Source organism: Pteropus medius, unplaced genomic scaffold (assembly GCF_902729225.1).
Source record: "Pteropus medius unplaced genomic scaffold, Ma_sr-lr_union100, whole genome shotgun sequence".
Classification (NCBI taxonomy): domain Eukaryota; kingdom Metazoa; phylum Chordata; class Mammalia; order Chiroptera; family Pteropodidae; genus Pteropus; species Pteropus medius.
Window position 1 is genome coordinate 10,510,935 of NW_024347790.1, and position 137,093 is coordinate 10,648,027.

The 137,093-nt window shown below is 35.1% G+C and overlaps 4 protein-coding genes, 1 non-coding gene and 5 pseudogenes across 9 annotated transcripts in view; 6 read left to right on the forward strand and 4 right to left on the reverse strand.

Annotated features, from left to right (window-relative positions):
- The window catches only part of ACBD5 (acyl-CoA binding domain containing 5), a 33,964-nt gene extending 8,572 nt beyond the window's left edge, over nt 1–25,392 (forward strand). For all 4 annotated transcript variants that reach the window (XM_039877616.1, XM_039877618.1, XM_039877615.1 and 1 more), the window contains exons 5-13: nt 3,288–3,402; nt 7,367–7,501; nt 8,391–8,588; nt 9,363–9,469; nt 11,190–11,457; nt 14,438–14,637; nt 19,210–19,254; nt 19,576–19,685; nt 23,709–25,392. In XM_039877616.1, coding sequence (XP_039733550.1) covers nt 3,288–3,402; nt 7,367–7,501; nt 8,391–8,588; nt 9,363–9,469; nt 11,190–11,457; nt 14,438–14,637; nt 19,210–19,254; nt 19,576–19,685; nt 23,709–23,721 — 1,191 coding nt within the window. In that variant the 3' untranslated portion in view covers nt 23,722–25,392. The remainder of the gene's footprint in view (nt 1–3,287; nt 3,403–7,366; nt 7,502–8,390; nt 8,589–9,362; nt 9,470–11,189; nt 11,458–14,437; nt 14,638–19,209; nt 19,255–19,575; nt 19,686–23,708) is intronic.
- LOC120614746 (5S ribosomal RNA) lies at nt 1,864–1,982 on the reverse strand. The gene has a single exon (XR_005656062.1). It is a non-coding gene; the product is annotated as a 5S ribosomal RNA (ribosomal RNA).
- An 8,979-nt stretch (nt 25,393–34,371) lies between the features above and the next one.
- MASTL (microtubule associated serine/threonine kinase like) lies at nt 34,372–64,016 on the reverse strand. Of its 2 annotated transcripts, none has more exons than XM_039877622.1 (12): nt 63,737–64,016; nt 61,042–61,179; nt 54,123–54,262; nt 53,363–53,451; nt 52,062–52,168; nt 51,683–51,830; nt 49,042–49,214; nt 45,772–46,908; nt 44,637–44,775; nt 38,613–38,726; nt 38,424–38,525; nt 34,372–35,770 (listed from the first exon to the last, which is right to left on the reverse strand). In XM_039877622.1, the coding sequence occupies exons 1-12, from the start codon at nt 63,920–63,922 to the stop codon at nt 35,613–35,615; spliced, it is 2,631 nt and encodes an 876-aa protein (XP_039733556.1). In that variant the 5' UTR covers nt 63,923–64,016; the 3' UTR covers nt 34,372–35,612. The 2 variants fall into 2 exon arrangements, with proteins under 2 accessions (XP_039733556.1, XP_039733553.1); XM_039877619.1 differs by having other exon boundaries at nt 44,637–44,778; nt 63,737–63,938.
- LOC120614762 (uncharacterized) lies at nt 47,129–47,247 on the reverse strand (annotated as a pseudogene).
- An 838-nt stretch (nt 64,017–64,854) lies between the features above and the next one.
- YME1L1 (YME1 like 1 ATPase) lies at nt 64,855–108,660 on the forward strand. Its single transcript, XM_039877623.1, has 19 exons — nt 64,855–65,117; nt 69,543–69,674; nt 75,095–75,257; nt 77,260–77,358; nt 80,219–80,328; nt 81,676–81,826; nt 82,199–82,282; nt 84,361–84,443; nt 89,499–89,589; nt 94,145–94,297; nt 94,870–95,002; nt 95,794–95,856; nt 96,658–96,770; nt 97,831–97,986; nt 98,572–98,723; nt 99,347–99,473; nt 99,567–99,640; nt 100,288–100,374; nt 107,917–108,660. The coding sequence occupies exons 1-19, from the start codon at nt 65,085–65,087 to the stop codon at nt 108,058–108,060; spliced, it is 2,148 nt and encodes a 715-aa protein (XP_039733557.1). The 5' UTR covers nt 64,855–65,084; the 3' UTR covers nt 108,061–108,660.
- Nucleotides 88,223–88,341, forward strand: LOC120614715 (uncharacterized; annotated as a pseudogene).
- LOC120614741 (uncharacterized) lies at nt 103,270–103,388 on the reverse strand (annotated as a pseudogene).
- Nucleotides 103,280–106,928, forward strand: LOC120614699 (centromere protein K-like; annotated as a pseudogene).
- LOC120614698 (14-3-3 protein beta/alpha-like) lies at nt 104,605–106,959 on the forward strand (annotated as a pseudogene).
- An 18,285-nt stretch (nt 108,661–126,945) lies between the features above and the next one.
- Nucleotides 126,946–134,162, forward strand: LOC120614700 (putative ankyrin repeat domain-containing protein 19). Its single transcript, XM_039877624.1, has 5 exons — nt 126,946–127,245; nt 130,273–130,387; nt 130,547–130,720; nt 132,255–132,361; nt 133,613–134,162. Exons 1-5 carry the CDS (start codon nt 126,995–126,997, stop codon nt 133,752–133,754), a joined length of 789 nt encoding a protein of 262 aa, XP_039733558.1. The 5' UTR covers nt 126,946–126,994; the 3' UTR covers nt 133,755–134,162.
- Nucleotides 134,163–137,093: the final 2,931 nt, after the last annotated feature.

A 137,093-nucleotide genomic window follows, 5' to 3' on the forward strand; every position in this document is an offset into this window, starting at 1 on the left:
ATGCAGTTTGGGGGAAATAAGCCTTGTTTCTTTAAATAAAGTTTATTTCGATTCATAATCAGAAGGAAATATAAAATTCTATTTTCTGCATAATTTTACAGGCTGTCTTATGGGGATTTCCAGAAAATTCAGCCAGTACTTTACTAATGTGCATTATGTCTGTTGAATTTGAAGAGAGATTAGTATACAGTAGTCCCCCATTGTCCACGGGGGATACGTTCCAAGACCCCAGTCGCTGCCTGAAACCACAGATAGTACTGAACGCTATTTATACTATTTTTTTTTTCTATACATACAACCTTTTTGCTTAAAGGAAGCACTTTACAGTTTCTTTTAGGCATATAGAATTGCCATTTTCACTATTGCTCTTTGGGGCCATTATTAAATAAAATAGGGGTTACTTGAACACAAGCACTGTGATACCATGATAGTCGATCTAATAATCGAGACGGATACTAAGTGACTAAGGCCCAGAGAGTATAAACATCGTAGAGACTCTGGACAAAGAAATGATTCGTGTCAGGAATGAGATTTCATCATGCTACTCAGAACAATGTGCCGTTTATTTCTGGAATTTTTCATTTAATATTTTTGGATCGTGTTGGACCACGGGTAACTAAAACCCTGGAAAGTGAAACCACAGATAAAGGGACTACTGTACTTAATTTTTAAGAACAGTAGAATCACTAAGGAATCTTGTTAAAAGAAATACAGATGCTCCAGCATAACTGTATTTCTAATTGTTTCAGGATTTCCAAGAGGGTAGGGTAATCACTGTAATAGAGGAAGGACTAGAATAGGCTCTCAGGATGGGGAGGTTTTTTCCTAGAGTCCGTGCAGCTTACCAAATATTTCTTTTAAACATTCTTCATCTGGGTAAGTTACAATTCAATTGAATTAATTAAATTACACTTTAAAAAACCCTCTTTTCCAATGATAACTAGTAGTTACCTAGACTGAGATTTGCCTCTGTCTGCTTGTCTGTGTGTGTGTGTCTCTCTCTCTCTGTCTCTATCTCGTGTGTGTGTGTGTGTAAGATAGAGACAGACAGACCAACAGACAGACAGAGACAGGACTGTGTGACTACGCATTTGTGACATTTCTTTTATTTCAGCATTGGAGTGAGGGGGAGTATTTCATAAATGGCTAAGATTATTCTTGGTTTTGTATTTTTAAAGTCTCTCTTAAATTCTGGGTGTATCTCGCTATGACCACCTGTGTACTGACTATATTAACCACTGAAATTCTAGGTTCTTGAAAGAAAAATTACTGTGCTTATATTTGCTTAGCACCAGCATATACTTCATTTAGTTTCAAGTCCATAATTAACTCCTTTACTTTGCGGAGTATGAGAAACCCAAACACTGAATCGAATAGGCCTGTTTAAGAACAAATTTGAGAAAGAGATGTAAAAAATGATCTTTAATTGAAAGATAAGTAAAAGGAATCTGGTTTGGAAGATCAAAGGAGGTGCTGAGTGGGGTCCAACATGAGGTATGTGGTTGGCTTTCTAGATTCTGCTCCACTGAAGAATAGGGTAAAGGGCACTGACGTGTGTTTGAATCATATATCTGCCATTTATTAGCTGTGTCTTTAGTCATATCACAGAAATACTACCTTACGATTTCAGTTTCTGGTTTGAATCTAATTCTCAGAATTATTATAATTCAAATATATTACAAGTCATGTATCCATAATAAGCTATAAAAATGCTCTCCTTAAGGGCCCCAGCCTTACAATAAGTATTTCCTTTAGCAAAAAGACATTTTATGATTAAAGCATTCTTTTCAGTACTATCCATTGATAGGAGCAGCAGTTAAATCATCATCACTAAAACCAGCTTTTTTTTTTTTTTTTTTTAAATGCCTACAGCACCTGGTCTTCCTAGGCGGTCTTCCATCCAAGTACTAGCCAGGCCCGACCCTGCTTAGCTTTTGAGATCAGATGAGATCAGACACGTTCAGGGTGGCATGGCCATAGACCAGCTATTGTTAACATAGTTCACCTTGTATAGTCTCTCTTAAAAAACTCCCCTTCTTCCCCTCCCCTCCCCCCACCCACACACAGAGTAATGTTGGTGATGGGTATATCTCAGCTTAGAATCAGACTTGCTGATTACCATAGAATACTGATGGTCTTTCCTGTATCTAGTTTAGAAATAAAAGCATGTTAGAAAAACAATTTTAGAGTTGTAAACTACATTTTATTAAATACTTTCTATGTGCTGGACACTGGAAGTACAGGAGTGATCAAAAACATATGAAGGCCCTTTTCCACAGTTTACATTCTATTGCAAAAGGCATTGAACAAGCAATAAAGCAGGAAGAATGACTAATGAGTCTGAGGTTGTTGTATAAGGATCTACTTTAAAAGTGCATATGAGCTGAGGAAATATGCAAGAATAATATAGGGTTTTGGTTGTTTAAAATAATACATTTGTTCATTTTAATAATAAAAGTAAGATAAGTAAATGAAAAAGCCCAAACATTGAAAGAAGTGTAAAATGAAAAATGAGTTCCTCATTCCCTCTATTTTAAACTTTTTAGTGGTAATTATTTTTAGTTCTATTTTGTAGATTAAGTCAGAGAGATACATATCTTATTAAAAAAAGAGAAAACCAATAATTGTATCATATTAAACATACTGTATAGCAACTAGCTTTTTACCTTTAAAATAAAGTTCATGGATATTTTTCTAATCAGCACACACAAAGCTAACCTTAGTCTTTTTAATATCTGCAAAATATTCCATATATGGAAATACTTTACTTTCTTTTATCGGTCACCCATTGATGGTTATTTATTTGAATGTGTGTTCAGTTAATATGCCTTGCTTTTTAAATTTGATGATTCTAAATTGCCCCATAGTTATAAAGATGTCTGACAGTAATTATTTCCTATTTTACTTTTGTGCCCCTTTAGAAACAATGCCACAGTGTTAAAAAACAGGTGTAATAATTTTACACTAACTTCACAATTTTTTGTTTTATTTAACCTCAATGCCCTTAGTTTTTAATACACAATTTATAGATTATTATGTCAAATTTTACATGACGCTTATATGAAATAACCTTCAAAATGAAAACATTTTTAAATCTTTAATTTGCTTGAAACTTTTCTAGGAGAATATGTACGTTAAATATGTAATTCTCATAGACATTTTGGGAATCTATAAATGAATATCACATCTTGAAATTACCAATACATGAATTGTAAATGTTATTTTATACCAGTGTAGATAAGATTAATAGTTTGTGATTTCACAAGATTTGTTTCCTTTGATTACAGATTCTTGAAACTATGCCAATGACTGAGACAGTTGAAGAATTGCTACAGGTCATAGGTCCGTTTTATGAAATTGTAGAGGACAAAAAGAGTGGCAGAAGTTCTGATTTAACTTCAGGTGGGACTATTTTACCTCATTTTTGACTTAACAACTGATACATTGTGCATGCATTAATAATTACATGTCTCTAATTTTTTTTAATTTCACATGCTAGTCCGACTGGAGAAAATCTCTAAATACTTAGAAGGTAGGAATAATAAAATCCACGTAAAAATTTTGTTTAAAATTTACATGCCAAAGAATTCTGCACAAATTATCTAACTTATAAGCTTGCCACTCAAAAGAGTTTTCAATCCAAACAAACACATTGCATAAAGTTCCAATATGTTATAAATAAGTTATTGCAACATGAAAGATGGTTCACTTAGTATATACAAAATTATAACAATTCATAGTGTTATTTTGATGGATCATATTTTTTATTTTGTTTTTCAATTATATTAGCAATACCATGGCTGAAATGGTTTCTAGCTAATTTTAAAGTGATATGTTTGCAGTATAGTTTAACTGTAGCTTAGCAAGCCGAAACAGTGCATCAGTGAATTCACTTAGCATGGTTTTTCTTTTTAGCATTCTGTTTTCATGTTCTCAATAAAGAACTGAGAACTAGCAGAAGTGGAATAATGTACACATTTGCTGTTATTAACTGTAAACCTTTGCCCTTTAAGTTTTTTTAGAAAGTAGAGTGAAGTGAGCCCTAAGAGTCATTTTAAATGAAAATTATATGTATTTTCCCCCCAGCTTTGTTGAAATGTAATAGATAATTAGATGCTTGTATTTACATTCAGGGATCTAAAGAACAAAATAACAACAACAAAAACAGATAAACTCATACAGAAAAAAATATATGTTTAATATATATGGTATCCTCCCTTTTGGTTTCTGTCATCCCTACTTACAAGGCATCTTCTACTAATTGATAGAAATTACAGTGTTTTGACATAATAATCCTGTCCTCTCAGAAGGCCTGCACTTTGTGTCTGCCACAGAGACCGATAGTGACTGCTTATTGGACATTACTCTGTACCACACCCACTGTATCTGATATGCCTAGAGGAGTCAAATATTATCAAATTATCTTCCCTATTCAGGCTTATTCAATTCAGAATAGATATTGTTTTCTCTGTGTAAACCATGTTTTTAAGATGAAATGAGGAATAAATCTGGACCTGCCAGAGGCAAATGTTTAAACAACTAAGTATAAAATCAAGGAAGAATGAAGAATAATAATAATAAAGGTTCAGGTCCACACACCCTTAGCTCTAATTTAAGAATTCGAAAAGCTTGATAACCAAAAAGATTCTTTTGTATCATTTGGCAGCAGAATTTGTTCTGACATGAAATAATTAAAGACCAAACCCTGACCTAAAAAGACATGAAGCTATTTTAAGTCTTTACTTATCCTGCCTAGTGTGACTGTTCATGTTTTGCTGCAGAAATCTTATTTTTTTTTTTTAGTGAGAGCTTCCTAGACTCTGTTGAAGGTGTTACATAATATACAGTATATATAGTGTATGACCTTTGCAAAATTAGAAAACTCTGGATTTCAAATCATAATCTGGATCAAAAGTGGTAAGGGACGTGTACCTATAACATAATTTATATAACTTGTTCCATCCTGATGTACATTTAGATTGTTTCCTCTTCTGATCTTCAAAAAATGCTGCTGAAATTAACCATATACAAATGTCATTTTACATATGTGGGAGGATATCTATAAGAAAAAATATTAAAAATGTAATTGCTGGGTCAGAAGATATGGGGGTTTGATAGGTGTTTGCAGTTTTGTAAGATATTGCCACATTGCAAGACAGTTTGCACTCAACTTTTTTTTTAAACGAAGCGTTTTTTTCAAAATCACCATTTAGGCCTAGTAGAACAGAAGTATCTGTGTCACATGGGTTTTTTCAGAATATACATATATAGTAAGTTTTGAAATCAGGAAGTATGAGCTGTCCCACTTTGTTCTTTTTCAAGACAGTTTTGACTATTCTGGATCCCTTGCATTTCGATAGGAATTTTAGAAACAGCTTGTCAATTTTTGTAAAAAAGGCTAGCTAGGATTTTGATAGGGATTGCAATGAATTACAGGTCATCTCAACAGTATTGCCTTCCAATTAATTTACTTAGATCTTTAATTTTTTCCACAACGTTTTCTCATTTGCACTGTATAATTCTTATACCTTTTCTTGTCAAATGTATTCATAAGTATTCTTTTGGGGGCTTTCGTAATGCATTGTTTTCTAATTTTATTTTTGGATTTTTTTTATTGTTAGCTTATAGAAATACAGTCGATTTTTGTATGCTGACCTTCTATCCTGCAACATTGCCAAACTATTTATTAGTTCTAATAGTGTTTTCGTAGATTTCTTAGGATGTTCTATATAAAAGAGTGTGTCATCTGCAAATAGAGGTTATTTTACCTCTTTCTTTCCAATCTGGATTTTTAAAAATCTTTTTCTTTCTTGCTTAATTTTCCTAGCTGGAACTTCTAGTACAGTATTAAAAGAAATGGCAAAAGCATACATTTTGTCTTCCTTATTTTGGGAACACAAAATTCAAGTCTTTTTATGTTAAGTATGGATGCTAGCTATGAGTTTTCATAGATGCCCTTTATCAGCTTGAGAAAATTCTTTTGTATTCTTAATTTCTTCAGCATTATTATCATGAAGAGTGTTGGATTTTGTAGAATGTTTTTTCTGCATCTGTTGTCATAAACATGTTGCTTTTGTCCTTTAGTCTGTTAATATGGTATATTACATTTATTGATTTTTGGATGTGAAGTAGGGCTCATTAGTAATTGTCTGTGCTTTCTACAACTCTCATCAAAGAACTGTTGTGATCCTGTTTTTGCTCCTGTCAAGTCCTTTTTGACAGCCGTCATTTGTTGGGAGTTTGGGGGGTTTCCTGTTAGTTTTGTTAAAGATGTCTGTGGGTGGCGGGTGTTTTTGTTTTTTGTTAATTGTTGTTATTCTTTTCTTTCTTTTTTTTTTTTTCCTGGTTATAAGAGGGAGAGAAAGGGAGATTCAAAAACTATCATGATTCTCTAAGAGAGACTAGAACACAATGCGTTAGATAGAACTGAATTTTTAGTCTTCTGTTTTGTAGCTTTCTGTTTAAGTAGACTTACATAAGAATATAGACCTGACTATTTAAGATGTATGGAGATTTTGAAATTTAATATGTTATTTGGGATGCAGGAAAGCATCCCAAATGCATTTGTATAAGTGAAAATAAAGCCCAAAAGCTTATGGAGGAAGACCACTATTTTGGGCCAGTAGCCATTTAGGAGGCCTCTAATATCTTAAAGCGTTGATGAGAATATAATTCCCTGAATCTCAAAATGTGGTCCAGTAACCAACAGCATTGGCATCACATGGGAGCTTTATGGAAAGACAGAATCTTAGACCACCCCAGACTTACTAATTCAGGATCCACATTTTAACTAGATCTCAGGTGATTCCTGTGCATATTAATGTTTGAGAAGCTCTGATGTGTTTACTCTTAAGGTATGACTTCGGGCAATAGGACAGTTTTCCTTTTTACGTGACTGATAGCATTAACTTACATTTTTATGAAAAGCTTAACTATAAAGACATAATAATAAATTGTGTACCTGAAGCCTTAAAGGTTATAAAAAGATTTTAAAAATGTTTAAATGTAGTCCAACTAATGATGATTGTTGTTAGGGTCAAATATATTTATGTTTCCAGTATGCTAGCATATAGCAATTCTTTATTTATCATGTATAAAGATTATTCATCTCTAACTTTATTAATTTGATTGACATTAAAAATAATTTATCTTTTGCCTTGTTCAGAATGGTTTTATCAATTTCTTGTAAACTAATTGAAGGAATTTATGTAATGTATGTAATATTTATAGACGAAGAATAGAATACCATTAAGTATATATTGGAATCTAACTTTTTACTTAAAAATTATTTTATTAGTTATTTGTAAATTACAGTGTTATTTGTATGTTACAGCATTAGAGATTAAATGGTCATTTCATATTTTAGATCTTGGTAATGTTCTAACTTCTACTCCAAATGCCAAAACTGTTAATGGTAAAGCTGAAAGCAGTGATAGTGGAGCTGAGTCTGAGGAAGAAGAGGCCCAAGAAGAAGTGAAAGGAGCAGAACAAAGTGATAATGGTAACCTTTGATGATGGGCTAATAATTTTACATTAACTAAGACAAAGGGTATGGAGAGGTTTGGGCTGATTTGACATTGTGTGCGTGTAGTGGGATGTGGGCTGTTGACCCTATAGCCAGGTTTGCTGTGGACAAAAGGCTCTTCTATAGAGTATAAGGACAGCCGGCCTTATGCATAGTTGGAATGGATGCCAGTTGAAGGCTAACAAGTATAGGCCTTTCCTCCAAATGTAATGCGTGAAATGCTGCATCAGAAATATATTCATTTAAGGTATTGTTTCCAGTATGAAAATGCATATGTTACTAAGGAGAGGAGACAAATTAAACTCTGAATATCTCATCAAGAATAGACTGGAATCCTGAGACTAGGATACGGGCAGAAGTTTTAATGAAGAGGGAACATTGGAATCATGGGGCACTGCATTAAGGGGTTTTATTAGTAAGAGTACTAGTGATTCTTGGGAAGACTGTTCAGGAAGGAGAGGCAGAAAGACACCAAAACAAACTGCACAACTTAGTTTTCTCTTTGTGTTTCATTAAGGTATGACAAATGATTCCTTCTTTGAAGGATCTTTTTATTGACCACTTTTGTACTGCTGGGTCTTATAGAACAATTTTCCTATGCTGAGAGAATGTAAAGACCTTGAGAGATTGTTTCTTAAAAGGTCTAAAAAATTCACAGGGAACTGAAGCAGTTGTAAAACCAACTCAGTTTGGTTGAGCTCTCAGTATATGAAAAACTCCTTTTTGAGAAGCACCCCATCTCTCTGATCCAAGTAGGAAACCCTTCAAAGGGATTATGGTAGGGGGAAATGACTTGATAGTAGAACATAGATTACGGAAGTTGACCTAATGTAAACTTTTATGACTCTCCATTTTCACATAAAAGATAAAACGAAGAAATCCACAGACCATAAGAATTTGGAAATTGTTGTCACTAATGGCTATGATAAAGACAGCTTTGTTCAGGACGTACAGTTTGACATTCATGCCAATTCTTCCCTGAATGGCAGAAGTGCTGAAGAAATAAAACCTGTAGATCAAAATTTGGAGCAAACTGGAAAAACTATTGTCTGCATTCACCAAGGTATTCTCCCATAATAATTATTTGTCCAGCCTCTTCTCTATAAATCAAATATTCTTTTAATAATTTCAGGATATTTAGGAGTAATTTAGAGTTTAAAAACCTTAATGCTAAGATATTTAGTAACATTTTAGGATTTACTAATATTATAAAGGTTTATTTTTTTGAAAGACAGTAAATTAGAGCCAGGGCTTTTATATTTTTATTGAGATTATTAAATTGTTTTTGTATGGCATTTTAAACTAAAATTTTGCACTTTTTACTTTTATTCCTATGTTTCTTTTAATTTAAACCTCTTAATGTGATACCTTTTTTCTCCAATCAGAAAGATAAGTTATACTTTTTTCATATCTTAGAGCTCTAGTTGTGAGCCTGTAATTTGTATACAGTGAATTATTAACATTGTTTCAATTTAGCCAAGACACCAAGAATTATAATTTCTTAATGTAACAACCAAACTTGCATAGTTGCATTCAGTCTTAGGCCTTCTTACTAGTTATTACTGTTCTCTTACAAGGTTATTAAATTTTGCAAGGTTTGATTTGGACAATGTCTTTGTATAATTCTATGATATAATACTTCGTTATCTTTCCAAATAAAAATTACCAACTAAGTTTAAAGTTTTGGTAAGTTAAAAGAAAAGAAGTGTGGTTTGGTAAATCAAATTTGTCTCCCAGTGTGAAATAACATAGAGCTAATAAGTTTTGAAAATGGAATATATGCCTTTTTCTTCAATTAGAGAATAATTATTCGACCTGGACATTTATTCATATTTAGATATAAATGATGATCATGTTGAAGATGTTTCAGGAATTCAGCATTTGACAAGTGATTCAGACAGTGAAGTTTACTGTGATTCCATGGAGCAATTTGGACAAGAAGAGGTAAAAATGACATTTTTTAATGATAAGTTTTCAAAGTGGTATATTAGAATTCATGCATAACTTCTGTTAATAGCAGATGTACATGCTGTTCATCACTTTGAAAACATACCTCTAAAATGTTTAAATATTTATATTTTAAATTGTGTATTTAAAAGTTTCTGAATATTCAAAAAATAACATCTGAATGTTATAATTTAAAACATATTCATATTTATGAATATTCTGAGAGAGGTGAGTTGGAGAAGTAGAGAGTACACTCCTTATGCTAAGCCCTAAGTTTGAAACATTGATAAATATTCAAAAATTAAATAATTTTCCAAGAAATAAATCTGTTCTTCACATTGACTTTAATATGTTGAGCTGAATTTTTAGTGGACATACTTTTCAGATTTCAGTTAATTAAGATTGAGTTTTGGAAGCTAACATTTGAAAAAATTTATTAAAAGCACTTGAATTGTTTTTTCTCTTTGACAGCTTTTTCTGATAATGACGAGGGTGGTTTTGACAGCTAGCTGTATTTATGTTTGGTAGTTGTGTATCCTTCCCCCACTAGTTCCCCACCTCTGTTCTAACACAATTCAAGTGTGTCTTACAGAAAATCATTTATTTTTGCCTCCCTAAAGTAATGATTTTAACTTTATCTCTTTGTGTTTTCTTTTTTAAAAATTCCATAATGCAATTGAATTTACCTCTTAGCTTTCTCAAATTTTAAAAACCAGTGAACAAAAAGTACTTTTTAACTAAGGTCAAACACAGATGAGTAGTGTAGATGGGAAGAATAGTGGTAAGGAGACTAAACTGAGAAAGAGCTGCAATTAGTGACAAATGAAAAGTGATAAAAATACAGATTTCCTTTTATTTTTTCTTTTTAAAAGATTTGTTTGGGGAAAGTTGGTGAAAAAGGACTGCATGGGAATTAATCTCAGTAAAATCCTAGATACTAAATTGCTCCTATTTTCTCTGTAAATCAGTCGATAGACCAAAATCTTTCATGGGGCTCTGCCTGATCTGGCTCCTGCTTACCTTTTTGGCCTCTCTGTTCACACCACTGTCTCCTGTTTGGGCTTTGCTCATACCACCCTCTAAGTCCCTTCCCCTTCTCTCTTCCAGAACCAGCATCCATGCATTCATTTCGCTGGAATGTAACTCACATTTACCTCCCCTGTCACCGAGTTAACTCCTGCACATCCTTTGAACCCTGATGCAGATGTCCCTTCCTGAAGGAAACCATTAGATAAAATACAGCCCCGCCACATCACTGTCCTCACCAAGTCTTTAAAAAATATGTCTAATGTCTCTGATCAGTTTTGGAGTCCTCGAGAATCAAGGCGTTTTCAAGTTCTTTTGGTGATTAACTAATACCATATTTATTGTTTCCTTATTATGATTCGAACATTTTCCTTTTCTCATTGATTTCCCCATTTTAAAATTTCTCATTAATTTAAACATTCATTTAAATACTTATTGGACGAATGACTGACTCACAAGAATAATTCATTGCCATAACTTCTCAATTCTTCCCTTATAAATGAATCATTTCTCTCCCATTTCTTCCCTACATATAGGAGGCAGAATATGAAGAAGTTTTTTTAGAAAAATAATGTTTTCTGTAATAACATGAAAAAAACATTTCATAAAAACAGTAATTCTTCTATTATCATGAAAACTTTGTGGTGTATAATTTTGCCTATACCTTTTAACTCAGTATTTTAATTTATAGTCTTTAGACAGCTTTACATCAAACAATGGACCATTTCGATATTACTTGGGTAGTGATCTCAATCAGCCCTTGGAAAATTCTGGTTTTCCTGAAGATGTTCAAGTATATCCTGAGAATGGCAACGTTGGGGACATGCAGGTGGTAGCGGTGGAAGGAAAAGGTGAAGTAAAGCATGGAGGAGAAGATGGCAGAAGTAACAGTGGAGCACCACACCGTGAGAAACGAGGCGGAGAAAATGAGGAATTCTCCAGTGTCAGGCGAGGGAGAGGTGTGTATTCATTTATGTTCTCACTGACTATCTTTACAAACTAATTAGTGAAACAGGGAGGGTCTCGATAGGAGTATTGGAACTATCATTCTGCAAAGGGAATGTTAAAATTTATCCATATATAACATCCGACCATTTTTCTTTGTGTCTGGTTCTCCCATTTGATTCCACAAGGCACAGTACTATGTCCTCTGAAGGCATGGGGGAAAACGTTTATATTTTTACATCTTTTATGCATTTTTTGAGGTAGAGATAAAAGAACATTTAACACAAAGGTCAACGTTACGAATAGTAATACGATCAGATAATAGACTAGAGAGTTGAATGGGGAAGAAAAGTAAATAATTTTTAATTATTTATAGTAAAGAATGAATAGGTATTATCAAAAAAGAGAATTAATGGAAAGATGAGTATCATATAATCTCACTTTCATAGAATCTTACAGAGAAGAGATTAATGGTTCCCAGAGGTGGGAAGGGGTTTGGGGGCTGGAGGATGAGGGAAATGGGTGACAGGAGTCAAAAGGTGTAGTACAGACTTCTAGTTATAAAATAAGTCATGGGATATATTGTGCGCCATAGTAACTACAGTTAATACTATATGATAATTTGAAAGTTACCAAAAGTAGATCTTTTTAAAAAGTTTTCAATTACAGTTGACATTCAATATATTAGTTTCAGGTGTACCGCATAGTGGTTACATATTTATAGAATTTACAAAGCGATCCCCCTGATAAGTCTACCACCCGCCTGGCACCATACATGGCTATTACAATATTATTGACTGTGTTTTCTAAGAGAGTAGATCTTAAAAGTTCTCATCACGAGAAAAAAAATCTTAACTGTGTATGGTAATGAATGTTATCTGGATTTGCTGTGGTGAATATTTCACAATATATACAAATATCGAATCATTATGTTGTACACTTGAAAAAAAGGAAAATCCCTGTTTAATTTCATGAGGTCATAAAAAATTAAAGGATTATTAGTGTATCTGGTTGAAAAAACCTACAAAAGTAAAGCAAATTAAGACAGCAGAAAAAGGAATTAATGATATTAAGAAAATTATAGTTTAAAAAATAGCCCTTTGAACACATACAGAATTGTGAATATTTAGTTAAGAAAAGGAAGATCACAGCATATTACTGGAGTCTTGAATTCAGGCCTCTTTCTTTGGGCAATTTATCACATAAACATATGAAAGGCTTCCTATTTGCAACCTGACTTCACCCCACCTGCAACACACTGCAACTTCCAGCAATCACAGGGTCATGTACAAGTGGCACACCCTGAAAGTTAAGCTTGGCAAGCTTTATAGTAAATCTGCCTCAGCACTAAACAAATATTGAGCACCTGCTCTTTGTCAGACTGTGTTCTGGGTCCTGGGGATGCTATAAAGAAGAAATGTCCCTCCACTTCAGGGTACATTCTTGTGTAGGGGAGCTGACGGTGAATAATCAAACAATTCAGATATATTGCAAATGGTGGTAAGTGCTCTGAAGCAAAAAAAATAGGGTATTTGGATGGAGTGACTGGAGGTGGGGATTAACATAACATGGGAATGGTCTGAGTAATCTTGGCTTTGTGAAGTCTGCTTTGAAAGCTGAATATTACAAGATACACTAAAGTGAGCAGAGGCAGGAATACTTTTCTGCCATCATCAGTACCCAATGACAGGCCTTCACAGAATATCTCAAGTTCTTAAGGATACAGGAAAAACTAAGCCGCAAAGTGGACTTTCCACATTTTTTTCCTATGTAAATTCCATACCAATAGCTAAAGTGGTCTGAAAGGACCACTTGAGAATTTACTTCATTTTGATGTAAGAGTAGAAATCTTCTTGAAAATGGCATCAAGCACTTCAGTGTACTTTTTGGGGTTTAACTTGGCAAACAGCTCCAATTATGTTTCTCTGACAACCCAAACACTGCTTGTAGTTCAGCTTAGGGAATGTTGCTGCTGTAGAGTTCCAGGATGTCAGATGGCAATCAGGTAGATCATTTCTTGTTTATTATTTAAAACAAAACAAGCAAAACTTATATTTGCAAATGTAAAATCTTGTACTATTCCATTTCTGCAAGGGTAGGGTAACATGGTAGTACCTTTTATATGCTGCAGTAGAAAACTGTTTCAGCTTTTCTGAAAAATAACTTAACAGCACTCATTAAGAAACTTGATAAAGTGGTTACCTTTGGCCCAGTATTTCTATGAGTCTATCTGTCTTAAAGAAATCAGTAGAAATTTGGATAAAACTTTATATACAAAGACATTCATTGCAATGGTATTTGTAATTGCAAAAATTTGGAATCATTCTAACTATGGAAAAGTGGCAAATGATCAAATAAATTGCTTCATGTCTTACTAGGGAGTTTATGTGGCCATTTCAGTGTTTTTGGAATAAAATTTAATGATGCAGATAAATGTTTATAGTATTTTTTAAGGTAGGATACAAAATCATGTATAAGGGGTAATGCCAATTCTGTAAACATAAGCGTAGAAAAAGAATGGATAGATATATAATAAAATTGTAAAAGTAATGAAATTTCAATATCTTTATAAATATAATGGAAATTATAAAAATAAAAACATTTTAAAACCTTTTGGGAGGTTTACAGTGACCAAAAAGAAAAATATAGCTACTTAGTGTAGCTTTTAATACTCAACAGTCTTCAAATTTTTTCAATCTTGTTACCTTATTAGTAAAAGATTTTTGAGAATATATATATGTATTATTTGTGAATTATATGCATTTAGTCATGTAGTAGTATATTAAATATATTATAAAGCTTTAGAAAAAGCCTAAGAATATATCAATATAAATAGAAGTTTACATATTTACTCTTTGATTCCAGTGGTTTACTTTGTGTGCTTCCTGATGGTTTCCATTCCACTCTGGAGATTTAAATCTCAAAGAAATAACAGAGGAAAATGAATAAAACACTCCCTATTTACAACTAACCTATTTTGCTCTCTTAAAATAGGGCATAGGATGCAACATTTGAGTGAAGGAACCAAGAGTCAGCAAGTGGGAAGTGGAGGTGATGGGGAACGCTGGGGTTCAGACAGAGGGATCAGAGGCAGCCTCAATGAGCAGATTGCTCTCATGCTCATGCGACTGCAGGAAGACATGCAGAATGTCCTTCAGAGACTTCACAAACTGGAAACAGCAATGGCCTCACAGGTAAGCTTCCAAATTCATCTTCTACTTGTTGATCGTGTACAACAGTGTGTAATCGATATTGTTCAGATTTACCCAAATCTATATATTTTAATGGTTAAAAAAAAATAAAACCCACTTTTGAAAATATTACTTAAGAAAAGACTGACCCAAAAGCACAACGCCAGTTACAAAATAGAAAATTTTCAGTGTGTAAAATTCGCAGTACCATTTTGGGGGAAGGAGTAAGTTGCTTGGTATTAGAAGAATAAGAGCTGTTAAATAGTTCAATATGAGAAACTAATATAGACAATAATTAACACCCTGGAGTTCATTAAAGAGTCATTTTTTTGTAGGAAGCATTGTCCTCTATCTTGACTTCTTCTTAAAATGCTGTAGAGATAATATATTGTTACTAACCCTTTAGTGTAATTAGGTTTAGGGTCAAAACTTTAAAGCCAGAGAAGTAGTGTGGAGTTGTAGTTTGACCTCCACTGTTATTTGGCCCTGGAAGATCAAAGGTATTCAACCTTTGAAAAGGTAGCACAGTTCATCAGTTGCAGACATCCAGGCGGAACCCAGATATCCTATCTCTGAGGGCATCGCTCTTTCTGCTGTGGCAGATCGCTATCCTATACTGAATAACAGGCGAATATGGAGGAGTACTGAAAAAAGGGAAAAGCGTTCATAGGAAGGGACAATTAAACTTGAACCACAGTTTTGACTGGGCTGTGATAATCCCTGGACTCAGCTACAGAGCTTTCAAATGGCTGCTGGTGATCTGTGCCACGTGTCCCTAACTTGTTCTTCCTTTAGTCATGTTGGTCAGAGAAGAGAATGAGGAGCTAGCCTCGTGGTCCGATCTTGCTTACAACATTGAAGCATTGTGCTATAACAAATTACAGGATCATCCTGTCATCCATTACAGGATGACACACATATAGATATATATAAAGAAATTAACACTGTAGGCTTTCTAAACAACCATTCTGAACGTCTTACCTTTTACTTATATTACTTCAAGGTTTCATAATTATATCTATCTCAGTGATTTTCAGTTACATTTTATTATCATTTAGATTAGGAATCTGTAGACCTTTGGGAGTCTATGAACACCCTAAAACAATATGGCAATTTCTATTTAATTTTGCATTTTTGAAGAGAGAGGGTTTGTTGTCTTCAACAGGGTTTATAATGAAAAAGAGGTTAAGAATAGTGCCTTAAATAAATGACATTATCTTATTTGTCCAAGTAAGTATAGGTTGTTGATGTTAAACTATTTTATTTGTATCTTTCATTAATAAGAAAATTCTACATTAGCTTGAGTAATTTAGGCCCACGATCCCCTCAGACTATCCCTAGATTAATATAGAACTATCTTAAAGGAAGCAAAAAAAAAAAAAAAGAGTTAACCCATGCCAGAAACCTCATTTGTTAATTTAGTATTATTATTGAACATATCGTTCTGGTAGTCTGTCTTTTCTTGTTCTGTGATTTTTTTTAAAAAGAATATTTTATGCATATTTAATGTCTTTAATGGTATTTAAATTTTGCTAGAAATCCTTTTGATTTTTTAAAAGACGTTTTCTTTTTCACACTTGTCTTACATAGAACAAACTACAAAGATTCTGACATTTTAAGGGACTTTTCCCCTTAAAATGTGCATAATTCATGTGTTTGAATAAAAATTTGCATAGTGACTTTGCATAAATAAAATAATAAATTGATGGTAGGATAGCAATTGATGGTAGAACTGAAGGAAACTTAGTTCAGCACCCTTAGTTCAGCAGATGGAGAAGCTGGCATAACGGGAGGACACACATGCATTAGGGGCAGAGCCAGGTCTGTAACTCAAGTCCTGGTTTCTCGTGCAGTGTACTTTCCACATAGTAAGTTGCCTCAGATATATTATTTTTTTGTAAAATAGTTCCTTAGATTCATTCACTCAGTAAATACTTGTTGAAGGGCCACATACCAGATACTTTTCCAGGCAACGGAAACAAAAATGAAAGTGGGGAGAGCACCGAGTAGCAGACCTTCAAACAAACTACCTGGGTTCAAACCCTACCTCTGCCACTTACTGTGTAGTCTTGGGCCAGGTCACTTAACTTCTCTGTGCCTCACTTTTCTTAGCTATAAAAAGTAAATATTAATGCCTCCCTCATAAGCTTGTTCAGAGGATAAAATAGAATGCTTATTAGCACGGTGCCCGGAACATATTAAGCGCTTAAGTACTGTCACATGAGATGAAGATGACAGCAGCAATGATGGTGAAACAGCTTGGTTTCTTCCCTTAGGACGTTCACAGCCTTACAGAGAACCTAATTTAAACACTTCATTGTTTCATATTTTCTTTGCAGTGGTTATTATTATGTAAGATTTTTCCCTTCAGAGTGATTTTCCAAAAATTCGGTAATCCTTATTTTAATATAGCAATAGAATGACAATAGAATTTCTAAATATGTAAAAGCTACACAAAAGCCACTTGATGTTGACAAAGATTCATCGCTTGATCAGACTTTAGTCAGGCTCCTGAACCTTCTCTTAGGCCATCTGTTCATGTCTTCCTTATAAAATCCAGTTTTAGCAAGCGCCCTGCTAAGTTGGTTTAACCAGAACCTCCCACCCTCAATATCTGATCGGACTTCCGCCATCCTTCACAGTCTCTAGGTGATCTCATCACCTTGGCCTGTCTTCAGCAAGAATCCTGTTAGGTAGGTTTAGCCAGAATCTCCCTTACCTCTGATGTTTCCTCTTAGTGGTTTTCCTTCCACTGATCCCCACCCTACTCCTTGACGTGAATTCCCACCTGCCTCTGCTATTTTGGGAATTGAGTCCAGTTACTCCCCCTCATCCCCTGCACCGCTGCAGTGGTCCCTACTATACCTATGGCCCCTGCTCCCTTGAATAAAGCTTCCTTACCATGCTTTAACAAGTATTATTTAATTTTTTTCTTTCATAATATGTATAGATAAATAGTAAAGCAAAAAATCATAGTGCTAATTACATGGGTAGTGCTGGTTACTACTTAGGTGTAAACAAGGGTCTGTGGAGATCTTCATTTGCCTTTCCAGACCATTTATTACTTAGGAAAAAAATTCACTAATTCCATTTATTCTGATTCTGTCTTAGTATTTGTTAGTAATTGCTGCTTTAGTGAAGAGTAATTGTATCATCACACTGGGATTTAGTCACCTCAAATTCCATTCTAAATCACATAGAGTAATGTGACCTTGGATAAGTCATCAGATACCTGGGAGCCCAATTTTGTAAATCTACCCATATTCCATTATGTCTGGAGAAGTGCCATTAAGGTAAATCTCTTACAGTCATACTGAGCTACGCACGCACTTGCCAGCAGGCCCCCTCCCACTCTGGGTCTTTGCACTTGCCGTTCCCTTTGTACAGAAGGCTGTTCTTCGAGTTAGTCACATAGTTTATAGTTTTTCTTTCTTTGAGCCTTGCTCAAATGCCAGCAATGCCTTCCCTGTCCACTCTTGCTTCCTAGCCTCCCCTCTGACATTTCCCATTCTCCCTTCCCTGTTTTATTTTTCTTTATGGCATTTGTTAATACCTGATATACTGTATATTATACTGATTTATTTTTTATTATCTGTATCCTTCCTTTAGATTATAAGCTACATTAGGACAGTGATTTTCGTCATTTTGCTCCCTGTTATATCTCTAATGCCCAGAATAGTGGCTGGTATATAATAGACGCAAGGTAAATATTTACTGAATGAATGATCTCATTAATCTTCATACCGTTTCTCTAAAGTTATAATAAATGGAGAAACTGGAGTAATAAGTTTTTAACACCCAGCCTAAAGAAACTTGCATTTGGGATGAACCAAATTGGAATCTGTGTTTCTTAGTTTGAAAATTTTCTGCTTAGTTTATATTTCTCATTAAAAAACCTACAATGCTCACCCCTCGGCGCCGCCCCCCCCGCCAAAAAAGGTAACTATGTGAGGTGAGGGATGTGCTAATTAATATGATTATGGTAATCACAATGTGTGTGTTTGTGTGTGTATATAGACATACATATATCAAATCAAGTTGTATATTTTGAATATACAGATTTTGTCAATTATACCTAAATAAAGCTGGAAAAAATTTTTAAAAGCCTACAGCATTAACAGTTCATGTGTCATACCTCTTCTGCTATAACGTACCATGAATTTCCAAAACAGATCTCTGGATATCATTCACATAAACTTTACAATTTTAATTAATAATAAAGACTGCGGTTCTCAAATGTGTTTGTAAATTGGTATTTGTATGGAAATTAATGAGTGAGAAATTGATTAAGTAATTTAATAAGAATATAAAAGAAATAATGGTTAAGTTAATTTGGAGTTTTATTTTGATAATTTTCTAAAATTCGAACTATAAAATATGTCAGGGGCATTTATTTGTCTAGTAACTTTTGGGACTTTGTCATTTGGTCAATATGGGTTTCAGGATAATCAAAGCATAATTAGCAGAAAAAGAAAATAAACTAATATTTCAGTTTTTTAAGATAGGAAATCGAAAAATTACTGTTTTTTATTTTTTCATTTGTCAAAGTTAAATCACTTTCATTTCTATTTATAGGCAAAGTCATCAACATTACAGACTAGTAATCAGTCTCCTTCACAGGTAAGAAATTCTTTTCTTAAATCTAAGTGCCATGGTTTCAAGTACATTACTGTCTATTTATATTATGTGAGGTCCTTAAAGCATTCCAAATGAACTGATTGTCCCTGTAAGACTTTGAAGTTAAAAATAGATTTCTTTTTTGTTTACATCTGAAGTACTTCTGAAAGTCTACATACTAAATTATGCTCTGAAATACAGAATATCTCCCTATCTTTAGCAGATTTATTATTATATATTTTCAAAATTATGAAGTAAGTGTGTTGTTAAGTTTACACATGCAATATGTAATAGATTGGTGACCATCTTATTTTATTTTCTCAGAGACCATCATGGTGGCCCTTCGAGATATCTCCTGGTGCATTAACTTTTGCTATTATCTGGCCTTTTATTGCCCAGTGGTTGGTGCATTTATATTATCAAAGAAGGAGAAGGTAATACTATAGTTTTATAATTCAAAGTGGTGTGTCAGCTCTTAGAGAAGACAGAACTTTTAGCAGTGGCCAAAGGGATAGGTCCAATTTTATAGATATATTGTCATATTAAACATTCTATACTGATCCTGAGACTGAAACCACCTTGGAAATGATATCTGGTGGATTTCTAGGTACTTGTTAGACTTAAAATTTTTTCACTTGAGAGCATCTGATGGAGTTGTACACCTTTGATTTGAGCAACAACAAGAAAACCATTATAGGTTTCAGTTTTATGGCTTATGAGGAAACAGCGTCTTAAAGTCATGTTTATTTTGGGCCCTTTGCTAATTTGAAAGACATTGCATGCTTGCATGCTCCGTATACCTTGAAAGTGCTCTGAGATTGTCTAAATTAGGAATAACCTGAGCCCACAATTCTTGGGTTCAAGAAAATCCTTAAAGTATTTTTTTTTGGACACTATGTAAACAATTTGAATTACTTTCCATGGATGGACAGACAGCTGTTTACCTCAGTGATGGCCTCACTGATTATGTTTTTGGTGTTTTGTCACCATTTTCCATTAAGCAGCACAGATGGGGAAAAGAAATAGGGTATTAGCTAATAAAATTTTTAAGTGCTTTCTTAAATATGTGAGTAGAAACACATTTTTAAAAATCTGCATGTTTAAATAATTATGGATATGTTGTTCCTCTACTATAGAACCCAAGTTTCTAATTATTACATTTGATAACAAAAGCAAAAAACAAACATTTACCCTTCTCAAATGTAGAAGGGATTATCAGCACATTAGTGTAAGTGCTCCAATTATAATATTTTATAGTAGAAAATGAAATGCACATGACATTGGGTGAATTGTTTCAGTCTTCCTTGTTCTTTGCTTATGTTAAGACAGCTTGATTTATGTTCATAAATGAATTAAGTAAGTTTTCTGGTACATTAATGTTCTTGGAATATACCTGCCCACGTGGAAAAAACTTTAATAGGATTTCAGAAGCCTAAGTTGCTTTCTCAGTATTATTTACCCCCTTTCTAATCCACTGGTATATGTGCCATTTCAGCTGAGATGTAGACCTCAGTTTAAATTCTTTTCTTCTTTCACACATTTTACATTGCTCCTTTGATGGTTGAGTTTAGTGCTGTACAGTGTTTTAAATTCTGATTTCCCTGATGATTGGAAGAAAAAAGAATCAAACCTTTTTTTCAACATGTAGTAATACTAGTAATACTAGATTTAAGCTGCAGGGAACAGTGGCAGTAAAGGCAGATGTTTGCGTATTTTGCCATGCATTTCAAAGTTCCCTTTCATGTTTCCTATGTAGAAAGTGGGGAATCAGAGGGTACAGAAATTTGACATAGGACAAAAAATACCTAAAGTTTATTTTGGTTAACAGTTTATTTTATGCTCAAAGTTGATGCAGCTTATCACTTTATAAAAGACTGAAAAAACAAAACTGTCATTTGCTTTAGCAGTCAACAAAAATTGCAGCTTTTCTAAAAATTACTTTTTTAAATGTACCTTACTATTTTAAACTTTCTGCTTTATTACTGAATCTTTATCAAGTTTTCCACTGTATGTTAGGAACATCTAACATGGCTGCAGTCCTTCCAAATTGCAAATTACTTAGCACCGTGTAACGGCATTCTCATGAGAGTGTTTTTATGTGTTTCTTGCTTATATGTATGTATGTATGTATGTATGTGTGTGTATATATATACATATATACGTGTGTGTGTGTGTGTGTGTGTGTATAAATATATTTGTATATAACATTAACTGTTTTTGGAGATAGAGCCATATTTGATTTGGAAATAAATTATAGCCTTTAGGGGATTTTGGCATTTTCTAATGCGGCAGGGTTTAGTTTTACTCTGACAGGTAATAGGAATGAAGATTAAAGAGTGATATGTATGGTTTGGAGGAGACAGGTCTGTGTTAGAGATGAAGAAAAGATCTAGAAATCCTGTTAGAATGGAAAAGTGTGGGCAGAAGGGGGTTTGCCTTATTATAAAAGGGACCATCCTGTCCCTCATTCCCTAGTACAACGTAGGCTTTCAGTAAACATGTGCTGAACACATGGCTGAATGACCATTCTTGGTAGGGTGGCAAAGCGAAGTACCATATGACATGGAAAAGCTTTCCTTTTATTTAATAAATGCGATCTGGACACAGACAATGAGATAGTCCTATACATATGTAAAATAAGTGGCTATTGTGGTAAACTTAAAAAAAATTATTTTTCACATTAAAGGTAATACAGCCCACTGCTTAATTTTTTTCCAGTATATAAAAGAGATTTCTTCACATCACTCTGCAGGAGATTAGAAAAACATTCTTTCTAAATGCAATACAAAAAGCAACACCTGCAGACCTGTTCAAAAATAGTCCCTGAACAGCCTCCTGTGGTGTCATCTCTTCCCCAGTTACCTAACCTGATAATTCTATTAAAATTATCAATGAGTTAAATACTAGTTAAAAGTAGACATGTTAAGTCCAGAAGACTACTTTTAATCTGTTACTTTTCCTAACCAGTTTTCTTCATCAGTCTGTCTGTATCCATAAATTGCTGAGATTCAATAGAGTTTCTTTGAAAATACTGAGCTTTCAGTAAAGGGGTAATCAGTAAAAACTGGATAGGAGTGGGGAGGATCTCAGGGATAAACATTTATCAAATGCAGCCTGGGGAAGATGGGACTGGCCCAAAAAGGCAGGTCCAAACTTCTGAGGAGGGGAAAGAATCTTAGTACAGCCACGAGGGCAAAGGCAGATTTTTATTCCTATTCCCTGATCTGCTCTTTGCTGTACTCTTCCTACACACCATACCTCACATTTTGCAAGTTAATTTTTTAAAAAAGGAGAGAAAAATCTCATTAAGAGCCTGAAAAACATTCTGAAGTTTCAAAGATAATGATTTCTGTTTATTCTATTTCCCTGTTGTACTAGAATAATGTAGATTAGGGTTCATAGACCCAAGTTGTGTGCTTTTTTGGTAAATCTGTAAAGAACCTTGTGTTGTAATTGCATCATGTGTGTTCTTGATAAAAGTTGCTAACTCTTCAGGCACTTCCAGCTAACATTTCTGTTAAAATCTCCCTTGGGTATTAGTTTTTAATACTACCCATGATTCTGTCGCTTCCGGGCCTTTTTATTTCATGCCATGAGCGGTCTTCTGTTATATAAAAATTGATCTATTTCTTTAAAATGTCACTCCTACCAAGGAGGTGTACATAAGAAGATTGTGACAGAGGATAAAGAATGATCCAATTATTCAAAATATCACTCCTGCCAAGGGGTTGGCTAGGAGCATTGCTACAGAGGAAGAGGAATGAATCTGTGATGAGACAGTTTCAGGCATTTTGGGATCTTGAGTGCTGGGAGGGTATAGAGATTTTTCCGCTGTGGGACTTTTCCCAGGACTCAGGTGTTATGTGATTGCTGTGTCTTGTGCTAACAAGCCCACCGTTCTCTGACAGCTCGTTGACTTTGCTGTCATTAAAACCGTCACAGTATACATACCTGAGTTGTTGGTTTATATGTTCCCCTGCCTCCCTCAGCTAAACTAGAGCTCTTCAGCGGGCTGAGAGCCTGCCTCATTTATGTTTAACTCCCCAGTACTTGGCACAGTGCCTGGAAAGTAGCATCTATCAACATTCTGCAGTTTTATTAAGCTTTTTTTGTTTCACAGCTTTTCCACTGATAAAATTATGAAATAATTTGCAAAAATCCAAATTGTGTACCAGCCAGCTAGAAAGGATGAGAATTGAGAACTACGAGCAGAGGAATTTACACTTCAATTATTTATTAAAAACTAATAATGTCAGCACTTGCAATTGGATCTTTCCTGTTGAGCTGTGTGTCAGTCGCATGAAGTAATTTCATAAGGATCATTTGTAATTTTATGTGTTTTGAATTTGAATATTATGATTCTGTTAGCATTCAGAGCATTCTTTGGTATGGGATGTGTTTCATGTTCAAGTTGCATTTCTATTCATTGGAAATTGGTTTTTATTTTCTTTTTAAAGAAAACTGAACTGAAGAAAATGGTATTTTACTCAAGAAGACTACTGGGCCTGGATGACCTCGGAATGAAAAGGATTGTGGCACTCACAAGAAAATCTTAGTTTGTGATTACATTTCTTTTTGTTGTTCAGTAGTTTGGTTTGTGTACATATATACACATATATATATTTTGCACTACACAAATGATAACATTTTAAGGACTAATATTGCTGATACTTGAATAATCAGTCTCAACTAGGTTATAAGTAGCATCCATAGATATACCCTACCCTTGAACTTGAAGGACATTAAATGATTAAATTATTAATTATTGTTTGGTAACATGTTTACCTGATTATCTCCCGTAGAGAAATATAAGCTCCTTAGGTACAGGTGTGATGATGAGATCAGATTTATAAGTAGATATTTTTAATTTTCTAAATTAAATATGAGAAAGACTACAAACCAGGAGTGAATTTCAAGTGAGATTCAATTGACTGTCTTGGTCACTGCTTTGCCATGCCAAGGAGTAGAACACTGCTGGAAGAGTCTTCTCCACATCCACTTGGTGGGCTGCCCTTTGTTGGTCATTCACAGCTCTGACTTTAATGTTCAAACACCATTATTATAAAGTAGAGCCCCATATACAAGGCTTAGTTTTTACAAATGAGTCACAGAATAGACATAACCTGCTGATGGAAGTAATGAAGAATAAGGTTAAAGTAGGTTTAAAAGTTTATTCTGAGCCTGCAGATCATTAATAAGATTTTTACTCAATCCTGTACATTTATCCCTTTATAATCATTTGTCTTTAACTGAGAATAACTCGTTTCTGCTTCATAGGGTGCTTTGAAATATGAAACGAAAAAACTTATTTATACTGTTTTTACAAAGGTCAAAAAGGAAACACATAAAAACCACTTTTCTGCAACTGGTAAACTATACAGACTGGACTCTTAACCTCTTAGTGCCTCAGTTTTCCCTTCGGGGTATGGTATTTGAGAAATACCTATTTCGCAGAGGTAGTAAAAGGATTTGCAAGCTAGCAGCCATATGCTTCCATATGAATAAAGCATACCCAACTAATGTAAATTTAAATGTCTTTCCCCCACCTCCCACATTTAAACTAAAAAGAAGGTTATAACTTAGATCCTTAAAGGCTTTGTTTGGAATTATTCTTCCTGTATAACTTCTAAAACTCCTTGTTCATTTAGATGTACCTGTGTACTTTAAAGATTTCTCTAATTTGCAGTCTTAGTAACAAATAATTTTAAGCATTATTGGTGTGTATGGTGTCAGATTAAGCATCATGTGTTCGGAGTGTTTTCAGTAAGAGAAAGTAATCCATCCCTACCATAGAGGGTGGGTCTTTGTTTGCCTGAGGAAAAAAAAATGTAAGAATTCAGTTTACTTTTCCCAAGACTCTTTTTTTCCTTATTCTTTTCCTTTCCTGTAACTTGTTTTTTATTTTTTTAATCTCATCTTAATTAAAATGCCTGTCTAAAGGGATCTACTAATATTTGCTTTTTAAAAACTGTCCTCTATTTATTTAGGGAAAAGAATGAAGCAAGTAACTGAATTATATGTAAAAATAAAGTTTAGTCCTGTGGATCAGGAATTATTTTCAAACATTGGATATCCATCTGGTATCAGAAAATAGTGGCTTTTCTTTTAGTATATAAAGAAATAAAATGCAAATTAAGAATGCAAGCGAATTTGATTCATTACAAGCATTTGGGGGTAACTAACTCTTAGGGATAACCATTTGTATCCTATTCCAAAGTCTTATTTTATAGGTTGAAAAGCACTTTGCACACAGTTCTTATATATACAAGTAAAGATGTAAGTATAGGATATAGTGCTTTGTTTAACAAAAACCTCACTTAAAATTTTAAATTGACAGCTATGGTATTTTTTTAATCTACTTTTCTGTTCCTTTGTTGTAAAATTAAGTTAAAAATAAAATGATAATGAGAAATGATGTTTTTTATTACTTATTACTGATAGAAATGCATTGATTTGAATAATTACACACACACACACACACACACACACACACACACACACAAAGGATTGAGAATAGTAGGAATTCCTAGAAAGGACTCATGCCTCTTTCAAAATAAAGCCATACTAATACATATGTTTTATAAATATTAGAAGCTGGGATGAAGTTTAACTCATGTAGTCATTTAGTCAAAAATCTCAGTTTCAATTCGTAGACCAAATAGGCAACTGCTCAGTGGATCCTTAATCAAATGTCTTAAATTCATAAAGTTGGTCCTAGGTGGAAAATGGTGAGAGAGATCTGTGTTTTTAATACAAATATAAAACTTGTAACTTCTACAGATAGTGATAAAAGCGATGTTAGTTATTTACCATTTAAGATATCAGTGTTCTACTGCATGTAGTAGAAACCTAACTGCAGTAGCTTGACCAAGTAAGTTTTGGATTTTTTTCTCACATAGGAAGTCTAGGGCTGATAAGGGGCTTCCCCAGTGCCACTGGGACACAGGTTCCTTCCATCTTTCTGTCCTACTGTTGTGGCCTGTATAGAATAGACCAAACCAAGTATGCTCTCAAAGGCTGTTTATTAGCCGGCGGCTGTCCTGTACAAAGGAGCAGCCCTGAAATGCCAAGATACAAGGTTTTTAAGCCCTAAATCCCATTCTTCATTCTATCTTAAACACAAAGGTCTATTTCTCTCCTATTCACTACCTGTCGACCCACTGGTCAGGTGTACAAGCGGGGAGTACAGAAGCAGAAAGCTTGTTGTTAGAATGTTATGTTCCTATGGGTCATTGCCTATATTCCCATGGGCAATAGCCAGTGTTCTCATGGGCGATGGCCAAACAGTAATTTTCAGCTTATGTACAATTGATTATTTTTCATGCCATGCAAGCAAGCAGGGTTACACAGGCTAAAATTGGCAGTTAGCATATGAGCTCATTGTTACAAGTTTCATGATTAACAGAATGCAGTTAGGGGTTCCAGAAACTAGGCCTAAGGTTTAGACTTCCTTTGTCCAGTTTCAGGTTTTAATTATCCTTTAACCCTTTCACATTTCAGCAGGCTGTCACACTACCATCTTTAGTGGGTGGCTTTTGCCTTCGTGCTTGCCAGATGGCTGCTGTACGTCTAGGTCTAAGGTCTATGTTACAGGCAGGCAAAGACCCTCATCTGATCAGGAAACGAACTTTCCTGTAAGTCTCACACAGAACACTCCTTCCCATGTCATTGGCTAGAACTAGGTCTCATGGTTATGTTTTTCTATAAAAATATTATTTAAAGAAGAAAATTATTCCAGTTTATATAGATATAACCTAATAATTTAATTATGCCCATACCTGGTAGGAAAGGCCATGTCTGTTTTTTTAATGCCCCCTTAAGTTCCCTTCTTTCTGTTTTTCTTTTCTGCTTCTCAGCCCTTGTTTTCCCACTGACTAGTCATCTTTCCCAATTGTACCACATTTTATAAGCTGGAAAATGATAAATGTCCTTTTCCTTTTTAAGATAAATAAAAGAACTTTTAAATACATAATACATAAATAAAAGAACTTTTAAATACATAATGCAGCCATTTTTTTGTGTTTTCGTTTTATCTGCATAGCATTCTTCTTCTGATAAGAGAACCACTCCGCTCTCTGCCTCCCCCGCTTTGGAGAGCTCTTCCTCTCCCACCCTACTTGGGATTCTGGTGAGGCTGCTAACTACACCTAGCTATTCCCCAACCATAGTGATGGGCATGTGACACAAAACTGGCCAGTGCGTATCCCATCCTCCTGACCACAGGGACAGTGCCGGGGATGAGCATGTGACCATTGGTGAGGCAATCAGTTATTCTCTTGGTTCATTTCATGAAGCTAGAGAGAGCATTGTGCCTTTGCCAGCATGTTATATAATTGGAATCATATAGTATGTAGCCTTTTCAGATTGGCTTCTTTCACTTAGCAATGTGCATTTAAGCTTTCTCCATGTAATTTCATGGCTTCATAGCGCATTTGTTTATATATTTTTTATGTCTGTGTCTCAGCAAAACATTTATTAAACAAGCAGGGAGCCAGATTTGGCCTATGGGCTATAGTTTGTTGACTTCTGATTTAGCTATAGCTCATTTCTTTTAGCACTGAATAGTGTTTTGTTGTTTGGATGCACCAGTTTATTCACCTATCGAAGGTCATCTTGGTTGCTTCCAGATTTTAGCAATTATGAATAAATATAATTATATGCTGTAAACATCTGTGTGCAGGTTTCTGTGTGGTCATAAGTTTTCGGCTCATTTGGGTAACTAGCAAAGGGTGTGATTGTTGGCTCTTATGGTAAAGTTATATTTAGTTTTATCAGGAACTGCCAAACTGCCTTCCCAAGTGGCTGGATACTGTTTCGCATTCCCACCAGCAGTGAATGAGAGCTCCTGTTCCACATCTTTGCCAGCATTTAGTGTTGTCAATGTTTTGATCAGAATTTAGCTATTTTGATAGGTGTATAGTGGTATCTCGTCGTTTCATTCACGCTCTTTTTGAATTATAGCCTATTAGGTTATTATTAGGCCCTATATCCTGCCACTTGGAGGAGCCTTAGGTAATAAGGCCGACATCTAGACCTAGGAACTTAGACAAGAGTCAGAAACAGTGAGTTCAAGTACTTTAATCCAGTTTTCTCTGAAAACACTACTACTCTCTTTATACAATTTGTTTACTTGGGTTAAGACATTTCCCTTCTTAACACTTGCAACCAGAGCCCTACCTAGTATAAGTAGCTGTTGATTCTCAGGATGGTGCAGGTTCTGGAACCAGACTTCCTAGGTTCAAATTCTGTACAATCAAAGGAGTCTGTTAACTTGTGTCTCAATTTCCTCATCTATAAAATCTGGATAATAGTATCTCATGGGGTCAACATGTAAAATACATAGAACAGTGAGTCCTTTGTAACCGATAACAATTTTGACAGTAATAATTTTGGTTATTTTACTATCAGTAGTTCTACAGAAGCAGGGCAAAAAGACAAATCTCTTTTGCAGAAACACTAGAAACCGTGGTGCAACGGTATAGATTATTATTATTTTAAACAAGAGCCAATGTTTTCCGCTTAATGTGTGGATACTATCCCTTTCCTCAAGGACTTTGCCACATTTTTCTTCACCAGAGGCAACTATTTTCATCACTTTTGGCTGAGTGTTTTGATACCTCCAGGATTCTAGGTTTGAACTGCTACTTTTTGATATTTCTGTTTTATCTATTTACTTCCCTCTACTGAAATTGAAGATGTCTTTCTTTTTCCTTCCTTTGCAGTCACTGTTCATGTTATACTTTTCATTTCCTTACCTTTGAAAGACAGTTCGTCAAAAATTGTGTGAAGGGTCTAAGATTTTATGCCACAATGAAGCTAACAAGTTTGCCTGCCATGGTTTTATGGATGCCAGTAGAACAAAGGATGAGTTTAATACACATAGCAGTATCAGTAGCTAGAGTATCAGCATTTTGTACTAGTATCCCATGCCCTAGTTCCCACAGGGTGATGCCAAGAGGCCAGATGACACTTGGACATGCAGTGAGGTATATTAAAGGACTTTAGGAACCTGAATCTTTTATAATGGGTAGTAAGCAGGACTGAGTTTTACTCCAGAAAGAGACTTTATCTGTATTATCTTAGTAAGTATACTGTCATTTATGCAAAAGGAGATACCATCTCTTCTCTTCCAAGGCTGTTTATATACAAACCGTCCTTGAAAAGATGGTGCAGAATGAAGGGCAGTCAGCGCCTCGCTCACAGGACGCCTTGTAGAAATGCAAGAGGGCCTTGTACAATTGTCTCCTAACACATTTGTATTATAATTATGGTCAGATCAGTACTCAGGGTTCACATTATTAGGACCATGCAAACACTGTTGACAGCTGTGCAATTTATTAACCTATGATCATTTTCCCTTTCCTGCATAGCTTTTTTATTGTTGCTGGAGTTATTTTTTTTTCATTTGCTTAGTTTTCTACTTATCGATAATTCAATCCATAATTATTTCCCAGTTGTCTAAATAACCTATCAAGACATTCAGACACACCAGATACTCTATCAATTTCATTGATATTCTTTCAGTTTCATATATCTGACAAAGTCTTCTGGAGATTTTTGACCTGCTCTGATCTTGGTGCCCTTTCTGCCTGGCACTCAGCTCTTATTTGACCATCATCCTTGGGGGTTCTTTTTACATCCCTCTTCCAGTAGAGATTGCTTCCCTTAGTCCACAGATTCTTCTTTTGGTTTACTCCCTTACTTCGATGGAGCATGATTTCCAGTGTCTTGCTGTATAAGGGTGCCCAGGAGGGAAATATTATGGGGACTTTGCACATGTGAAAATGTCTTTATTCTTTTAGAAGTTTGCAAATGTTGCTCCGTTGCCTTTTTGTTTGCAGTTGTAACTGTTAAGTTTGCAGACATGTCAGATGCTTTTTTTAAAAAAAAAAACAGTTGTGTAGAAAAACCTGTCTTCCTCTGTGTTTTTCCTTTATTCTCACACCATTCACACATTTCAGATACCTGATGTGTGAGGGTTTTTCTCATACCAAGTGATTCTGCAATACCAGCTGTGTGTCCTAGAATTTAACTCGATTCTGACACTATCTACCTGGAGATAGCATCGGGTTCCCCAGGTGAAGGGCTCAGTCCCACAAGACTGCTCCCACCCGACTTCCGATGCCAATCGCAAGTCCAGATTGTCACCTATGCTTTTGACCAGTCAGCTATAAATTGGAGGGTCTCACGACTCCCTCCTTGGGTTGGATTAATTTGCTAGGGCGGCTTGAAGAACTCAGGAAAAGTTTACTTACTATTTGCTAGTTTTATCCTAAAAGGATATGGTAAAGGATACAGACGAACACCCAGGAGGAAGAGATATGTAGTGCCAAGTATGTTGGAAGGAGCACGGAGCTTCCTTGCCCTCTCTCTCTGAGTGTGCCACTGTCCCAGCACCCCCACGTGTTCACCAGCCCGGAAGCTCCCTGAACCCTATTGGAATTTTCATCATGGAGGCTTTATCACGTAGGCATGATAGATCACTAACTCCATATCCAGCCCTTCTCCTCTTTCTGGGGAACGTGGGGTGGAGCTGGAAGTTCCAAGCTAATCACGGCTGGGTCTTTCTGGTGACCAGCCCCCATCCAGGAAGGAGTCCACCCAGAGCTACCTCGTTAGAAGAAAAGATGTTCCAATCTCCCCAAAATTCCACGGACTCTAGGAGCTCTTTGTCATGAACCGGGGTCAAAGACCAAATATTAGAACAAAAGATGCCCCAAGTGTTCTTATCATTTAGGAAATTACAAGAGTTTTATGAGCTCTGTAGGTAGGAACTAGAGGTAGAGACCAATATATATATTTTTTCCATTATCTCACACCAGTCTTTTTTCTTTCTTTGTGGATGTTTGTAGGATCTTCTTGCCCCAATGTCTGAAATTTCACTGTTATAACTGAGTAACTATAGGAAAGATATTTCCTGCAATGATGCTATGTAAGAAACGACCTCAAAACTCAGTGGTTTACAAGCATTTTCTCCTTGCTCATGGGTCTCTGGGTAGGCTGGGCTCAGCCAGGTTTGGCAAAGACGGGTTGTGGTTTAAATTCGGTTCTGCTCCATGTGTCTCCTCTTCCTACTTAGATCAGCATGCATAATGTCTACTAACCTTCCACTGACCACAGCAAGTCATATAAGTAAGTTCAAGATCAATGGACTGCCAAAATGTGTAACAACTACTCTAGTGGGAACACTGTACTGTTCCATGACAAAGGGTGTGGAGTGGATTAGGGCAATCATCCCATCTACCCCAGTGTGGATTCTCTTTGCATGCTGAGCACTTGGCTCTTTCAGTCTGCAAATTATGTCCTTCAGTGCTGAAAATGTTCTTGATTGTTTATTAATAATTTATTTTCCATTTCTCTGTTCTGTCTGAAGCTCCTTTTATTGGGTATTGAACCTGAACATGCCTTTGAATTTCATCTTTTCTCCTGTTTTCCATCTTTGTCCTTTTATTCTATTATGTGGGAGATTTCTTCAACTTTAAATCTTTTTAGTTTTCATTACTATCATATTTTAAAGAATTCTTTAAAATGTTTGAGTATTCTTCACTATGTTATATTATGCTATACTGTATATGCAATATATTTTAAATCTCTGGGAATGTTAATACTTTTGAAGTTTTTTTCTGTGCATAGACTCTGTTTCCCTCAATTTGCCTTTTCCCCCCTCTAAATTGTTTTGGTCTATATATTTCAAGACACTTTCCTCAGGTATCCAGTAATCCTTGGTTATTGGCTTGTATTTACAAGTGAGGGACAAAAAAGCTGACGGGAGGCTCTGACTGGGGCTTAGTAATAAGTGTCCGTGAAGAACTTTCTGGATAAGCCATTATTGTCACATATTTGGATATTTTTAAAGATCTCTTGGGGTGGTTAATTTCCTCAGAGAACACTCTACCAGTCACTTGCCTGGAGAATTAAATCCTTGCTATCAGCATTCTAGGAGCTGACTGAAAGGTTGGCGTTCTGGTGTACACTCATTCACTTAAGGCCCATTTTAGTGCTATTATATCAGAGACCCAGAAGAAATGGCAAATTCATCTGGATATGTTGAAGAGGGTGTATTGAAAAGCCTATTTGTGAAGGAATGAACAAAGGTGTAAGGAAACTACCAGGTTTAGTACTGTATTAGGTTGCTAGGGCTGCCATGACGAAATACCATAGCCTGGGCAGCTTAAACAACAGAGATTTTTCTCACAGTTCTGGAGTCTCAAAGTCCAAAACATTTTCCACACAGTTAAAAGAATTATACATCATGGCTGGCTTAGTATTGGTGGAAACAGTAAATGTTTGCATAATCTTTTGGACTCTGAGTATGTTTGTAATTGGCTAAAATTAAGAACCGATCGGCTAAAGTTGCTTCTTTCTGCAAAGTGATTATACTTTAATGTCCTTCCAGATGATTTGGAGAATAGCAAGGTTTTATATAGTGACTATTTCCCAAACCCAAATTAAAACAAATATTCTAAGAAGTAGCAGGGTACTTAGGGTTCAAATAAGGATCATTTATTAAACATCTTTTATATTTGCTATGCACTTCATCTTATTTCTGACAGAAGTACACCAAGGTAAATACACACCTCTTCAAACATTTTCTGTATTTGTTTAACACTTAGTGGAAGTGGGGAGAAAATTATTTTCTATTAATAAAAATTGAATATAGCCAAAGAAAATCAAAACAATAATTCATAAAGATCTGCGCATTGCTATGTTCATGGCAGCACTATTCACAATAGCCAAGATGGAAGCAACCTAAATGCCCATCAACAGATGACTGCATAAAAAAGTTATGGTTCATATATCCAATGGAAAATTGTTCAGCCATAAAAAAAAAAATGAAATCTTACCATTTGCAATGACATGGATGGACCTAGAGGGTATTATGCTGAGCAAAATAAGTCAGAGAACGATAAATACCTTATGATTTCACTTATATGCGGAATCTAAGGAACAAAAGGAAGAAACTAATTGAAAACAAACTCATTAATATAGAGGACAATCTGGTGATGGCCAGAGGGGAGGGCGGTTGGAGGGCTGGGAGAATGGGGTGAAGGGTTAAGGAAGTACCATTAGTAGCTGATAGATGGTCATGGGGATGGGGAGCACAGCAGAGCGAATGAAGTCAGCAGTAAGGTTATGGCTATGTGTAGAGCCAGAGGGGTGATAGAATAATTGGGGATCGTTTCATAAACCATATGAATGTCTAACAAATGTAGTGTATACTTGAAACTAACAATAAAATAAAATGCTAAAAAAAAGGTAAACAGTTAAAAAATCAACATTTATTGGATGAGAAAACTGTAATATCATTTGAGAAATTTATAACATTTTATCTGGCAGTTCTCATTTCTTCTCCATATTAATACATTTTCTAATAAATTCAAAAAAATTGTATATAGCAGCAGATACACAGATTTCTACTGGCAGAAGCAGTCAGTGTTCTTTAAGGACATGTATGCTCATACACAATAATACACACACACAATACACACACACACACACACACACACACACACACTATCAAAACCATGCCCATTTGTTCTGTCTCAGGTTTTTTCTTAATGAATGTCTGAACACATAACATCTTGACAGGCGTATTAAAGAGTTTAGGTTTAGATAATAAATCACTTATTCCCAGTAAACACCATTACAGCATGTGGAATTCCAGGTGACTATAGCTGCCCATGCTAGGTCTATAACAGCAAACCTTTTAACTTTAATACTTAAGGGCACTGTCTCTTACATTGGGAATAGGTTTACTATACATTTCCCCCAATTATTCAGTAATGTTTGAGTCTCTGATAAGACTGGTGTCTGGGCAGTTCCATTAAGGAACTGGCATTTGTCTGTCTGTCTGTCTGTCTTTCTGTCTATCTATTTATGCATGCTTGTTCCTTATTATTAATCCACACTATACAGGTGAACAATCAGCAGCTCAGAGTTTTACCTACTCAAGGTCTCTTAAAGTGGCAGAGCAATGGTTTCGACCATTTGTGCTTGATCCCAAGGCCATTGTTCTTTCTCTCTACTACTTGAGAATATCATAAAAGGATAATAAATAATCCTATGCTTTTATCTAATTAAGAGAAAGATGTAATTTATATTAAACAAAGTTTTAACAACTTATTTTGAATATTTTATTAGAAGAGGTGACTAATAGGAGCATTAAGTCTAAGCAGTTATTACGAAAGCTCAGTAAAACTATTAAACCATGGATTCAATTATACAGCACTGATTATAACGGTGTATCTTTCACTCTAACAGTTTTACACTTGTATTATCTTTCTCAACTACATCAGCAGGGCTCTTATTGGGATAATAATGGAAAGTAAAAACACTAAAACCAATGTGCAAAAGGAACAACAGTATATAATAGACTAGCAGAAAAGTTACATACCGTACATTTAAATTTGAACTTTGCTTTTTAGGGGGTAATTATGTTGAAAGTCTCAATGAACTTAAGATATGACCTGTGAAGCTGAACCTCAGTGTATATGTGTGTATTTAAAAGAATGATGTTGGCAGATAACATATTTGAAGTATGTTGCAATTATATCTATTAAACAAAAGTAAAACATTTTAAAGGATCAGGCTGTCTCTGGTAATGCTGCATATATTTTAAAACAAATTATTTTAAGATGTAAACCATCACGTTTTTTGTTAAAACTGAAGAAGCAGTTAAAATTGCTACAGTATATCACACCTAAGCTTTCCAGTACTATTTTAAACAAACATGTATTGTAGAGAAAGTATCAGAAGCAGTCAAGGCAGCAAAACTGTTTTCATAGGAAAGTAAGCTAAAACTTTAGGGCTTTTGTTTATTCCTCATTCCCCGAAGGAGTTACATTATTGAGTGAAGGAATTTTCCAGCTGCATTTTGAAGTAACAAATGCAGCCTTAAATGACTGCCCTTGAGACTAAAGCTTTTGCAGGCAATAATATACAAAGAAAAGTTACATTAAAATAAAATTGTATAATTGCGTTATTTTAACACCAAACTGAATGGTGGACCAAAGTAAACAGATGAGAAAGAAATCAGGCTCAAGGCTTCGTCTTTCTCTAAAGTGGTAGTGCCATTCTAGTTTTATTGATACATTTATTTTCATAAAGTGCAGTAACAAAATAAATAAGATGAAAAAATCTTTGAAGATTTATATACAATTCTGAGATTAAGGTAAGTTACCAACTATATTCTTAATAGCCTTTTACCTCTGTAGAAGCTGTAACATACATTAAAAGCTCATAGATTCAAGTAAAATAATGATTTTTTCCCCCCACCCTGAGATCGATCTAGTATTAAGGAGTATATAACTATGCTAGCTCATTTTACAAGACAAGATTAGATTAAAGGGAAATTTTATGTGCTATAGACTAAATCCAGATACGGTCAGGTGCTGAGCATTATTCCTAGCTTCAAAATAGGACGTATCTGTTTCACCCTCTGGCTGCGGTATGAAAGGCATAGTCTGATGCTGCTGATTGTCCCAGTCCACATCACTGAAGAGAGGATGACGCTTCAGCTCTTTGGAAAAATATAAAACAGAAAAATATAATGACACTATTAGCTAAGCAAGTATTGTTCTATAGGAGTGAAGAAAACGTCTCACATATATCTTGCCCTACTTTATTATGCCACTTTCATAGACATTTGTTTAATGTCTGTTTCTCTGTTCAACCACATAACTTCACAACGGCACACACTGTGTCATTTTGTATATCACTTGGCATATGACTGGCGCCTGGTCTGTATTTGTCAAATGAGTGAGTGAATGATCTGCCTTAACAGAAGCCTATCTTTTTCACTGCCTGTTTATCTTCTCAGATAATCCCTCACTTGATGAGAGGAGAGAGCTTGGACTACTTCCTACTCTCCCATGCAGCTTACATACCACTCATCTTCTGTGATTAATGCCCCATTTCTCATTCTAAGTCCTTGCCACCTGTTTATATCTCTGCAGTCCTTAGCACCATCTATTGATAGCACCATCTATCTATTACTAGATAACTCCAGTAAGAAGCTCATCCTCCTCTTTCTTGCTGTCTTCCCTATGCTCCATCCTTATCCTTCACTGTGACTTCAACATATCCAATGATGACACTTCTGACACATTCTCTTCATGGTTCTTTGACTACCTTGATTTCACTGACTTGCATTTTCACAACACACAAACTATCTAGCAATATGGTCATATCCGCAATCTTTATTGCTTCCATTTACAAAATCTCATCTTTCCTATTTCCCTCTACCTACTAAAATGGAAATTTGCTTTTTTGATCATACTTTGATGATTCAGTTGCTAGACATAACCTCCCCTCTCCTCAACCCTTGATTTTGTAAGGCAACAATAAAGATGTTAACAAAAAAAAAATGAAGTGACAATTAAGGCAGTAAACAGTTTTTTTTAAAAGCAGTAATCAAATTTAAGGAAAATACTGGGAGAACACTACACAGACGGGAAAGAATTGTGTCTGTATTGGGGGAGGGTGGTTGGGAAGTCCATAGATCTATACACTGCCTTTTTTCCTAAACTGTAAGACTGTTAGAAAGAGGCATAAACTAGCAAAAACAATTTTCATTTAGAGAATTTATTTGTCTTTTAATTGTTCAAAATAAATATCTGAGCATGGGTTACTTTTGAGTTACTTGTCATAGTAACTCTTAAATTGTGGTATCTGGATGCGATGGGGTGCTTCATGACCCTCTCATCATAGCTATTTATTTAAACTGATTTCACAAAGGAATCCTAATCTAAGTGAAGAGTAACTAAACAACAGTTGTTGAAACAACTGTTTTTGAACTGCGAAATACACCTTCTGTTTGCTTCACTATGTAGACTGTTCATTAAACAAAAATCTGAGGTCACTGGTAGCTTTTCTTCGGTCTCCACTTATTCCGAGCAAAACACAGTACATTCTAGCCATTTTCTAAACAGTGGTCTCTCAGCTTCAGCACAACTGATGTTTGGGACCAGATAATTCTTTGTTGTGGGGACAGTCCTAGGTACTGTAGGATATTGAACAGATTCCGTGGCCTCTTCCTACAGAAGTTCCAAACAGTTGTGACAACCAAAAATGTCTTCAGACTATACTAAATGTCCTTTGGAGAGCAAAATCACCCCAACCGAGAAAACTTGCTCTAAAGTAATTTTTAGAGCTGAGTTGTCAAATGTCTGCATCCTCAATTTACATAGGTCTTGCTCAAATTCTACTCTTCACATAAGTCTTCCTGACCACTCCATCTGAAAAAAAATCTGCCATCATTTTTATCCTCTCATAATCTTTCTCTGTATCATTATCTCTGTATCCTGGCATTATCTCTCTTCATAGTATTTACAACTAGATGGCATTATGTTATGGTTTTATTTGTTTACTGTCTTACCACTAGAATGTAAATCTACTAGTATTGGAGTATTATTAGTCTGGTTCATCTGTAGGGTACCTCCAGTGACCATAACAATACTGCCTGGCACCTAGAAGTCACTCTATAGATTTGTTAAATAAATAAACTATTGATCTTGTTAGAGGAAGCATCTAGAAGCTGATGTAAATGATAGATTACTAAAGCTCATTTTTGTAAATGTACCCTTCTTCACATGGAAATACATTTTCAGACATAATACTGATTTGTCTCTCTATATACCTTGTTACAAAAAGGATTTCAAGGCAGCCAATAATTGAGATTTACTAGAGTTTCAAAACTAAAGTTTAACATGCCCCCCTGCAGTAGAAAAACCGTTGAATGGGTCACAATGCACCAAATTTGTCTTATTTGAGGCAACCTGGCACCTGATATATTTGTCAATCAATAATGGTATCAGAAATGAGTAGTAAGAAATTACAGAATTGAAGTTTTGATAGAAAAATATTTCCTATATTTGTTTATGGTGAACTTTATCGGGTTCTGATAAACCAAAGACACTGACAAGCCTGTTTCGGGTACTCGCTTGAGATTAATAAAATTCAATGAGTGTCACAACCTGACCACATTCAATTTTAATGTAGAATAAGGACAAATATATCAATGGATACTCGGATAGCAAAAATAAACAAATTCTTTTTAAACCAGTTTAGCAGTCAGGTCATCTGTAGTATTGTACTAGAACCTGATTTCATTATTAGCATTCACCACCTGAAACTAACCAAGGGTAAAAGAACTTATTAATACAAAATGTTACCTTTCATTCCAGCTCTCTTTGTATCATCAATGGTTAAAAGTATTTCCACTGCACTTTGAGCATTGTCAGATAACTTTTCTTCACCTTCAGGCCAAGGGATATCTATAAATATAAATAAACTTACTGATCATTTCTCAAAATGATACATAGAGATAAATGAACTTATCTTAAAAGGAGAAAAAGAATCACCTCTTTTGAGAATATTCTGGAATACTTGTTGTGGTGTTTCATCATTAAAAGGGGGAATTCCGGTTAGAAACTCAAACAAGCAAACTCCAAGTGCCCACCAGTCTACTGCAGGACCTGGAATTTAAGAGAAGTAGCTGAACTTGCAAGCAATTTCTACAAATGTTTGACCAGCTAAAACATTAAAACATGTATATTTGGGCGCGCTCATTCCTTAAGACTTCCTTCTGGCTTCATAAAGTGCAAAAAGCCAGATTACCTTCATTTAGACAATATGGCAATTACTTTCCTTCTCTATTTTTCAAGAAGTTTAAATTAGCAATTAACATAGCTAGCTAAAAAAAAGTTAAAGCTATCTTTGGTCATTTATTAATAACCTCTGATATACTGGATACTTATTTGTTTTAAATCCTAAAAAAAGCCGGGGAATGCATTTAATCGAAAGATTATTCTCTAAAATAGTTAGAGTACGTCTCAATTTCAAATTGAGAAACAATAACGTTTAGATGACTCCATATCCCAGTTGTTTCACAAAGGTATGAGATGAGATAGCAACATTTACACTGATTGGAGGATAGCCTGGTAATTAAGGAAAGTCTTACAGAGTGTTTTAATATAGCTTTATTCCTTTTAAGATCATGGAGCAATAAATTGACAAAGAATATTCACTCAAACTATGGCTTGAGGAGGTAAGTCTTAATAAATAATTAAAACTGATTTCTAAATAGTATCTTCATTGAAAGCATCATTTATATACAAAGATGTTTTAAAGGGTTAAACATGACCTTATAATCTCATTTACAGTTTTGTTTAGTTCTGACTATGAATAAAGTGTTTACTAAGTAAAAGTTAACTTCAGTCCAAAAATAGTTACCATCAATACAAATTTAGAATAGGGATTCTAATCTAGTGCTAAATTTGCCTGGAAATTACTCTTTAAATTCAATTTCACAAAATTCATTATTGTGATTAAGCAACTGCCACCATTCCATTTTAAAACAAGTCGGAAAGCACTGTGGAATCCGCTATTAGGAAAAATAAACCCATGCATATAGAGTGCCTTTTAACCTGCAAGCCCCATAATCCCATTTTCCCCAAGAACACAAGATGCAAATAGTCCACAGGCTTCTATTTCTGTAGTAATCACTATAAAAAAAACAAACCACCTCAGTTAGTAGACCTTTTAAGCAGCATTGAGAAAGAATTATTCCAATGGGTTAGATAATATAACCAAACAACAGAAACGTAGGGGGAAATCAGAAAAACACATACATTTTATTTATGTAGGTTAAAAATAATGACCCTTTTCCCGGCTTAGCCAAAATGTACTCATGTCAAAAACATATATATGATTCCTCCATAGATATGTCATAACATACCCATAAAAGCAAGTCAAAGTCTAATAAGATCACATATTGTGATAAATTGTAGCAATTATATCATTAGTCAGAGAAACAGAACAAACTTGTTTTGCATTACTGGCTCTCTAATCCAAAACTCACTTTGTAATTTGTATATTGATACTGTTTATACCTTTCTATTTCCTAATAATAATGGAATTAAATGGGTTAGAAAATTCAAGCCCTTTTGTAGCTGCTAATTTTAATATTCTTCTCAGGCCTATTTCCTCGGTTGCAATAAAAAAGCTGTGTATCTTCACTCTGCTACATTTAAAAGTCATAAAAAATGCCTCATGCTTACATTTGTTTTCACAGAGAAGACCAACCTCTCTGGATGTCTTCCTGCTCAGAAGACAGAAGACAGTTCATTTTTGTATTTCGTAAATGAACTGAAAGGAGAAAAAAATTTTTTATGCAATGCGATCTAGTTATACTTTGACTGTTCAGTTTAATGTGCTTTGCCATATTACTTTGTAGAGAAGCTCACTCACCCAAAGTCAGATATCCTGCATGTAAGAAAACAATAGTTAGGTACACTGTATTAAAATTACAAGTTCATTCTCACATCATTCGTTTAACTAGATACCAGATATTGTACCAGATATAAGGAATATAAAAATGAATAAAGAGCTTTTCTCAAGGAGAAAACAGCCTATTCTGGGAGAGACAATATAGATAATTTTAACACAATGTGCTGAAACAAAATTATGCATAGGAAGCTAAGGGAAACTCAAGCCAGAGTTCTAAGTCCACTCAGCTGAGTTGGGTAAGAGCAGAGGAAATGGAAGAGTCCTAGCTGTGTCAGCATGATGCTGGGAAATACAGGGCTACATACAAGAAACGAAAGAAGTTGAAGTGACTGCCCCTGGGGCCTGGGATCTGGGGGAATAGAGAATGGGGATTTTTAAAAAAATTAAGTTCATTGGGGTAACATTGGTTAATACAATTATATAATTTTCAAGTGTACATTATAATTTGCCATCTGTATTTTCTATTGTTTACCACCCAAAGTCCAGTTTCCTTCAGCTACCATATATTTGATCCCCTTTACCCACTTTGCCCTCCCCTAAACCTCCTATATTTGACTCCCTTTACCCCGTCTACCTTCTCCCTCCTCTCCCACCCCAGTAGTAACCACTAGTCTACAGTCCTCTGGTAACCACTAGTTTATAGTCCATGTCCATGAGTCTGTTTGATTGTTCTGCTCATTTGTTGCTTTTAGGATTATATCTCACATATAAGTGATATCATGTGATTTTCAACTTTTTCTGTCTGGCTTATTTCGCTTAGCATGCTTATCTCGAGTTCTATCCATGTTGTCACAAATGGCAGTATTTCATCTCATCTTATGGTTGAGTAATATTCCACTGTATATATGTACTACAGCTTCTTTAGCCAATCACCTATCGTAGGACACTTCGGTTGCTTCCATGTCCTGGCCACTGTGAATAATGCTGCTATGAACATTGATGTGCAAATATCTTTTTGGATATAGGTTTTCAAGTCTTTGGGGTAAATGCTCAGTAGAAGGGTTGCTGGATCATGTGGTAGATCAATTTTCAGTTTTTTGAGGAGCCTCCATACTGTTTTCCATAGTGGCTGTACCAATTTGCAGTCCCACCAGCAGTGTATGAGGGTTCCTTTTTCTACACATCCTCTTCAGCATTTGTTATTACTTGTCCTGTTGATTATAGCTATTCTAACAGGTGTGAGATGATATCTCATTGTGGTTTCGATTTGCATTTCCCTAATAGCTAACGATGTTGAGCATCTTTTCATTATTTGTTGGCCATTTGTATGTCTTCTTGGGAGAAGTGTCTGTTCAGGTCCACTTCCCATTTTTGATTGGATCATTTGCTTTTTTGTTGCTATTGAGTCGTATGAGTTCTTTGTATATTTTGGATATTAGGCCCTTATCGGAGGTGTTGCTTGCAAATATATTTTCTCATTTAGATGGTTATCTCTTTACCTTGTGGATGATTTCTTTTGCTGAGAAGCTTTTTAGTTTGATGTAGTCACATTCATTTATTTTAGCTTTTACTTGCCTTGCTTTTGAGGTCAAATTCATAAAATCCTTTTTTTAAAAAAATAAATTGTTTGTATTATTGTTTTAAAAACAACATATCAAAATATTTTTATAGAAGAAAATTAAAAATATATCACTAGATAGCTGAGGTCACTAGATGTCCCACTGGAATAGTGGCAAGATCTTATAAAGTAAATCTTTCTATTTGACGCTTACTTTCATATTGTATCCTACGTTAGAGAAAATATAAACTGTAATATAAGAAATGGGCTAGCAAATCTGCGACTTAGCAAAAGGGGACTGTACAAAAATTGGTCAAGTGCCCAGAGGAGCTTAGTTCTTTTGGCTAATAAAGGGGAGTATTCAGTGTGTCCACTTTCAACACTGTGGAGCTTATTCACCAGGGTTCCTGGGGCTGCCAGGAATTCTCCTGGAGTGCCATCAAGAAGGAAACCTCTGACGCTAGTTTCTTAAGCTTTTGTACTGGAAACATATAATAACTAATTATTATACAGACAGGATGACATAAGTTGTAAACAGTTTCTAATTAAGTGAGATAGTACTGAATAAGTAATTCTCCATAACTAATCAAGGGGTGCATTATGAAAGGGGTGACATTTGAACCAATGAGGAGAAACTTGACAGGAAGATGACTGGGGACTGGCTTTTCCAAACTAAGGCAAAATAAGGAAAACTTGAAAAAAAAAATGTGTCTATGAAGTAGAATAAGAACATAAGGACTATAAAGAGATATTCTGAGATATGTGGCTACTATGAGAGCTTGGAGCCTCAAATGCCATGATCAATAATCTGGATTTTAAGGAGCCACCTTTCAAGGAAGGAAGTTGCACTGGCCATGTTATATTTCAAGAGGAAAATCTGGTAGTAATGATTATAGACAATAGAATGAAGTTGAGGAGACCAGAAAGAAAGTTATTGAACTAATGAAAGGGAAAGATGAGGGAAAGATAGTGGCAAAGGTGAGGAGAAATAATGCAGAGATATATTTAACCAGATTTAAACGCCTAACTGTAGGGACAATGTCTGTGTCATCACAAAGATGGTAAAAAAGAAACTGAGATAGGGAACATAAGAAGAGCAAGCTAGATAACAAGTCCAGTTTTCACAGGTAGCATTTGAAAGACCAGTAGAATACTGAATAGATACTTTGGCCCTGCATCTGCTGTCCAGTGAGAGAGTCAGGATTAGAGACAGATATTTGGGAAACATCAACACAGAGGGGCCAACAGAAGCTATGGGACTGATGACATTTACAGGGAGCACGTTCAGGGAAAAAGGGTAAAGAACCTGAAGAACTTCCACATTTACAAGAGGTTAAGGACAGAAATGGGGAGTAGAAATAGAGGGAAGAGGAATGAGACTGAGAAGAGGCTGGTAGATTTGACTGCTGATTGTTAATGAAAGTTTCAGTTAAATAGCAGGGATAACAATAAGACTGCCAAAACAAAAATAATCAGGTAAAGAAAAGAGGCAACCTTTGAGAAGCTAGGTGGTGGGGGGAAGATAAGGGTGGAAAATTATTTTCTGACTAAAGAAAAAAGCCAGCAAAGAAATAAAAACAGAAGGTGTTGGAGGTGAGGCAGGGAAAACGAGCCAGATGATCACCAAAGGAGCTCAAAGAAAAGGGTATAAACAGCAAGATGTAGAAGAAGGGATTCATGTGATGGGTTGAATCATGTCACTCTGCGAAAAGCTAGGTTGAAGTCCTAACCCTGAGGTCCTCTATGTGTGACATTTGGAAATATCCTTGCAGATGTAATTAGATTAAGATGAGGTCACATTGGAGTAGGGTGGCCCCGATCCAATATGACTGGTGAATCCTTATAAGAACACAGCCATGTGGCCATAGAGACACAGAGGAAACACCATATGATGCGGGAAGATTAGACTGACGCATCAAGGAATGCCAAAGATTGCCAGCAAGCCACCAGAAGTTAAGAAGCAGGTTTCAGAGGGAGCGTGGTCCTGTCAACACCTTGACTTTAGACTTCTAGACTTCAGAACTGTCAGGCCATAAATTTCTGTTTTGAATCACCTAGTTTGTGGTACTCTGTTACAGCAGCCCCAGGAAACGAATATAGTTCATTTCGGAATGTAGGAAGGGAAAACTTTTCCGAGAGCAAAAGGGAAAAAAAGATGAGTGAAAATGTCATCCTTTTATTTTTATGTTGCATTTGGAAAGATAGTTCATTTCTGTCTTACCCCTTCTGGTGAGGGTATAAGTGAGGGTAAGCTCTAAACAAGAACAGGCTTCTGCAGACTGAATGGAAGGTTAGGCCCGACTTTGTATTTCTGAGCCAAAACTCTAACAGACCTGGGAAGACATTTCGAGCAAAGTTAACCAGGGAGTGGAAGGTGGGGTTTGTGTAGATCACTGAGACTGCACCAGAAGCAAAGAACCAATGGCTGCATGTCTTCTTTTCCTATAATAAATGCCACATATGAGGAAAAAGTATTGCATGAGTTCATTTTGTTTTACTTTAGGTAATCCAAGTAACAAAGAAATTTAAAACAATTTTACCTCGAAGGAAAATGCAGTGATAGATAATACTTCAAAAACTCAAGACACACATGCCTTACCGTGGGCCCTGCCTAATAACAGCTCAGGTGCGAGGTAGTCAGGGGTTCCCAGTATTCGCCCGCCATCCACTGGGGCCACGCCTCTTCTCACACTCTTTGGAGTTCGATATGGAGTCCCTGATCTGGCCTGATTTGGGGTCTGCTAGTTTAAAAAGAGTTTAAGAGACAATGAATATCTTAATTCCTTTTGCAGTGAACAGGAATGCTAAAACAAAAAAGCTAGGCTACTGGGTACAAAAGACACACTCAAATCCTCGATCAGTTTTGAAAATGGACTCATAACAGATTATACTTATGAAAAGTACTGATATCTAATGAAAATGCAATATCTTGGGTAACATCAATTATTTCAACAATATTTAGATATATAAGAAAGAATGGAAAAATCCATAAGAAAAATTTCTTGATCGCATGGATTAATACAAGCTTAAGAACATGCACTGAGGGAGGCTGTAGCTAACAAATGATTGAATTATTAGGCTAATACATAAGGTAGAATTGTAAATAACCTCTTGTGCTAATTGGCATTTAAGTTTTTAAGATACTTTGTTGTTTCATAAGGACTCTGAGACCAGCAGGGCAGATATCATTATATTCTACAGACAGATAGGAAACAGAGGTGCTATGGGTAAGGGACCTCTAAGTCCCTCTATGAATTCTGAATAGAACACCCAATTCTTATAACTCTAAATTCGGGGTTTACATTTTTTTTTTTTATATTATGATGTCTCTCCAAAGGAAAGAAAAAAAAGATAAAATGTTAGAAAAAAAAAAGATTTGAAATATACATTTTTTCTATAAAGAAAGAGATCATCTAAATATATTCTTAGAAGACGGTGAGTGGACTTTAATTTTATAACTCACAGTTTCTTTGATCAAGTGAAAATATATAATTATAAATATGTGAAAGTATATAGAACGTACAAATGAAGGAGGCATTGTAGTTAAGAATAATAAACATTACTACCAGCTTTACCTTTCTGCATTAAAACTTCCAACAGTCCATAGATTCCTGACAAGTAAAACAAAACTGTATGCTTAATATCTTATAGTCTAGTTAGAGAGGCAAGAGCCGAGCTTCCATAGTTATTTTTCTAAAATCCAAAGAACAAGGTGTTAGAAAGTTATAACGTACCTGACATGGCATACAGTATCTTCCTTTTTGAGTAGGGGTTACCGCCATGGGATACGAATCACTATAAGCACATGAAACATCCATTGCATCTAAAGTAATACTCATTTTGGATGGTTCTGAGTTATTGGATACATTAATATGACTGTTAAAACTTCGAAAAGCTACAGCATTTCTTTTAGAGAAGGTTAATGTTTTCGACACCTCTGAAGAAGGAGCTAACATTTGGTTACTGTCTTGGACAGCAGTATTCTCATCGTCTTTCGGCAAAGTATTTTCTTGGCAGCTGGGCGATACAGTAAGGTCTTCAATATTTGATTCTTCAAAAGAAGATTCTTTGATGCTTTTATCTGGATCTAAGGACTGCTTTTCCAATGAACTTTCCATTATAGAAATTCCAGGAAAAGATGAATCAGAGTCCATATGAATACTTTTACAAGCTCTGTCATCATCGGAACACAGGAAACTAGAACTTAAGTTGTCCTTATTATTCTTGTCAGAATCTTCTTCCAGCTCACACATAAGGTTTTTTGCTATCATCGGGATAGGCGATTTTTCTGGTGTTTGTTGTTTATCGATAAAAGAATCAACCCTGTTCTCCTTATTGGCATAGTCATTTTGCTGACTTCTGTACACGGAGAGCTTAAGGTCCTGGACTTCAGTCGTTAAGCCTGTACTTTGATTTGCATAACGATCTCTCATTTCATTACTCTGCTTATATTCTATACAACATTTTTTATTCTGTATAATTTCCTGACAAGGACTGGAGTCAACTAACTCAAAATTTCTCTTAACACTTCTTTTCCCAAGGTGCTCTTGAATCATACCACCAGAATTCAAAGCCCACTGATTTGCCTGATGAAAACCAGACTGTTTTGTGTCAGTGGCCATGTTAATATTATTTATATCCAGTTTGTTTGCTTTCCAAGAAACTTCTCCAGAACAGCATTTTTTAGCAAGGTTTACACAAGAGCTTCCAGTGGCAGGAATGGCACTGCTGTTCTGAATGGGAGAAAGAGTTAATTCAAGATCCTTTTTACTGAAACTGTTGGTCTCGATGGCATTTGTAGATTTTGTACAAAAAGGCTTTTCAGTTGTATTCCAACTTTTCGTAGGAGAGCCCAATGCATCGTCACTTTCCTAAGGAGAAGGAAGAACCTTTTATTAATTGTATGAAGCTGAGATTCTTTAATCTTTTAAACCTCTGTCCACTTAGGTGGAACAAATGCCCCCATAAGCTATTATGTTACCTATTCTCACTTTCCAATGGAACAAAAGAACAATGATAACAGAGAATTAAAAAACAATATAAATAATTATAGTCTACATTCATACACATTATTTATTTATTTATTTTTTATGCCTACAGCATCTAGTCTTCCTAAGTGGTCTCCCATCCAAGTACTAATCAGGCCCGACCCTGCTTAGCTTCCAAGATCAGACGGGATCAGGTGTGTTCAGGGTGGCATGGCCGAAGACTATACACATTATTTTGAGTGAAACCCTGGTCTAAAATGTAAATCGATTATTCTATAATACTCATTTGATAGTGTATTACATGTTATTTAAATAGAACAAATTAACAGGCAGCAACAGGCAACATATTTAGGCAAATTTGGGATTAAGGCTACATTATATACATATCTGCTTTGCAATAGCAAAATGCACAGGGTTTGATATAAATATAGTTAATGGAAAATTATAGACCAAAATATTATTAATATGAACATGTATCACTTTATACAAGTATAATAAAACCAAGCTGATAAGGATGAAGCTAAATTAGTGGTAATTTATAATTAAAAACCAAAAATGCCAAGAATTAAAATCCATTGTCAACAAGTTGAATCGATGACATAATGATAACAAAATGCTTTTCCTGAAAACTTCAAATTAGCAGGCGCTCTTGGGTGATCAGATCTTTGTGCCTAATACCGCAAACTGGTACATGGTACTCAGGACTTTTACAAGATTACTCAATTAGAAGGAATCTTCAGTAACTAATAATGCCTATTTTTGACATGTGAAAATCAAACCTTATTAACTTACTCCATAATAACAAGGAGTACTGAGTCATGAACCAGAGAAAATTTCTGAATTGTAACTCAAGCACAGAAAATGATGCATTTGGGGATTAGCACAGGGTTTATCAGGGGTCCCTTTTCTCTCTTCTGATCATAACTGGAGAAAGACTATTATAATTCAATCATTATATTCCTCAGGGATGCAGAAGTGGGAAGAAGATGGAAAAGCTGCGTATAGGTGAAATTATATATAATATGCTTTCTTGAATAGAAAAGAAATGAAATACTACTACTAGGAATGTAAATATGGTTTATCCTATAGCATATATATATTACCTATAGAGTAGCCTATGAGACGGGAAAAAAAATTGAGAAACCCTGTCTTAACTAAAAACAATTTGATCTTGTTCCTAAAATGCAAATATCCAACAATAATGAAGGAAATCATATGACTAAGAATAAGAAACAAATACAAATTATTTTATTAAATGGAAGATTTATTCTTTGTTCATTGCCATTATTCTAATATTACACTATTTTACTGGCATTTTATGAAGGAAACTTTATTATAATTTAAACTTCTAGTTCCTCTCAACTTTAGTATTTATTAGCTTTAACAGCATTAAAAGAGGGCAATAACAGAATATATAAATTAAGTAATGAAGCTTTAAGTAAATCATCTACTTAGCAATCTTAGACTGGATACTCTTACAGGCACACCTATATTACCTTTGGGGTCTAAAAGTTATTTCTCATGCAGAAAACAGTATAGAAGGAGGTAGTTATGAGTTTTAAAATAAGATATAGGTTAAAAAAAATCAACAAGCTAATGTCTTTATCATGGTAGGGATTAAAACACAAAGAAAAAAGAAGTCTATTTAGGTGCCTACAAGCCAAACACACTTTTATCAATTTACAGCAAACTTTAAAAATTTGGAATCTCATATATCAAGCAAGAATAATTTCACATTTAAATGAGAAAGGAAAAAAAAATATATTTTTAATATTTAAAATTTATTATGGTGACATTAACAAAATCCAGTAAGTTTCAAATATATAATTCAATGGTAGAGAAATGAAATATTTCAAAAGAATTTGACAGAATGTATAAGAAAATGAAGAATGCCATTCATTTCCATACAGAATGCCATTCATTTCCGTATAGAATTTATATGAAAAGGTATAAAGTGTTTTTACCATTAATTCCACATATATAATTGGTCTGGGTTAAGATAAATTTCACTCTAACCTGGCAATCCTTCTCCCATTGGGGACTGCTGTGGCTTTCAGATTCCACACTGGACACAAAGGTGTGGGACTGACTACTGGCACTTGATGTAGCCAGCCTTTTCCTAGACTGCAGTAGATTAGGAGTTAGACACTTCATAGGCATTCTGGGGTTGGGGGCAACTGTTTCAACACCTGTAGGGAAGAGACAATATTGAAGCTTATATCATATCTTTCTTGGTTTCTCACTGAGCCTGAATCTTTACAGATAATTAGGCAAAATATTAAGTACTGCATGTCAGAACTATTTCTGTGTAAACATTATCCAATCTACAAAGATGGCTTCAGGTGTTTTTGGTATACTAGTACTGTTCTGAAAGTTAAAAAAACAAACAAACCGCTCAACATTCATAAAGTAAAAATCAGGATAAGAGAACTAATTTATAGTTTGGAGGAAATCCATTTGAATATGCATTATCCAATGTGAAACTCTTCTTGATAAAGGAGTGTTATTGATGTGTTATATCCAGATGTGATACAAGGCTGGAATGTGACTAAATTTACACAGTTCAATTTGTATTTAATTAAAATTATAGCTTTATTTCAATGAGATTTACATGCTTACAAGTGTCAATTATACACAATCCATAAGGGATTTTTTAATTTGTTTTTTATTTTATTTATTTACTTTTTTCCATAAGGGATTTTTAAAATACCACTAGATAAAACAAATGAATAATGGTAAATTGGCTAAGAGAGAGCCAGTGAAAGAAAGCAGCACTATCTACATGATACATGTTCCTCTCTCATATAACAATGCTAAAAATTATTGCTCCTGAACTTATAATTAGACACAACAGACAATCATGCTTGTAGACAACAGATAATCACACATATTAAAGTTAATAATATATAAAATATAAAGATTTTACACTTATATAAAAAGATACATATATATCTTATTTTCCTTTCCCGATATTGGGTGAACATAACTTTAATTCCAAGTAAATTCTTAGTCTTATAGTTTTTTGAATTGATAGCTCTTAGAACTTTAAAACTGGAAGGAGAATTTCGAAGTCCATCTAAAGCAACTTTCTTTTTGGTATATAAATTCTCTCAACAGAATTACTGAAACTTGCTGGATACTCGCATTGATATTTGACTAAACTGCTCAGATGTCTTTCCCGGTATGGTGAGAACCTGTGCCTAATCTAATGCTATGTGCATACTGTATATCTGCTAATAAGTTCTTTGTGGATCACTGATATGATCAGACTATTCCCTACTTTGGAACTTTTGATGGCTTCCCTTTTTCTAAAGCTTAAATCCTAGACTCCCTGTAATAACACTTGATCCTTCCCTATTTACCTGCTAAGCTTTCTTTTGCATTGCACAAACCATTCTCACATAATATATTTAGTCTCCATAGTCTGAGGATGGAATATACTTCCACATGTCCATGCCTTTGCTCATGCTGGTGCTTCTATATGAAATGTCTTTTCCCACTATAATTGCAGCTATTAAGTTCCTGTTTTTCTTTCTGGGTCCAGCTTGGCTGTTGCTATATCTTTATTTAGAACCATTCCTGATTTTCTCCATTAGCATTTGTCACTTTCTGTGTTACATCAAAGTATTCCTCCTGTGGAATTTATTTTATAGGATTGTTATCCCTTTATACCTGTAATCACCACAAAATTACAAGTTCTTCTGAGACAAGGACCTCTCTTACTCATCTTGATATCTACTCAAGTGACCAGCACATGCTTTGGACCTATCTAATTTTGACTAGATTAATGAATGACTAAGGGAGATGCAATTATTTTTCCTTAAGCGTAAGGCTACTACAAAATAACACCTGCACATCTCATATTTTAACGGTTTATTTATCAAAGCCATACACACACACACATATAGTTCAGCCATTTTGATTTTCACAGTGGATTTTGACAGAAGAAACAATATTCACTGAATTTGAAGTAAAGGGTAAGGTGGCAGAAAACTGTATACACAATCAGGACTTGGCTTACCCATTTACTAGTGTTGCAAATAAGCATTTTCAAATATTAGTTTTCTCATTTGTAAAAGAATACTATATATATGTGCGTGTGTATGTACACACACACACGTCTAGATATGTACAGATTTGTTGAGGACCAAATTTAAAGTGAGGTAACATCTGTGAAAGCAACCAATACTAATCACCCTTCAGGACCATTATTTACATTCCCAAGATGAAGAATGTGAGTGCAGAGAACTAAATTGTCCACTGTTGCTAAGCTATAAAAGGTGAAGTTAAGAGCCGTACGAATGTCCCACTCTTCTCTTCCACTATCTGCTTTTGTCTTTTATTGGGCGCTACTTTATATCTTTACTTTGACAATTTTATTTAGAATCTTTTGGAAGTAATTTTACAATTTCTTCTCAATATAAGACTTCTATAGACCCAGTATAGTAAAATCTATCCAATGAGCATCCTAATATTATAGCTAATTGACAAATATCTCATTAGACACTTGGTTCTGTTGACATAAAGATCTGCAACAACACCTGTCAGAAATGGCGTCTACATAATGAAATACAGAAATGCAACAGTCTTCAAATATTTGCATTTTAAAATTATTAAATTGATATGAGAAATAAACTACTTTTTCTTTTATACTCACATGATTTTAGTCTGCTAAAATAAGGAGTAGCATCCTTTTGATCTATAGACATAGAACAAATTAGTCCTTGAGAAAGCTGTGCTGTTTCAGATACATGAGTTGAAAGAATATTTGTAGAGTCTTGATTTTTTTCTGCAACTGGTGGGTGCTATTAAAAAGAGAAAGAAAAATACAAATGCTAACATCTTCATAAAAACACCACCCAAGTACATACATAGATGGTTATACCACCTAAGTAGATAAACAGTTAAAGTATCTCGACATGCTTGATATTTAAATTCATTTTGATCATTTATTAAAAAAAGAAAAAGGATTTTAAATTTTAAATGGTAATCAGGAAAGGACATGTTATGTGAGTTTTTTCTTATCAAGTACTTACAAATCCCAAAGAACTGATGAGAGATAATACTTGGCCTGGGGTTCTTGAATAATCTTGTCTGGGTTTAGCCATTGATGGTGTTGTAAGGATATCCATCATATTGATATCTACATATGGAAAGCAAAGTATATAAAATTCTTTAATCATCTGCTTTGAACTTTGCCCCTCTTTCTACATTATTAAACTACTTACAAATTGGCTCGTGCAAGACAAACATTCCTACAAAAGCCAGATGCCATAGAGTTAACATATAAAACTAAGCAACTGATTGAAATCATTAAAGTCTGATAAAACAGAGTCTTGTTCTGGAATGAATAGAACATAGTGTAATGACCCAAAGTCTTAGCTTTTTAGGGAACACTCAATCACTAAACAAGAGTGTTATATAACTGGCAACAAAATAATTCTTGGTAAATCAAATATTAGAAAAGGACATGGTGAGAAAAGATAAGAAAGGAATTAAGATAATGGAAACATCAATTAAATTTCAATATCAGAATCTATTTAAGGAATTAATATAAATTATGGACCCTTCACTTTAACTAACATGAGCAACTATAGGTTAAGACAGAAATTGACATAGAATTTTATCAGGTTTCAGTACTTAACACTGTAAAATAATTCAACATTCACACATGATATTGTACTATTTTCTTTAGATATCGAAAATGGTAAGGGAAGTAATCCACTGTATGTGATACAACTTTTTTAAAGATAGACTGAAAGGTTGAACTTAACAAATTTCATTTATACCTCATACTGATAAAGCAATGTTATTTTTTGCTAGCTTAATAGTATAAAATGATTCATCTATTATTTTTTAAATTAGCATTTATTTCATTACTACTAGTGCATTTAACACAACCCCATATGTGTGTGTGTGAACTGTGTGTTCATTTTCTTTGCCCCTTGTTTACGGAGGTGTCAGTGGTGGCCATGTATATTTGAATGAGTTCTTTAGGTATTAATTGTTTACCATGTTATAATCATTTTACTGATTTTTAATTGGTTAGAACCAGTTTCAGTAGGGATAAAACGTCCAAAGAACAGAAATTGTGATTTCCTCTTTGAAAACCTTCAAGGACCTTTGAGAATTTAAAAATAATCATTCCCGGTTTTCATCTTTAATCAAAAGAAAAGGTACCATTAGACCTTGCTAGTCTATTTTAAAACAAATAATCATTAAATTTCATTCATTATAAACTAACAAACAAACAAAAAAACCCAGTATAAGTTAATGAAATGTAGTGTCTAAAATTTGTTGGAGTTTTAAAAAGGTACTTACTTATTATTTTTCTTACCTCTATTTAGAGTAACTTTAGAAAGGCCAAAATCTGTTAGTTTAATATGACCTTCATTAGAAATAAGCATATTGTCTGGTTTCAAATCCCTGCACATACAAAAGATAAACAACAGATAACTGAAAAAGAGCTGGTGTTGATGTTAGAATCACTGAGAAAAAAAGTGAAAGTTACAGAAGAATCGAACCTTATTTATTTTCTCTAAAATAAGGCACTCAGGGTGGCTTTGAAACTGCAGAAAACAACTCTAAAAAGCAAACTGTCTTTTGTATATCAAAATCTACAAGAAAGTTAGTTGATTTAATGATTATCTTCCACATTATTCTTTAGATATTACATTAAAAGAAATAGACCTTATTAGATAAAATAAACCTTAAGCCAGGTCAAAATCCTATTTGCCTCTTTCAAGGAGGTTAATATTAAGCATTTTTAGAGCAGAGCCACTTAACCTGCCTTTCTTTGCACAGAGCGAAACACTGTAAATCAGTCCGATTATAAAATTTAGCACTTTTGTATGATGGTAAAAAAGTGGAAAAGCTTCAAAATTCTTCACAATAAAATGGTGTATACTCATGGTCAAAGCAACATATTAAAAAAACACAAGGAGATGGAAGAAGAGTTGATGGAATTTACCAAACTTTAGACAACCTAGGTATATGGGCAAGTGGTTTTACAAATATTTAATACTTAATTTTATTATTTGTGTTTTACGAATATTTGATACCTAATTTTATTATTTGTGTGGAAAGTCAGTCTTTACCTGTGGATAATTCCATGTCTATGAAGGTAGTCTAGAGCCAATGCTACTTCAGAAATATATTTTACAGCCATCTCTTCATCAAAATAACCATATATATGTAAGAGAGACTTGACATCTCCACCAATAAGATATTCCATTACCTATCAAAAAGGAATATAAACGTTGCAAAATAAAACCAATATGATAACATTAAAATATATATACTTTGAGCATCACAGTTACATATTTTTAGCATGGTTCTGTACAAAACACATTTTCTTGGTACCACCCACTACCGATAAATACCCAGTTTGGTCATGTTGCTAATGTCATATTCCATACAGCTTTTTAAATATAAATTAAACTGTTTAGTCTGAACAAAAACTCAGACTTACAAAAATGATGTAAGAACAACAGATTTCCTATATACTCTTCATCTAGATTCATGCATTGTTAGCATTTTACTACATCTGCTTTCTTCCTCTCCACATGTATAAATATTTATGTCAATCACTAACATAATTATATTACATAATAAACATAGCAAGATGACAATTATTACACCATTAACATAAATATCTTATATGCACGTATTTTTGTTCAGACTAAACTATTTAAAAAATTATATGGCAATATTAGCAATTGGTACTAATGTATAACTTTTAAATTTTTGCTGAATAATTCAAGAATAAAGTTGAAGACATCTTGACTTGTCACCACTAAATTCTTCATCATATATCTCCTAACAAGGACATTCACGTAGAACTATGGCATAATATAATTCAGGGAATTTAACACTAACATAATGCTATTATCTAATACAGCAGTCCGCAACCTTTTTGGCACCAGAGATTAGTGCTCCTATGAGAATCTAATGCCTGATGTTCTGAGGTAGAGATGCTAGCACTGGGGAGCAGCTGCAAACACAGATGAAGCTCGCTCTCTTGTCACTTACCTGCTGTGTGGCCACATTCCTAACAAGCCACGGGCCGGTACTGGTCCACGGCTGGGGGTTGGGGATCCCTAATCTAAAGTATAGAACGTATTCAAATTTCTCTGATTATCTCAATACTGGCCCTGATAGCTTCTCTCCTCATCCCCTATGCTCAAGCCAGGATCATGCACAGGATTTAGTTGTCATGTCTCTTTAACATTCTTTAATCTGAAATAGTTCTTAGCCTTTTTGGGGTGCTGGTGGGGGGGCAGTTTTTCATGACAGCTGATTATTTCTTCATGATTTAATTCAAGTCATGCATTTTAGGCAGGAATATGACATTAACAAGGTTGAGTCCTTCTCAGTGATTCCCACCAGAAAAACATCCAACTAATATCAGTGTGTTCCATTCCTGGTAACGTTAACTTTGGTCACTTAGTTAAAGTGGTGACTTCCAGATTTCTCCATTGAAGAACTCCACCTACCTTGTAATTAATAAATAATCTGGGGGGATTATTTATTTCTGTGAAACTATATAAATAACCTGTTTCCCAACAAACTTTCAATAATAATTTTAGCATCACATAGCTACAGATGATTCCATTATTGATATGTGGTTGCAAAGCTCTATTATTCCTTCTACATGTACTAGTCATCATTCTCAAAATTTTCTATAGTTTTAAGCTATAAAATAGTGGCTATTAAGAACTTAATAAAACGAGGTCATTTGTTTGTTTGTTTCCCTGGTACACTGAGATGAGTCAATATTTGTTAATGAAATCAATCATTAAACCATTTATTAAGCACAAAGTCTGTGCTACATTCTGTTCTAGTACTGGGAATATAAGCATGAATAAAATGTAGTCACCACACTTAAAGAGTTTGTAATTCAGTAGTAAAGAAATACTGTATTTGAACTCACGAGAATGCTTATTTGCTTACATCCTCATCAACAGTGACTATCAATACTTTTTATCTTTGTCAATCTAAGGAAGAAAAGATGGACTTGTTTAAATGTTTATTCACTTTTAGGGATATCTGGAATCTTTACACACTGTTCTTGACCTTTAATATGTCTTCTGTGAATCACTTCTATTCTTTGACTGGGGTATTTATCCTTTCTTACTGATCTGTAAACTCTGTTTACGTAGAAGTAAAATCAGTCCCTTTGTCTGTCTTCTGGGCAATAAATATTTTCCCCAAACATGTCATTTGACTATGTATATGGTATTTTGTGTCACATGTTTTAAAATTTTAAGTAAGTTTTATGTTGTACTTAGTAAGTCCTGCACTATTTTATGATTACAAAAATATTCACATCAGTGTTCTTCTAATACTTTTATGGATTCCCCTTTTCAATGGAACTCTCTGATATAAAAGGGGAACAAATAAACCTAGCTGTACATCAAGTTTCATAACCATGCAAAGAATTATTTCAAGTGACTTCAAAAAACAGAACTCGACAGCATGTCCCAAGGGAAAAAGAACTAACTGCAAGGAAATCCTAAATCAAATCCAGTTGTTTCGGTGTTAGTAAAACAATACTGGTATTGTTGTTTTGAAAATATTAGTTACATGTATATTGGAAATTAAAGAAGTGAGTATGTTAATGCTATTTATATCCCAGATTCTCAGGGAAAAAAATACAAATATGTTTTTCCAAACATTTTTATAGTTCATATATTTTTCGAAGATGTTAAGTAAAAATTCTATAATCTTCCATTCAACTGGAAATATCTGTATGAACTCTGGATATATTTTCCTCTTTCTATAAAACTATGTGGTTCCTAGTCTGTCCACTGAGAAGGCCTAAAAGGAATGGTGACCTAGTGGCAATGAATGTCACTAATTACTACCACCTGAATTGCGGTCTCTAACCGTTATTTCCCAGTGAAAGAAGCTAGACTTCCTCGCTCAGGTCTCGTACAGGATGTTTACAAAATGAGCCTTAAATCTCTTGTCACGCCAGAAAGCAAAGAAGTTATTAGAATACTAAGATAGTATAAAAAGTTAAATTAACCAAAGGGGCTTCTATTCACTAAAGATGGGACAATTTGAACATAGAAAGTAATGACTGCAGTGGATTAAAACACAACGAATCCATAAAATTCCATGAATTGATAAAGATACTTAAAAAAACTAAAAGCAAAACTATACACGTTTGGAGGTTGCTCTCTGAAAATGGGCGATGAAAGAAAAAGAATGAAGCTTTTATTCTGCTTTCCTCATATAAGTTGTATTTCAGAGTAATGAAATAGGTGACAAGGGAGAATTCTAGCTAATAAAAGCTAAGGGAATAAATCATTTTGCAAACATCATAAAATTATGAATCCGGGCAATGAATCAAAGGATGCCCAGAGCACTACATGAAGGTTGATTGGGTTCATTATATTCATCTTTTGATTTTTTTGTATGTCCGAATGCTTCCATAATAAACATTTTCATCTTCTTGTTCCTTGTACCACCTAGCATAGTACCTGGAATGTAGCTGTCAATTATTTTTTATTATTGTGGCTAAATTCAGTTATACCTTATTTCTTTGCCTCAAAGTAGCTTCTCATTTCTAGGAAATCTTTTGTTTTGTCTAAACCAGGACTTTGTATACTTTAATGTGCCCGGGGAATCTTGTTAAAATTCAGATTCTGATTCAGTAGATTTGGAGTGGGGCTTGAGATTCTGCACTTCTAATTAGTGCTCAGATGATGCTGGCATTGCTTGTCTGTGGACCACACTTTGAGTGTCAAGGATCTAAAACAGTGATGAAGTTTGTAGACAAGATATGGTCTCCTTTCTAATTCCAGAAATAGGAAATAAAAAATATTATAGCTGTTGACTTATTCCACCAACTCTATGACACAGAGTTGAAAAAAAAAAGGTACCAAGTTAAGCAAGTCAACTGAGCCTTTCAACCACAACTGTTAGACCAGGCTTGTGGAAACCTCTGGCTGCCAAAGGGCTAAGTAATGATTGATGCCACAGCCAGTCATGGCATTGGGTAAGGTACCCACATTGCATATAAAATAGTATGTGGTAAAAGCATTAGAGAGCTCAAGCAAGAATTAGAAGATCAAATAGTTTCCTACCTTCTGTGGAAATGACATACAATAATATTTTCTTTTCTGTAAAGAGCCACATAGTAAATATTTTAGGCTTTGTTGGCCATGTGGTCTGTGTTGCAACATGACAGCAGCCATAGATAATAATGTAAACAACAGGTGGTTGTGTTCCAATAAATCTTTACTTATTCGCTGAAATTCAAATTTCATATAATTTTCACATATCACAAAATACTATTCTTTTGATTTTGTTCCAACATTTAAAAAATGTAACAACTATTCTTAGCTCATAGGCTGTACAGAAACCGTGGGTCAGATTTGGTTCAGGGGCCATGGTTTGCCAACCATTGGCTTAAAACATGAAAGTCAATTATTCTTACAGAATTTGTTTTTTTGACTCACTCAAAAAGTGAATCATCCTAAAAAAGAGACCCCCAACTCATGCTTTCTCAGAACTTAGTGGTCTCTTAAAGGGCTGTCTTTAATCTTTCTCTGAGGGTGAATTCAAAGACAAATTTGTATCTTTACTCCAAAATCTTTCCCCCAATATTATCAAGTCTTGTTTCCCACAGAGAAGGCCATTAAAACCAGGTACTACAATCCATGCTAAGGTATTGATTGGAGTGTTGTTTAGAATAGCAAACAACAAACAAACAAAAATCACAAACAGTTAAAAAAAAAAACCAAACCAACTCACGGATAGTATGCTTGTTAAAGAAATTATGGAATTCATAAATAAATGTACGCAATTCTATAGTCATTAATAAAGGATTAGGTCACCATTAAGTGGAAAAACAGGCAGAAGAATAGTATTTACAATATGATCGCATTTCATGTATTCATTAAATTTTGGTTTATAAAAAACTGTTATTTCTCCTGAATTAGTCCTAATGCTAAAAAGGGTCCTAAATAAACTTTTTACTTTTTGAAAGTTTTTTTGCCTTCCCATTAAACCTTTGCAACCACATTCAACATCAGTCTAAATATATTCACAGATCTGCTCAAAGATCAGAAATGGATTTAACCATCAAGTACCAAGAGTTTTAGATTAGGTTCTATTTTTATAACCTAGCCTGAATTTTTAGGTCTATAGCTGGAAGCTGCACGTCATGTTCAATCTCAAGCTTTTGGAATAGCAGAAAGTTGAAGTGTCATACAATTATGTTTCAGAGTCGCAAGAAAGATTTAGCATATCAAGGATAAAAGGTTTCCACTCTTAAAGGCAATCAAATCATTAAAGGAACAAGCCTTCCGTTGATAAATACATAAATTCCTGGTCTAAAATCTAAATCCTAAAGACATATTCATTCACAGAAACCACTTGGACATAGTAAACAGAAGCTACTGGTGTTATCAAACATTTAATCCACAGACCACCTCTTAAGTCAGAACCTCTGAAATTTGCAGTAAAAATACCTGCCATTCACACCTCTTCTGCCTCATCCCCTCCAATTCTTCATTAGAACAGTGTAAGTGGCTGCTTTAAATGAAAAGCAAGCACCTCTCAAAGTCCACCATATCCTAATATCTTTCTTTATTATACACCAAACCTTATATTTCTACATGTCCTTTTCTTACCAAATATTTTTAGCACTTTGTGCCAGACACTGTTCTGCATGCTTTACATTCACCTACTGAAATTTCATTAACAACCTTTGAGGTAGATACTATTATATCTCATTATGCAGAAAAGGACACTGAGGTGTAATATAGCCATGTGCCATTTGATGATGAAAATACGTTGAGAAATGCATCGTTATGCAAACATCACAGAGTGTTCTTATACAAACGTAGATGGTGTAATACTACACACCTAGGCTACAGGGGATAGTCTGTTGTTCTTAGGCGACAAGCTTATACAACTTGTTCTTGCACAAAACAACATGAGATTAAATAAAGCATAAGAGAAGATGATGCAGTCAAGAGATGTGGTAAACACAGGATGTATGAGAGTGCCGCCAGCATAACATGGCATATTGTTATACAGCAATCATTCTTTTTCATAATTAGAAAGAGTACACTTTAACATAATGATAAAACAGTAGAGCATATCAAATACATAAAGCAGTAACATAGCTGTTCGTTATCACTGCCAAATATTATGTACTGTATGTTATTATATGTACTATATTTTTATTGCTGGCAGCATAGTAGCTTTGTTTACACTAGCATCACCACAAATGTGAGTAATGCGTTGCACTACGACATTAAGATGTCGTTAAATGACAGGAATTTTTCAGGTCATTAAAATTTTATGGGACCACTGTGGTATACGTAGTCTGATGTCGACCAAAACGAACGATGCATGACTGAAGTTAATTTTATGTGTTAACTTGGCTAAGCCATGGTACTCGGATTATTTGGTGAAACACCAATCTAAATGTTGCTGTAAAGGTATTTTTAGATGAGATTAACATTTAAATCGGTAAGACTTTGAGTAACAGGTGATTATCCTCCAAAATGTTGGTGGGCCTCACCCAATCAGTTGATGGCCTTAAGATTAAAAAAAAAATTTAGGTGTTGTCCTTCACACTACAGCCACCACCCCCACCTCCACCGCTGCCAAGAAAAGGGAATTCTGAGTCTACACTGCTTTTGGACTGCAGCTACAACACCAACTCCTTCCCGGGTTTACAGCCTGCCATCCTACTCTGCAGATTTCAGACTGGTCAGCTCCCACAATTGTGTAAGGCAATTCCTTAAAATAAATCCTCCTCTCTCTATACACACTGTGCGTATGCCCGCATACACCCCCCTCCACACCCTATTAGTTCTTTTTCTCTGAAGAACCCTGACTAATAGGACAGGTAAGGTCACTTGGCCAAAGTCATAAAGTTAGTGCAACAGTTGGAATTCAAACCCAGGTACTCTGAACTCAGAGACTATAGTCTTAAGTCACTGAGTTCAGTGACTGCTGAATAAAGAAAAAAATGTAAAATTGGTTACTCACCAAGTAGACATTGTTTGCTGACTGCAGTGAATAGTACAAATGGACAATAAAAGGACTTTTGCTTAGAGCCAGTGCGTCTCTCTCAGCTTGTACCTGATGAGTCATATTTTTGTTGATCATGTCTGCTTTTCTGACAACCTACAGTAGATAACATGATAATAGACATTCATTTTATTTTTTATTACAAAGTATTCTAAGGGTTCAAAGCTACATCATGAAACAACCAGAGAGAAAACATTCATTTTATTTTTTATTACAAAGTCTTCTAAGCGTTCAAAGCTACCATCATGAAACAAGCAGATGTCATTTGGACTTCACATTGCCAACAGGAAGCTCTGCCAGAACAACAGCTAATATGATTAAAACAAAAACAGAACTTTCTTCAACAGAGAATTGCTTATCTTGATATCAAGTGTCAAAAGTACCACATCCTTTTTGAGGAGGAAAAGGTAAACAAATGCTCCCAGACTGCCCTAATTATTAGTAGAAAAAAAATTCTGTTCTGCTATTCTTAAAGTCAAAAGATAGTAATGTTCCTAATATCTCCTAGATAACCATTTCTCCTAGGCACAGAGAAATAGTAACTAATATAAATATTTTACTTCTGATTCTTTGATGGATGGGAATAGAATCAGAAAGAGAAGAATGTGGGAAGTTTGCCTACAAAAAAAAATTTTAAGAATGGTTAGAACTACTGAAAATTAAGTCTCAAATGCTGTATTACAGAAAATAACTCGTCTTTTCAAGTTTCAAGGTAATTAATTGTTACAGAAGCAAAACTAGAATCTATATCAAAGTTGGAGCACTAAACTGAATATTCAGTAAAACTGAGATCAATTCTCAGGACTACAAGACAAAAAAAGTATATTTCTTTTGTAAATTCCAGCCTTACATCCTCTCCACAAGAAAACTGAGGGAAATTGACAAAGCCAGTTTGTAACACGATCTCACTTATCATTTTATTAGATTAGAAACTCTATGAGGGCAGTTTTGTTTTGTTCACCTTAGTAGCCCAGATCCTACAAACAAAGGGGATGCTCAACAAATATATATATCAAAAAATGAATTGGTGTTTTCAACAACTGATAATGACTGATTAGTAAGTACAGCAGAAAGAAAAGCAAAATACCTTGGGAACATATGAAGCAAGGAAGAGCTCATTTTAATGGGATAGGTCTGAAATGTCAGGGAAGGTTTCAAGGGGAATGAAGATGAACTTGCCTAAATAAATAACACAGGTGGAGAAGAGCAGAGAAAGGTGGAAGAAAAGCACTTGAGCAGCCAGTATAAACATAAGCTCAGAGACAAGAAAATACACAGAACATGGCAGTCAATTGTCTGGTGTAGCTAGAACACACAGGATATGTGGAAGATACCATAGTGTTAAGTTTAGAGTCAGAACTTAGAGCATGAACGCTTTTCTAAGGAGTTTGGACTAAGGAATGGGTGAAAAAATAAAACAGTGATTCCAGTTAGGGGGCTATTGCAATAGACTAGGTATGGAAATGAAGTCCTGATAAGCTTCAAAAACATCATGTCAAATGAACAAAGCCAGATGCAAAAGACCATATAAACTGTATGATTCCATTTGAGAAAAGATAAATCCATAGAGATAGAAAGTAAATTTGTGGTTACCTGGGGCCAGGGGTGTTAAAGCGGGGAGGCACTGAAGATGGGCAGGAGAGATCTTTTTGGGGTGATGGAAATGTTCTAAAATTTACCCCCCAAAAACAAACTGTACTTTGAGGAAGGAAGGAAGGAAAGAAGAAAGGGCGAATGAACTAGAGGGAGAAAATATGAAGGGCTGTACTTGGGCAGACTTGGGAATGGAATGGACGAGGTAATAAGCATGAATACCAGACAGAATTGACAAGACTTAAGAGGCAAGACATACAGATGAAGTAGAGGGAAGTTAAAATGACCCAGGTTTCTAGTCTGAATGACCAGAATGATGGTGGTGGTATTAAATGGAGAAGTAATACAGGAGGTACAGAGTTTAGGCAGTTAGGTGGAGAGGACTGGTCAAGGTTAGGCAAATACAATTTGGAGGTGCCTGCTCCACATTCACTCACATAGCAATGTCCAAAAGAAAGCTGAAACTGTCTCCTGTTACTCAAACTGCTGGCTTCTTCCCTTTATCAGGTTCACTCAGTACAGAAATGTGAGTCATCGGAAACTACGGGAGTGGATAACCAAGAGGGGTCTGAATAGCTTCAATACATTGAAAGCTCTTGTAGGAATGCTATACACTACTGCAAGGATAAAGGATGGATTTAGGACATATTTTAGTTTAGCCTTTAAACAAAAGTACATTCTAGTTTTATAATGGAAGGTATGAGGAGAAAAAATGAGGTTGTTTAATGAGATCTTTTGGTTATATAGTAGGTTAGAAATTAATCTATATCAAACCGATAAAATTAAAACATGATTTGGAAAACAACTGTTTCAAATTTTAAGTTTCTTACTTAATCCCGGTAAAGGCCAAATCAGTAAAAAGGATCCAGAAGTTCTGGTGTTTCCTAAACTTTCTCGTACTGAAGGGCGGGGCAGAGGAGAGACACCCGACTTGCTCACGATGACGTCACCCCAAGCGAGAAGTCAGCTCGCAGGGCCCTGGAGCCTGCACAATTCAGGGGGCAGGAAGAAGGGCCGCAGGGCCGGACTCTTTCTCTTGCTTTACTCCCTAACGTCTTACCTTCACCGCATACAACTTGCCGCTTTTCTGCCCCAGATACACCTTCCCGAAGGCGCCACGGCTAATGGGCTTCACTATGGTGAATTCTTCAATGGAGGGAGGTCTTGGCACCGAGATTCTGTCCACGCACTCCCCTGCCGCCGCGTCTCTTCCGCCCTCCTTCTCGCTCCCGTCGGGGGGCTCCATTGCAGGTCAGCCCAGACTGAAACCTGCAGCAGCCGCCCAAATCCCTTTTCCAGCAGCAACTCCCGCCAACTGAGTTCAAAGTAAGGCTCCGCCCACGCCGCCCGCGGGCTGTGATGTCACCCCGTCGCTGCGCTCACCGAGCTCAGCCCAGCCTCGGCCCTGTCACCTCCCCTTCGTAGACGCCGAAGGACCCAATGAGCGTGAGGGCGGGGACTCTGGGAAATTCTCCGACCAATAACAGACTCTTCGAGGGCAGTGACCACCGCCCACTTCCTTTGTAATGACGGGGCGGAGGTGGGGGCGTGGTAAAGAGGTGCCACAAACACTTGTTGGCCGAGGAGAAAAGGGACAGCGGGGGTTCGAATCAGAATCGCGGGATGAGTTTTCTCCCGACCTCCAAAAGAGGTTATGGGGGCCCCGCCTCCGTTTTTTGTTTTTTGTTTTTTAATGCCTTCGCGACCTTCCCTCCTCCCCCGCGAGAAATGTAAATTAGTTCGGTCTGTTCAGGAAAGTGATGGCTAGTGTAATCTAAGATGTGGAGAAACTGGATGAGCAGGAAGCGGGTGGCCCTATAATGTGATATCTTAACAGGATGTAACTTGCCTGACTGGAACAGATTAGGATTAACAAGAAGAATTTTCGATTTATTGTGGGGAAGTTAGAGAACATTAAATTGTAGCAAATGACCTTATCGTTCATTCTGTTCCAGTCGGAACAGAATACATTGCATTGAAAGGTTTGATAAGGAAGCTGTAGAAAGGTTTAACAGGTTGGATGCCGCCTCCGTAAGGAAAAGAAAACTACAGCCAGAAAGCTTTGGGGATCCAGCACTTAACACTAGAGAACAGCTATTTTGTGGCCATCGGTCCCCGGTACCAGCCGCAGAAACACAGGCGCTGAGCAGGCCTGGAGTGCTTACGCAAGCCCGTGGGTGGTGTCGCTCCCTGCCCCGGAAGTAGTGTTGAGTTAGAGCTTTGCCTTCCGGGGCAGGTGGTCTGTCGTTGCCGCAGCTGTAGGAAACGGAGGCCATTTTCCGTTTCTAGGCGAGTGAGGGTAGAGTGCGAGAGAAAAAGGGAGACGAAAGGGCTCAGCGCCTCCCCGCCAGGCCGTGGAGAGAAGGGCAGTTTCGGCAGGCGGGTGAGGTCGCTGAGGGCCCGGGGAGATGTTTTCTCTATCGAGCACGGTGCAGCCTCAGGTGAGTCTCGACGCCTTGTATATTCCCCCTCCTTCCCTAGCCCGCGACTATTTGTCATTTGCGTTTTGTGAAGCGATTTCTCGTTAGGGATCGTGGGAGGGAAGCGATTAGACCAACAAGAGCCCTAGGGGTGAGAAGGGATCAGGGGCAACGCTGAGGGTAAAGGGCTGACAGTAAAGCAGGGGCTTGATGAGCGTAATGGAAAGCTTGGCTTGTCGAGTTGACTACGTGGAGTTTTTGATGGAGAATCATTCAGGCATTGTTCAGTGGCGGATATTCAGGGGTCGATGTGGGGGCGGGGGAGACGTCTTTGCCATAGATGTAAAGGAAACAAGTAATGTTCCCTTTCCATCTTTTCGCCTCGCCAGATACTAGTATTCACGACCTCGATCCTCTGTTTTTTATTTTCTTTTAAGTGAAATTTGACCCAAACATGTTATAATAATTTGAATAATCTGCCGTGAATACTTTAGTATTTTTTTTGACAAGAAACGAATAATAGGTATTTTCAAGTTATTGGCTGCTTGCAGTTAAAATTTTGATTTAGCCTCCACTGTCTTTTCGTAAAGCCAAAAATGGTGCAGAGAAAAATGATTCCAAGGGTTTTCAGTGATTTTTTTTTTTTAGGACTAAATCACTTGTAACAATGTCTTGTTCTTGGTTCGTTGAAGAATCATTCTTGATGGTGACATTTTGATAGTTTTTTTTTTCTTTTGAGCATTCTTACAGTTTTGCGAATAGCTTTTGAAAACTTTCAAATTTAAAAATAATTTGTTGGTGTTGAATAACTATGGTATACACCTAAAACTAACACAATACTGTATGCTAGATATATTTTAATAAGATCTTTAAAAATTAAATAAAAATAAGTAATTTTTGGATACTCTTTAATTTTTTAGTTTAAACATATAATTATGTTCCTTTGTGTATCCCATACTTCCTTGGGTTTTTTGTTTTTGTTTGTTTATGTTTTTTACTTCTCGCTAGTATTGGCTGGATAATAGAAAATGAAGTGGTTACTTACTGGGTGTCAGTAATGTGACAGGTGAACAAAGCAGATGTAGAATCTTGATGGTGATATGAAATAAAAATGAATAGGAATTAGCCAGATAAAGAATGATTGGAAGTGAACAGGTCTCTCAGGCAGACAGAATATTATCTGGAGGTCCTGAGATAGGGAACAGCTTAGCCAATTGGAAGAACAAAAATAAGGTCAGTGTGGCTAGAGTGTGGTGATTGAGGGGCACAATGACAGAAATGACATTGGGGAGAAGTCTTAAAACAGATCATATAGGGAGTTATAATAAGAGACTTTGGATTTTAAGTGTGTTGGAAACCACTGAATGCTTTTAAGCGGGGAGTAACATCAGATTTACCTTTTAAATAGATCACTCTGGTTTATTGCCATGTGGATAGTGTGAAAGGCAGGAGTGGATATCTTTTCAGTCATGACGCTATTGCAGTAATCCAGGAGAGGGATGATGCACAATAAAGTAGCAGTGGTTTTGGAAAGAAGGGGATGAGATTCATTTTGGAGAAAGAATTTCATGAGGGATTGGATATGAGAGTTGAAAGAGAGAGGAGTTTTTGGTTTGATCAGCTGCAAGGTTGAAGGTGTCATTTACCAAGATGGTAATGTTTGGAGAAACATTCCCACTTGTGTGGGAAAAAAACAAAAACAAAAAACTCTGACTTGACTTGTTGAATACAATATTAAACCTTTTGAAACTGAACTTCAGGAAGTTTATATCAAGAAGACCTGATTTTGGAGAACTTATTATCACCTGGATGGAGAGTTAGTGGTACATGACATTGGTAGAGATGGTGAAGGGATTTTGTGAACTGTGGGTAGTCTTAACTGGGCTCATGTAGGACCGTTGTGCATTTTATACTGTGAAAGATGGTGAACACATTTGTAATTTATGATTGCTTACATTGTTCTCAAACAGTTGTTAGCTGAATATTCATTTGATGAATCCGATTTCTGTATGCATTTCTGTTACATTAGGATTAGAGACAAGTTCTGTTTAGAAATAACTCCCAAGAATAGCTTTATATTTTACTTTCACTTTGAAAACCAGTCAGATTTGCTTCAGCCTCAAAGAGCGTGTTTATGTAAAATTAATGCTGGCAGCAAGCTGCACTTTCTTATTTCTAAACAGGAAATGGGTTAATTCCTTGAATGCACTTGAATGTAAATAGTAAGGTTAAGAAAGACACAGAAGGTGAACTTTTTCATTGAGAATAGATCAAACCATCTTTTAGCAACTGAGCTATTTTTTGAATGAGAAGAGATATAACTAAAATAAAAATTTCAAAGAAATGGGCAGAAAATACGTATCTTAAAATAATTTGGTTCCTGTAGTTTTCAAGAACTTATTGTTTCTTTCTGGCTCTAAAAATAATACATGCTCATTTCTAAAAATGCTATAAAAAATATAAATAATAAAGATCACCCATAATCTCATTACCCGAAGTGATCACATTTTAGAATAAATTCTTTCATACTTTTTACCTTTATGCAATTATGTGTACGCATACTTTAAAAAAAAGATGTTAAAGACAGTTTAACAGCCTTTTTTTTTCTTCCATTTAACAGCATATTATCAACTTATTTCTCTATCAATAACTATGGAATGAAAAGTCATTAATTGGAATCTGGAGTCAGATTATCTGGGTTAGAATCCTTGCTCCTATACTTACTAGCTGTGTGACTGACTTCGAACATGTCACTGAAGCTATTTAAATTCTTTCTGTCTTAATATAATTAAATGAGATAATATAAGTAAAGCACATAGTACAAAACCTGGCATATAGGGAGAACCCATTTAATTTATTAATTTACTTAACATATTTATTTAGCATCTATTATGTGCATTGTTGCATTGGGATACAGTATTGAATAAAGAAAAAGGACAAAATATGTAAATTATGTGTTGTATAAAATATTTTATATTAAAAAATTATATAAATAAAATAAACAGAAAAGAAAATTATAAAATAAAAGAAAAATCCCTTGCCAAATGGAACTTAGAATCTAGTGGGAGAGTGTGATATAATGAAAAATAAATATTTGGTCTTTGTTCTTAGTTCTTGGCACAGAGTTCCTAAAACCCTTGGAATTTCCTGAGTGATAAGAGTATCTTATTATTCGTCAGGAGTCCCTTTGGATCCCTCCAGGGTTTGTGCTAATAAGGTGACTTAGGATGAGGTCTCTAGATAGCCTCAGGACTGGGCTGGACAGCAGAAAGACCCTAGTGATTAGAAAGTGGGAACTCTCAACCCCAATGTTCTGGCCTCTGGGAGGGAAGAGGGCTGGCCTGCCCTGGAATTGAGCTCTTTAAAAAACTTTTAAGAGATTTCATGGGGAGATTCACAGTGCAGTGGGGAGGTACACTCATCCATAGGTGAACTCTTGTGCTTGAGACCCTTCTGGACCTTGCCCTGTGTACCTCTTCATCTGGCTGTTCATTTTTGTCTTTTATAATAGACTGGTAAATATAAGTAAAGTTTATTTCTTAGTCCTGTGAGCTGCTCTAGCAAATTACTGAGCCTGAGGAGGGGGTTGTGGGAAACCTGATTTAAAGCTGGTAGATCAGAAGTATGGTTGGCCTGGGACTATGACTGGAACCTAAAATGGGAAAAGTCTTGTGAGACTGAGCCCTTAACCTGTTTGATATGCACTAACACTGGATAGTTAGTGTCAGAATTAAATTGTTGGACACCCAGCTGGTGTCAGAGAATTGCTAGAGAGAGACACAGATAATAACAATATATAATTAAATAAGTAGATATTTAAAAGGTGTTAGATAGTGAAAGTACCAAGAAGAAAAAATAGAGCAGAGGAAAGGATAAGGAATGTGTTTTGGAGGGAGAAATACTAAGTAGGCTGGCTAGGGAAAAGACCCATGAAAAGATTACTTGAGTTAAGAACTCAACTGTGTAGAAGAGCAAGCTATGCTACAAATTGGACAAGAGGGAATAAATAGTGCTTACAAGGGCCTTGAGGTGAGGACCTGCCAGGTGTGTTCTAGGAACAGCGAGGAGGCTGGTGGGGCTGGAACAGAGAGGATGAAAGGGAACATAATGGATAAATTCAGAGAGGTAATAAAGACCCTTGGAGGGCTTTCTCTGTCATAGGTTTTAAGACTGGCTTTTATTTTAAGTGAGAAGAGAAGCCATTGGAGGGTTTTGAGCAGAGAGTGATTTCATCTGACTTTGGTTTGACTAGAGCACAAGCAGGGAGAGTAGTTAGGAGGCTATTGCAAAAATCCACATATAAGTGATGATGACTTAGAACAATATGATGCAATGGAGAAATTGAGAAGTATCAAATTCTGGATATACGCTTACTTTTTTGGAATATCTGTGAAATATTTCATTTTGTGGTGGTATACACTAATTTCAACTTTCATATTTTTCTAGGTTACAGTTCCTCTGAGTCATCTCATCAATGCTTTCCATTCACCAAAAAGCACATCTGTTTCTGTCAGTGCATCAGTTTCTCAAAACCAGCATCGAGATCTGGTTCTTGAGCATGAGGCTCCCAGCAATGAGGTAATAGTTTTGACCCTGGTTGTGTGAGAAAGCATTTTGATTAATATGTCACAAACATGTTTGAAGTCTCTTTCTATATTTAGGAATTTCTAACAGGGTAATTTCTGTCATCAATTTAATTCCTTTGAGATTAAAGATGTCTCATTCTGACTTAATTGTATAGATAGAAAAGTTACTTTGTTTTATTCTTTAACATTTAATTATAAAAAATTTCATGTGGCAGTAGATTTCATTGGTATTTACTTCCTAAGTTACTACTTGTGTGGCACCATTTAGATATTCTTTTGTGTTGCTCCAATATTAGCGGTAAACCCACAAGTTAACTGACCATAATGCCTCCTGAGTCTCAGGGAGGACAGTATAGTAAAAAGTTATCATCGACTGCCTCATAGGAGACTTCAGTGTAATTGCACAGTTAGAATGAATATAGGTACTTGAAAGTGAAATGTACAAGCTATGGCATAACTTTTAGTATTCAGAGAATTATAAAATCAGTGTTGATTGGGCTATAGGGAACTCCCACCCTAGGAATCCTTGCATTTACAGATTTATTAATAAGACAGTTGCTTGTAGCTCAGAATACATTTTTTATAGAAAACATAATCTGTAGTTAAGTTTCCCAAAAGCCTCTTTTAACTCATATATAGCTTATGTTGTTAGTCCTACTATTAGGGATGGTTGCAAAGGACAGTAGAGGAGGAGTTGGGGAGTTAGTTTTAAGATAAAATTTTAATTAGATGAAAAGTTTGTCTTTGTCATCTTCATGTTTTCCTTTTATACTATTTGTCCAATTCTTCTTGCCTCTTTCTGTAGGCATTCCATTGTCTCACTATTGTCCTGACACACTTTTCCCAAAATAGAGTCCAAGAGACTCTATTAATGAAAATACCACGTGCAGCAAAATTATGTTCATTTCTGATATTTTGGAAAATATTATGTACGTGGAAGAAATGAAATTCACCTGTGAACCTAGTCCATAGAAATAATTCTGTTAACCTTTTGTGCTTATATTTCATATCTCTTCTACTTTTATAATAATTGGATCATACTACAATGCTCCTTTAGATTCTGCTTTCTTCATTTAATAGTCTTATGAACTCTTTATGCCATACATTTTCCAAATTTTTAATGACTTCAGAGTGTTCATTGTATGATGTCACATTGTTGGATATTGTTTCCAATTTTTCGTTGCGATAAACAACACCGTTTTTACTATCCATGTTGCTAAATCTTTGACTTTTATCAAGTAAAATTGCTAGGTCAGTAGTGAAGTATATTTTTGGGGCTTGAAAAGTAGCTAAACTCTAGAAGCCAGTGTTGAGGTTGAGTAATGATCTCAAGTACAGAACTGGTGTTCTTAAACTCTGATAGTACTCCGATTAGTCCTGTTTTTTGTCTTCAGTGAGTGCTTGTTACTGCTTCACAAACATTTTCATTCTCTTTACCTCGTCTCTACTCTCACCTCCTTTGCTATGTGGTAACTTTGCTTGCATCAAGCCTTGCTCATCCAACATCCACTTCACAACGCAAGCAAAAAACCTTCCTTTCAGCTTTTTCAAGCTACTAACACCTTTTTTCTTTGCTTTCAGACTTCATGAAAGAGTAATCTGAACTTAATTGTACAGTAGTCCCATCTTACCTGCGGGAATACCTTCCCAGACCCCCAGTGGATGCCTGATACTGGAAAATACCGAACCCTACGTATACTATGTCTTTTCCTTTGCGTACATACCTGTGATAAAGTTTAATTTTATAAATTAGGCACAGTAAGAGATTAGCAATAATAACTAATATAAAGTAGAACAATTCAAACCGTATACTGTAATAAAAGTTATGTGAATGTAGTCACTCCTTTCAGGGGATCCCTTGCTGAAGTCTTCCTATAGGTGCAGCGCTTTCTAGCGCAACACATTTCCATCAGTTGGAAGACGTTTTTTTGTTGGTATTTCCCACAAATTTAATGCCTTTTTCATCTTAACTAAGCACTTACCATGCACTGTGGATATAACTTTTGCAGTTTGAGGTTCTGCAGCAAAACAAGCACCAGTTATTCCCCCTTCACAATTTCATGGTTAGAAGATTCATCCTTATTGTAGATCTCAGCAACTCTCAGCTTATAATTTTTTAAAGTTTCCCCATTAAGTTCAGAACTTTTACCTTTTCACTTAAAAGGAAGCACTTTATGGCTTCCCTTTGGTGTATGTGAATGCCACCATCACTACTCCTGCACTTTGGGACCATTACATATTAAACGAATAAAGGCGACTTGAACACAACCACTGTGATATGTGACAGTCTGATAACCAAGTCTACATTCTTGGATATGATAACCAAAAGGGCTGCTAAATGACTTACCACCAGGGAGCCAAGATGCTGGACAGAGATGATTCATGGCCTCAGGCCTGATGGAGCGGGTGTGAGATTTTATCGTGCTACTCAGAAAGGCATACAATTTAAAACTAATGAATTGTTTATTTCCAGAATTTCCCATTTAATAGACCGCCATGAATAACAAACTACAGAAAGTAAAACTATGGATAAGGGAGGACTCCCGTCCTTAGTAAACTTTTATTTACACTGCATTCCATTATAGTTTGGCTACCACTTTTACCATTTTACAGATCTATTTTGCTGAAGTCAGTGTTGATTTCTCTAGTGCTATGTACAGGGCTCTTTGAAAATCTACATCTTTTTCAACTTTCTGTAGCATTTGTTAACATATACTACTACTGAAATACTCTCTTAAATTGAGTGATACTACATTGGTGATAGTTTCTTTACTCTTTCTGTATTGATGGCCATTTTTTATTGCCAACCTCTTAAATATTGGGTATACTGTGCATTTTTCCTTAATCTAATTTTCATTATGCAAAATTTCCCAGGTTATGTAATCTATTTTTATACCTTTACTTAACATCTATCTATCTATCTAATTATCATCTATCTATCTATATCTATATGCTTATAACTCCAAAACATCTCCAACCCTAAAGTCTCTAAAGTTTTAAAGTAACTTATCTAGTGGCTTGTTAAAATACCCTTCTGGATATGCTTTAGGGATGTTAATATTAAGATGTCCAAAACTGAGCTACTCCTCCAAATTCCAGTATATTTGATCTTACAGAGGTTTTAGTTCCTCTTTATCAATCTTGGTCCAGCCAAGAGAGAGAAACCACATAGTCATTTGAACAGTGAACATTTGATATAAATTACTGTAATTTTTTACTCGAACGTTTTAAAAACCCTTTTTTTTTTAGGGGATTGAAATAACAAGGGATTGGCTAGTAATAAGTACAGAAAACTCTAAAATATATAAGACTAATAGATATAAGGAGCAGCCAATACTCCTTGGACTCTGGGTAGAGCTTCCCAGGAAGAGTGCTCCAACCCCAGACTGAGGTCTTGACCTTGCTGGAGAGAACATGGCCTTGGCTTACCAAATGGCAGAGAAGTCACTGTGGTGACATGCAAGCTGAACTTGATGGAAATCAGCTCTTCAGGGTACCAGGGAAAGCTGATCATGGGGATGTGACTAACTGGAGGAGCTGCTGGATACTGTTGGCCACTGTGCAGTGCAGGGGGCCAGGCTTTGGAGGAGCTGCACAAGTAGTGGGAGCCAGATGCTGGAGAAACCATGGATAGTGCAGGCAGCAGCCTACTGCATGAGCACACTAGAGCCACAAACAAAAACTTTCTTCCTACAGTGTCTCTCCAGTGCCCTCTACTGACAAAGCTTAACATTGTGCTACATGGCAAAGGAAAAGCATTCAAAGGGCTCATCCACAGTAACAAAAAGGATGAAGAGGAGCCAAGGAGCAACAGATAAATAACCAGCACATCCACCCAGAATCCTTCTTCCTCTCAGTCCTTGTTCTCTGCTGGTTTCTTCTAATGTCTTTTGTCTCCGATTTGTTATTTCCATCCTTCTTAGTCAGGACTTAGTTCAGACTCACATTATTTTTCTCTTTTCCATTAACCTTTTCTTATCCAGTTCTCTCGTCTTGTATTTTCTTCCTGTAAAACATAACTAATCATATTAGCTGTAGAATTAAATTCAAACAAGACCCTTCACAATTTGGTTATAGCCCATCTTTCTGTTTCTTTCATCACTTAACTTTTACCACATCTCAGACATTCCAGGCCCTTTGATGACTTTGTTTGCCCCTTTCTCCAAGGCTTCTTCCCCTATCATTCCACATTAGGAGTTATCTCAGGACACCTTCACTGACTTAGAAAATTAGTTGGTCTGTGTTCTGTGTTTTCTCACCACTATTTAAAACTATCTCTGTAATAGCAGTTACCATGTTGCTTGATAATTCCCATGTTTATATCTACCTTATTTCTCTCTATGCTCCTAGGACCTGATACCCAAGAAGTAAGGGGAGTGACTTCCATCTTAGTTAAGAATCTGCATTTCCCTTTTGAGGTCTATGTATTATAAATAGATTTTTGGGTTTCCCATTTTAAAAGATAACTTTTGAAAAGTAGCTCTTGAATGTTGTGGTCCTTCTCTTTTCATTATAATATGTTTTATTTTGTATAGTTTTTAGTAGTTTAAAAAAGTACTTTTAAATATTTTATTTCATCGTGCTTTTAAATGCCTTACTGTGTACGATGGGATATGTAGATGAGCAAGGCATGATCTCTTTTAACATGTACTATCTCGTTGTAAAATGGACAGGACGTAGTTCATAGTCATTTTGACATATGAAGAAATGGATTCTAAGAATCTGAATCATTACAAAGCTAATGTGACAAACCTTGTTAGTCTAGAGTTATATAATATACGGATCTAACTTAACATCAATCATAAGTAGTTGATACTGTACTGTTTATTTTGCTCTCTTTACTTGAGGTTGTAGCTGTTTGGGGCTTGTAATTGTTACTTGTCCTTAGTGTCTCCCTGTCAGCTCATGTGGACAAGAAAATAGCTCATCCCTATCTATTTGTAGTTACTTTAGAACTGTTTTAAGGTGAAAGTTTTCTTGTCTGGTTTTCACACATTTTTGACTGTTCATTTTTCCTTCTTAGAAGTTAGATATGGGTAAGTATAGAACCTTTCAGTTCCAAGAAGTATATCATTAATGAGGCTGGAGGAGTGAGATGTCCCATGGTAGCAGAGCATACCCTTTCTTTATCAAATGGGCTTTTGTTTATAGGCATTAGGGACTGAAGGAAGCCGTAAAGCTCCAAGGACTGGTGATACCAATGGGAATATAGTGTTTTCAGCCACTGTCAAGCCTCGTATGACTGACCTTAGTAAAACTAGTACTATAAAAATATTTTCGTCAGTATAAATATTAGAAAGAAAAAAATTAGTGCATTTGCTAGACTTTTACAACCTATATTGTTTCAACCGTTAGACTCTTTAAATATCTTGATAATATTAATGCTGACTTGATCAACTTAATCTTTTACAGCCTGTGCTTAACTTAAGGGACCTTGGATTATCTGAATTAAAAATTGGACAGATTGATCAATTGATAGACAGTCTACTTCCTGGATTTTGTAAAGGCAAAAACCTTTCTTCCCACTGGCGTACATCTCATGTCTCAGCACAGTCCTTCTTTGAAAATAAATATGGTAAGTTATTTTTTGTTCCAATTAAAATAAGCCATTTTAGTGCTATTAAACTAGATACCATTTATTAACATCTTTATGTACCAGGTTCTTTCCTGAGTTTTTTTCTTCTTTCCTTCACTCCCCTGCCCCTTTCCTCTGTCTCCCCTCATCCTTTCTTCCATCTATTTATCCATCCATTCTTTCTTTCTTTTTTGGCTAACTTTTTATATTGGAATAATTTTAGATATACAGAAAAATTGTGAACAGTTTCTACATTCACTTCACCTGGCTTCCTCTAATGTTGACTACTTTTATAAACATGATACATTTGTCAAAACTAAGATATTAGCATTGGTGCATTATCTTTAACTAAAGTATAGAGTTTATTTATATTTTACCAAATAAAGTTTAATATTACCAAATCACTAGTTTTTCCACTAGGATCTATTTTCTGTTCCAGGATCTAATGTAGCATACCACAAAGCATTTAGGGTGGTGGAGTGGTGTGGTGGTTTTGTTTTGTTTTGTTTTTGTGAGAGGTATTTATTGGATTCCAGGTAACATACTACTAATCTCTCAGAATACATTGAAGAAACAGTCACGGTGTCTTCTTTTATAGAATGTCTATATATTTTCTTGAGTCTTGTAACAATTTGGTATTATAATAAGTGGACATTTTGTTGAAAGAAATGTTAGCTTCGCGAGTTTCTTTTTGGGTGATAACTTAAGCAAGTAATGTTAGACTCTTATCGGAATGATTATTTTATATTGATGGATAAACAGATTTTTTTATATTAATATGTTATAAAAGCCCAGAAACAAAAAAGTAGGATTGAATAGATTTGAGACAGGAGTTTGATTTGAAACTGTACACTGTATAAATTTAATTCATTTACTCATTGTTTATTTTTCTTTTGCCTTTAATTCATATAAGGGCTGGAGGATAAATAAAGAATTCAAGAGTGAGAATAAATGAAAAGTTTTGAGCTTGGGACTTAGGCTAAAAATCTGCTTCTATTTCATTATCTTCTTATGCTATAATACCTCTTTCCTGAGAGAAGCCCTGAGGCTTAGTGATTGAGAGTGAGGAGTAGATTAGGATCAAGTCCATCCTGCCCCTGATTGATAATAGTGTTTAGTAAGATCTCGAAAAAGCTGGTTTTTCATATGAATATGAGAAGTAACTATCTCACTTTGGAGGATCAGATGAACTAATTTAAAGTACTTGGTGCCCATAGTAAGTGTTCAGGAGAGTAAAATTTTTATTGTTATCGTTATTATAGTAGTAGTATTACTATTGCTCTTTTAGTCTTCATATTCACATTTCCTTTTAAGGCTATTCTTCTTACTGCCAGCCAGTTTCTAGGCTTAGGCAGGCAGAGGTATTAGGATGGGGTTTCTGACTTCACTCTAAGGGTTCTTAGAAGAATCCCTGAATCCTAACTGGGGATACAGAGATAGATGAGAACCACTGTTTCTGTTGTCACTCCCTACCTTTTCCCTAGGATCATTGGTTTAAAGTAGGATGAGGCCTGTTAGTCAGGAATAGGAGTTAGGAAGGAACACCAAAGTAAGTATTCATGGCTAGAGCTATGGAAGGAACTTTTTTTGTGCCCAGTGACTAGAAGCTTTAAGAGAGAAAGGCAGCAGTAGTATCTCTGGTTTGCAATGTTTTATTACATTGTTCATTAGATTTTTAAGTCATGTCTAAGAAGTAATGATTCCTTATCTTTTAGTTGCTTTTAACTAAAAGTAACTTCAGCTAAACATATATAGCTTTTACCTTGATTTTAATTTCATTGACAGCTATATTTGTATATGAGATAAAAAAGACTGACAAGTGATGGACAGTAAAGTGATGAACTATATTTAGATTAGCAGTGAGTTTAGATGTTTGTAAAAGTATGTACAAATAAAAGGCAAAACATTTTGGTATTTCTAATATTTGGTAAAATTATATTTCATGTTTTTTTTTTTTTTGGTTTGGCAATTAGAACATTGACTTTTTTCAATTTCCCTTCAGGTTACATAGATGTTTTTAGTACTTTACGTTCCTCTTGCTTATACAGACAACATTCAAGAACTCTTAAAAACATTTGTTCGGATCTTCAGTACTGGCCAGGTATGAAGCAACGGTTGCATTGATTTTGAAAAAAATAATGTATGTAATATATTCTGATTTGTTTTTCTTAGTAATACTAATAGTTGTAAACATTCGTAGCTCACAGAACTTAGAATATTTGTAATGAATTAATTTCGGTATATCTGTGCAATTATTTATGTGAAAAATATAAAATAGGAACTAAATTTTGAATGTGAGTATTAAGTGTCTCAGTAAATTATGGGATTTATACCTGCTTCAAAATAATTAGCTAAGCACATTTGTTTACTTCCCCTCATTTTCGAAATCCTCTTGCAAGACGAGAAAGAAAAAGAAAAATCAGGAAAAAATCTGGGTAACAACAGAGGGATTTCATCAATGGACCAGAAATTTGAGGACTTTCCATAAGGCATGAAGTAGATGACATCAAATTGATAGCAAAATCAAATATTCATTCATATGTATTGAATATTACTATATGATAACATTAATCAGGCACTAGTGATGGGTGTTAGGTGACAGTGATAAATGAAAAAGACAGATACTGCCTACCTTCATGAAACTTAGAGTAGTCTAAAAGAGGTGTATATTACTATTTCTAGTAGGACTTAGGAAAAACCCTAAATTATGAACCAACAATAATGTGTTCTGGGATGGTTGATATAGTAAATGGTCGAAAGATTAACAGAAGGGGGCCAATCACAGAGCTTGGACACGGCTTCTAACTTTTAGGCTAAAATTGGCAAAAAACATGTTCTTAGTAAGAGGGGGAGGGATGTGTGTGTGTTGAGAGGAGTCTGTCTCTGAAGACTCCTGGTTCGAAAGTGATGCCAAAGAGAGAAACAAGACAGTACCACAGATTGCTTTGGACTTGAACCATGTACTACAGGTGTCCTGCTATTCACCATAAGTCTATGTTTTTGTAGTCTAAATACATTTACCATCTCATTAGTTTTGAGGAAACCTGTCAACATTCAGTACTGATCACTCTGTTCCTCTTTATAAATACAAATGGATTAGCAAGAATCTTCACATTTTTGAGGAACAGTTGTAGCATGAAAGAGAGGCACCAAGTTGAGCAAAGAGACCAATAATTCTCTGAAGAAATGGTTAATGCAGAACACAGAAGAATATTTAAGGACGATATATTTTTAAGTATTCATGGAAGACATAAAAACTGAGCATGTATTTGTGTATGAAGTATATATTTTCAGAACTGAGCATGTATTTGTGTATGAAGTATATATTTTCAGAACATATATAGCTCAGAGGTCAGGTTCTTTGATCATATAATAAAACTGAAATCAAATAACAAAGGATAGCTAAAAAAAAAATACCTAAATATGTGAGAATCTGAAGATACTTTTCTGAGTGTCTTGTGGTTAAAGGGAAAACTCAAAACTGAAATTATAAACAGTTCGTAATGAACCATAATGAAAATCTGCATATCAAAATCTTTGGTTTGAGGACAAGCTGGTGCTGAGGGCATTGTATAATTTATTAGGAAATAAGAAAGATGAGAAATAAATTGATTAAACGTTTTGAGACTTTTTAAAAAAGAATGTGAGAAATTAATATGGATAAAACATTAATATAACAGCAAGAAAGTATTACTTAAACCAAGTGCAAGTTTAATTTGAAAAAATTTAAACAATAGAACAAAATCAGATTAAGAAAAAACAAGGAAATACAAATAATATTAGAAGTGAAAATAGGGAACTGCCACAGATAAAAAGTTCCAAATAGGTAAAGGTCCGAAAACAAAAAGTTAAAAGTATTAGATGAAGTCTGTAATCCGTCCTTAAAATCTTAGTTTGGGGGTGGGACTCTTTGTTCAAAACACAATGCAGAAACCATAACAGATTTAAAAGGTAAGGCTGTATTAATTTTTTAAATTAGTGTATCATTTAATTAAAAGACAAAGACATTAAAATAAATGAAATATACGTAACAAAAGGTTAGTATACATAACATCCATGTTTTTTTCAAATGAAAATATGTAAAGGTCATGAGTAATCAATTCACTAAAGAAATAACAATAGTCAATAAAAATGAACAAATTTTTTCAAACTTACCCTCACTTCTAATCTCAAATACAAATTAAAACAAGTACTACTTTTTGCCTATCAGATACGTACAAGTTAAAAAGATTTATACTTATATTATCAATTGTTGCAAAGGCTATGGAGAAAAGAACAATCATTTAGTGGACATATAAATTGATAGTAGCTTTCTAGGAGGCACTTTCTTAGTTTTAAATGAGGTAAACCTCACAGTTTTACTTTGAGGAATTTGATCTACATGTGCTGAAAGATAATATATAAGAAATGTTTACCACAGCATTATTTTTAGCAACAAAAAAACCAGGAAACAACTGAAGTCTGGAGTAGGGAAATGGTTGAATAAATTGTTATACTCAGATAAATTGGAAAACTATAAATAGCCATTAAACTGGATGCGCTATCTGAACTATTTTGAAAAGTATCCATGATATATTAGGTGAAGAAAGACAGTTGCAGAAAGTTAGATACTGTTTTTATGGAAAGAGCGTGTGTTTAAATACATAGAAGTATGGTCATGAAACAATACTGGTTGCTTATAGGAAGTGGAAGTGGGATTTGAGGAATTAGGAGACACTGATTTTTATTTGATACTCATCTTTTTTTTTTTAACATTTTTAAATTACGAAGAAAATGTAAATTTAATTCCATAGAGTCAATCCATTTTGATGATTAGTTTGTTGGAGTGTCAGGCAAAGAACTGTGTTAAAAAATAAGACGAAAGCTTACGGTGTACATATATGATGTCAAAGTTTTGAATCTTAAGCATTTTTCTTGTAAAAATTTATAGTAAGAAATAAATGTGATACTGTTTCATTTAGTTTTCATACAGTCTCGAGGTTTTAAAACTTTGAAATCAAGGACACGTCGTCTACAGTCCACCTCTGAAAGATTAGCAGAAACACAGCATATAACACCATCATTCATGAAGGTAATTAGACTTCTTTTTTTAAATCAAGAAAGAGCAGTAATTTTCAAATTATTGAAATGAGAACTAGCAATATCTGATTTCTTTTGTTGGCTGATTGATTTTCTCCCATTTTTCTACTTATGAGAAAAAGATGAATAACCTGTGTAATCATTATATCTACAACTCTTCCGGGTGCCAAACTTGTCTCCACTGGCCTGTTAGACATCTCCCTCTGTTTTTCTCCCTACCAACCTGTACCTGCTTATGTGTTCTCTGTGTTAATTGAGTAGCATCCACTCAGGTTAGAAACTTGGTAATCAACTTTGATTTATCTGTCTTCTCTCACCTCCCACATCCATTAATCATTATAAAGTCCTGTTGATTCTGCTTCTTAAATATTTCTTAAATCTCTCTTCATCCCCAGTTCCATTGCATATATAATTCGAGTAATCTAGGCAAGAAATAGTTATTAACACTCATTTAGTCTCCTCGCCTTTAGTTTTACTACTTTCAGTATAGCGTGCAGACTGCTACCACCAGTCTGTCTAAAATGTATTAAATGTAATAATTGTATTCCTCTGTTTTATTGTCTGACTCCTGCCATGATACAGAGGGCATGTTATCTTTTGGCCTCTGCCTACCATTTTCTGTTCTCATCTTTCAGTGTGTCACCCTCCTCTGTACCTCTATCCTCCTTCTTGCTTGGCATTTTAAAAGTCTTGTCCTACAAGATTACTTGCAGTTCCTCAGCACTAAATGCTGTTATTTCATGCCTTTGTCAGATTGTCCATGCTATTTGTCTTTATGGCTTTGGTACCTCATTCTTTTTAAAACTTCTCTTAGTTTCCTTAGGTAGTATTTATTTTATCACCATACCTGGTACTTCTAACATAATATCAAAATGGTTTCAAAAACTTATTTATGAATCTTTTCTTGATAGACTGAATACATTCGGATCATTGTTTATTCATTTTTACATCTCCAGAACTTACACAGGGCCAAGTGTATGAAATGTGCTCAGTAAACATTTAATACTGAGGTTTTCCTGTATCAGAGTTAAAGGAGTGAACATCAGGCCATTAGAGTCCTAAGTCAACCTATGACCTATTATCTATTTTTAGTATAGTGTTCATCCAGAGAGCTTCTTTATAGTACTTGATTGATAGAGGTATAGGGTCTAGTGTCAGTTTCTGAGCCATTGATTTAGTAAGTTACTGTTGAGTTTTAATCCTCATTCTTCATGTTGCCAAAAAAATTTAAAATTCTAGACTCTTACTGAATTTTGTGTATGTGAGTGGTCAGAATGTTTCTGGGGCGTGTTATTACCTGTATAGTCAACCAGTACTGATGTGTTGTTTGTATATTTAGGGATTTCTTTTGCGAGACAGAGGATCAGATGTTGAGACTTTGGACAAACTCATGAAAACCAAAAACATACCTGAAGCTCACCAAGATGCTTTTAAAACTGGTTTTGCAGAGGGTTTTCTGAAAGCTCAAGCACTAACACAAAAAACCAATGGTAAGTTGATTTGACATCCATGTTTGAGAAGAGTATCTGAAGGGAAGTCATAGTCCAGCCTTCAAGTGATTATGAATAACTTTTCTAATAATTACCCAATTTTCCATTGGTCTTATTCTACCATATTTGTAACTTAAGCTGTGTAGAAATGGAAATAACTGCTGGCATTTTCCCTTTCTCCACTGAGAAATCTGAGTTAAGGACAGAATGGCTTCATGCAGTTTTTGGTAACAATGCTAAAGGAAATCATGGCAATTATTCAGAACACCAGGTTCAAAATTGCATGTGATGAAATATGATTATCATCAGTATCCTAATATTTGCATTTCATTGCACTGTCATTTGATTTAAGGCTTTTTCTTTTTCTTCCAGATTCTCTAAGACGAACCCGTCTAATTCTCTTTGTTTTGCTGCTATTTGGCATTTACGGACTCTTAAAAAACCCGTTTTTATCTGGTAAAGGCTCTTTTTATTTTCCTGACTTACTAATTTTTAAAAATCTTTTACATACTTGTTTCTTTTTCATAGGCTGCTTAAAGCTTAGAGAACGAAATTGTTGATGTTCATAGTTCTAGAATCTGGACCTTTTATTCCTCAGTCAAGACTTCTCAGATTCAGTCACTCGAGATTGTTTTTTGTGTTGAAGTAGAAGAGTTTTAATGTTAGATTGTGGTACCTTCTACCTTGTCAGAGGGCTTATATTGACCTTGTTTTGTGGACTGCAAGAAAAGTTTCTTTAGGCACTGTACAAATTCAGGTTTTACTTATTTCGAGAAAGATGATATTTTGTTAAACTTGCAGTGAAACTTAAGAGTGTTAGAGTGAAAATTTTCTTTCAACTTCTAGTACCGGTTGGTTTTCTGGATATTTAGAAAATAATACCTGTCTAATTATAAAATTAAAAAATTTAGCAGAGTTTTATAATAGCAGTACAAAGTGAAATAGTTGTCTATTTTAGAGAAAAATTAATAAATCGAATTTATTAAAAATTACTTTCTAGAAAATTACTTTAAATGAGTCCCATGTTTTTTCAGTTTGCCAGTCACAAATGAAGTAATCATGTCAGGTTTAAGTGGTTCTAATTCCTTTTTCGACAATTTAATTTTTACCCTGTGTTCTCTACTCTTTTTATGATTGAGTACCTTGAGAGAAAAAAAAATCTAATGTACAGTTAAGAACATCGGTTGATTTGGATCATGATTTCATCCTAGAAGTTGCATGTAGCCCCAGATACTTTTTAAGTTTTTGCGGCATGAAACCTGAGATGATGTTTTAACATCCAAGAATGGCCTTTTGTATCTAAGTTCATGGTCTCTGGTCTCCTTTTTTTTCCAAAAACAAAACAAAACAAAACAAATCAAAACCCAGTATAGGGACCCAGTATAGTGTTATCGGCAGGTTCGTAGAGGGGTGGCATGAGCACTGATTATTCTTTTATGTTTCTTGATTGATGTCTTAAATTAAGCAAAATATATATTAACGTGTGAAATACATTGCCTTCAAGTAATTACTCTAATTTTTTTATTAGGTCCAAGTGCTTCTGCTACATACTGATTTTCATTATTCATTAAGTCCATCTGTATAGAGCCTTAAAGCAATAATTGAGGGGGCTAAAACTATGTCCTTTGTAGAACTATTGTTTTAAATTTGCTCTCAACTTGTATTTTCTCGATATGTTAAGTATTTCTTATTAACCCTATATAATTGTTTACTCATTTTTTTATTTCTATATATTTCAGTCTATATTAAAGACAATAGTATTGACTTATTCTGAGGAAATTAGAAATCGCTCAGTTTACTCAATTATATCTGTCTAGTATGGAAGTTTACCCAAGTGGGCGGGAGGTTTAAGAAAGCTTTGTTCCCCATAGTTAATCTCAAATATTTTACTATTCTACTAAACTTTTACTGTCTTTCTTATATTTAATAATGTCACTACTGATATAATCTAACGGCAAATAATAATAAATAATAGCTGTCAGAAGAAGAAGGCTACTTGAAAAGTGAAAGCTGTTCAGCCTCACCCTTTATTTTTTTAATGCCAGTACCTTTTTTTTTAATCCTAGTTTAAGGCAAAGTATTTCAGAGTGTAGATCCCTCACCAGTTGTATCAGGTTAATTAAGGGTGATTGGTAAAAATGCAATCTCTGCTGTGTCCTTTTCCGAAATCTACAAACCAAGAGTTCAGTGTCACGGCCCAGGAAGCCGCATTAACACATTTCTCAAGTGATTTTTCTGCACACTGGAGTTTGAGAATCATTGGTTTCAGATTTCTGTCATTAGCTATTTACCAGGAGAAGAGGAATATAATTCTTAATTTTAATCAGAAAGTACAAAGATGTCATTTTAATGTGAAACATTTCTTCCTTGAACATGGTCTAGAAATCCAGAAGACCTAGTTTCCACTCTACGCTCTGATTTAATGTATATGAAGTTAGATAATTTTTCTGGGTTTCACTTTGTTGCATCTGAAAAAATGAGATGTTTGGAATTTTATGAATCTATCAAGTGTATAAATATTTTCTTCCCTTTAGTCCGTTTCCGGACAACAACGGGGCTTGATTCTGCAGTAGATCCTGTACAGATGAAAAATGTCACCTTTGAGCATGTTAAAGGAGTAAGTTAAAGTTTACCTGGACTTCTTCAAACATTAATTGTATAAGGTCAATATTTCATTCTAAAGGTGTGAATAATAGAAAATATATATATTGGTCTCTGCTCCCAGTTTATGGCACAGAGCTGCTAAAACTCATAATTTCCTAAGTAATAAGAGCACTAGGAACATCTTTTGTTCAACTATTCGGTTTTTGACCACTATTTCTGACTCAGAGCTTCTAAATCTCTTGGAATTTCCTGGGTGATAGGAGATGATAGAAGTGTCTTTTGTTCTAATGAGGTGATTCTTGGAGGGATTCTGAATAGCTTTAGGATGGGAGCTGGTCACCAGAAAGACCCGAAGCTTGGAACTCTCAGCCCCACCCTATATTCTCTAGAGAGAAGAGAGGGGCAGGAAATGGAGTTAATAATTGATTGTGCCTCCATGATTGAAGCCTCCATAAAAATCCCAGTAGTTGGGGTTTGGGGAGCTTCCAGGTGAACATGTGGTGGGATTGTAGCACATCCAGAGAGGGCCAGCAAGCTCTTTGCCCCTTCCCTGTTTCATGCCAGGACTTAACATTTGTGAAAGCAGCAAGGTACTTTGGAATGAATGTGGACTTCAAAGTCAAACAGACTACGGTTTCAAATTCGTTTTGAGTTATTGGCTGTGTGACCTTGAATAAGTTACTTCAGATTCTCACAGATTGTGTCTGTACTTGGGACATAGTCGATAATAAATGGTGCTTCCTTTGGTTGTTCCTCTTGGTGATCTTTGTGACTGTAGTATCTAAAACATCTGTATCGAGTGAACAGAATGGATGAATGCTAGTTTATAGCTGTTTATTAAATCATATGACAGATATTTAATGGTGTCTTCTAAATGCCAGTCCCTTTTTTAGGTACTAAGATAGAAGAAATAAAACAAATCTTTGCCTTCATGGAGCTTTAATTCTTACAGGAATTGGACAGTGATGTGGTATATAAGGAACTATTAGAGTGTGTTAAGTGGTAAAGTATNATAGAGATTACATTTAGCTGTATTAAGTCCATATGTTTTCCTTAGATCATCAATGAAGTAAAGAAAACTAGAAAAGAGAAGAGGCCTAGGTACTGAGTTCCAGAGCATTAAAAGGTTCAAAGACAGAGAAGACGAAACAGAAAAGAACATTGAGAAGGAGCTGCCACTGAGGTAGCTGAGAAAAGATTGGTGTCCTAGAAGAAAATTTCCATGATGAGGGAGTAATCAATGATGTGGAATGCTACTAGTGAGAATTGATCATCTATTTAGCAATGGGGAGATAGATCATTTGTTGTATTTGATAAAGAGCAGTTTCAGTGGCAAAGCGGGGGTTAAATCTTGATTGCAATGGGTTTCTAAAAGATGGACATAAAAAGGAATAAGCGATTACAAATAATTTTTAATTTTGTTGGAAGGGGTAGTACAGACAATTCATCTATAATAATAGGAAATAAAGTAGACATGTATATAAACTGGTAGGTAGGATATATATGGGGTGGAGGGTTGTGGAAGTTCATTGATAGTGGAGTTGGAATCAAAGTCATGAGCTGTGAGAAAGTGTGCAAGGAAGAAGTGGTGTGACTGGTTTGTGGAGGAGGTGTGAAATTGTGTAGGAACGAGGGAATGAATGGATTAGAGAAATAAAATATGATTTCTGGGCCACTCAAAGTTTGGAATCACGAATTTATATTGAGACCAGTCAACATGAGTATTTTTTTCTACTAATTAATAAGCAGGAAGGAAAGCATAATAATAGTATTTAATTATTTAAAGATTGATAAAGATCGTCCTGCAATTTAATGACTTGTCACTAATGAATGTGTTCAAGTAGAGGCAAGATAATTGTCTTTGAGGAATGTCTTGGATTAAATTCTTCTTGTAGGGGGTACTTGAAATCCATGACTTCTTTTAGGACTCTTCCACCTCTGAAGAGACTGATGTTATTTCTGCTCTTCTTCTTTCCACTTTCTGGTCCCTATTTATACATCGACATTTTATTTAAGCTTGACTATTGGGGAATAAGGCATCAAGAATTATGGCAGTTCTACACACCAAGCAGTCCTTTCTTTCCTTTGCAATTTAAATACCTGTGCCCTGTTGGAATTGTGAAAAGGGAGCAGTTGAAAAGATTGGTGCAGTGACTACTTGAAAACTAGACTTACCAGTGCAGAGGTTCCTTCTCATCCTTTTTGAGGTCTGCAGTTTGAGGGTCTGCTCTCCATTGAACTTGTGCTGAGGCTCTGGTCAGTGAGGCATTCTTATTTTTTCCTTGCAATGTATATACTTCACCATACAATATACCACACTGTTTTTGGAAATAGGCCACTTCTGAGTACAAAGCCAAAGAAGACATGCTGATAATGAAAGGGAATGTCACCAGGTAAAGCCTCAAAAACTTTTCTGTCCTAAAATGAATAAATGTTTGCTATAAATCTAAATTTACACAGAGCAAAGTAATTCAATAGCATTTACCATAATAGGTATGCCAGTAGGTGGTACCTGTGATCAGTTTTGTCAAGTCTTAAAGAGCTTGCACAGGCATGACATTTCCTTGCCCCGGTGTCTGATTATGTAGGGATATTTTTATATGTAGTTACCATAAAAATATTAATAAGGGCTTTTATAACTTCATTCATTGCCTTGAGCCCCATAACCCTACTTTCCTCCATAGATTTTATATTCCTTAACTGAAACTTCTCTTGCCACAGAGGTTGGGGAGAGAAAATGTAATTTGAATAGTCCATACTTAATCTCTTTCCCTTTTTTCTGTAGTTTCAAGTTATCCATTACCTTGACCAAATCTATTTGGTCTTCTTTTAGTATATGGATATCTTTGAATATTTGAAAAATTAAAAAATAATCCAGCCAATTGTTTTTTAAACAAATTTTATTGAAGCTTAACATGCACTTAAAAATACACAAATCATAAATGTATACATATACCTCAGTAACTTTTCACACAGTGAACACAGGTGTTTTCAGCACACAGCTCAAAAAACAACATTATCAGAACCTCCCTAGTGCCTCTTTCTAGTTATTATCTCTTCCCACCGCAAGGATATTCATTGTCCTAATATATCATACATTAGTTTGTGCTGCTTTTTGAATTTATATAAATGCAAAACATGTAGTTGGTACGGCTTCTTTCACTTTACATGATGTCTGTGAGATCCATCCATGCTGTTATGTATCGTAGTTCATTCATCTTCTTTGCATTGGAGACTGTTCTACGAACATCAGAACACTATATATATATTCTGCATTAACTATACATTTAGGTTGATTCTAGTTTGGGCTCAAATAGTGCTGCTGTGAATATTCTTGTTTATGTCTCTTGGTGAGCCATATGTATGCATTTCTCCTGGGCCTAAGAGTGGCTAAAGCTTTGCCTTTAACTGTTAACTTTATAAATGTTTTAGTAAATTTTTAATAACTTAAACAGAATAACTATAAGACCATTTCAAGCTTAACAAAAGCCCTGCTTATTCTTGAACAATTGTTTATTTCCTGGAAATAACCCTGGGACATTTTCTAGAAATCAAAGGTAGTCATGTGCTTAGATTTTCAGGATGCCTTTTGACCCAAGATGTGTTTCATGTTTTAATGCACTCTTTTCCAGGCAGTTTCTTTTTAACCCTGCCTTACATACTTGAGTTCTTTTTTCTCACTGAGAGCCATTTAAAGTTGTCTAATGTGAGATTATAAATGAGCTGCCAATGAGATGAACTGGATTAATAAATGTATTGTTTGGCAAGTATAATTTAAAACAAATAAATATAGTCTACAGCCATGTCACCCTGAACAAGTCCGATCCCGTCTGATCTTGGAAGCTAAGCAGGGTCGGACCTGGTTAGTACTTGGATTGGAGACCACCTAGGAAGACCAGGTGCTGTAGGTGTAAAAAATAAGGGATTGTAAAATGACAAGGTCCTTGCAATCTGAGGTCAACCAAGGGTTGCCTCACCTAAAAAAAAATTTTTTTAATAAATAAATATAAATAAATGCACATATAAACACATTTGTAACTTAAATTGGTAGCCAACATTTTTAATTTGAAAGATTTCATCCATAAAAAGATTTTGGGTTTTTTTCTTAGAAAAATTAAGTCTGTATTCCTTGGTAGAGCCAGGTTGTGGTTTTTGGCCCCTTTAATGGACTGTTATTTTTTAGTTTAGCATATTGCCACAACTGTTGTTTACTATCTGGCCTGCTGCACTAATTTTTGGTATCATTCTGGCACTAGGTATTTGTATTTATGACTTTACTAGTGTGCTGATTAGGAAGATTGCTCACCATTTCTGATAGGAAGCTTTTGTAATCTTATCAGTTTTTAAAGTTGAGCTAATAGTGTACTTTCCATGTCTGTTGATGAATTTGGGCTTTATTCTCTCTAAGGATGGCAATTCTGCAATTTTAATATTTGGGGGATTAAACTTTACACTTTTTTTGCCACAACCATTTATAAAACAATATCAGTACGCCATAGCTTAATTTTAGTCACTGCCCTTTGGCATTTGTTAGGAACTGAATGATTTATAATCTAGGAGTAATTCTAATGAAGAGGGCCTCGTAATCCCAAATTAGTGTTACAAGTTGAACACAGATCCTTTACCATGTATGTATTATAGCAATATAGTATCATTAACATATAGTAATATATTTATTATTAATATAGCAAGTCCACATAATTTGCCCTTGAAGCTTATAACTAGGTCCAAAAAAGTTCTGGATTTGAAACTTGCTAAATCATATGCCACTGACACATTTGACTTGAATTTTGAATAGTTTTTGTTAACTAGAGGAAACACTACTTTTCAAAAATGCAAAAAGTTAGAAATGTCTTTTGTTGGGATATGTAAGAAGACTTTGCATAATTGGCAGTAAGGGCCAGGAGAAAACCCTTTGTATATTTATAAATATAGGGAAATTTTTGTATATTCCTTTCACCGAAACATAGAAAAAGGTTAATTTCCAATTAAATGTATGATTTTCAAAGAGGATGGCTTGATACTGTAATCACTATTGAAAATTGTTTGGTGAATTGTGTCACTTTAGGTGGAGGAAGCTAAACAAGAATTACAGGAAGTTGTCGAATTCTTGAAAAATCCACAAAAATTTACTGTGCTTGGAGGCAAACTTCCGAAAGGTAAGATATTGTCCCTTTACCAGACTTGACATCAAAAAGTACTGTACTATGTTACTAATTTAATTTTTATCAGATTTAATGGATTAAAGTTTGCTTTTAATTGCTATTTTATACATAAATGCTCATCCTGAACATACTTTTCTGTAACATTTTTTGGTAATTTTAAATTTCGTTATAATTTCAAACTTTAAAGTTGCAAGAATAGGATAGAAAATTCTATCCATACTCAGCCCAAACTTACCAAGTTTACATTTTGTCATGTTTGCTTATTCCCTTTCTTTACATACATGCATTTTTTAAAAAAATACTAAGTTTTGAAAAAAAGTAAAACATACATCCACAGCATTTAAATTAAGAAACTTAGGAAAATCCCAAGTGCTTTCATGGATCTTCAGTTACCATTCAAATAACATACTTTTTAAACCAGTTAAAATGAGAGAATTAAATTCAGTAAGCATATTGAGCAATACACATTCAAAATACTATGCCTTCCTGTGATCTTTCCCACCAACTGTGCTGTTTAAAGTTCCACAACTATATTATTTTCTTCTTGTTGTTCTTTAGTGATTTCAACAACAACAACAAGAAAAACTGTTCTAGTATTGTTTGAGAAAAGCTATTTTCTTCAGTGGCAAAAGTATTTTTAGCTTCTTCTCGCTTAGAAAAGGTTGTGAAAGGGACTGAACATCTATATTAGGACTTGTATAAACTGAAATAGAAGAAAAATTCTCTTGACGACTTGCATTTGGGAAAATATACTAAATTTCTCTTTGAAGGTGATCTGCTTCTAAGTTTTCTATCTAGTTCTTTAACTTAATTTCCAAAAAAGTAACCTTTTCCAAATTTACTCTTCAGATGTTGGACTTGCCCAATATAGTTCTTAACTGCCCAGATGCTGTGATAGCCATTCAGTCACAGACAGTCTCTGCCTCCTCCACATAATAAGTGGTCAGAATAGCAGCTCACTTTTTGCTCTTGGTTTTGAAATGCAATTCGAATTTCTCACTACAAGTGTTGTTTGGTGTAGGGTCCATACCTGTAGATGGTTCATCTGCAAAGTAATCTGAGGATTCCCCAGCATACTTAGAGCAAAACTCACCTTTCTCTTAATTCCTGCAGATAGTTTCTTTATAGTTTTCTGAAGATGTTCTTTCAAATCAAGTGCATTTGTTATTTGATTTGTGACTTCTTTCATGTCACTTGGATTCATTCATTTCACAGCTCCATAAATTTCAAAATGTTCCTGCAATGTAATATCTGACCTCAGGGGATTTATCTGAGGACAATATCCCATACACTTAATGGAATCATCATCTTCAGTTGGGCCTAAAGAATAATCTATAAATACCTGGCCTGAAGTTGGTTCAATATCACCAACTAGATTATTCACAGTTGTGCTTTTGCTTGCACCATTTGGGCCCAACAGCCCCAAGATCTCTCCTTTTCTCACACAGAAAGAGACATGTTTAGTTGCCACTTTCTTTACTTTTTTTGTAAGAAGAAAATCTTTCTTATCATCATATACTTTATGCAAATTACTGACCATAATGGTTGGTTTCTCTTCACAACACTGGCAACTCATCAGTTCTCTGACCTTTAGTTGTTCAACTTTGACATCTTCATCCTCATTGTTTGGTGGTTCTGGAAACTTCCTGTTTTGGGACTTTGTAGAAAAGGTCCTGAAAGGGGTATCCTGATCTGCCTTCATGTATTTTTTTATAGTACTCTAAGAGGAAAATCCACAGTACACACTGCAGGTGAGGAGATAAAACAGCCATCAATAAGCCTATCCCATGGATTATAGGTATCCTTATTTTTTTGAATATATTTTTGAATATTCTTTCAAGAAACCTAAGAAAAAAGTTTTGAAAATTTGTATGCTGCTGTGATATTGTGATGTGATGACATTTGGTCTTTGACCCATACATGTATTTTTTTAACCATTTGAGAGTAAATTGTAGATACCGTGCTCCTGTATGCCTAAATATCTCACTCTATTTTCTCTTAGAGTAAGGGTGTTCCAAAACTATTATCAAATTCACAGTCATATTTAAATTTCAGCATTTGTCCCAGGAATACCCTTTGTAGTTAGATCCCCTCACCCCCTACCCCCAATCCAGGTTCACACATAACATTTAGATTTTTCTTTAATCTGAAAAATTCCTCAACCCTTTTTTTGGAGGGGTTGAGGGTAGATGTTTTATGGTCTTAATTGTGTAGAATACACACGAATTTGTAGAACATTTCTCAATTTGGATTTGTTATCTCACAGTTACTCAATATGATTTTTAATGATTGTGATATTGTGCTTTATAATAAGAAATATATTTAGTGTTAGTTCCAGTTTGGGCACAGAGCTCCTAAAGCTGTAATTTTAATACTGAAGAGAGCAGAGCAATAAAGGTTTCTTTTGTTATGTTAATGAGATAACTTGGAACACACTTGAAGAAGGGGGCAGATTGCCAGGAGAACCAACCCTGTGGGGTTGGAACATTTAGTCTACTCCCCACCTCTGGAGAGGGAGAGAGGCTGGAGGTTGAATTAATCACCAATGTCCAATGATTTAATCAATTGTGCCTATGCAATGAGGCCTCCATATAAACCCAAAAGGATGCGATTTCCCTGCATATCTCCTTTGGCTGTTCCTGATTTATATGTATTATAGTGAAACAAGTAACCTGCTAAGTAAATGTTTCCCTGAGTTCTGTGAGCTGCCCTAGCAATTTAATCATACACAAGGAAGGGAACATCGGAACCTCTGACCAGCCTGTTGGTCAGAAGCATAGGAAATCACTTGGTCTTGCCGCGGGCATCTCAGGGTTGGGGGTGGGGAGCGGTCTTGTGAGACTGAATTCTCAACTCGTGGGGTCTAATGCTATCTCCAGGTAGGTAGTGTCAGAACTGAGTTGAATTGGAGGGCACCCAGCTGGTGTCAGAGAATTGCTTTTTAGTGTGAGGTGGAAACTCACATACTGGAATTGGGTGCACAATTGTAATGACGCTATGGTGTTGGTTGTACTCTACTTTAACCATTTATAAAGAACTTTAAAATTATTTTTAATGTTTTACTATTAAATTTAGCACTGGAATGATCATCTTACTATCTCGAAGCTTTGCCCATATGCTTAATTATATCCTTAGAACAAATTCTAGATTTATTCATTTGTTATTTATAGATTATTATAGATTCTAATTCTAGAAATGGATTTGGTGAGTGGGCACTCTGATTTAAGGGTTTTTCAAAATTAAATTTACTGGGATGACGTTGGTTAATAAAATTACATAGGTTTCAAGTGTACAATTCAATAATAACATCATATGTATATTGGATTGTATGTTCACCACACTAAGTCAAATCTTTCATCACCATATTTTGACCTCCTTTACTCTTATTTTCTTCATGCCCACTCCCTTCCCCTCTGATAACTACCAAACTATTGTCTTTGTCTATGAGTGTCTGTCTTGTTCATCTGTTGCTTTCAGTTTTATACCCCACATATAAGTGAATAAGGCTTGATTTTATACTGCCCAGTATTATTGAGAATGTTCAGTAGTATATGAAAATGTTGCATGATAATTTAGGATTCATTTATGAAATCAATAATGTAACATCGTAAGGAACATTTTTAAAACCGTAAAAATAATTACATTCTTCTTTCTGATCAGAAAGAATATTATAAATTTGTTGGAAAATTCTCAGGTACCAAGATATAATCTATAGAGTGATATGAGATGATTTAAACTAGTTAGGAATCACAATAATACGAAAATAGAGGATAGTCTTAAAAGTATTTTTGGGCTTTCCTTGAAAAGATTGTTTTTATGTTAAGATACAGCATTAATATGGTTTTGTTGCCTTTTAAAATGTAATCTGAAAAATGCAAAAGTTACTTAAACCAGGGAATTCTATTTTAATCTATGAAAAAATTGTTATAAAAATTTTCAAACCTATAGAAAAGCTAGAAAGAAAGCTGTAGACATTAACTACTGTATATCTAAACACTTTGTTAGGTGTCATCTAAGAGTAAGGACATTGTTCTAAATAATAATTTATTCTACCAATTAAAACTTACTATTTTAATATCATGTGTTCTCCAGTATTTTTTCAAATTTTTACCAGATGTCCCTAGAATTTTTAAAAATGTGTCTTTTGTGTAAGAACATTAGTCAAGGTTCATGCATTACATTTGGTTGTTTAGTCTCACACTTTGTATGTGAATTTTATCTTATTTGTTTAGTGATATATAAGTTTATATTTCTTTCCCTCAAGAGTCTGTCTTGTCAGTAGCTGATATATAAAAGGCATTTAAATGATACAGGGAAATGAGTATTGGAGAAGACCCTGAAGTGAATCAATAATTAGATAAAATATGTCGTGCTGTGTTTCAAAATATTGGTCATTGATGTGCCTCAAACCTCAAAATTATTAAAAAACCTCAATAATTATTAAATAAATTATTTAATAATTATTTTATAGATTTATATCAGAATTTCCTGTTATACTTTGAATCTTTCTTGTTACTTTTTTAAAATTTTATTTATGTATTTTTTTAAGGAATTCTTTTAGTTGGACCACCAGGAACAGGAAAGACACTTCTTGCCCGGGCTGTGGCTGGAGAAGCTGATGTTCCTTTTTATTATGCTTCTGGATCAGAATTTGATGAGATGTTCGTTGGTGTGGGAGCCAGCCGTATAAGAAATCTTTTTCGTACGTTTTAATGTATCTTGCATACAATGTTAAATTTTCTTAATTTCAAGGGAACAGCGTTTCTTATCCTTTCTTTACTACTTGGTTAAGAGTGATAGCTGAAATAGCCATTGCGGGATTCTGGTTTCAGGTAACTTAATGTGTGAGCTAAAACAGAACTGTACTTTCCCCCCGCCCCCCAAGTAGTCAGAAGAGCTAGTGGAAGTGTTAGATGCAGTGGGGGGGTGGGGACTGCTGAAAAGCTGTTAACTTTTTTGTTTTGTGTGTGGTTTTTTTTTTTCGTTTTAATCATTTCTATAATATATAATCAAAGAGTAGCTTCAAACCTCATTGTATATAGTTTGTACAGCTAGGAAGAATGAATGCTCAGTTGTTTTTATTATACTTTATTCTTTATGGTATAGTTCTTCTACTATTTTTTAGTCAGTAAAAAAAGTCCTTTTGTATGTTTTTCTCTCTAATGAATGTCTTTCGTTAGCTTTTGATAATCATACAGGTTTTTAAATTTATATGATTTTGTTCAAAAAGTGTTGATTTCATTAAATGTATTTGAATCATTTCTGTTTTCCTAGGGGAAGCAAAAGCGAATGCTCCTTGTGTTATATTTATTGATGAATTAGATTCTGTTGGTGGGAAGCGAATTGAATCTCCAATGCATCCATATTCCAGGCAGACTATAAATCAACTTCTTGCTGAAATGGATGGGTAATTGAATCTTCTCCTGTCTTTGGAATATGGTGATATATTTGGTAACATTTGAGAGTGAGGGAAAATGTTATGTTTATAGGCAACAGCGTACTATCATGCAAGAAGTCAAGGCAAGAAGTCAAAGCTTATTCTCAGTATTATATTGTTTCTTTACGAATAGGGTAATTAATGTACCAACTCCTTTTAATTGATGTTATCTACATCTATTTTCATTTATTGTATTATGACAGGAAAGCATTGATTCCTGCTAAGACTAGCAGTCTTATTTGGAGATGTAAAGGGAAGGTACACCAGTCCCTATGTAATTTGTGACTAGCTTTGAGCGTTGCAGCAGATTAATAGTTTGTATCAGTTTTCATAATATAAAAAGAGGCGGAGTTGTTTTGAAAGAATCAAAAACATTTCTTAAGGTCATATAAAACATTCCGGCACCGAATAGGAAGTCAGGAAGCAAAGAATTTGAATTGGTAAACTTGAAAATAAATAATTTTTAGAAATTAGGTACCCAAGCTTTTTGTGTCAGGTCATCTCTTCCTAAGAACTAATATTGTGCAGATATGTAATCACAAATGATTGGTAATTTATTAATAGCAGATTCATCGATGTATGAATGCCTAACATTTGTTACTTTTAAAAAATAGAGATATCTTATCATTTGGGTCATAAAAAGAGCAGACCCTTTTCTTTGCTGTTAATAAGATCAATGATGAAACAGCTTTGTGTAGAACATTTCTTATGTGTACTGTTTTAATTTTTAATGAAAAGGTACTTTTTTTTTTTTTTTAAAGTTTTAAACCCAATGAAGGAGTTATCATCATAGGAGCCACAAACTTCCCAGAGGCATTAGATAAGTAAGTATTAAAAGAAAATTTGTGTAGAATACTGATACATACTGGAACGTGGATGAACTTTAAAAACATGCTAAGAGAGGGAAGCTCATCAAAACCGTCACACATTATATGATTCCATTTATTTGAAAAGTCCAGAATAAGTAAATCCATAGCAACAGAAAGTAGATTAGTGGTTGCCAGAGACTGAGGAGTATGGGGAGTGACTGCCAGTGGATGTCTTTTTGAGGGGGGATGAAAATATTCTAAAATTAAATTGCGGCGATGGTTGCACAACTCTGAATATATCAAAAACCACTGGATACACTTGAAATTCTGTGGTATATGAATTATATCTCAGTATAGCTGTTAAAAGAACCATCTGACAACTTATCACAAAATTATGGGGGGTGTGGAGTATTAGTTTATCTTTACCTAAAACTCTAGTTTAACATTCTTTATGTACAGCAGTTAAGATGGATGTGTAGCTCTCATCACAAATTGCTGTAGAATTATTTGTTCCTTGACTGAGTGACTTGCATGTTTTTGTTTCTGAGAGCTGTGTACTATCTAGATGTACACAAATATCTATGTGTCTAGATGCACACGAATATCTATGTGAACTTTTGTTCTGTCTTCTGGTTATTGAAACTTATTTGAACCATGTTTTATAAGGAACTATCTGAATATTTATATTTAAACTCCATCTAACCTTTGGTCACCATTGTCTTTCCATCCTTTCTTTAGGATGTGAGTCTTGTTTATTTTGACCTTCAGCATACTCATCTTATTAATTTATATTTTCTTTTTGTATTCTCCCTTTAGTGCCTTAATACGTCCCGGTCGTTTTGACATGCAGGTTACAGTTCCAAGGCCAGATGTAAAAGGTCGGACAGAAATTTTGAAATGGTATCTCAATAAAATAAAGTTTGATCAATGTAAGTCTAATTTCATGACATAAACGTTGTAATTTCCATAAAATGCTAATATATCAATTCATCTTGTTCGTGGTCCCTAATTGATAAGTGTCTCAAAAACACCAGTTGTTTTATATGTCCCTTTTCCCTTCCATGTATGTCCTCTTTAAAAAAGTCCATTTCTTAATTTGTCTGTATCCAGGAGATCTTCTAATTTTGAATCCTGATTCTAAAAGTTTTCTTTTGAGTATTCAGATAGACAGTACTTGGAGATGAATATATGTATAAATGTTCTTTAAGATGAATGTAAAATATAAAATTATAGAAAACACACCTTTGTATTATGAGCACAGTATGTCATGATATAATCACTTTAGGGGCAAAAGAGGGGACACACACTGTAAAAGAAAACACGTGGAAATATTGTGGACCCACTTGAGTAATAAAAGCAGCTGTTAAAGCTGTCGTATTTTCAGAGATATCTGAATCAATTTGTAAAACCAAAGGGGATCGAATACTTGATGGCGGAAGGAAGTTTAACTTTGGGTAGTGAACACAAAATGCAATATACATATGACATTATTGAATTATACCCTTGCAACTTATTTGATTTTATTAACCAATGTCACCTCAGTAATTTTAATAAAAAATAAAAAAAATATGTTGCGTATAATGAGAGGAGTTTTTATGCCCAAAGTTTTTCAAGATGAAATTCAGAAAACAAAATGTCTCTATGTATGCATTTTCAATTTGTGGTTGGGCCATTAAACAGTATAGGTTATGATAGGAAGCTTATTATTGTCTGGTGCTCTACATTTCTTTGTTTTTCACAAAGTTTTTTAAATTTGAGAACTTTTGCAGTTTGTCCCAATGGTAGTTTTAATGGCATATTTATAAGCAATTTTAGCTTTTTCCTTTTAGAATTTAATTTAGTAAAGTAAGTTTTTTAGTTTAAGATAAATATTTTAAATTACAGTTCATGATAGCTGTTATCTGTTTTTTTTTTCTGTTGGAATGCGAGTTCTTTGTGAAGAGCTTTCTATTAGCTGTTTTAGAATTTGAATATGTTCTATCTACTTAGCTGTTGATCCGGAAATCATAGCTCGAGGTACTGTTGGCTTTTCTGGAGCAGAGTTGGAGAATCTTGTGAACCAAGCTGCATTAAAGGCAGCTGTTGATGGAAAAGAAATGGTTACCATGAAGGAACTCGAGTTTTCCAAAGATAAAATTCTGATGGGTAGGTTTTCCTTTTTTTTTCTACTTTATACTATTCATTATGTTAGAGAATAAATTTTTCATTTTGAGAGAAAGGTTATCAAAATAAAGGCACAGGAACATGAAAATATATACTTCAACATAGCAACACAGTTTGGCCTTTTATAGAACAAATAAAGCTTATGTAATTATACTTTTGGGGGACTTGGATGCTCATGATTTTGCTCTTATCTGAGATTGATGATAAAAGGATAGTTAATTTTTTTTTAGTATTTAATTTTTATTTTAAATCTTGAATTGATTTCAAAACAGATTAGTTATGACATTCCTGTTAAATTGGAACCTTATTTTCTCGAAATAGAATTAAGCATTCTCTGTTGGTATATGAATTAAGATGATAATTGTAACAGTTTTGATTTTCAGCTGATAGGCTGTTGTAAATTACATGTGTTGTAGAGTGAATTCTACTCCTCTTTAAAAACTTTTACTCTGTTTAAACTGTTAATAATATTAAATCATGTTACTCTAAAAATAACTTTGTGGCAAATGAATTTAGTTTATTTAAATGTACCTGGAGTATTTTATCTACTTAAATGTTTGTTCTTAGGGCCTGAACGTAGAAGCGTGGAAATTGATAACAAAAACAAAACCATCACGGCATATCATGAATCTGGTCATGCTATTATTGCATATTACACTAAAGATGCAATGCCTATCAACAAAGCTACAATCATGCCTCGAGGGCCAACACTGGGACATGTAAGTTATCTCGTAGCTTTTTTTTCAGTAGTGCTCCCCAGAAGCTTATGTAGGAAATTGCTGATGAAAACATTTTAAAAGAAAATTTAAAAAAAAGAAAGAAAAAAGAAAATTCAGCCACATCCTAAGTTTGTGGATACTTTTTAACTTCCTGAACTGTCTTGAAATCATAAATACTTGTGAAATTTATCTGATAATAAAGAATATTAATGGTTTTGATATTAATATTTACATTATGAAATTTAATTTTGGAATGACAGCAAAGAATAATTCTTAAATATCTAATTGTTCTATTCCCCCCAGAAAGAAATTATGTACTTGTTCAGTAGTTTTCCTAAGATTTTTCTCATCAACTACAAGTTTATCATATCTTTTAAAATATACACACTTTAAACATTTTTGTAAAACAGAAGATAAAACAGTCCTATTACAGGATTATCTACCTATTATTTAGAAAATGAACTTTTATTTTATACAGAATGTTCCTTATTTTATAAATTGCTGTCTTTTGAGCTTTCAGCATCATTGTATTCATAAGATAAGAGAGCCAAATGATAATTCTGGTTATTAACATAAGTGTTTCAAACTGTTTTGAATTGTTTCTTTGTTTTTCATTTGTCTAGGTGTCCCTGTTGCCTGAGAATGACAGATGGAATGAAACCAGAGCTCAGCTGCTTGCACAGATGGATGTTAGTATGGGAGGAAGAGTGGCAGAGGAGCTTATATTTGGAACTGACCATATTACAACAGGTTGGCTGTAAAGAATGGCTTTAGATCACATTGTGTTTGCTGGTTTAAAGATATTTTTATAACTGGAGTTCTGTATATATTTTAAATTCATAGGTGCTTCCAGTGATTTTGATAATGCAACTAAAATAGCAAAGCGGATGGTTACCAAATTTGGAATGAGTGAAAAGGTATTGGCTACTTTTAATCCTTCCTCATATTCAAATGATATGTGCCAAGTGTCTCTGAGAGAGGGTTCACATAAATTGATAACATTTACTTTTCCACTGTCTCATTACAAATGGATTTGTCCCAGCTTATTCTAAACTAAATCTTATTTTCTGAATAATCACATGTAGCATTCTTTTTCTATTCTAGCTGGTCAAACAGTAGTAGTTACTATTTCATGAGTTAACCAAGTGATAAGACAAACTCTTTAGCCTTTTCTATTGATATGACATAAAAGACCTACTTGCTGAATTTGCCATGCATTACCCTTTTCATATATTTCACTTTCCTACATTATCACTGTGGTTCCATGAAGCAATTCTAGTGCTCTGAATTGGGGATTTCTGGACTTGGAATAGCTGCCCAGATTTTCTAAGAAAGTACTCAGAACCATATGTATGATTTAAAATTTTCTTTCTTGCTCATACTTAATTTTAGTTTTATACCTTTGGAAGAATAATGGAGTTTCTTTGTCCTTAGGGCATTTTTATATTGAATTTCTTCCTTGCCCCTTGTGAAATTTGTTTTCATATGTATAGGACAGTACTTTTTCTGTTACATTTATTAGTGTTTTGGGTTTTTCTATTCAATTTCTTCCCATTCATTTTAGCTTGGAGTTATGACCTACAATGATACAGGGAAACTGAGTCCAGAAACGCAATCTGCTATTGAACAAGAAATCAGAATCCTTCTAAGGGTAATGATCATATTTTTCTATGTTTACTTATTTAGTCATAAATAGTAGGGTGCTTACCCAATGATAACCGAAGGCTTTCATTCTTTAGAAATGTCACTATATGTAATAAAGATAATAGATGCACCCTTGCAACCATGATTTAAATAAGATGGTAGAGAACCTCTGGTCATAGACTGGATCTTTATTTTATTCTAGCCATAGGCTAAAAACAGTTTATATCAGTGAGTAGGTCTACTGTAGCTGCGAAGCCATAAGAGGTATTAGAATGGGGGATATTATTGATCCTAATCGTTTTCCCACTGTGACATATATTTGTTCAACATATGTTATTATTTGCTTGTGCTGAGAATACAGAGAAAGCAAAACAAAGGTCATTTCCCTGCAGTGTCCAGTACAGGTTAGGATGAAGGATGTCTAAGAGTAGGTTCAGTGATCTCAGTAGGTTGTGTGGTAATCTAGTATGATGGAATGATGGGTACTTGGAGTAGGGTGGTAAAAGTGGAAATTGAGAAACATGGATGGGTTGGACAGATTCTGATGTAGTGGAATCAAAATGCCTTTGTTTTGATGTTTTGGGTATGTGATCTGCTAATTAAATCAAAAAACAATTTTTTAGATTTCTGCCTCGTGCAACTATCTAGTTGTGCCATTTACTGAATAAATACTGATGATGACCTAAGGCTGGGAAGAGTGTAGATCATGAGTTCAGTTTTATACATGTTGAATTGAGGTGTTTTAATGAAGTTTGGAAGTTGAGAGAGATACATAAGTCAGGAGCTTAAAGCAGAGATAGGATATGTGTTCCCTTTGGGCATGCATGAAGGCAGATCTTGGAATGGAGAAGCCTGACCTGAATGTCAGAAGTCTTTAGTGAATGATGACTGTGATTAGGGTAGTAGATGACACATTGAAGGGCTATAGTAAAATAACATGAACATCAAAGGAATAGTGCTTGATAGAAGAAGATAGTATAGTAATGGTCTGGAAGTGTTGGTGGGAAGAAAGAGCTCACCTCTTTATCCTGAAGTGTGTGAGATAAAAGTGAATAAATAACTGCCACTTGGGGCTTAGAGAAAGTAGTCTCTCCAAGTTTTGATTAACTCAAAGGAGGTAGGGAAAATACTTTAGAGTAGTTAAGGATATGGGAAGTTTATATAATAGAAAGGGTTAGTTAGAAGGTGTTTCAGAAGAATCTGCCTTCCCAGAATCTTAATTCTCTTTCCATTACTATTTATGTTATTCTGAATAAATTATACTGTAATACTGTACTGTAATACTGTAATACTCTAGAGCATGAATTGGATTCTTTCCTTCTCAAATGATAGATTGGAAAGGCGTTAGGTGCTCTTCCCACTAGATGGCAAGCTTACACTGTTATTAAGGGGACATGATTCCTAGTGAATGGCATTTTGGGTTCAGATGTACGTGAAACTTAAATGCATAAAATCCTAACGATAATCTTAACATGTTATAATGTAAGAGTTTCATCCCAAGAAAGTTTTCAAAGTTATTACTAATTTATCCTTGATTTTTAGTTATAATTTTCTATGATTTATTTATAATATTTTATATATATCCTTTAATTAGATTGTTTTACATAAGGATTTTTGTTCAGAATGTATAGTGATGTCTATATTTAATAATTGTTATTATGTTTTTATGATCTGTGCTTCTTGGTGTTGGTAAACTCATTTTTATATTTTCCACCCAGTTTTATAAGCGCAAAAATATGATTACTCAAATATTGGTAAAATCACTGTATAGACAAATGTGACACTGCCAAAAAGAACTGTTAGTAATGCCGTTATTCGTGAACTGATAAACTTAATCCTAAATCACCTTTGGAAAGACAATTGAAGGACTTAAAGTGGCAAATATAAGGTGGATTGCAAAAAAAAAAAGTGTGTGGAAATCAAGGATCAGCTGTAATAATTCTGTTACAGTTGTCACAAATTGACAAGTGAGTATATTACCAAGTAATGTTAACTAGACAAAAAAGGGGTTTGTTTGCATACATCTATGCCAAAAAGAGATACATGCAGATTTTGTAGCAAAGAAAGTAAGGTTTATTTAGAGAGTTGCAAGTCCTAGAGACAGGCAGGCTATCGCTCAAAGGCCTGGCTCCCCGGTGTCTCAAGAGTATAGATTATATAGGGAAAAATCAGTAGTCATGGAAACTAAGGGAGTTAGGATCATGGGTGCTACTGATTGGATGATTGGAGGGGGATGAAGTAATTGATCATTGCGTTGGGTTCTGGAATCAGCCACTGCGCCATCCTGTTAGGTCCCTTCAGGTCTTGTGGCCATTGGGGTTGTTGTGCCTCGACTGGCCTGGGACTGAAACACATCTAAAGCCAAAATGTTATCCTCAAAGTCTACTCGAAACCTACTGTCCTCATGATAACTGACCTGAGGCTTGGTTAATCTTACATCTTAAGGCCTAATGATTAAAAGAGCAGGCGTACAGAAGATAAGGACGGGAAAAGAAAGCAAGTGAGTCACATTGCTATTATCTGGGCAAAACCATCTTGAGTCAGAGGAAGAAATACTGTGTTAAAGAAATGAAGTTTGTGTGTGGTTACAGTAAAAGAATGGAAAGGTAGATCTTTTCTGGCCATTCTAGATTGAATAAATTGGTGAAATCAAGAGGGAAAAGGAGCAAATGTCCTTTGTAATACATATACTAAATAGAGAAATAGATTTCTATGTTCACAAGCCTTATGTAAAAAGCAGATAAATACAAAGTATACTTTAATTTTTTAAAGTAGTTTTTTATCATTGTTCTACGTGGTAGATTTGTTTTTTTTTTTTAGGCAAGGCATCCTTTAGTTGACCTTACAGATTGCAAGGACCTTGTCAGCTTATAGTGCCTTATAGGGTTTTTTTTATTTTTTACGCCTGCAGCACCTGGTCTTTCTAGGTGGTCTCCCATCCAAGTACTAACCAGGCCTGACCCTGCCTAGCTTCCGAGATCAGACGAGATTGGGCTTGTTCAGGATGGCATAGCCATAGATGTATATGACAGATTTTGAGGTTGAACATAGAACATTTGAAAGTACAAAAGAGTTATCTCTGGGAACCAAGCATTTAAATGCTTTTATATTTTAGTCATTTGCTGCCGGTGCTGGCAGCTCTCAGGATACAGAGCTGCAGCCCCAGTGGAGGTACCCTGACCTCTGGGGAACTGGATAGCCGCCGAACAGCCAGGCCTTGAACCCCGTTCTCTGGCTCTAGAATCCTGCAAATAAGGAAACTGAGGCACAGACAGTTTAAATGACTTGCCCAAGGTCACATGGCTCTTTTTCTTAAAAGGCTAAGAAAATCATAAGGTACATGTCAATGAGTCAGCAAGATTTTATCCAGATAATACTACAGCTATATAAGACGTTTTGGATACTAAAGAACTTACTAAAAAGTGTGGAAGAATGTCAGAATAAATTATCCCTTGTTGGAACTGAGACACTCGTTGATTCAGATGCTCAGCTATTATTATTACTTATGCAAGTAAAATGTTTAATTGCTGAACTCAGTCAATAGTAGGAAAGAAACTCCTGAAATGGTTCCACTGAATGAAGAAGAGCTGGAACAATTAGGAAAAGAAGAGTTCCAAAAATTGAGACATGATCTTGAATTGGTACTGCTATTCAATCAAAGAATGAAGGAAAAGTTCAAGGAAGACTTTGAAAGGGAGCAGCAGTGGTTGGATGAGCAGCAACATATTGGAATCTCTTTCTGTACTATAGGATGAATTGAAACATCAGGTTGTGACTTTTTGAATCAAGACTCTTAAATGAGCTGTCCACTAAAGTTCATGATACAAAAGAAAATAAAGAGAAACTGTCGATTACCTTGAGCGAGTTTCTAGAAGACCGCTTTTCTCTCTGCCTCATAGAAATGTTGAAAAGAGAAAAGTATTCAAGAATCAACTGCACAGCTGATAACTCTACATGAAATGTTAGAGATTATTTTAAATTGATTATTTGTTGTTCCACATGATCTGCATGTCAAAATTAGTGATACTTTTTGGCCACTATATAGTGACCCACTCCTGCTTAAAGGGATTTCCTTGAGACATCCAGAAGATCCAAACTGAATAAAATTAGAAGAATTCCATCAGGAAAAGGATGGTCTGTTTTTCACATAGTGCTTAAAGAATCTTGCTTGTCATTCAAGGATAATGGGAACACTGAGTATTACTTTTATAAAGAACATCATTTGCAAGCCAAAACACAGTTCATCTCCCTTTTATCCTTAAAATGACACATGCTGTCTTACACCAAATGGTCCTTTCACACCGTGCTGGGAGGTAGGCTCACAGCCGTCTTTGTCCCCTGCAGTGCTCCCACGGGAATGATCATGGATAAAAATGAGCTGGTACAGAAAGACAAACTCACAGAACAGATTGTGCTGATATGGCCACAGCTATGAAAACAGTCACGGAAAGGGGCACGAACGCTTCAAAAAAGAGAGAAATCTCTCTTTTGCCTATAAAAACATGGTAGGTGCCACTGTTCTTGGCGTGTCATCTCCAGCATTGAACCGAAAACAGGAATGCGCAGCAGCAGCAGCAGGTAGGCGGAGTTCTGCTAGAAGATAGGGGCAGAACCACAGGACACCTGTAATGACGTTGTAGAACTGTTGGACAAATATCTATTCCCAGTGCTACACAACCAGAAAGTAAGGTGTTCTACTTGAAAATGAAAGAATATTTTAGGTATCTTTCTGAGAGTGAGTGGCATTTGGAGACAGACAAACCACTGTTGACCTCCCAGCAGGCTTACCAGGAAGCATTTGAAAGTAGTAAGAAAGAAATGCAGCCTACATACCCAGTTCAGCTTGGCCTGGCACTGAATTTCTGTCTTTTACTATGAGATTCTGAACTCTCCTGAAAAGGCTTGTAGCCTGGCAAAAACGACATTTGATGAAGTAGTTGCTGAATTGAACACACTGAATGAAGAGTCGTACAAGACAGTTCCTGATCATGCAGTTGCTCAGGGACAGTCTCACTCTGTGGACGTTGGAAATACAGGGGGATAAAGAGATGCTAGGGAGGGAGAGAACTAATGTCTGTCGTGCTTTGTGATCTGTTCAGTGTCACTTAGTACCTTCTACAAGTCATTTTGCGAGATTAAAAAATCATATATCTACTGTTTATTTTCCACAGCCTTAGCCTAGTGAAAGTGGTCCATGGGATATACAGCTTTCACTTGTATTTCAGACTCAGATTGGTCACATAAATGTCATGGCATTCAGAAGGATTGATTTTGATTAATGCTGACAGGATTGCTGCGTGTTTAATTTTTTCAAAAACTGAACATTGTGATTATGAGGGTTTATAACTAAGCAGAACTCTTACTGGTAGAAAAAAATAGACCTGAATTATGTATAACTTTTTGGAAAGTTTAATCTGTTATCAAAACAGTCACTGAAATACAGCTCCATTGTAGAGTTGTACAGAAAGTTATAGATTATATGGCAATGCTGGGACTTGGAGTGAGACACCTGTCATTCGCGTTCGAATTTAATGGTAATTCATAGTAAATCTGCCTGTTGTTCAGGGCTTATAGACACTTGACCAGTTTGGGCTGCTGTCCATCAGAAGTTATGACCACAGATGTCCACAGTGTCTTCCTTTGAGGAAACTTGAATCCTGAAATTGAAATTCTGTATGGCAGATAACTGGGTTATGACACCATGAAAAGGTCCAGTGCACATATTACACGTGACTGAAACCCCTTTCCACGGTGATACGTTACTGATTTGCGTCTTGTGCTTCAGTAGCGAAAACTGTTTTCCTTGTAACCGTGAACAAACGAAAAGAAAAGCCGTTTATTTTAGGAATGGCCTTATCTGTCTCCTGGGTATTTTCCTTTGAGAATATTGTTCTTCAGAGATTGCCTTTCATGGTGAGGAGTACTCAGGCTTTGGGTTCGGCCCAGCTTGGGGCTTTTAAATTTCTTCTCATTGTCCTTCTTGACTGTGGACTTTGGTTTCTCTTCTCTCTTTAAATTTCTGTCCTTCTACTTCTTTACATCTTTTTTTTCTTTTTGAATTCTATCACTGTCTTTTGTCTACAGTTTAATACTGTATGGGCAGGGATAGGGGTCCTGGAGAATGAAGTTGGTGATCACTTTGGTGAGCAAGCCTTGTTTCAGAGTCGAGAAGAGCTTCCAGCACCATAGCTCTGCCTTCCAGTTCTCAGTATGGTTGTTACTCTTCAGTCAGACCAAGATCTGAATCAAAAAAATATTTTTAAATATCCATGACTTCTCCCTGATAATGCTTGTTAGTACCTGTCACCAGATTTCCCAGCTGTACTCACCCAGCCAAGTTCACAGACGTGTTTAAACAAGACCCTATGATGCAGGGAAATTGCATGAACACTGCAATGGGGAGAATCAGGAATACCCGGGCCTTCCAGTCTCACATTCCAGGTAGCTTATAGTATCTATCTGTCCATCTGCTGAAATGAGAAAAGAAACATTCATGCACTGATGAAAACAAGTCAAAAAAAAAAAAAAATCCGTTTCTAGCTGAAGAAAAACACGCAGTTAAATACTTGGCACTTTAAAAGGCAGTAGTGAATGTGGAACGAGCCTGTCTGTCTGGTAACTCCTCCTTGCTTTGTTTTTCGTTGCCAGTATTCTGCGTCACGTTTGCCTCTGTGATGGTTATGTTGTTAATCAAGCACATGTGTGTTGTGAAAATAATAAAGCAAAAAAGAAAAATTCCCGGTATCGATGTAAACTAGATGTATACATACGTCTAGTTTCTACTTTATATGGAATAATTAGAGAAAGTGTAAAAAATTCAAAAGTGTAAAAATTCAAAAGTGTAAAAATTCAAAAGTGAAGTAAAAAATGTTATCACTTTAAAAAAATAATTAAAAAAATAAAAACGGTCCCTTCACATCCAAATCAGCGCTTTGGTGTTTTAAACTGAATGGACAAGATTGCAAGTAAAAATACTCTAGACTTAATCATTATAAAACATTTACTATATCTTACTTTTGCAATATTCTTTAGAAAATTCTTTGTTAATTTCTGATATTGCTAATATATTTTTCTTTTAAAATTTATGACAGTTTCTCTTATGCATTGAATTCTATTTGGTGTTTACTTCATTTAAATTTCAAAATTTTAATGAAAAGACCATTTAATTTGCAGGTGGTTTTAAAATTGACAGTATCTGATGTAGAATGAAATAATTTAAAATTAGTAAATCTATTCCATGTATACTGCCTTATTTCTAGATTTTTAAAAATTGAAATATAAAGAATGAATAAAAGTAGAAAACTTTTAATGTCTATCATATAATAAGTGATATATATATATGTTAAACCCTTTTGATTCTGTTAATTGTTAATCTTTGTGACTTCTGTAAATAAAATTCACTTATCTAAAAAAATGCTTTCATATTTTATAAATAGAAATGAATAGATTTTGCATATTTTAGAGTACATAAAGTTTTTTTCTTTTTTCATTGATAATTTTTGCTTCTCCTAAGGTTTCTGCCTCTTACATATCTGCTTTTCTATTTCAGGACTCATATGAACGAGCAAAACATATCTTGAAGACTCATGCAAAAGAGCATAAGAATCTAGCAGAAGCTTTATTGACCTATGAGACTTTGGATGCCAAAGAGATTCAAATTGTCCTTGAGGGGAAGAAATTAGAATTGAGATGATATCTCTTTAAATGGATGCACTGCTGGTTTTTCTGCGAGAATATAAGTAGCACTGCAGTAGTCTCCTTTTGCAACGCCTTTCGCCCTTTCATGACTTAGTATCACTCAAGGGTGTGAAACACTTTGTCAACCTTTTGTCACATTTATCGAATTTGGGTTATTCTCATGATGACACCTCTTGCAAATCAGCAACTCATAACAAATATGTTAAAGAAAATAAAGAACTATCAGCACTGAAAACAGCTTGTTTGAGAAATGTCAATCAGTTATTAAGTTGAAAATAAGATTTTTACGGTTGGTTACGCTACTAGATGTGGATAAAATCGTGCCTTTAGCTCTTTGAAGTATTTTTGTGTAGTAAAGTAAAATTGTTGACAGATTGTCTTTATTTCTAGGTAGTACCATTTATCTTTGATAAGGAAATGATGCTATTTGGCTGTTGGTAAACCATATTTCTACATACATCAGTGAAAACTTCATTAAGATGTACTTAATTATGCTCTAGATTGTTTATATATAAAATGTTTTTTAAAAAATCTTAAGAGTAGAGAATTGTAAACGTACAATCAGAATTTAAATGGTTATAAACTTTAAAAAATGTAGCTTGCATTTTCATGGTCTTTTTTTCTGTTTTAACATTACTATCACTCTGGCTAATGAAATTTATTTCAGCAGCAGTATTTTGTTAAATAAACAACACTTCAAATTCTGAATAACTATATAATTATGCTTCATCTTAAAAGCAAAATGAAACCAAAAACTTAGTCCCCTTCAAAGTGAACTTTTGAATTACCCTGTGCTAAAAATGGAAAATCACATTTGCTTTTCCTTCAGATTTTCTGAATACAAATGTGTTTGTTACAGGATTTACAGATGAATTTATTTAACTCAAAAAAGTAATTAGTACATTGTATTGGTTTTTACAACCAAATTATATTCTTGAAGTGATTTTATTAAAATTACCTATAGTTTTTTAATAACTTTTAAGCTGTATATGGTCTTCATTGAAGAAGTTGATAGAAGGAGCTTGCTACATGATGTTCTTGCCCTTTTCTTTATAAATTTAAATTTTGATGTAGTTTCAAACTTAAGAATGTTAACAGAGTAATAGAAGCAACTCCCATATACTCTTGACTCCGATTCACCAATTGTTTTTATTTGCCCCTTTCTTTTTATTGCCATTTCCTTTTCCTTTCTCCTTCCCTTCCTCTTCCTCTGTGTAAATATTTGATGTGTGTGTACATGTTTTTGCATGAATTCATGTTTCATTTCTCTGGGATAGACTTCTAGGAATGAAATTGCTGAGTCATGTGGTAAGTTTCTCTTTACCTTTTTAAGAACCTGAGGAACTGTTTTCAAAGTAATTATATAATATGTTCCAACCTCCAGTGTTCGAAGGTTCTGTGCTTTCACATCTTCTAAAAAGAAGTACTACTTAAAGAGTCTTTTTGATAAGACCATTCTGATGGATATTAAGTAGTATGTCATTGTGGATTTAATTTACATTTCATGAGCACGAGTGATGTTGAGCATCCTCTCCTATTTGCCATTTGTATTTCTTTGAAGAAATATTTATTCAAGCATTTTAAATCTTCCTCCCCCTTCTGGGTTGTCTTATAGGTTATAAGAAATCATATATTCTGAATATAAGTCCTTTATCAGCTGCATCTTGCTTTATTTTTTATCCAGTCCGGCAATCTTTATTATTTGAGTTGGGTGTTAAGTTCATTCATATTTAATATCGATAAAGTTGTTTTGAACATCTTCCATTTTGCTGTTTTGTTTTTCTAATATATAAAGAGATCCCTCTGCTCCTCTTTTTTTGAGTTACATCTTAGTTGTTGCCCTAAAGATGACAGTATGCATCTTAACTGATCATAGTCTCCATCAGAATAAGACAAATTTAATTGTGGTCAAATAGAGGAACTTTGCTCCCCTGTGTATCTTTCTCTTCTCTCTGCTATTGTCATTTGTTATATCTATACATGTTACAACTCAGCAATACAGTGACAAAACTATTTTGTATAATCTTATGTCTTTAGTATTTGTGTCGGAATGTCTTTATTTTGTCTTTGTGTTTTAAGAATAGTTTTGCTGAATATGGAATACCTGGTTGACAGTTCTTTCTTTAATCACTTTGAATATGTTATCCCACAACCCCTGACTTCCATTATTTTTGGTGAGAAATCAGCTGTTGCTCAAAATTTTGGTCTCCTTTGGTGATAGGTTGTTATCTCTTCCTGTTTTTAAGATTTATTTATTTATTTTTTAGTTTTGTCTTTTAACAATTTGGCTATGATGTCTTTATAGGTGTGGATCACCTTGCGTTTTTCCTGCTTGGGAGTTATTGAGCTTCTTGGATCTGTAGATTAATGCTTTTCACCAAATTTGTGAAGATTTTAGCAGTTATTTCTTCAAATACACTTATCTGTGCTTTTCTCTTTTTCTGGGATTGCCTTTACACATGTTGACACACTTGATGTTGATCTGGTTGCTAGGGGTTTGCTACTTCATTTTTTCTCTCCATCTCTTCAGATTGAATAATTTCTGTTGATTCTTAAGGTCATTGATTTTTTTCTTCTGCCATCTCAAATTAACTGAATTTTTCAGTTTCAGATCATTGTGTTTTTCAGCTCCAAATTTTTATGTGGTTCTTTCATATACTTTATCTCTTTGTTGAGATTCTTCATGCATTGGATCATTTCCATCATAATTTTAATTCTTTAAACATGACTTCCATTGTTTAACTTCTTTTTAAGTCCGTGATAAATCCAACATCTGGAGATACACAGTTGCTTTTTAATAATGCTTTTCCTCCTCAGTAAGGGTCACACTTTCTTGTTTCTTTGGTTTGTAACTTTGTTGAATTTCAGCTAATCTATCAATTATAGAGTCTGATTTTCTCCCCAAATAGTTGTTCTTGTTTTGTTTAATAACTTGCCTTTAGTGTATTTGTGAAGTCTTTCTCTACTAGAGTATGCAGCCACTGATATGTCTGTTCATTTTTTAAAATTTTAAATCTTGCTTCCTAAAGGCTGCTGCTGTTTCTGCACAGCTTAGCATTTAGCCAGAGATTGGACAGGGGTTGTGTTCAGACCCCATCAGTCAGGCCCTCTACTCTGCTGATGGATTTGTGTGTGGGCTGCAAAGTACATTCAATGTTCAGGTCATTTTTAAGTCTGCCCTAGTTTTTGCTTTTTCGTAGGCTTTTTTTGCTTTGTGCGTAGTTGCAGACTTTGGCAGCCATGGGTGTGTGGATGGCTTGAATCAGTTCAGTGTCTGCTCTGCACGTCTCTGATAAATCTGGAGTATATGGAGCACTCACTAAATCCAGATGGCTGTCTTACCTCCCAGAACTTTCAGTGAAATACCTAGCTACACCTTCTGTTGTTTGCTTTAAACAGGACTACAGTCTCAGGCTAGGGAACTGTTTGCTTACCATTGAGATGCCACTTCAATTTACAGTGTCATCCACTGAATCTCCTCTGGCATTGGCAACAAGCCTGAAGCATGAGAGTGAGCCATTATGGGGGATCCATTTTTGATATTGTACAAAGGGGCTGCTTAGAAGTATGAGGAGCCTCAGAAGAGTTTGATCTAAAGTGGACCTCTGGATTCGCTAAGAGATCCTAACAGGTAAGAAGAAAAAAGCCAACAGAATGGATTGCATTCACTCAGGTCTAGGGAGTTGCAGGTGAGAACAGCTGCGGGTACAAAAGTGCCCCTCAGAAAAAGCTATAAAGTAATTTTCAGACCCAGGCTCCCTCAAACCATTTTATAATAATATCAGCCAGATAACCCCAACTACCCCTTACAGTTTGGACCCTGGTAGGGTCAGCTGAGGGAGAGAGGATGGAATTAGGAAAGAAGTACTTGCCTTCCATCTCTGCTGTAAGTGGTCATGTAGCCTGGCCTAGCTGATTAACTTCTGGTGTTTTTATAGTTATATGGGGCTGGTATTCTGTTTCAGTGCTTTGTGAGTTAAAGCTACTCTATGGACTTTTTATTACTTGAGAGTAAAGTGTTGCAACCTGGGTTGGGAGAAAAATAAAATATTTAGAAGGTAGTAGTAGACGATGTTGCTTTCTGGTAATATCCTGTGAGTCAAAAATAGTGGTTGTGTATATTAACAGTTTTGCTTCAACACTTTTTGGTGATATAATTCCACTCATGATTTTTCAAAATCTGAAATGTTTGTGTAATTTATCACAATCATATGGGGTATGTGTGTAAATATCACCTTTAAATTTTTTAATGAAACTATCAGGGTATTTAATATGATTTTTGATAGCACTATATTATGGCTTAATATTCTTCCTCAGAATTCCAATGAAATATAGTCAAAATTATCGAATAATTATCAAAATTAAACAGTACCAAAAGAGCTAACCCAGGGATTTATTAGAATTATCTATACTATTGCTATGTTACTAATAGAGACAAGAGAAACCCTTCTCTTACACATTTATGAGGATGTACACTGCTTTTTTTAAAAAGAAAAAAAATTCTTTAGAGTGATCTCTCTTTATCAGGTTGATAAGAAGAGGTTTTTTATTTGTAGGTGCCTCCCAAAGCTCCTGCGATGACTAGGCCTCTGGGATCTCTGCTTTGTGGCAGAGGAAAAAAAATGCCCTTTATTGTCTGGGGAGGTGTATTTCTTTTCTGTGTCCAGGTAGCTTTGATCTGTGGGTTCTTCCCCTGTAGAAGAATGTGGAGGGTGATAGGGAACCAAGCCTCTGAAGAGCTCCTGAAATCTTGGTACTGCCTCAGCAGCTTAAAGCAGTTCTGGGCCTGCTGCTAGCTCTTGGATGGTGCGGGGAGGTGCACTCTGGCTGGGTGGTGAAGGCGGCCAGGCTTTGTGACTCACCTGTCTGCCTGGCAATGGTGATTGCTAAAACACAGCTGCCACCTTTCTGTATTTTGTCTCTGCCCTGTTTTCTTATTCACTGGGCTCTGCTGCGTGAAATTTGTTCATTACCCAGGCAGGACTCCTTGGGGGGTCTGGGCGGGGGTGGGGGGGTGCTTCAAAGAGTGTAACCCACCACCTAATTCCTTCCTCCCCTGCATTCTGCAGGGAATTTTGGGCTACATCTGCAGCATCGGTCTCCAGCGCAGGTCTCTGCTCCTCTCTCCTGTCTTACTCGCCCTATTTGTCCTGATGCTGTAATGCGCAGATCTCTCAGATGTATTTGTGTGCTAAGCTGGGTGTTTGCTTTGACTGTAGCTGTTCAATGTGTTGTAATTTCAAGGGAAGAGATTAAGGGGGGTTCTTCACTGTGTTATGTCTCTGATGTCACTCCCTGGTAATTCTTAATTTTTTGAAGAAACTTCATACTGTTTTTATCACTACATGAACCTAAAGGTTTAGACAGACATTTTGATATCTGCTGTGATGGCTATCATCAATGTTTGGATGTCTTACCATTGTTATAGTGCCATAAAATATATATAATTTTAAATGCTGATTCATAGATCTTATGGAGAAATAAGATTTGCCTAAGGCTTTTCACCTTTCTGTTGATTGATTGAATCTTTTATTTATTTCTCGGAAACAGTCTTATTAGAGAAAAGTTTCAAGTTTTAATACACGGAACATTTTTTCCCTGAGCCATTTGAGAGTAATTACTGACATGTCAATCATCCCTGATTCCTTCATTCCCTACAAGTCAGTACATTCCACTTTGTTACCATACCACCTTCACAATCAGAAAATTAACACAAATGCATTCTATTATTTGTTGCTCATATTCTTTTTAACTTTTGCCTCTTGTCTGTAAAATCTTTTACAGTAAGAAGATCCTGTTGAGATCCATGGATTCTATTTAGTTGTCATGTCTCTATATCCTGAGTCTGGAAGAGTTTGTCAGTCCTTCCCTGACCTTCATGACTCTGTTGAGTAATTTCTAGTCATGTTGAACATCCTCTAATGTAACTTTTTCTGATGTTTCCTTATGATGAGATTCAGATCATATGTTCTTAGCAAGTGTATCACAAGTGGTCCCATACTCTTATTACATCCTGTGACGTGACCTACAATTTTGATGTGTGCGGTTATTGATGGTATAACGTTGATCACTGAAGGCCATATCAGTCGGGTTTCTCCTCTGTAATGTGACCTTTTCACGAAACAATTAGTGTTTTATGGGGAAGTATTTTGAGATTTATAATATCTGTTTCCTCATCAAAAGTTTAATTCATTTACCAATATGGATTCATGGTTTATTTTCTCCAATGGATCATAATTTGTTATTATCATTTACAAATATTTATTTTTCTTTTAGAAATATTCTTTTAAAAATTATTTTAGAAATTTGTTAAATGTGTACTTTGAAACCTATGTTTTCATTATTAAATAATTTATTAATTAAATTTAATTAATAAATTTAATTAAAACAAATCTAGTTTATAGGAGAAAAAATAGAAGTATTCAGACTTATAGAAAAGTTGCCAGAAGACTACAGTGAATTTCTGGGTACCATTTCACAAATGTTAGCATTTTACTATATATGCTTTACGCTTTCTCCCTTCTCCTCCTTTCTAGATAAATATCAATGTGAGTGTACAATATATGAAATATATATCATTTGTAAGTTGCAGACATGATAACTTTTTACTCCTAAATACTTTAGTGTATATTTCCTAAGAAAAATAAATCATCTTACATAAGTAGTATAATTATCACAATCAAAATGAAAATTAATTCAATGTTAATATTTCATCTATGAACCTTAATTCAGAATTTTTCAATTGTCTGGTATCCACTATAGGGAAAGAAACACCAAGATGATCTGTTGGGTCCAATTGTCCTGTTTCTTTGGTCTCCTTTAACCCGAGACATTTTCTTGTGTCTTCTTTTGCTTTTCATGACATTTACATTTTGAAGAGTATAGGCCAGTTATTTTGTAGACTTTCTCTCAGTTTAGGTTTGTATGGTATTTTCTCATAAGTAGCTTTAGCTTATTGAGCAGAAGGGTCACAACAGTGATGCTGAGTTCTTCCCAGTGCAGCAGATCTGGAGGCCCGTGCCTGGTTCCGTTACTGGTTCTGTTGACACTGATCATGTGGTTAAGGAGTGTCTGCTCCACCTGTCTCCACAAATAGCTTGTTTATCTCACTATTTGCTCACACAACTATTTGGCAAAATGGTTCACAGACCTTGTGTCCTGACAGGGTACAGGTCCTGGACCCATCTAACATGAAAGGATAGAATGTATGACAGAATCTCCAATTTTCTTTACTCATTAAAATTAAATAGAACGATAAATAAAACTAGCGCAAGATAACTTATTCAAAGGTATGGGCAAAAGTACAGGAAATAGTGATGATATTTTCACTTACTCTTCCAGCTGGGAGGTGGAAAGTTTCTTCTGCTGTACAGTTTTTAAGCAGCTAGATCACAGAAACATTAAAATGTGAAGAAAAAAAAAGTCCTGGGTTTTCTTGGGAAATTGAAACTTCCCTGTTGAAACAACATGTCCAATTGTCAAGGAAGTGCCTGCACATTAACAATATTGTAAAGGAAGAATGAGGAGGCTTATTTGGTTTCAGATCACTGAGGAAAAGGATTGTTGAAGGCGGGCCTGATTTTCACAATGATTCTTTAATATATACAAAAAAATGAGATAAAATTTTCATTTTATTTCTCCATGACCATAAGATGGCATCAATTTTCCAGTTTTAAAAGTTTGGCACAGGGCTGTTTTTTTGAAGTTTTATACTTTTTCGAGATTACAGCTTTTGGATCAGGTTTGGTTTATGAGCTTACGTCAAACATGGAGTTATGCTCTTTAGAGCTAGGATCACTGCAATGAATAAGAACCCACAGGTGGAATCAGATTTGTGATTTGCATTGGTTGTGCCAAGACTTCTATGTGGGGGAAATGACTCGAAAGAATAAGGTGAATACCGCAGTAATTTTGCTCACAAACGTTCACTTACTGAGTAAGTGTCAAACTCAAAGCCAAACATTTACTCATAATCTCATCAATTTCATTTTTCATGATAAGGAAAGAGCAAGATGACTCCAATTATTCCCAAGCTAGGCACTGAAATCGATAAAGACTAGAAACCTAGCTGCATTCTGAAAATATGGTCATATGTGTTTGTTACCAGATTTCTAATGCATTTATGAGTTTGGATGGCCAAGACCTATAATCAAAGCAGATTGCATCTAATTGCTCCTTTGCTGGTTATTCCAGTTACCCTATAAATGGAATCTGGTTTCTCAAAATGACTACAAAATTGAATTGGGCTAAACATTCTAAGCTATTTTCTGTGATGATAGTTTTAAAGCAATTTGAAATTGTGAAATTCTTCCATGTCAGTTTTATAGCTCTGAGACTGACCCTTGCCAGGTGAGTTTGGGACAAGGCCTGGAAATGATGAGATAGCATCAGATTATAATTTTTTTCCTGCATTAGTTTCCACGTGTTAGAACATTGCTGAAGAACTTAAGACAAAGATGAAATTTATTTCTCATTCAACTGAATAATCCACAGGTGGCCTGGCTTCCAGGACAGTTGGATTCTGGCCCTTCATTCTGTTCTCCTCCCAGTGCAATAGGCCTCTACATTTATCATTCCCAGCTTAGATATTTCCTTTCCTCAGCAGCTAATTTCTTCACTTATTTTTGGATCCCATCTTCCTATTTTTCCAGTATTTTTCAGTATTAATAACTTACTAGTTTGTAACTTCAGTCTCTACTTCACACTGAATCCTCTCTTTAGATTTTAAATATGTTAAAAGATTCTCCCATTAAAAATATCTGTACTTGGCTCTCACATACTGCTCCAGTTCTCCTACTATATCTCTGCTTCACCTCCAAATTCCTTCAAGAATTCTTTGGATTCACAGCACCCATGTTTCCAAATATAGTGGAAAATATCAATCAGATGCTAAAGCTCAAAGATAGCTGAAAGCTTGAAGAGAAAGCACATGATATACAACCACATCATAGATTGCTGAAAACCAATAAAAAAATCTCGAAAGTAGCTAAAAAAATAAAGCAGATTCAATAGAGAAGAATAATATAACAGAAGCATTGCATTAAGAAGGCAATGGAATGACATTTTTAAAGTGTTGAAAGAAAATAACGCTCCCAACCTAGAATTCTATGTCCAGTTAAAGTATTCTTTAAAAAGAAAGCAAAAATAAAGACATTATTTGATCCATTGTCAAAGAAGAAATCAAAAGGGAAATGGGAACTTATTTTGAAATGAATGATAATGAACACCCATCATATAAAAATTTGTGCATACAGTGAAAACTATTTCGAAGGAAATTTATGTCATTAAAAACTTACTTTGAAAAGAATAAAAGTTTAAATCAATGACAATCTACCATGCTAAAAAGTGTGAAAATGAAGAGAAAAAAAATTAAAGTACAAAATAAGAAGACATAAAGTGTAGAAGTCAATGAAATAGCAGATAGAGAAATAATAGAGAAAATTAATACAGGTGAATTTGGGTCTTGGAAAAATATAGTAAAATCGATCATTCCTTGACCAAGAAATAAAAAGGATGTAATACAAACAACCAATATCAAGAATTACACAGGAAGCATACTAGAGGCTTTAAAATAATGATAAAAAAATAATCAATTGACCAATTAGATAAACTGTTAAATTCCTTGTAAGACAAAACATACCAACCTGACCCAAGAAGAAACAAAACATCTGAGTGGACTTATAGTTCTTAAAGAAAGTGAATTTAAAATAAAAAACCTTTTCAGAAAAACCATGCCCAGATGACTTCACTGGTAAATTCTATCAAATATTTAAAGGAAAAATGAAGAAACGGTATTAACCATACATCATATATTTCAGAATACAGAAGAGGATTATTTACCAGTTTATTTCTTAAGGCAGCATAATTCATATCAAAACCTGAGAAAGACATTACGAGGAAAGTGAATTTCAGACCAGTATCCCTTGTGATCATAGGAAAAAATATCATTGATAAGATGTTAACAAAGAGCAATATCTGAAAATATAAATAAGGTGTGACCAAATGTGAATCATCCTAGGAATGCAAGGTTGGTGTCATAATAAAAGTCATTTAACATAAATTTCCACATTCAGATTAAAATAGGAAAATGACATGATAATCTTAAGAGATAGGCAAAAATTAAATGACAAAATTCAATACCCATTCTTTATATAACATCTCAGATAACTAGAAGTAGAAAGACGCTTCCTCAACCTGATCAAAACAGCTATGAAATACCTCCAGGTGATTACTATACTTGATGAGATGTTGAGCATCTTTCCATGTTTGTTGGCCATTTGTATGTCTTCTTGAGAGAAGTGTCTGTTCAGGTCCTCTCCCCATTTAACAATTGGATTGTTTGTTTTTTTGTTGTTACTGAGTCATATGAATTCTTTGTATGTTTTGAATATTAGGCCCTTATTGGAGGTGTTGCTTGTAAATATCTTCTCCCATTTGGATGGCTGTCTCTTTACTTTGTTGGCAGTTTCTTTTGCTGTGCAGAAGCTTTTTAGTTTAATGTAGTCCCATTCATTCATTTTTGCTTTTACTTTCCTTCCCTTTGAGGTCAAATTCATAAAAATCCTCTTTAAGTCCACGGTTTCTAAGTTTAGTCCCTATGTTTTCTTCTATGCAATTAATTGTTTCAGGTCTTATATTCAAGACCTTAATCCATTTTGAATTAATTTTGGTGTGTGGTAATAGACAACAGTCTCATTTCATTCTTTTACAGATGGCTTTCCAGTTTTCCCAGCATCATTTATTGAAGAGGCTTTCCTTTCTCCACTGTATGTTTTGGCTATTTTGTCAAAAATTATTTGCCTATATAATTGGGGGTTTACTTATGGACTCACAATTCTGGTCTGTGTGTCTGTTTTTCTGCCACTGCCATGCTGTTTTGATTATTGTCTCTTTGTAGTTTAATTTGAAGTCAGGCAGAGTGATGACTCTAGCCTCATTCTTTTTTTCTCAGGATGGCTTTGGTGATTTGGGGTCTTTTGTGATTCTATACAAATCTGATGATTTTTTGTTCTATTTCTTTAAAAAATGCCAATGGTATTTTGATGAGAATTGCATTAAATCTGTATAGTGCTTTAGGTAATAAAATCATTTTAACTATGTTGATTCTTCCAACCCAAGGACACAGAATATCTTTCCATTTCTTTGTGTCTTCTTAAATTTCCTTTAATAGAGTCTTGTAGTTTTCATTGCATAGGTCCTTCATGTGTTTTGTTAGATTTATTCCTAGGTATTTTATTCTTTTTGTTTCAATTGCAAAAGGAATTATTTTATTCATTTCTTTCACTGACAAATCATTATTAGAATATAGGAATGCTAAAGATTTTTGAACATTGATTTTGTATCTAGAAACTTTATTTGCTTATTGTTTTCACTAGTGTTCTTGTGGAGTCTTTAGGGTTTTCTATATAGAAAATCATGTCATCTGCAAATAGTGACAGTTTGACTTCATTTCCTATTTGGATGCTTTTAATATTTTTCTATTGCCTGATTGCACTCTCTGGGACCTCCAGTGTTGTATTGAATAACAGTGATGATAGTGGACAGCCTTGTCTTGTTCCTGCTCTTAGAGGAAAGGATTTTAGTTTTTCACCATTAAGTATAATATTGGTTGAGGGTTTGTCATATATGGCCTTTATTATGTTGAGGTACTTTCCTTCTATACTTATTTTATTAAGTGTTTTGATCATAAATGGATGCTGTATCTTGTCGAAGGTTTTTTTGATATGATCACATGATTCTTAGTCTTTATTTTGTTTATGTGGGGTATCACAATCAATTTGTGTTTGTTGAACCATCCCTGTGCCCCTGGGATGAAGCTCACTTGATCATGGTATATAATCCTTTTGTTGTTGTTGTTTACTTTTAACCTTTTATTGTGAGGTCAGTCCAATCACTTTAAAAATTGGTATTAAGAATATAAAACAAATAAAAAAGAATAATGTTCTGATAAAGTGTGTTTTGACCTCCCTGCAGCCACCAAAATACCCGATAGTGGTGTACTAGAGCTAGCTCATACTGGCTCATGAGACCGAGTTGTATACATCTCTTTCTAACTTCCCATTAAGCAACATTACTGTGGTAGATTGTGACTAGTTGAAGTAGGAGTATTTATACCACAGAAACTAGTAAAGGCTACAACTCATTTAATATGTTGTTATATTCAATTTGCTAGTATCTTATTTAGGATTTTTGCATCTGTGTTCATGAGAGATATTGGTCTTTCTTTTTTGAGTTATCTTTACCAGGTTTTGTTACCAGGGTGATGGTGGCTCATGAAATCAGTTAGGAAGTATTGCCTCCCCTTCGATTTTTTGAAAGATTTTGAGATGAATAGGTAATAAATGTGAATATTTTGTAGAATTCACTGGTGAAGCCATCTGGTCCTGGACTTTTATTTTTTGGAAGGCTTTTGATGATCGTTTCAATTTCCATACTGCTAATTGGTCTATTTATATTTTGCAGTTCTTCATGATTCAGTTTAGGAAGGTTGCATATTTCTAAGAACTTGTCCATTTCTTCTAGATTCTTAAATTTGGTGCTATATAATTTTTTCATAGTATTCTTGAATGATCTTTTGTATTTCTGCAATATCTGTCATAACTTCTCCTCTTTCATCCTTGATTACGTTTATTTATGTCTTTTCTCTTTTTTCTTTAGTGAGTCTGGCCAAGGGTTTGCCAATTTTATCAGTCTTCTCAAAGAACCAGCTCTTTGTTGCATTTATTTTTTTTTTCTATTGTTTTTTGTTGTTGTTATTGTTGTTCTCATTCATTTAATTCTGCTCTAATTTTGATTATTTCCTTTTTTCTTCTGATTTTGGGCTTCATTTGTTCTATTTTTCTAGTTTTTTTTTTTTTCCAATGTTGTGTTAGGTTGTTTATTTGGGGTCGTTCTTGTTTTTTGAGATAGACCTGTAAGGACATGAACTTTCCTGTTATTATCACTTTTGCCATGTCCCAAATGTTTTGATATGTTGTAATTTCATTCTCATTCGTTTCTATGTATCTCTTGATCTCCCTTTTTACTTCTCTGACTTAATCATTCTTCAGTAGCATTTTGTTTAATCTCCATGCATTTGCGGTTCTTTTTACAGTTTCAAAGCATTATGATCAGAGAATATGGTTGGTATGATTTCAACTCTCTTATATTTGTTGAGGCTATCTCTGAGTCCCAGTATGTGGTCAATCTTTGAGAATGTTCCTAATGGACTAGAGAAGAATGTATAAACAGCTGTTTTAGGTTGAAAGGCTCTGGAAATGTTGATGTTGTCTAGTTGGTCTAATGAGTCATTTAAAGATGTTATTTCCTTATTGATTTTCTGCTTAGATGATCTGTCCATATGTGACAGTGGAGCATTTAGGTCTCCTACTACGATAGTGTTTTGGTCTGTTTCTCCCTTTAGTTCTGTTAGTAATTGCTTTACATATTTCGGGGCTCCCTGATTGGGAGCATAGATATTAATAAGTGTTGTATCTTCTTGAGGTATGGTTCTTTTTATTATTATGAAGTGTCCCTCAGTATCTCTCTTTACTTTTTTTATATTGAAGTCTGTTTCGTCCAATGTAAGTACAGCTACATCGCTTTTCTCTGAATGCCATTTGCTTGGATTACCATTTTCCATGCTTTCATTTTGAGTCTATATTTGTCTTTGGAACTGAGATGTGTCTTTTGAAGGCAGCATATGGTTGGGTTTTTTATCTTTCATTTTCTAGTAGCCCAATGTTTCTATTGTTTCCTTGTCCTTGCATTTCTGCTTGTTATTTTAATTCGGTGAGGTTTTATGGATTTTCCCTCTGGTTCTTCTTGTTTTATATTATGTATCTCAGTTCCAGATCTTTGGCTTGTGGTTACCATTAAGTAAAGGATAGTTATATAATACAGTAGTCCATTTTCTTCTGCGTTTGCCTTATCTCCATTCCCCTTTGTGAATTTCGATCCTTGTTTTCTCCCCCTGTCTGTTATTGTTGTCTCAAATTGTCCCTATGTATGCTAAATGTTCATTTCTAACTTGTAATAGCAATTATCTTCTTAATGTTTAAGTTGTAACTCCTTTTTCTCAATAAGGGTTGCACTATCCTGCTTCTGTCTGCTGGCTAGTTGTCTTACTCATAGTTATGTATTTTTTTGTCATTTTGTTTCAGGTGGGCTGACCCCTTTCAGTATCCTGTAATTCAGGCCTTGTAGTGGAGAATTCTCTCAACTTTTGTATGTCTGTAAAGGTCTTTATTTCTCCTTCATATCTAAAGGAAAGCTTATCTGGATACATTATTTTTGGCTGGTAATTCTTTTACTTAATACTTTGAATATTTGGTTCCACTCCTTTCTTGCTTGTAATGTTTGTGTTGAGAGGTTCAAAGGTAGTCGAATGGATTTTTTCCCCGGCTGCGCTGGGAATTCTTTTTCATTAATTATTGACAAATTCAATATAATGTGCCTTCAAGAAGGCCTTTTTGGGTTGAGATAAGTGAGTGTTCTGTTAGCTTCTCGATGTTGAAGCTCCAGCTTATTTCTTAATTTGGGAAATTCTTGTCAACTATTTGTCTGAATATGCTCTCTGTTCCCTTCTCTTTCTTCTCCTTCTAGAATACCCATTATTCTTATGTTGCTTTTCCTGATGATGTCAGCTAGTTCTTGTATATCTCTTTCTTTTCTTTTCTTTCTTTCTTTTTTTTTTTAATTCTCTGGTCTCTTTCTTCTTCCTTCCGAGACATTTCTAGATTTCATTCTTTGATATTACTGACTCTATCCTCCATCTGGTTAACTCTATTTTCTAGGCTTGCTATTTCACTCATCATCTCTTTTCATATCATCATCTCCAGAAATTATATTTGGTTCTTTTTTAGGTTTTAAATCTCTTTGCTAAAAACCTCATTTTGCTGTTCTATTTTAATACTAAGTTGTTAGAATTGTCAATATGATTTATTTTGCCTGTCACTGAAGTTTTTCAGGAGCGCGATCCTGAATTCTGTCATTTAAATCTCATATTTCTATGTCTTTAATCTTATTTTTTTGGAGATTTTTCTATTTCTTTCTGGGCTGCTTTGTCACCTTGTAGTTCATGGTATTTAATGGACTATTTCTTCACCTGCGCATTTATGAAATTGTGCCCTGTCCAGCGCAGCCTGCTTGATACCTGAGTGGGAATAGTGGGAGATGCCGAAAAAAAAGAAAGAGAGACAAAGGTGGGATCAGGAAGACCACTATCCTCTGATGATGGAGTAGTGGTGCAGTTTTATTTTTGCAAGCTGCTTTTATACAAGAACACACGATTGCTGACTAGGATAAGATCATCTTTGGCACAGTTACCCAACCTACGTTCTATTATGAACTTTTGCTGTTCTGTCTGTTCACGGCTATAAGTGTACCTCCCTGTCTTAGAGAAACGCCACATTGTTTCACGAATAGTTCCTACTTCTCCATTCTTAGGAGGATTTGTGGAGGTGAGGCAACCCATGGCTGGCCTTACAGATTGCAAGGACCTTGTCAGCTTACAATCCGCTCTCCATAAAAGTGTACTCTGCTTTTTTTCAGAAAGATTTATTATATAGAAGTATCTCTTTAGTCTGTTGATAAGAAGGTGTTTTTCTTTTGATTTCTAGTAGGTCAGGGAAGTCACTTGGATGTCTGCTATGAGGGTAATACTGCCTTTTTTTCTCTCTGATATGTTGAATATTCAAATCATGATCAGCGATCCCAGCCCCTGTCTGTGGTACCGGCTGTGGTTTTAGTTTCTATATGGTTTGCTCAAATTCCCCTGGGGCTCCGTTGTGCTAATTTTGGTAAAATATGGGGTAGAGGAGGGTGCTCTCTGGTTTGGTGGGTGAGAGTTGCCGCTGTCTCCACGTTTCAACCCCCTGCTTCGCTTCACAAAGCATCTGCTAAGACACAGCTGTTGCATGTCTGCACTTAGTTCTCATTCTGCTTTCTGTCCGGATCCCTGGGCTCTGCTGTGTGGAAGTTGCTGATCCCTCAGGCTGGGCTGTTCAGGGAACCAGCAGCAAATTCTCCTCTCCTCCCTCTCCTCCTGCAACGAACTACATTTGCATGTGACAGCTTCTTTGTTCTCCCCAATCTACCTCTCTGGATCCTGAAGTTCTGGCCTTGGGAGCTGTTATGTGCAAATCACTCACTCAGATGTGCTTGTGTGCAGGTTGCGTGTTATTTCTTGAGTTTTCAATGTTTAGCTTATTGTTATTTCAAGTGGAGAGATGCAGGGAGATCCCTCACTGTGACATGCTTCTGACATCCTTATTGACTATTCTTAATCATGCATTTTTATCATATTGAATTGGAGCAATCAGGAATTCTATAGTTGGTTTTAGATTTGTGAATGGATATTCAAGCAAACCTTCCAAAAAAAAAAAAAGATAAAAAATGCTAGAATACAAATTAGGCCATGAGGAGCCCCAAAAGACATAACAAGACACATGGTTTTAAAAAATGTCCTGAAGATGCAGGTTCTAGCTTCAGAGAAAACACACACATCTGTTACTGTTGAAGCTGCATTTTATAACACTGGGTAACCTACCAGATACAATGCCTCAGTTATTATTTAGTTGACTGAGAGCTCAGAACTGGAAATAAACACATATGAAATTTGTGCAGAAAAATCAAGAGAAATCCCTCTACAGAGGACAAGATTAACCAGGGATATGGTATCAAGATTGACGTTCCAGAACGCCATGAAACTTACCCTTATAGTCACAGAAGCAATAGCAAAAATAACCACAAGGAACACAGTTGATGAAAATTAACAATAAGGAAACAATAAACATATCTGTTGATGCAACAATGATATTTTGAATAGTGCTTTCTAATATTGCAATATAGTAATTAAAATATAGGAATACCTTTTTATACACCATTAGGGGAATTTCACACTTTTCGGTTAGGCCTAGTAACTAGAATAATGTCGTCTTCTTGGTTGAAGAAGCAACACCCATGGTCTGAATGAAGGTCTGGGAAGAAATGATTTCATGTGAAGATGAAATATTATTATCATGAATAAAATGTGGGAAATCTGTAAGACATTGGAAATACTGTTTATAAAAACATTATTTCATGTCCATCTGTTCTTTTATCTTTCATGTATTGCACATATTCTCGTAACAAATACACTGTAAGATGTGTATCTACATAGTCTGCCAGATATGTTTCCAATGTTTGCCTAGCATCTTTATCCCAGTAGCCAAGAGTTTTAGTAACAGTAACCAGAGCCCTAACCATAATCTGAAAAATACTCTTGATCTGCATTAAGATATGGTGTCATGTAGGGATCGTCACTTGCCACATTTCAAAGGTCTAAACCTTCCTACTCTTGTAAACACTCAGATACACTGCTCAGGCCATATGAGATGCTTAGAAGCACCTGCAAACACTTGGACTCGGTGCTTATGAGCAAAGGGCCAAAATGGTCTCCGAAAGCATCAGAAACACTCTTTCTTTGCTGGAATGCATTTCTAAAAACTCAGAAAACAAAGTAGCAACAATTGGATTCTTTCCGTTTCAAATGATAGATTGAAAGGTGGTAGGCGCTCTTTCCACTAGATGGCAAGCTTATACTCTTATTAAGGGGGTATGATTCCTAGTTTATGGCATTTTAGGTTCAAATGTACATGAAACTTAAATGCATAAAATCCTAATAATAGTCTTAACATGTTACAACATAAGGGTTCCTCTCAAGAAAGTTTTCAAAGCTACTACTAATCGATCCTTAATTTTTAGCTATAATCTTTCATAATTTATTTCTAATATTTTATACATATACTTTAATTTGTTTCTTTCACTCGACATAAGATTTTGTTCAGAATGTCTAATGATGTCTATGTTGAATAATTGTATTACACTTGGTGCTGGTAAGTTCATTTATGTATTTTCCCCTCTGTTTTATAGGGCAAAAATGATTAAATACTCAAATGTTGTTAAAATCAGTGTCCAGACAAATGCTGTGACACTGCCCAAAAATGAACTGTTAATAGTGCCGTCATTCATGGACTGATCCACGTAATCTAAATTCACACTGGGAAAGACAATTGAAGGATTAAGTGACAAATTTGAGGTGGATGTAATAAAAATTGTATAAAGTTGAAGGATTCACTGAATAATATGGTTAGAGTTGTCACAAATTGACCAATTAATAAACTACCAAGTAAAAGAATGGGAAGGTAGGTCTTGCCTAGCTGTTCTTGATTGAATTAATTGGTGACATCAAGGGGCAAAAGGAGCAAATTGTGTCTTTTTAAACATATATAGTGAGTAGAGAAATAGTTTTCTATGCTCACAGGCCTTATTTAAAAATCAGATAAATACAAAGTGTACTTTAATACTTTCAAGTTGTTTGGGGTCTATGGAAGTCTTTGTTGTATATGATAGATTTTGAGGTTAAAAATAGAACATTTGAAAGTAAGAAAGAGTTATGTTTGTGAACCATGCTTTTAAATGCTTTTATAGCTTATAAATAGAAATGAATAGATTTTACATTTTTAAGATACAGCAATAGTTTTTCCTTTCTCATTTATGTTTTTGCTTAAGTGCTCTGCCTCTTTCATATCCGCTCATCTATTTCAGGGCTCATGTGAATGAGCAAAACACTGGCCAGTTCCCACGAACATCTGAAGGGAACGAGTGCTGCCTCTGGGACTGGAGACACCTGTGCCTCTTAGGTGCTCTGGGTCCCATTGGCCGTTGGGCCTCCGTGCACATAGGCAGTGACATCACCTACTGCCAGGCGAATGCTCACTTGTGTAGCTTGGTAGCCATTATTGTGGCTGAAAGATTCTAAAGTGCCTAACTGCCTAGTTGCCCTGCTGGGCTGTCGTGGTGAGAGGCGGTTGGCTTATCTGGAGGCTAGAAGCCCACCCAGGAGGAGGTGGAAAGCAGAGAGAGTGCTGAGGGGGCTCTGAAGCCCAGGGCTCTGCATAGTATCGGACATGAGAAAGTTTTTTGGCTTTGGGAGTCAGAAGGGCAAGTCGTCCTTGGGCTCCTCAACCATCCAGCAGGGCAATGGTTTTGAAATGGTGTCTGAAAGTGGTAATAGAGTCACCTCAGGGCCTAAGTATCACATCCGAGACAAAGATCTTGGAAAAATCCACAAAGCTGCCAGCACGGGCAACGTCCAGAAAGTGCAGAAGATTCTATTGCTCCAAGAAAATGGCCTGAATGACAAAGACAGGAAGAGCAGGTAATAGGGACTGTGAGACCAGTGGCCATGGGCGGGCCCAGGGTCGGGGGGACCTGGGAGAAGGGCTCACCTGCCAGGGCACAGCCTGGTAGAGCCCAGCCCTCCCGTCACAGTGGGCACTGGGCTGTCTCCTCTCCCGAGGCCCGGCTCTGCAGCACCTCTGTGGTGGGACCTTACCTGGGCACCTTGCCTGCCCCTATAGAATACTTTACAATTTAACTAAATATCAGAAATAGAAACAATTAATTTTGATGTTCGCATTTTTACCATAATGTTATATACTATAGAAAAATGAATAATGAGAAAAATAATTCCTACAATAGATCAACTTGCATGCTAAACATTCTTCAGATAACATCTAATATCCATTTTATACCAGTGTACACCTATGGATGTAGGGTCTTTACTGAGAGACCTTAGATGTGAACTTGGAAATGGCAGATGGCTGTGGTCTGGAATAGGAAGACTCATTTTCTCAATATGTGCACTCTTCCTATATATATCAATTTTACATGAACCAACTAAAACTATCATGGTTTAATATTTTTGAGTACAAATGCTGTCTTTTATTGTTGCGATGAAATGAAGGATAGTTTTGTATAGTAGAAAAAGACTGGCCCACATAGAGGTCAACATGGGCTATAAAATTACACAACTTATTTGTTTAATATGTGGAGGAAACACAGATAAGTGATTGGAACAAAACAGAAAACGTCCAAATACCCGAATATATGTACGACTTTAGAACTTGTTACTGATGACATTTCCTGTTAATAGAAAAGATGAAATTATTCATAAATGGTAAAGTAATAGCTGTGAAGGATTCGGAGAAAGCAAGCTATATATGTATTTTTTATCACAAGTATAGGTTCCAGATAAAGTATAGGTTAAAAATTTGAAATATGCTAAGTGAGAAAAGTACCAGAATAAAACTCAAGTGCCTATTTTTACATTTTTTTTGTGTGTGTGTGAGAAAGACTTCTAAAAAAGAATTCTGGAGGTTGGTTGAGCAATATAAAAAGTCAAAACCCTCTGTGTATCTGAAAATAATATTAATGAAATAAAAGAAAATGTTCTTGCAAAATATTAAAAATGTATGGATATCAGAGAAAAAGCGCATCTTCATTTTTACAGAGGGTCTTTGAAATCAACGAGGGAAAAAACCTCTCATTTGAAATTAGACAAAGTATAAGTAAATTGACAAGCAAAGGTGTGCTCTGGTAGATCAGAAAAGGAGAAACAATCGCTTTTATTACACATACACACAAACAGCCCAAAATACGTGGAAAATGTAATAAAATTTGTTTCTGAGCATTTGTATTATAAGTGAAATTCTCTTTTCCTTTTCTAAAAATTCAATTTCTACAATGAACATGAAAGCCATCCTAGGAAATTTTGACTATTAATGAAATAATCCTGAGTAAGAGCTGGAACATGAATCTTGCACACACAAAAATAATTTCTGTCTATTTTTTGGAATGTTTTTGAAAATTAGTATCTTCTGACTACTTTTAGAATCTTCAGAAGGGAAACTTTTTATCTGTGCCTGTCGAGTGTATGTATATATTTCATTACTGACCTATGTTTTAATTACACGTACAGCTTTATTACATACGACATGTAAACAATTATGGATTAATCACATTAGTTGTGTACTTATGAAATTTAAAAAAAGCAAATGTAAATGATTACTACTATTGCAGAAGGGTTGTTTTACTTTATAAAAGTTTCATTTATTGAACTCTGCAACTGTAGTTATCCGTGTTTTCAATTCATTTGTTCGTCAAATCTAACCTGAATTCCTATTTCGTAGCAGTCATAGTCTTCTCAGAAGACTTTCAGTGTGTCTCTCAGGCCCTTTTCATCCTTCAAAACTTCATGTTGTCCAGTATGAGCCAAATGAGAAATTCAAAATTGAAGTTTTAGGCCCTAATCTCAATTAGAGCCTTTTCCACCTCCTTTGAAAAGTATTTCTGAAGGTAGGACCTTGTGAAAGAGAACCTATACTAGCCCCTTTGCAAGTGTATCATATTTTAAATTCTAATATTGATTATTGAAAATACCTGATTTCTATATAATTTGAAAGTCTAAATATAGAATCAAATGAGCCATTTGTATTCATTTGAATCCTGAGTTCCCTTTCATTTAAAATTTCTGGAAAAGCAAAGTGAGAGTTACTTGAAAACAGTTCTTTTCCTGTTTTGTTTTGTTATTTTAGTCTTCTTTTCTCATAATGCTTTTAAAAACTAAAATTTACTTCAATGCCAACCAGATGTCCAAAACTGCAATAGTCTGTTATATTAACCATTATTTCACTTAATGTAAGGTAGCGTGGGTGACGGCATGATGCCCACTGTTTTATGCACCTATAAGAAATTTAAAAACGCAGACAATTATAGGTGAAAGGCATCGTGAATTATAAACTGCATTTTAGTGTCAGAGGTGTTAAAGTGTGAGAACATTGAAATAATATGTTCTTTCTAATCCTTAAGACACATCTGCAAAAAAAGGTGTAATATCATGTTACTATTAGAATGTTGTCTTTGTAAAGTAGTCATAATGGTAATAATTATAATAATTTTAGCTAACAATATTGAGCTGTTTTTTGTACTAGGCACTGTAGCAAACACTCTGCATAGGTTCTCATTTAAGCAAACAACAGTGTCCTGTGAGAAAAAATCACTGTTTTAACCTCCATTTTGTTGATGAGGAGATTGAGGCACAGAAAGGCTGAGTGATGGCGCATAAGTGACAGAGTAAAAATAGAATCACAGCCAAGTTGAGCTGAATCCCCAGGTCATGCTGTCTCTATTCACAGGGGCGCCACTTTCATTAATGAGGTGAGTAACAGGAGCTAATAAATATTGTACTTCCTCCAGATAAAAACTAAATATTTGTTTTGAAGGCAAAGGAATAGCATTTAATGTTTACAATTACATGAATAATAATAATAGCATTTAATGTTTACAATTACGTGTTTGGAGATAGCGCCCTCCAATTTCCTAAAACGTCTGCTCACTTTCACAGGACTGCTCTACATTTGGCCTGTGCCAATGGCCATCCGGAAGTGGTAACCCTCCTGGCAGACCGAAAATGCCAGCTTAACCTCTGTGACAATGAAAACAGGACAGCTCTGATTAAGGTACAGAGACCCAACTTTGTCAACAGGCGATGGATTTGATTCAATTATAGAAAACGAATATGAGTTTATCTCATTAACTATAATTAATAGGAGAAACTCATGCAATGTTTCCTTGAATTTCTAACATTTACAGTATACTTTTTGTCATAATGTCAATAGGCTGTACAATGCCAGGAGGAGGAATGTGCAACTATTCTGCTCGAACGTGGTGCCGATCCAAATATAATGGACATCGATGGCAACACGGCTCTGCACTACGCTGTCGCTGCTCAGAATACGGACATGGCAGCGAAGCTGCTTTCATACAAGGCCAATATTGAAGCAAGGAACAAGGCATGGATCAAGTAACTGTATTTACAAAAGATTGGAAATACATTTTTTTGTTTTGTTTTTCGTTTATACTTTTTTAGCTACGAGCATTGTATTTCTAATACATATACTCCATATTATACGTCAGACCCTTTCACCACGGAAAGAACTCCAAAGCCAAGTAAGGGAGGGCATGAGAAAGGTGATGTTCATGGAAAGGGCCAAGCTCTGTTTCCCAGCTCCTGCCCTTCTTCCCCAGAAGGAAAGACTTACTGTTAGTGCCTAGGAGTGTGTGATAGCCTCAGAGCCAGCAAAGGACTGAGGGCCTCGGGGGAGTGAAGGGATGGTGGAGGCAGGAAGGGGCTTAGGAAGTGGGTTCCTCTGGCAATGGGGAGAGAAGGAATGGAGACCTAGTCCCCAGCAGGGGGAGCTGGATGAGTGCCTGTGGGAAAGAGAAGTTACAGGCCACGGGGTGTGAACACTGCAGAACACCAAGGTTCTGAGAATTGGAGCAAGTTGGTCAGGTCATGTCTGAACCGTCAGCAAAAGCATCCACAGTGCTCATAGCCACCTTGCCAGCCATTTAGTGATTTTCAAAAAGGCAGATACGCATTTGGGTCCCAGGATTATCATTATAATTGAGAATAAAATTTCATATTGTGCTTTTTAACAGCCAAGATAAAAATCTATCATCCTCTAAACGGAGAAAACCCATGAGCCGTTCAATTGAAGCAATCACTAAAAATGTCTTTTTACTTTAGAGTCCATTTCCTTAGTGACCCTTTCAGAGCAGGGGTGCCTGAAGCTGATACCAGTTGTCCTGATAGCATTGGTAGAAGAGAATCCAGCAAGTTTGTATAAGCTGGAGAAACCTTCACATCTGTTGGAAAGCTCTCAAAACTATCTCTGAGACTCTATAATTTCTGAAGTGTTAATATATGCCATAAAAATAATATTATCAGATTGGGATTAAGCCACATTAAACATTTTTTTTTAGTACTAAGCATACAAAGCATAGTCTGTCATCCTTCTCAAACCCAGGTGATCTCTCTGGAGTCTTCCTCCTGGGGCACAGTACTTAACTTCTAGTCAAGTAGATATTCTTTGGAATATGATTTAAGAAACACTGCTCCAGTGATAATCATTTAGCTTATTAATTCAATAAAAATACTTCAAGTGTTTACTGTTACATTTTAGAGTTTGGAGATACAGAGGTAAAAAAACGGGCCTCTGCCCTCCAAAAGCTCTTTGTTTAAATGGGGAGCCATACGATAACTACAGAATACTCCGATAGATAAAGTGTGAGAGGAGCCAGGATTTTGGAAGCAGTTCTGTCAGTGTTTGAAGAGAGTGTTGGAGAAGGATGTTGCAGTAAATGTGTTGAAGGGTCGAGGAGGGTATTTTAAAGAGAAGGAGCAGCAGGAGACAGCCCAGAGGGCTACTTGTTCTCTACTTGCTAGATTATATGTTTACGTTCTGAGGATCTTTTATAAGCTTTAAAATTCAGTTTCACGGTACATAATCTCATAAGTTCTAAATGGTTTTTGCTGTTTTACAGGATGAACTCACACCACTTTTACTTGCTGTGACTGAAAAGAAACAGCAAATGGTGGAATTTTTAGTAAAGAGAAATGCGAATGTACATGCAGTCGATAAGATGAAAAGGTACAGTTGTGCATTCTTTTTTTTTAACCTTAACATTGTTCTAGAGTGGTAACAATCACTCAGCTCAGGAAGATAAAATTAATAAGAAGAGGATTAACTTATTCTTATGTAGTGAAAGATATTAGGACGTCATTCATTAGGTGGCAAAGTCATTCTGACCGGCCAACAGGAAGAACAGGATACTGCAGTATTCATATTCATATTTATTTATGATGTTGGCTGATGTCATTTGTAACCTAATATTTTTGGTCTTTTGATTTTATATGAGCTCAAAGGATTTCAAAAGAGTTTTATTAGTTTTATATTGTATGGACTCTTAACTTTTACTGTATACTACAATATGGAACTTAGTCTCTCTTACAGTTTTTTAAACCTCTACTTCAAGCACAGTTTTACTTAAAAGATGCATATGAAACAAATAGGACTTGATTTTGTCTTTTGAAAAATTTTTTGCTTTAAGTTAATAACCAGTGTTATTAAGTTATTCCTAAGTGACTATGAATTACTACTCCCAAATACAATGGGTTCATTAGTTTTTATCCTTATCATTTCTAGTATACTTTGATGTTTTTATTTTTAATTGGCATGGGTAGACTGAAGAAAGATAATTTTACTTGAATCAACGTTCTCTTTAATAAAGACAAGTCCTAGGTGAGTGCTAAAAAAGATGGGCTTCCAGTTCACAGAAGACTGGGATCGATGCCTAGCCTTCCCACACGCCAGGAGTGGGACCTTGGGAACACTACTCATCATCACCAAATATGTCTCTTGAAATGAAAAGGAGGATAAGAACATATCCACAAGAATGGTCTGTGTTAGATTATTCAGCATTTACTTTAGTGCCTAGCACACGCTTATCAGTATTGTTAACTCTAGGACAATTATTATTATAATTATTATTAATATTATTGTCTAGAATCTACAAAACACCTTTCAGTCACCTGACTTCTAGCTGACTTTGAGGTACCATATATGAGAATAAGGACGAACAGAAAATTGTTCATTTAAATTGTTCACCTAATTCAGATAAGATCCCACCATAGTTTCTTTCTGTGTATACCCCAAGTGTAGAACAGGCTTCTTTTTTGTTCCTTCCTTATACTTGGAGGTTATTTACAGAGATGAACACTTTAACATGTAAATGGTCACTTCTACACAGACAAATGAGATATAAATTTGATAAAGTATATCAAATTAGCTGTTTAAATAAATTATTATTCCAAAAGGTGAATTATCTCTTTGTTATTTTAGAACTTCCCTCATGCTTGCTGTAAATGATTCAACCTCAGACATAGTCAGGCTTCTTCTTCAGCAAGGTGTCGACGTCTTTTCTCAAGATAACTGTGGATGGATTGCAGAAGAACATGCTTTTAAGAGAGGCCTTAACTTGTAAGTGTTTACATTAAATTGTTAGTTATCACAAAACAGGTTTAAAATAATTTACAGTTACTTCTTACATAACAGGTGAGATGTCACAGTTTCGTTCAGGCAGTTTGGGAATGGCAGCGGGTTAGGGTCCCTCCTCAGACAGAGACCAGTTAAAGGCTGGACAAGTTAGAAGCAGCAGTGGGTACAGATTCCTTATCTCAGGACTTTGAATCCTTTATCCTTCGGGATCCTAACATGATCTATTCGTTCCAAGTATAAGCCCTGTGCGTGGGATACAATAATGTCTCTTCTCTAGCTTGTTATTTGGGGTCTTGAAATGTGAGTTTAGCAGAAAATTCTGTGTTTTCTGGGGGCAATCTCCTATATTCTCCCCCTTGAATTTTTTAAGCACTTAGGATTCCCTAAATCCAAGGGAGACAATCCTCTGTTACTTGTCAGATGGAGATGTAAAGAAAGACACTTTAATCAGTGTGTTGTGTCTATTGATTGTATTGCTTCACACTGGCTCTTTGAAACTGGTTCTGGGGTCATGAGTGACCTTTGCTCCCAGGTTGCCCTTGCTGATCCAGATGCCTTAGTCTGCATGGTGATTCACACACACTTGGAGTTCAATATTATAATATTTTTCAGTTTACACATGTATGCTTTTTGGCTCAGCCACTGTTCCAAAGCACCAGCACCCTGTTCTGGCAGCTGGTCCCAGCCTGGGCACACAACCCTTCACCCTACACTCGAAACCTGCGTGGAGCCACATCTGAACGCAGACCTTCAGGGTGCGTTACCCTTTGAGTAGACTCTGTGCGTTTTCTGCTAGCAGATGCTAGTTGGCACCATTCTAAGATGTCTAAGAGGTTCAAATAATGCTGCAGGAAAAGGTCCGCTTTTTCTCTCTTTTGTTACCAGATATGCACACCAAGGCCACTTGAAGTCCTGTAGAGCACCTCTTAGGTTGTAGAAGGTCCCACGTCACCCTCCCAGAGTAGTAGGCACCAACTTGTCCAAGATTCCATAATTAACTATGGCACCTCAAATGATCAGTTTTCCAGAATAATGAAAATCTCCCAAGTGACTCGAATCTACCTCAGGGTTCAAAATATTTATACTTATGCCTCCCATGGAAGCCAGTCAACAGAAAGCTCTGAATCTTAAGGAGGTCATTTGGCATGAAGATATCTCAGTCCCATCCATAACTCATCAGTACTCATGTGTATAATTAAGGTCATATCTTCCAGGTCAGTTGGGGACAGACTGGGAGATTAAGCATAGTTCTAATAAAGATCAGCTAGTTCAGCACTGGAGTCGTCAGAGAAGAGACAATAGTAGTTTAAGCCTGGTCTTGACCTTTATTAGGTTTCTGCCCTTGGTGTGAAGATCTACAATAATAAGGGACACTTATATTATATGATTTAATGAGGTAATATATTTACAAATACATTTAGTTACAGATTATGTAATAGTGGAGATACTTTGAATTACAACCCCCCAAAAAAGAACAGCCGATGACCAAAATTAATCCCATTTTCTGAAAACTAACCTCTGGGTTCAAGACACTTGCCTTTATGTCAAGCTATGTTGAATTAATTGACTGAACTCTACTGCCCTCAATTCATGACTGGTCGATCTTACTTTTTTTTCCTTCCTTAATCACATGCTTAATAAAAAGTTTGTAGAACTTACAAATGCTCTAATAATTTCATATATTTGGTAAATGATTTTCATTTCAATAGAAAGATAGTAACGTTATTTATCACCTTTTTTGTACACAGCAATTACAAACTAATTCATGATTATAAAGTAGGAGAGATTTGTAAACAGTTGTCTCAGAATAGAAATCAAGGTAAGGCTTCTGATAGTGAATTACTCTTGTTGGCCCTACTATACATAAAATTAAAGAAAGAAAATTTTGCTAATAAAAAAGCAGTGAAAACAATGATGTGTAAATTGTATACATATTTTCTTTGAATTTCTTTCTTAATAGTCTAGTATTGAGAATATTGTATAAATTAATCATAGGTAATTAAAAATGTGAGACAATATTGTCTGAAAAGAAATTCATTTAATTAGACATGACACCTAAAATCCCATACATTTTCGTGCAAAAAGAAAAAAACTTTAAATGTGTGTGTTACATGTTTCCTCTATAATCACCTTGTAACAAATTGAAGTTGTTGTAAAATATCGATTTTTGTTGAGTTTTACAGCAAATGGATTCCATTTAGAAGTGAATAGTTGTTTTTACAGAGTGATTTGTCTCACTAAAAATGTCACTAAAACTAGAAACTCAAGAACAACTTCCTGGTACCACAATCAAATGGCAAACAGTGAGAACTTTGAAACATTGTCAGTAACATGAGCAGCAATCCCGATGAGACTGTTTTTTGAAGATATCCACTGATAGTACGAAATTCAGAAAAGCAACGCCTTGTTGAAAAGCATAGGTTATTGTATTTATTGTTATAACAACGAGGTCTCACTATTATCACCTTCATTCCACATAAGTCAGAAGAGAATGAGATGCTGACATCATTCGTAGAACAAGTTGTTTCCTTGTGTCGTTTGGATAATTGTTGTGACACTGTAATTTCTTTAGAACAAGAGGCTCTGTCACCATTAGGCAGAGGATAATTATAATAAATATTCACATCGCCTCAGTCGAGTTACAACTTATAAAAAAAGTACAAAAAATTTCTAAAATCACAAAAATGCTACCGTACTACCCGGATGTGGCACCAGTACATTGTGCAATCTGAACCATATGAGGACACTTTAAATTAGAGAATCTGATGAAAGAACTTCTGTAGGTTGGTTTATAAGTTATAGGAATACAAAGTTGAAGTAGAGATTTGGTCTTGAAGGTGCTCAAAATATCGTGTTTGCTGTCTCTGGTTTATTTCTGTGGTTTTTTAAAACAGAATTTCAAAGCCTTTTTATACATTTACATTTTCTGATTAAAGGTTTGCTATTAAGTATCAAGTGTCTGTTAGGTACTAAGTGTTATTCTGACACTGCAGAATATAAACATTTTAAAATCTCAGTCTCCACTCTCCAAGAGCTTATTATCATTGTCATTTTTATTATTTACTATAATTTATTCAGGTGCCAAAGTCCACTGGGAGCTTATAATTCTCGTTATTTATTATTTTTTTTATGGACCGTAATGTGTGCCACTCACTTTAAGTCCATGATGAGAACTTAGAGTTTGAAAATGTGGCAAAGGTTTCAGGTAAGCATGCAGCGGGAGCAGAAGTTTGCCAGGTAAAGAGGCAGAAGGACGACATGTGGCAGCAGGAACATCTATCAGGATCACATGTTTGGCAGAAGCAACGACAGTGCCGAGTGATGC

Excerpts from the sequence above, each read along its gene's own strand:
- MASTL (XM_039877619.1), bottom strand. The coding sequence starts at position 63,922 with ATGGAGCCCCCCGACGGGAGCGAGAAGGAGGGCGGAAGAGACGCGGCG. Across the intron at positions 54,263-61,041 it reads CAGCAAACAATGTCTACTTG|GTAATGGAATATCTTATTGG; the intron begins GTGAGTAACCAA and ends CCTTTTTGATAG. Across the intron at positions 53,452-54,122 it reads AGACATGGAATTATCCACAG|GGATTTGAAACCAGACAATA; the intron begins GTAAAGACTGAC and ends TTGTATGTGCAG.
- LOC120614700 (XM_039877624.1), top strand. The coding sequence starts at position 126,995 with ATGAGAAAGTTTTTTGGCTTTGGGAGTCAGAAGGGCAAGTCGTCCTTG. Across the intron at positions 130,388-130,546 it reads ACAGGACAGCTCTGATTAAG|GCTGTACAATGCCAGGAGGA; the intron begins GTACAGAGACCC and ends TAATGTCAATAG. Across the intron at positions 132,362-133,612 it reads GCAGTCGATAAGATGAAAAG|AACTTCCCTCATGCTTGCTG; the intron begins GTACAGTTGTGC and ends TTGTTATTTTAG.
- YME1L1 (XM_039877623.1), top strand. The coding sequence starts at position 65,085 with ATGTTTTCTCTATCGAGCACGGTGCAGCCTCAG. Across the intron at positions 84,444-89,498 it reads CCTTTGAGCATGTTAAAGGA|GTGGAGGAAGCTAAACAAGA; the intron begins GTAAGTTAAAGT and ends GTGTCACTTTAG. Across the intron at positions 94,298-94,869 it reads CCGTATAAGAAATCTTTTTC|GGGAAGCAAAAGCGAATGCT; the intron begins GTACGTTTTAAT and ends CTGTTTTCCTAG.